We start from the raw sequence: 124,487 nt of genomic DNA on the forward strand, positions 1-124,487 counted from the left end.
CAGCACCGAGAGCTGCGGTGGCCCTGCCTTCAGCAGCCACACGGTCAGTCACAGAGTCACACGCACCCCCGACGCGCCCAGCACCCACCACGGGACCCGCAGGCTCACTGCATCGCCTGGCTCCTGGCTGTAGGACACCTTTATCTGGTCCCCTTGCACGGTCTCCGTCAGCTGCCCTTGGCACCCAGACATCCCTTTGGGGTGCCAGCCCGCTCCTCACGCCTCCGTCGCAGAGACAGGCACACCCGCTGTCTCTTCATGAGCCATCTTCTTGGACCTGAGCGGGGCCGGGGGGGGGGGGGGGGCGGTGGCTGGGGGGGGTGGCTGGGGGGGCTGCGGGGGCGCGGAGGAGGGAGGGAGGACTTTGCCAGGCGGGCCTCTTTACAAACAGCCACAAGTACCCACCCTCTACCCAGGACCGCCTAGGCAGCATGGCACCGTGGCCGGGAGGCAGGCCGGGGGCAGGTCCCCTTGGTTCAAATCCTGGTGTGGCCACTGGAGCTGGTCAGGTGTCTCTGGGAAGCTTAACCCCTCCGTACCTCGGTTTCCTCCCCTATAAACTAGAAATAAATCTAGAATTGGAGGGAGAGAAGGATTTCAAGGAGGCCTGAGAAAATTTTAGGGGTGATGGGGACGTTTGTCAGCCTTGCTGGGAATGATGAGTTCACGGGTATACACCGCTATCAAAACGGATCTATGCATTTTATTGTACCTCAGTGCAGTTGTAGAATTCTTCACTACCTCCTAAAGTGGTCTGGAGGCTCAGATGAGATAGTCCATCTGGAAGGGCTGAGCATGATGCCTGGCACACGGAGTGCATCATCCCTTCAACACAGAATTTGAGTGTTCCCCGGTGGCCAGGCACTATTCCAGGTGCTGGGGAGACAGCACAAGGCTGGTACACGCTCCTGCCCTGGAGGAGCCCCTATCCAGAAGGACAGACAGATGCATAAACAGATAAATTAGGAGACAGGGTGACGAGGGAGATTGGGGGTGGGGGGATGGGAAGATAATCCCAAAACACAAGATTTGAAGTCTAAAGGCTTAGAGATAAAACCACAGGACGCTAGGTGATGTTGACCTTGACCTTCTGGATCTTATCCGGAAAAGAGATGAGAACAGCTACCATTATTATCGAGGGGACCGTGTAATAGGTCATGTTCTTACTCGACATGTAGCCTCTCCATGCTCCTGTGAGGTATGCTGCTCCTATCTTACAAATGGGGACATTGAAGCACAGAGAGGTTAAGCAACTTGTTCAAGGTCACACAGCCAGTAAGTGGTAGAGACTAGACTCCAACCCAAGCATTCCAGCTGTGGAGCCCACACGCTTAAACCACCATGCTATGCTGTCTCTTGGCAGGGGATGACTGATGATGATAATTAGGACACATTTTACACTTTTGTGAGCATCAAACACATGAATATATGTACAAGTGCTTTGCCAACTGAAAGTGCTATACAGACATGAGTTCTGACTTACCAAGTACTGTAGGAGCACAAAGGAGGGAGCACACGGCTCAGCCTCAGGGGAGGGATACAAAGAGAGGAGGCTATTGGGAGCAGCATCATTGAGCACCCACTTGTCTGCAGGCCCTATGAAGAAATGTAATACAGGAGACCCAGAGCCGGGATTCTGGGACCTACCAGGCTCTTGAGTGAGATAGACACAGATCAATACAGTCCAGATGTCTTTGTGCACTGGTTCGAAGGGGCAGGACAGGGACGGCAGAGGCAGCCGGAACCACAGGGCACCCGGCCTGAATGCCATGCTGAGGAGAACCCCTTTCCTGTACCCTCTCCTTGCAGACACATGCCAATGTGGGGGTCTTTCCACAGGAGCAATTCTCTAAAGAACACCTCCTCCTCTTCCTCCTGTGACTTGACTTAGCACCTCCTCCAGCTAAGCCCCCTGGGCTTGGTACTTGCTCTGGGTTCCCACAGCATGTGGCCCATGGTATTGTCATTGCCCATTTATCAGTGTAGCTCTAGAATGAGATCCGGGTGAGCAAGGGCCTCATTCCAGCTCCCACAATACAGCAGTTGCTCCATAAAAGTCTGCTAAAGGAATTCATAAATGAGTAAATATCTGGCCTATTTCTTCCTTTGAGTCCTGGCCCTTTTGGGGCAAAGCTGCCATGCCCTGCCTGAGGGGTGGAAGGGGTCAGGGAGGGGGCTTGTAACGTGAGCCTCTAAATCCGAATGCCCAGGGGCACCTCACAGACCTGGAAAGACCCCGGCCCATCTTTGGCATTGGGGCCCTGAGGAATCAGGCTTTCCAATAGGTCTGGGAGCTGGTTATGTGGGCTGGGGGCCACACCCCATAACTCTTACCCCCCCACCCCCACCCCCTTGATAGCTGTGAGCCCAGCAGAAAACCAAGTGGCCACGGCCCTCAGCTAATTGCTGAGGGGCCCGCCCAAGGCCAGGGCTTTTTAGACTGTGTGTCTAGAGCAGTCTAAGCTCTCCTCCATCAAAAACATCTCATACCCTGAGAGTGGGGGCTCAGGGCCAAGAAAGGAGCTGGCTTCCATCCCCGGGGCAGACTTGGACCCTCAAGTCCAGAGTGGGTATCCCCGCTCTCCTGAGAGCCCTAGCAGTGCCAGGCAAGTGTGCTTTTCCCAGCTTGATGGCCAGGGGATGTCCGGCTCCAAATTGGGGACAGTCCAAGGCCAAGCCACAAATGGCCTGAGGCCCCAGCCCCAGGCTGTATGGTGGCAAAGGACGCACATACCCCCTCACCATGTAGCTGCAGTCAGCGCGCGCAGAGCCCCTCGCTGCCCTGCCCCCGCCTCCCGGGCTGCAAGGCCTGGGCCTGCTTCACCCTCACCCAGGAAGGGAGCGATTGCAGCGTTGCTGCTCCTTTCGTCGGTGAGGAACCGGAGGCTTGCAGGCTACCGGGGACGAGGCTTTCCAGCAAAGACTGCCCGGGTTCAAAGCCTGCTCTGCCATTGACTAGCCCGTGACCCTGAACTTCACCTTTCTGAGCCTCAGTTTTCTCATCTATAAAATGTGGATAACAATAGTGATCACCTCACGAGGTTAACACATCCTCAGTGTTGAAAGCGTGGCCGGAGCGCTCCACACGCGTTGGTTGCTGGGCTGATCGTTGTTACCGCTCCAGCCGTAGGCATATGCGCATGCGCACAGCCCCACCTGTGGGCTAGGGGAGGAGCCCAAGGCTGGGCAGGCTATGGGCACATCACCTGGAAGGGGGGCGGTCCTCACGTAGAGCCCCCCACCACTTCTGTTGGAGACGCCCACACGCGGTGAGGCTCTGGCCACTGTGGCTGTGAGGACCGGGGAGGCAGGAGAGACCCCAGGAAGGCAGACAGACAGGCAGACAGACCCCCCCAGGCTGAGGGCAGCCTGGGGGAGCCCACCGCGCTGCCTCTGCAGCTTTGGGCCTCGTGTCCTGTAGACAAAGGCAAGGGAAGCTCAGTGTTTGTTTTCCTGGGGCTGAGCAATGCATTTTTAGCTCCTCTAGTCTCCAGACAAGGAAGAGGATGTTTGGACGGGACAGCTCAGATCTACCTGTCCTGGAAGCTGGCTGGAAATGGGAGCAGAGCCGCCCCCCCCAAACAGGCTGGGAGATGACCCCACCCCAAAGCTGGTGCTGGTCGGCTTTCCCCAGAGAAGGTTCATCCTTACGGCACCCCTGGCTGCTCACGGGCTGGGCCTCTGGTACCCGTGACCCCTCCCTTACAGAGCATGCGCCCTGGGCCAAGCGCTCTGCATGAGGAAAGCATAGCAATTGTCACCATTCTACCAGCAAAGGAACGAGGCCACTTCCTGGAGGGCTGGTGCCCTTTCTTGTTCAGACCTGAGGGAGGGGGCACTGAGGCTCAGAGACGGATACTCGCTTGCCCGGCATCACCCAGCAAGGAAGCGGCAGTGCCAAGATTTGAATCCGGAGCCGTGATGCCAAAGCCCACAATTTTGCCGTCTCCCCGTTACATGGTGCCCCCCTGTGTGGCCTGGATCGGAGCCGCCCAGCGTTTCATGTCACTTTCCATGCAGAAAACTAAACAAATTAAGTGAGCTATGTGGAGGAGGCTGGGCAGGGCTGGAGGCCGTGGGCCCCCAGGACCTCCCACCACCCCAGGGCGGGGAGTCATTTGTGGCCCCACAGACGGGAGGTTGTGTACTAGATCTGGGTTAGCCGGCCCTTCCCAAATCAGGATGTCCTTGCCGCCCTGTGCTCTGAAGATTCGACTGGGATCAGGCAGGAGGGAGAGAGGGGCGGGCAGGTAGCAGGCAGCCCCTCTTGGTGGGGGTACAGCACACACAGATCCTCCCCAGCTCTCCGGAGGAAGATATTTGTCACTGCAGGAAACATGATGGGCCTGTCAAAAGGATGAGAAGCTAATCACAGTGATAAAGTCACAGGTTCATCCTCAATATTCCTGAGAGCAAATGAGCCCAGGCCTTCAGGTATAGTCAGCCAGTTAAGCCTCACAACCTGCCCATGAGAGAGGAGCTATAGCATCCCCATTTTACAGATGGGGAAACCGAGATCGGGAGCAGCTTTGGCACGGTCAAGGATGAGCAAGGGCAGAGCTGGAACTTGAACCTGGACAGCCTGGTGCTAGCCTCACCCTCTGGACGTCTGCATCTGCCTGCCAGGCCGGGCAAAGAGGAAACACAGCTGCCCAGTCACCTGGGCCCTGCCCTCCCGCACCCACTGGTTTTGGCTTCGCTCCACCTCTATCTGGGTAGGGCCCTCTGGTGGGCACTAGGCTGGACCCCCGGCTGAAGGAGCCTCCTCTCTCTGCCATGAGCGATGCCCCACCATGGTGGGCTGGCACTGGACAGGGGAGGCTGCTAGAAAGGAGACACAGATGGCAGGTAATGGATGGTCCTTGCCTCCCTCACTTCCTTTCCGCAGCTTGCCACCAGAGTCCCCATCTCCTCCCACCGCCACTAGGAAGCCGTCCTTTGGGAGAAAGTCTGACACAGCATTGATGTTCAAGCCTCTGTCCCTGCTGTACAAGCCAAGGCTGTTCGGATGGGATACTTGAGGTTCAGAGACATCATGTGACTTGCCCAAGATCACACAGTATGTCAGAGACAGGAATGAGCAACAGTTCTGCCAATGGCAGGGACCCCCAGCCCTCTCCTGCTTGGTGGGGGCAGGGGGGGGGCACAAGGACCCCAGGGCGGTGACTCTAGAAGTGTGGTCAATGGGAGAGGGAGGGAAGCAGGTGGGTACGAGAGAAGGTTCCGGGAAAAGCTGGAGTTCACAAGGAAGAGTGGATGGCTGATTTTTACCCCAGACCACACTTTTACTTGCGAAGATCCCTCTCCCAGTGCAGCCTTCTCTCTCCTCTCCAACCAAATCTCGCTCACTTCCTCACCCGTCCTGCCTACCCGCTGGGGAGGTTTCCCTGGAGTGACTTCCCAGAAGTGGCAAGTTGTCCCTTCTCAGCAACTGCATTTGAGGATGCTCCCATGTCCTGGATGTATCTTAGTTTCACAACCCCTCACCCCTGAGGCCAGCAAGCTTCTCGAGGGCAGGGACCCTGAGCCTGTGCAGGGGTTTGGATCCATGGGCAAGGACCCTGGTGGGTAAGCCCCACAGGCCTGGCTTTGAGACCCTGCCGTAACCTGTTACTGGCTGTGTGTCCTTGGGCAGGACATTGACCTCTCTGAACCTCAGTTTCTTCAGCTGCGAACCAGGATCACTACATTTGCCTAGCGTGGTTGCTGTGAGGACCAGACGTGAGAGTGGTTGCCGAGGTGCCCACCGGTTCCTGGCGCGGCGCAGTTGCTCAGCACACAGCTCGGCCGCTACCTTTTCACCGTTGTCGAGCTCCACACCATTGCTCCGGAGAGTGTGGTCCGCCGACCAGCCGCTCCTGCACCTGGGGGCTTGTCAGGAGTGCACAGTGCCAGGCCCGCCCCAGACCTGCCAGGTCAGCATCCGCATTTGAAGAAGACTCCCAGTGGCCCGTGGGCACAGCAGTTTGAGAAGCACTGATCTAAAGGGTAGGTCAAAAATGGTCAAGCAGCGTGATTTCACACGGACCGAACTCATACATCAACCCCCTTGAGCCCCCCAACAATCCAGGGAGAACAAAGTGTATTATCCCCATTTTGCAGACAAGAAAACTGAGTCCTGGGGCGATCACACGACCCTGATTCACATGAGCAGGAGGTCTCCAAGCCAGATTTGAGCCAGTGCCACGGGCTTTAGAGCTGCAACTCCAGGAGTGGCCGTCCTGGGCCTGCCCAGTGTGGAGCTGGGAGGAGCAAAATCCAGGACCCCAGGGTTCTCATCTGTAGAATGGGGTCCCAACACAATCTGACTGTGGGGAGTATGTGCAGACATGCCCTGCCCGGTACCCCAGACTTGTCCTCACAAAGAATTGGGTGTTACATTGCCAGCTCACCTCTCCGGAGCCCCCTACCCTTGAGGGGCATACAGGCCGAGGCAGGCAGGTGGCAGACAGACAGAAAGACGGAGAATTGTACAAACACCTTCAGGCGGTGCTTACATAAGTCAATAAGCAAACAGGGCAGCCCAGTGGGAGTGACTAATCGTCTTAATGGGAACCACCACCACAGTGGGCATAATGCTCGTTGGGCACAGATGCGCCCCCTGGCCACCAGGGCACATCCCTGCTGACTGACGATGCAGCGTTGTCACCCGTGGTCCCAGGTGAGAGCACGAGAGGCCAAAGAAGCGAGATCTCCCTCTTCCACCTCCTGCTCCTCCCCTCCTCCTCCTCCCCCTCCTCCTCCTTGGTACTCTGACGGCACCTCCTTCATCCTTCCCCAGAGGAGCCCAGAGTTCAAAACCAACCTCCACCACACCCCAGCTGTGTAACCCTGGGTGAGACCCTGCCCTCTGGGCCATAGATGAGGATAATTCTGGAACTAGCACATTGGGTGAAGGGACTAATCTAGCGACTGATTGTAGATGCTTAGCACATAGAGAGCTCTTAGGAAATGGGAACTCTGGTTCCGATTCCCCTGGCTTGGACGAGGCTGTTCCCACCGTTGGCCCCCGAGGGAAGCAGCATGGGAATGGCCGGACCCTTATTACAGATGAGAAGCTGAGGCTCCAGAGAGGAAACGTGACTTGCCTGAGGTCATCCTGCTGGTCACTGTTGGAGCAAAGTCAGAGATGAACTTAAGTTTTAGGACTCCCAGAACAGTGCTCAAGGGGAGGGAAAAACAGGTAAGTCAGGAAGGCAGACCTCCCAAGTCCTGCCCACCCAGAGTGAGATCTTTTCTCTTGTGGGATCTGGTAGGGGCACGTGGGGGTGAGCGAGTATGTCTGTGTGATATGTGTATAAGAGGGACGGGGTGGGGAGGAGGAGGGACATGGGTCTGTGTGCACGTGGGCATCTGTGTGTGTCCATGAACGTACACAGGCCTGGGAGCGAGGGGACGAAAACATTCCTGGGCAGCCAGGGATGCCCACAGCGGGGACACCCAGGGCCAGCCGTGGGCCAGTGGGCCCTGTGTGCAGGCGCCCCAGGCCTCCCCTCCCTGAAGACCACCATAGGGTGGAGGATGCATCTCAGCCTCCACCCGTCATCTCCCCATCCACCGCCCCCCCACCTCCCCCAGCTCCTTCCTGTTTTGATGGAAGGAAAAAATTTCAGCTTTTTCCTTCTTTATTTTTCCAGACGGGTGACTCGCTCGGGAAAGGAATTCCCCCCTCCCCAAACCATCATAATACCTATATATCGATGCCATAGATCCAGGCCCATCCTGTTGTGCTGGGATAGTCACAGTTATTTTTGAGTGCTTTACGGGGGTGGTACCCCAGGGGAGGTGATATGGGGGGTGCTCAGCTGCCTTCTCCCAGTCCACATCCCCCCCTCCCAGATTCCTCCCCACCCCCTCCCAGTCCTCCCTGCCTGAGTTCTGGGAGGAGGGAAGGAAGCCTGCTAAGCCAGGGTATAAATAACTCAGGTGGTTACTCAGCTCCTGAGAACATGATAACATGAGTCATGATGTGAAATCAAGAGGAGCAGCGAACAGCCTTGGGCCACCGCCCGGGGCAGGGCGGTGGGGCTCCAGGCGGAGGGGGTCTGGAGCCCGGACACTGGCAGTGGGCAGGGCCCAGGAGGACAGGCGAGGCTGCTGCCCCATGTATGGTGAGAGACAAGCCTCATCTGGGCTCAGACGCTCAGGTTACTCACCTGCAACTATGGGCGGGGGGAGGGGGCCTGGGCTTCATTCCCAAGGCCCTCCCTGAGCTGGGAAGAGGAAAGAGGGCAGGGCCCACAGTGAGCATCCTTGGTCCTCTCCCTGTGCCCGTCACAGGTCAGTGGGAAGATCGGGTCCATTGGAACTTCTAGTCCCCTCCCCCCATTTCCAAGGGCAGGTGGCCCAAGGAGTTCCCTGGGCCTCAGTAGGACTTGCAGGAAGGACTCGCAGCCTGCAAGGTGGGGGAAAAGGCTCCTTCTCCATCCTGGGAGAAGGCCTCGAATGGAGGACAATCCCCACCCTCTTTTGGCTGCCTGGCCGCAGTGTGGGCATGAGGTGTGGGTGCAGAAACAGGACACCATCAAGGAGCAGTGGCCTAGCACTGGCCGTGTGAGGAGCCCAGGCAGCTAGGCAGGGCCACTGGCCCAGTCTTGGGCTCTGGCAGGCGAGGGTCAGAAGCCAGCTCCAGCCCCTGCCCGCTCACCCAGGGAAATCCTCGGCTTCAGGATCGCCTCCAGAGCAGGGCAGGCTTGGACCCTGGGTTGCCATGGCAACGAGTTCTGGAGCCTGCGCAGGCGGAGCCACCCTCCTCTCATGTCCCCCCTGCAGCTGCCTGGCCTTGCAGGGAGAGGGCTTTGCCCGGGTGAGGGCCCGTAGCACCTGTCCTGGTTGGGAGGGCAGCGGGCTCGGGCACAGCTGAGTGCTGCCGACCCAGGCTGGGAATCAGGACACGGCATCTGGGCGGCCTGGGCAGCTCGTTTGCTGGGTCTGAGCCTCAGGCTCCTGGCCTGGAAGATGGTAGACTAGGGAGGGGGACTAATGGCTGTCCTGACCCTTGTGAGGGTCACACAGCTGAGCAGTTATCACCCAGAGCCCCATTCCTCATCTCTAAGCCTGCACCCACCCCGCTGGCTCTGCCCCTAGGACCCTTGGCGTGCCTTCTCCCCCAGCAAGGAGCGGGCCACCCCGCCCACCCCCCACCACCCCCCACTCTGCTTGCCCAGACAGCTTGGCATGGCTCAGACCCAGCCATTCAATGGACAGCCTGCCCTCTGGCCCCTCGCGAACAATGGGGACTCCAGGAATATTGTCCTGCCTGGGCTGAATCAAACGCTCTAAATTTAGCCCATCTCATGCGTCCTCTGCTTCCTGCCCCTGCTGCCCTCCTTTCAAGACGATGAGGTCACCCCGGAACTGCCTGCCCCAGCAGCCAGATCCAGGGGGTTTCCAGGTCCAGGGCCGCTCTCCTGCTCGTGGGGAGTGGGCGGCCAGGGGATTCGGGGGCCAGGGGTCTTCCCGCCCTGCCTGCCCTGCCCCTCAGGCTGCCCGGCCCTGAGCTGAGTCCCCGAGAACTTCAGCACCGGCCTGGGCGGGGAGAAGCTGCAGAGGCAGAGGGGCGGGCGAGCTTCCAGGGAAGAGGCACATGGTGAGGAACCAGGGGCCTGGGGCGTGTGGGAAGACGCACGAGGTCTCCAGCCCTTCGCTGAGAAAAGACTGGCTGAGTGCGGGCTGCATGCCCGGCCCAGCGCTGGGGAAAGAGCGGACCTGCCCTCCCGGAGCGTGGACAGTACGGAGGAAGAAGGACAATCAGCAAGTGAACAGTCAATGACCAAGATCGCTTTCGTTTTGACACGTTATGAAGGAAATAAATCAGAGAGATATGATCGCGAAACCGGGGTGGGGTGGCTGGCCCAGATTTAGAGAGAGGGTCAGGGGAGGCCTCTCGGAGAGGTGACATTTGAGCTGAGACTTGGATGGCCAGAAAGAACTATTCGAAGAGCTGGGTGGGGCTGAGCCCTCCAGGCCAGAGGAGGGGCAAGGGCAGACTCCAAGGAGAGAAAAAACGTGTCTGGTTTGGGGCAGTCTGGAGGCCAAGAGTCCACTCCCAGGAGGGAGAGGGGCAGGCCCAGGGGGCAGGAGGCAGCGGGGGCCAGATGGGGAAGAAGCCAGAGCAGCATCCCCTGAGCGAAGGGAGGCACCCTCGTCGGGGTGAGGGGCAGGGGAATCCCAGCCTCCCAGAGATTTAGGAGGACCTGTTGGCTGCTTGCTGTGTGGAGAGGGATCAGCAGGGAGCCCGGGGAGGAGACTAAAGTCACAGCACCTTGGGATAATAAACACTGTTGGCTGGAGGGCACCTTCACGATTTTCCTGCTTCGGCCCTCTCGTGAGTCTCTGAGGCCCAGAGAGAGCGTGTGTCTGCCCAAGGTCGCACAGCAAGTGGGAACTCTGCCTGGAAAACCTTTTATGGAAGAGGAACTTGGCCACCTGAAAAGGATGTGTCTTTTCAAGACCGCCGTGTGTGAGACGCTGCCCTCCGCCCAGGCTCCTGCTGGGGTGTGGGTGAGCAGGCCAGAGATGCAGTCCCTGGAAGGGGGGGGTGGTTCCTGCTCTGTCTCTGGCCTGGTTCCTCTCACATCCTGTGGACAGGTGTTCTGACTCCGGCCCCTCCCACAATCCTCCCCAACTGCCACCCGCCCGCCCCCCGGCTCTGCCAAGAATCCGAGGTTGGCAGCGAGTTGCGGGGGGCCTCTGGAATGTCGCTTTCCAGAGCCAGCACCAGTGTGCCAACCTCGGCAGAGGCCTCGGGGGCGGACGGGGGATCACCGGATCTCGTCTGGAACAGGGAGGCTGGCAGCCATGAGCCACCAGGGAAGGGCAGGGCCCTGCCGGTCCCATCTCAGGTGGGGGGCATCCTGCCCTGGGGCCCACTGGGGCTCCCTGAACTGCTGGCCTGCGGTAGCTACTTACCGTCTCTCCAGGAGTGGGGGAGCTCGTTCCCTGGCAACTGACCCCCCCCCCCCCCCCCCCGTCCCCCATCACACTCTTCCCTCCAGGTACCCACACCCTCAGTGCCTCTTGGTTTCTACTTGAACCCTGTTGGGGTGGGGGGAGGTAGTGCTCCGTGTTGGAGATTCCTATTAACCCTTCAGTCACCGAGTGTGGGGAAAAGTGCTTTGGGCTGAGGCTGATCTGGGTTCAAATCCTATCTCGACAGTGACTGCCTCTCTGGGCCTCAGTTTCCTAATCTGCAAAATGGAGATGATCCCCATATGCAAGGGCTTGGTGTCAGAATTGAATAAGGTCACACCAAGCCCGCCCCTGCCCGGGCCCTGGCACACACCAGCGCTCCTCATCTGTTGGTTGCCTCCCTCCCTGACCCCCTGGGAGAAGTAGACTGCTTCTTTCTTGCCTCTGCTGGCCAGGAAGAGGGCTTGGAACAGGAGCCTGGGAGGAGGTGGAGCACTGGAGTGTCGAGGGACAGTGGGGCACCTGGTTAAGACCCTGACTCAGGAGTCAGACAGACCTGGGTTTGAGCCCTGGCTCCTCCACTGGCCAGCTGTGTGGCCTTGGGCAAGTTACTAAACCTCTCTGAGCCTTGATTTTCTCATTTGCTTAATGGTAATAACAGTGCCTTCCCCACCGGGGCTGTTGGGACACAGCTATGATTGTCGGTATTACCAGCTGGTGGGGGAGAGAGGGTGCTGGGGGGAGACTTGGGTCTCCCCAGTGGCCCCAGGTTGTTGGAAGCTTCTGGTGAGGGTGATGGGCAGCCCTGAGTGGCCGGAGTGAGGACAGGACAGCCGGTATCCAGGTACCCTCTGCCTGCATCTCGTCACAGAAGCTGAGGTGCTGGCAAGTCTCTGGGGACCGCCCCCCCCCCACTTCCAACTCTGCTGGTGGTGGAGCTGGGTGAGGCCTCCTTTTCCAGCCAGATGCCCTTCAGGCCTGGGGCAGGGCCACCCCCTCCGCCCCTCTGCCAGCCGGGCCCAGGCCAAGATGCCTTTATTTTTAAACCTGCGAACAATGCCTGGCCGGGCACAGCCTGCTACAGAGGACGGAGAGAGCAAGGATGGGCTGAGAGCCACATTCCTGGGCCGACATTCCTCATCTCCAGACAGGTACCCTGCTTAGGTTTCCCTCATCCCTGGCTTTGACCCTGCTCTCCCTGGGGTCGTGGGGGGAAGGTCCGGATTCTAGGGTCCCTATCGTCTGGCTGGGACAAGCCGCCCCCATCAAACAGGCAGGAATGAGGCGCACCTGCTGGGCTCCGCCCCCTGCAGGAGCCAGTCCCAGAACCCAGGACATCTGGCCCCTCAGTCTCCCCCTCTGTCCCCTTAGCCCCCCCAGAACTAGGCTGGATATTCTGCCTCCTCGGGAAGCCTCCTCATCCTGCCCAGTGATACACTATTGCCTCCTCACACCTCCCCTTGCTCACGGCTCTCCAGAAAATTCCTGAGTCTATGCAGCAAGAGGGCAGTGACCAGCAGCTCAACACCCCTGGAGGGCAGGGCAAGATCGAGAGGCCAGGAGTCAGGGATACGGGGTCTAGTCCTGGTTTTGCCATCAACCCCTGTGTGACCTTGAGCAACACCCATCACTGTCGCATCTCAGGATGGGAGAGGGCTTGGTCAACTCTGAGGTGCAGTGCACACATGGGGCACGGGGCCTCCCGGTGAGCAGGAGACACTGAAAACAGGTGCCCCCAACACCTGGTGATCTCCATGGAGAGCCACCACCACCAGACCCCAGAGCCAGACGGCCTGGCTTCAGATCCCGGCTCTCCACTGTCATGCAGATTCGGGGCAAGATAACTACCCGCTTAGCACCTCTGTTTCCCCATCTGTAAGATGCGGCCATGCTCGCGCCGTTGGGAAGACAGAGACAGAACACGTGAAGAGTAAGCACCAGCCCTCACCACGTGTGCAGCAGAGCCAGGATGTCCGTGCGTGCGCAAGTGCACACCCACCTGTGTTTGCACCCAGAGTGTGCTCCCAAAGAACGTGAAAGCCATCGAATGTGATTGAGAGAGAACAGGCGCCAAAGTCGGGGTGTGGATTTACACGCAGGCCGGAGCCCCGTGTTGGAGTGTGCACACCGATGTCCGAGGAGAATGTGTGTGCCCGAGCCTGGGGCATGTGTGTGCTGAGGGCGTGCTCACGAGCACTTGAAACGGCCTATGTCCCCTCGTCCTGCCACTGAGGTGGGAGCACAGGGGCACGTGTCCCGTCCCACTGTCCTTTCCTGGTGAGACAGGAAGCACCGGCCATCAGGCCCCCTCTCCCAGAGCCTGGCCCCACCTGGGCTGCTGGGGAACAGTCTCAAAGGGAGACTTCTGGGAGGGGGCCGTGGAGAGGGGACAGGTCGCTGAAGGCCTCGAAATGAACTTGGCCCCCCCAGCTCCTCGGCTGCTTTGATTCTCCCCTAGCATCACTGCTTGTTATATATCCTGTAGCTATAATTCTTCTGCCCCCGACCGCCCCCCAATGAAGACGGGGATCGCGCCTGCTTTGCCCACCGCTTTGGGCCCCAGTACCTAGGACAGTGTGAGACACACCGCAGGTGGTCGACAAGCACTCGAATAGATGAGGAACCTGGGAAAGTCTGTTGTTGTCAGCTTAGCAAGGTGTAAAAGTCAGCAGGTGTCAAACCTCGAACATATAGTTGTGTAACCCCCACCTCAATCAGGACACAGGACACGTTCTTCACCCTAAAATTTCCTTCATGCCCCTGGCCCTGGCCCTGGCAAACACTGACCTGACTTCTAGCTCTACAATGTCGCCCTTTCTAGAATTCCACGCCTGTATCGGGAACAGCTCTGTTGCCACATGGGCCTGGAAAGAAGGCCTGAGGACGATCGAGGGACCCAGCAGGGCGGAGGCGACCATGACAGGTCTGGCCCAAGAAAGGTCAAGGGGGGGCCACCCTGATAACTGGCTTTGAGGGGAATTGGCAGGACCAGATGAGCGTCTGGCTAAGGCGGACAAGGCAAGGTTTCCTGCTGGAGCCGCTAGCTAGAGGCTGAGATGCCCCCACAGCATGGCAGGGGGAGGGACGTGCTCGCGGGCACGGGGCCCATGGGTGTGCACACACGTACACACACACGCGTGCCCAGGCACACACATGAGGAGGGCAGCCCGGGCCGGGACAGATGGCGCAGGGTCGACAGCCGCCACAAGGCCCAGCCGCTCACTGTCTTGCTTCTGTCTTCTCTGTGGACGAGAGCCTCCCGGGACTGCCCAGTGGAGCGAACATGGCTGGCGAGACGTGGGCCGGGGAAGCTCACGTCCACGGAGCCCACCCGTGGGAGAGGCATGGCTCGCGTGGAATCCCAACCTTGGGACGTTGCTGGTACCTGCTCCCCCTTACAAACAAGGAAGCGGAGGCGTGAAGAGGCTGAGCAATTTGGTCACGTCACCCAGTGACAGCACCCAGATTCTACTTTTTCAGTCTGTGACAGGTGGCATTTTCCAGAGAGAACCACAGCAGTATCTCCCATCCCACACGCTCTTCGCGGCACGCTGCCGATGCTCCTCCCGTGTTCCTCTTCTTAAATCCAGATAGACTTGAGTTTGCAAAAGCGATGCTCTGTGGCTTCCGAGCTAGGTCAGGAAACGCAGTGTAGCTTCCACTTGGTTCTCTCGGGACTCTCCCCTCGGGCTCTGGGCCGCCATGCTGTGAGGAAGCCCGATGAGCCCACACAGACCAAACGGAGAGGCCGTGGCTGGACGGAAGGAGGGGAAAGACACCCAGCCAGCGAACACTGCCTCCTCCCTGCCGTTCCAGCTCCAGCCACGGACTACAGCTGCACGCGAGACCCCAAGCCAGACCACCAAGCTGGGCTCATGCCAAATCCCTGAGCTGCAGAAACCACGAGAAATAATGAAATGATTCTGATTGTTTTAAGGTGCTAAGTTTTGGGTCTGTTTGTTAGAGAGCAGTAGCTCACTGGAACATAACCCGCGGCAAATCCTATCGGGTCCATGTTCGGAATAATCCAGGATCCCATTGCTTCTCACACCTCCACATGCCACTCTAATCCGGGTGGCCACGATCTCTTGCCTGGACGCCTGCGGTGGTCTCCTGACCCGTTTCCCTCCTTCTGCCCTCAAGCCTGTGGTTCTTCTCTGCACAGCAGCTGGCTCCCACCTCCAGTGGCTCCTGCCTCCCCCAAGTCCTGACAGTGACCCACAGGCCCTACCAGATCTGCCCCAGACCTCTCTGAGCTCAGCTCCCCCCACTCTCCCCTCGCCCACTGCCTCTAGCTGGTCCCCAAATTCAGCTGGCACTTACTTCCGGCACTTACCATTGCTGATGCTGTTCCTTCTGCCTCAGGTTTCTTTTCCCTGCACATCTGCCTAGCTCACGCTCGCACCCCTCGGCTTTCAGCTCAAATGTCACCAATTCAGTGAGGCCTCCCCGCCGACTCCATGGTCCCCAGACTCCCCATTCTCTCCCTGATTTATTCTTCTCCACTGGTTCTCCCACCTCCTGATGATGATGACCCATTGTATCTCAATGTTCTGTTGGGGCTGCCTTCTTCCATTGTCAGGCGGGCTTCCTGCCAACAGGAACAGAGGGAACAGCGGCTCTATTTTGACTGCTCTGTCCTCAGGGCCTGGCGCAGGGCCTGGCACGTAGTAGAGCTTCAGGTGTCTCTTGAATGAGTGAATGAATGAATGAACAATTCCAGAATCCCTCCACTCAAATAAAACCCCTGATGGGTGAGACAAGGGGCCTCTCAAAATGGGCTGCCCTCCTGCCCGTTCAGGGTACATCCTTATGCTCCAAATGGGGGAAACTGAGGCCCAGAGAAGGTAAATCATTTGTTGAAAGCTAATCAGTCATCCACGTATTCCACAGATGTAAAAGCTTTACAGCATCCAAACCTTGCAGAGTCTTTTAACTTGAAGCCCCAGCACCCTTCATGTGCATAGCCATTCCAAGGCATATATAAAATCCCTATTTTATATTCTTAATCATGTATGTTTTCCTTAAAGGTCCCAAGATTAATTCGGCTTCAGGCCTCACCAACCCAGGATTGACCCCTGCCTACAGGGTTTTCAGAATTAAATAAGTTACTGCCCATAGGGTGGTGCCTAGTACATAGTGCTCAGTGCCATGTTGTTGGGGGTCCACTGGGTGCCAGGCACTGTCCCCAGGAGCTGGGGATTCAGTGAGGAACCAGATCGACCAAGCCCCTGTCCTCTTGAGCTTATGTCCTGAGATGGGGAACAGACAGTGAACAAGTGAGCAAGTGGGCATGAAATGGCACATGGTGATGGGAAATAATGAACAATCGAGTGGTGTTGGGGGAGGGAAGATGAATGGGGAAGGGGCAGTGTAGCTTGGAAGCCTCGGGAGACTTCTCTGAGGAGCTGCCATTTGAAGAGGTAAATGATTAAAAGAAAAGAGCCATAGCAGGCAGAGGGAACAGCGGGTGCAAAGGCCCTGTGGCAGGAATGAACTGGATACATTGGAGAAACGACGAGGCCAGTGAGAAAGTGAGTGAGGAGGGAGATGTTGGTCAGAGAACCCCAGAGCCTAGATCCGCTTTCCTCTCCCCCTTCCTGCCTCTGAGGGACTAGCACTTTGCAGAGTTGCCCCCCAGGCCACGGCTGGGGTGCTGCTCCGCCGCCCGCCCCCCTGCCTCATGACCTCAGCCCCACCCAGCCCAGCCCCAACCCCCACTTCCCCTTCCAATTGTGACCCAGGAAGTCAGGAGACACATCCTTTCCTAAACTGGATCTCCCCTCCCTGCCCTCCCTCTCAGCGGGTGGGCCTCAGACTCCTAGCATGGACTCTCAGTCAGTGGCTGACCCCCTTTGGAATCCCCATCTGCCTTCCCCCCCTCACCCACCCACTGGCCCAGCAGTATCAGACCCTAGCGGCCTCCTCTCCTTCCCCTTCGCCAACCTCCCAGAAGCCATGGGGTTTCCCCGAATGCATCAGCCGTTCCCTAGGCCCAGAACACCCTTTCTTCCCTCCTCCCTCTAACCAAATCTCAGCTGTTACCTCCTCCCGGAAGTCCCTCGGTTATGAGCATGCAGATGGGTCTTGCTCATCGCTATCCCCCAGGGCCAGGCATAGGGCTTGGCACCAGGAAGGATCTCAGTAGAAGGATGAATGAATGAAGAGTTATTTGGGTCCAATCAGCCCACTATCCATTGGCCTGTGTGGCAAACACCGTGTTCGGCCCAGAAGCCGGGGATGACAGACCCACCCGCATTCCTGCGCAAAGAGCTCTTACCCCAAGTCCAGGGGTCTGAAGCAGGTCTGGGCTCTGCACTAATTTGCTGTGTGACCTTGGGAAGCCACTGACCCGTGCTGAGCTTCTCATTTGGCAAAGCAGCAGCTGCAAGTGGCTACATGATCTCAAAGCATCACGGTCACAACTGTGGCCTCAGGCCAGATTGCCTGGGCTCAATCCTGGCCCTGCCCGCTGGCCGACTGTGTGACCTTGGGCGAGATTTTTACCTCTCTGAGCCTCCGATCCCCCATCTGTAAGTGCCGGAGAGCGTTGGGGCCCATCTCACAGAATGGTTGCAAATGCTGACTCCGTGGAAAGCCCGGCCTGGCGGGGAGCACCAGACACGCAGGAACCGTATGGCTAATTAGATCATAATGAGGTCTGCGGTCCTCAGTCTGCGTCTTACGGGGACACGACCGGTTCGTGTGAACACAGCCGCTATGTGTCAGAGCAGAAGGCCGGGGATGTCCAGGACTGAGGTTCTGAGGGTCCTTGTGCAGCAGGGCAGGGTGACTGTCACTCCCGGGCTGGGAGTGTGGTGTGGGCTGCATGTGCCCGGGTGCTCTGCCTGGTTACACTGTCTGCCCGGAAGCAGCCCCGCCCTGCCCCGCACTGCTGGACCCTCTAAGGAATCAAATACAGCAGAGGATGTTGAGGGAAACTGAGGACAATCCCATCACAGCAGACTGAGCTTCCAGAGACCAGCTGGGAAATGTCCTTCCAACCCCCCCCCCCACTCTCCTGGGAAATGACAACAAGAAATGAGGTCACAGGTCACCTATGGGAGCTTCTGGGGACCCCGGGCTGTAAGGGGCTGCCTCTCAGACTCCAGGGTCCCTGCTTCAAAGCCTGGGTTCAACAGAGAGAGGTTAGGAATTGTAGTGCTCTCTGCATCCAGAGCCCATGGCATAGGGGAAGCTGAGGCCAGTAAGGCTGAGTGACTCGCCCAAGGTCACACAGCTGTGGGGGAAGAGCTGGGACCAGATCTTAGGCCTCTAACCCCCAGCTGTGCTTCTCCTCTGCTTGGTGATACATTTCTGGAAATCACCCCAGTTCTACTTTCAAAAGTGAGTCAGGAACATCTGTACCTCTGGGGGCTGAAAATATTCCCAGGGGCCCCCTGGCAAGAATGCTCACATCTTCTGGAGGTGTCTTAAACCAGAACCGGCCTTCCCAGGAACTGATAAGAACGGTACCATTTCTGTTCATTCAGTGAGAATTCCTGAAGGCCTTACAGGGCCTCGTTCTTATCCTGTTCTTGATCCATTTGACAGGAGACACCACTGAGGTGCCAAAAGGCAGAGACATTTGTCCAGGGTCACATGGGCGGCCCTGGTTCTGACGCTCGGGGTGCTAACTCCAAGCCCAGAAACTTCCCTGATGCCCAGGAGGCAGAGTTTGACCTTCCCTGTCAGAGACCTGGGCGGATCTTAGTATCGGCTCCCACCCCCGAACTCTAATTCTTTCTCGTTTTTAATGCCCTGACTATAAGAGCAACAATACATGTTCACTTACGAAAATCTGAAAAATGCAGAAAAGTCAAAATAAGGAAGAAAAATCACCACCCACGGCCCCACCACCCAGAGACAATCATTGTTAAGGTTTGATGTATTTCCTTCCATAGTTTTTTGTTTGGGGACTTTTTTTAAACATGGCTGAGATCATACTGTATATTAAAAGAAAAAAAACAAAACGGTAGTATCCTGCCTTTTGGACCTGCCATTATAGCGTGGGCACTCCCCTGGCTAGTTTCTCTCTCACCTCCTTTCTGTTCCCTCTTGTCCGAACCTCAGTTTTATTGGCCGCCTAATATTTTGTCCAGTGGAAGTTCCATAGTTTATTTAGCATTCCCTTTTTGTCGGACATCTCTGTGATTTCCAGTTTTTCAACACCATCCATCATATATTTTGGTAGATCTTTGCACAGGAAGCTTTTCTTTTTTCCGTATTTAGGGATATCTCCTTGGTTGGAGTGGAATTACTAGGTCAGTGAGTCATACACGTTTCTGGCACAGTCGGTCGAATTGCTTTCCAAGGACCTGAGCTGCGCCCACTCTCCAGATGAACAAAGAGAGGCCCCAAGAGGTGCCGTTGAACTGTGCACGGTCAACTGAGCCAGCCAGCGAGACCCGCAATCCTTCCTCTGTACCTCATCGACCTCCGTCATCACGGGCCCCTCTAGTCATTCCCTCCTTCATTCAACAGATAAGGTGCACCTAGGTGCAGGCCTAGGCCCTGGAGATCCTTTGATGAACAAAACGGATAAAACCCCCTCCCTCGAGAAGACTCCATCCCAAAGGCATGGAGGGAAGGGGCAAGTAGGAGGAAGGACAGGCCTACACTCCCCTGCCTCTGCACTGGGCTATATGCATATCAAGGTGCTCATTTGCATATCCGAATCTTGGGCAGGTGAGAAGTCAGAGAGGGGTGAATATGGCAGCCCCTCCAGCCCCGTTTTCCTGGACCCCCAATCTTTTTCTAGAATTTGTCCTTCCTTTCAAATCTGGGAGATTTCACAAAAGTTTGGATTTCTGGCATCTCCTGAACGCTCTGCAGACCTGGCCAATTCCCAGATGGTCCCTGGGGGCCGCTACTCAGCCTAGCCCCCCTCTCCCATTACCCAGACCCCACCTGCCACCCCGCCCCAACACCGTGCTCAGCCCCTTCGTTGCGCTTCCCGCACACATTCAGTCTATGAGCCTTGTGGGATGTGAGCCTGGCTGGAAACATTCAGCAATAAGACCAATGACGGTAGTAATGCTGAGACACTCGGGCCAGGTGACAGAGCCGCAAGGGACAGAAGGAGGATCTGAGCGGGGCAGTCAAGCTCTTGAGTCCAGGTCCTTAGCCGCATGTGGCTGACAGTCCAGTGGGGAAGACAGGAACCAGAAGGCCCCCGCAGGTGAACAGACAGCCCCGCCAGAGGAAGTTCGGAGGGGGCCCCAGGACAGCACAGGCCCAAAGCAGCCCTGAGAAAATGCACCTGGGAGCTGGAAGTGAAAAGTCAGGCACTAGGGATTTTCCAGTTCTTTGTGGGTTTTTGTTTTGTTTTGTTTTGTTTTGTTTTGTTTTGTTTTGTTTTAAGTAGGCTCCATGCCCAGCGTGGAGCCCAATGACGGGCTTGAAGTCACGATCTTGAGATCAAGACCTGAGCTGAGATCAAGAGTTGGACGCTTAACCGACTGAGCCACCCAGGCGCCCCTCCATTTCTTTGGACCTGGGGTTCCTCCTGCCCAGAATGCCCTCTCCCCCTCTCCCTTTACCTGCTCATCACTTACTCCTGCTCCGCTGAGATGCCACCTCTTTCCAGGAAGCCTTCCCTAACCCAGGGGAGGGTTTGCAGCTGGCTCTGGAGCCCTTGTCCAGACGGCGAGGCGGGGAGAGACTAGAGCTCCGGCAACATCCATGGTCTCAGTTCCCGCAAGAAGGCCCTCACTCCTCAGTCCCTGATCCAGCTTCCACCCCTCTGCTGGTGGGGGCAGGGAGGGGGCAGGGAGGAGAGAAAGGGAGAGTGAGCCCTGATACAGGACAGTGGCTCTGGCTGGTGGTCTTGGGCGCCCCCACAGTCTGATTCCCAGGCATACCTCCCAGCTTCACGCTCACTGGCTGGGTGACCTTGGGCGTTCCTTAACCTCTCTGTCCCTCAGCTTCCTCACCTCCAAAACACGCTGTAAGGGAGAGTGCCTCGCTCCCCGTCAGGAGCAGACCTGGCGTGGATGCCCCCATGAGCGTGCACGGCATCATTGTGGATGAACAGGGGAGCGCGCACCCACGGGGTCAGAGGCTCACAGAACCCCGGGGACTTAGAGAGCCCCTGCCCCACTCTCACTTTACAGCAGAGAAAACAGAGCCCAGAGACGGAGGAGGCCAGACCTTAAACAAGAGCCCCTTACCCCCACGCAGCTGCTGACACCAGCCGCCCTTGGTCCTGGGTCCACCCCCATCCCCCAGAAAGGGTTTCTGATAAGGAAACCCCTGGTGCGCAGCCCCCACCCCTGCCCCTCCCTTAAAGGACCAGCTTGTGCCTTCTGGCCTGGGCCCAGCCAGGGCCTGCTCCCTGGGCATTCACCTCTCTGGGAAGGAACTTTCCCCCCAAAGACCGCCTCCCCTGGCCATTAAGGGAGGGGGTGGCTTCCTGGCCTGAACAATGGGGCTGGGATGTCCCTCGGCCTCTGGCATGCAGGGGTGCCGGGACATCTGACCAGGATGCCATTCCCATTCTGGGAGCCCAGAGAATGTGGACAAGAGGGCAGGAGAGGGGGCTGGAAGCAGCTCCCCAGCAGGAGGCAGCAGGCTCATGGGGGAGCACTCTCCAGCCTTGTCCTTCTGACCTCGGGCAAGGGCCTCCACCTCACTGGGCCTCAGTTTCCCTGCCTGTAAGATAGAGAATGACAAGAACATCTAGCCTGTAGGGTAGTTACGAAGGTAACCTAATCGTCCATGTAAAGGGCCTAACACTGGCGGTGTGGGGTCAGCATTTACACACAAGATGAAGCTGGGCAGTGGGGACAGCGGCTACCCACGCGTGCAGTCGCCCCCGTCCGGCCGATCCAGCTGTGTGGCCTTGGGCAAGTTAGTTAACCTCTCTGTGCCTTAGTTTCTTCCTCTAAAATGGGAGCGATAATAGTCCCTCTGCAGAGGGGTGTCTGAAGATTCACTGAGCTAACGTATGTAAAGCACTTAAAGGACGCTGCCATGCCCTTTCTGAGAGCTCATCAGTGGTGGCAACCGTCACTGTGACCTCCTTACGGTCTGCATGAGTCTCCCGCGGCCGCTGTAACGAATGACTACAAGCGTGGGCACTTAACACAGCACAATTTTTTTACCTTCCAGTTTTGGAGATCCGGATGGCGGCAGGGCTGTGTCCTTTCTGGAGGCTCTCCTTTCTGGAGAGTCCATCTCCTTGCCTATTGCAGATTCTAGAAGCCTCTGCATTCCTTGGCTTGCGGCCCCTTCCTCCATCTTCAGAGCCAGCAACGTAGCGTCTTCCGACCTGGTTCGGATCTCCATTTCTGTCGTCACATTTCTCTGACTTTGACCCTCTTCCCCCCCTCCATTTTTTTTTACCTCTTTATTCAGAACTCATTTTAGGCTTCTAGAAGTTATAAAGATAATTCTGAGAGCTGCCACGCACTCTCCACCCAGGTTCCCCCAATGTTAACATCCAACATAACTGGGCTGCATTGATCAGAAGGAAGACGTTAGCAGGGTTACAACTCTGCACACCACAGACGTTAGTCAGATGTCCCCAGCTTTGTTACCGATGTCCTTTCCCTGTTCCAGAACCCTTCTAGGATCCCACAGGGCATTTGGCCTTCACGTCACCTTAGTATCTCCCACATGTGATGGTCTTCAGTCTTCATGACGTTGACACTTGAGGAGTACTGGGTGGTCTGTAGAATGTCTCTCCATTTGGTTTTAGCCTCTGCTCCGGGCCTCCAAACGCCCCCCACCTGCCCAAGCCCTCCCTGAGGACCCCCAGACCTCCTCATGACTAGTAACTAGTGTGCACCCCATGTTCCAGAAGGGGATCCCTGGTCCTGCCCCCCCCCCCCCCGTCACCTGATTGACCAGGGCCTGGGCCGCACTGGGTGTGAACTACTTTAACTCTCCCCACCCTCCAGCACATGGCAGGTGCTCAGTGAGTATGCAGTGAATGAGTGAAGAGGGAGGTTTGAAAACCCTCCAGGCCCCCCTTGCTCCCTGCCCAGTGCTCGGTCCACTCAGCCTCACTTCTTTCCCCCTCCCTGCCCATGGCCTCAGGGCTGCATTGGTGCCTCTCCACTTTCCCGGGGGGCCAGTGGGTGTGAGGGGGGCAGAACAAGAGGGCTTTGAGGCAGCCTTATCTCCGGAGGGAAGCTAGGAGGAGATAACACAGCTTCTCACTTTCTCAGCCTGTCCCAGACCAGAGATAACCCAGGGGAGATGGGGTGCCGGAACCCTGCTAGCAGCGGGGCCACCCACCTGCCCCCCGGGGCTCCCACGATCTCACTATCACAAACTCCAGGCTGAAATCTGAGGAGCCACTCGGAAGAGCCGCCTGAGACAGGCAGATGATAAGTGAGCCAGAGCTGCGGATGGGGGGGGCCAAGTCTCCAGTGTCCCCTGAAAAGTGACCCAACGGCTGCAGCCACCCTTCCCCAAGCCCAGTTCTACCCATACCTCGCCAGGGAGCCCACCCTGACCCAGCCCATGCTCTCCAGAGCTGCCTTAAGACAGTGCTCTTCAAGAGCACCCAGCCCAGCCCTCTTGCTGACCAAGGAAGAACCTGGAACCAGAGAAGTCAGGGGCCTTGCCCAAGTCACAGTGAGGGCTTGAACCCAATACCCTGGCTGCTGCAAGTTTCTCCGCAGCACACCGGCCAGCCGTCTAAAACACTGCTCAGATACTGTGAGGTACGGGGCAGGGGGAGCAAAGCACCAGGTCTGAGTTCTAGAGGCTGGGGTGGGGAAAAGACGAAGGGGCTGCAGGGTGGGGAGGGGACCCAGAGCTGGGAGCAGGACACCAGGTTTCTGCCCCCAGCTCTGCAACTAACTCACTGGGACCCCTTGACCCAGTCCCCCCTCCTCTCCTAGCCTCAGTTTCCCCATCTATAAACAGAGATGATAATGGTTTTGCCATAAGAGCGCCGCATGGTGAATTCAATGACTACTTGTTCAAGCGCCTTAGGGCGGCGCCTGGCCCCCGGCAAACCCCCTAAGGAATGGCTATGATTCTGCATCCACTTCTCTTCCTGTCTGTCCTGCTCAACCAGAGCTCCGTGGGGCAGGGCTGGGGGTGTGCTGCGTGCGGCACGGGTCCCAGGTTTGCGGGGCCCATCCCCTCAGCAAGTCTCCTGAGATGATGACTATACTGTGCTCAGCACTTCCATCCAGAAGGCGCCGTGGAAGGCCGGCACCCAGGGCTGGACAAACAACTGGTGAGTGAGCGAGTGAGCGAGTGAGTGAGTCAGTCTGCTCAGTTTCTTCCTCCCCAGCCTGACCCACCTCTTCTCCCCTTCCAGCTTAGGGCCTCACCCCCGCCCCCAGGTGGAAGCTGCAGGGGTCAGTGGGGAGGAGCATTCAGCCAAGGGACAAATGTGCTGCTTCCCACAGACTAGCAGCCCAGGCACTGACCAACTGCTCTCCGCTCACGACCAGCCTGAGTAAGGTCTTCCCTGCAGACCCAGACCTCCCAGCATTTGATGCCCAAGAGCGCAGGCTGGCCCGAGACCCAGAACAGAGGCCCCTGCGCACAGCCGGCCCCGGCAGGCCAGGGACTGGAGGTGAGCCACCTGGGGGTTGGAACCACCAAGCCCCTCATCTTGCTTTCAGTGAATTCACCGGTAGCACTGAACCTGGTTCTCACAGCAGAATAAATGTTAGATAGGGAAATGTTAGGCCCAGAGCAGGAGGTGTCTTGTCCAAAGTCACAGAATGAAACAGAAGCAGACAGAAATAGAACTCAGGGCTCAGTTCTTTGTTGCTGTAGCCCTGGGGTGGAGGGAAGTCCAAATACTGCCTTATCCCCACCATCAGCTATGGCCTCCACTCCAATGATTTTGTAATGCATGAGGCCCCTCTTCCCCAGATTTGGTGCCCAGCATGGTGGCCCAGAGCTTGCCAGCCCTGTCCCCACCATCTCTCATGAGCTCCTCTGAACCACAAATCTCATGATGTCATTGTGAGGGTTAAATGAGATCCTGCCATTTGGATAGACATTTCTCCAAAAAATATGTATGAAAGATGATCACCATGATTCATGGTTAGGGAAATCAAAATCAAAACCAGGGGGCGCCTGGGTGCCTCAGTCCGTTGAGCATCCGACTCTTGATCTTGGCTCAAGTCTTGGTCTCAGCGTTGTGGGTTCGGGCCCCGTGTTGGGCTCTGCGCTGGGCATGGAGCTTATTAAAAAAAAAAAAAATCAAAACCACAACGAGGTACCACTTCACACCTACTAGGATGACTATAATCAGGAGGACAGACTAGAAAAAAGGGTTGGTGAGGATGCAGAGAAATGGGAGTCCTCGTGCATGGCTGGTGGAAATGTAAAATGATTCAGCGGCTTTGGAACATGATTTGACAGTTCCTCAAAATGTTAAACACAGTTACCATCTGAGCCAGCAGCTCTCTGCCTAGGCATACACCCAAGAGAAATGAAAACATATGTCCACACAAAGACTCGTGCGGGAATGTTCATAGACGCATTCGCCATAATAGCCAAAAAGAGGGAACAGCCCAAGTGTCCACCACGGATGAATGGATAAGTCAGATATGGTAAATCCATGCGATGAAATATTATTTAGCCATAAAAAAAAAAAGGATGAAATGTTGATCTGTGCCACAACAGGACGCTCAGTGAAAGAAGCCAGTCGCAAAAGACTGAAAGACCGTATACTGTGTGGTTTCATTGATGTGAAAAGTCCAGAAGAGCCCCATCCATAGAGAGTATGCGGGTGGCTCCCAGGGCTGGGGGAAGGGAAACAGGGCATGGCTGCTGATGGGGATTGGGTTTCTTTCAGGGACAATCTAAAATTAGATTATGGTGATGGTTGTATGACTCTGTAAACACCCTAAAAACCATGGAACCACACACTTTAAATGAGTGAGTTTTATGGGATGCAAGTTAGGTCTTAATAAAGCTATTTTAACAAATGAGCTGCAGCATCTGGTTGGAGCTCAGGGAGGTAGTAATGCTGGGCTTAGTATTCCTGTTATTTGCATTAGCATCCCTTTCGCTGCTCACAACAACCCTGGGAGGTGGGCATTTGGCAGATGGCGCCCAGTGAGGCTTGGAGAAAGGGGGTGTCGGACATAGGAAGCGGTGGAGTCCCAACATGTCCCTGGCCTTCTGGACAAACGAGAGCAAGGTGGGGGGGCTGTCAGGGCAGGCTTTCCAGGGGAGGAGGGCGGGGGCAGCGCACGCTGCATTTTCACGTGCCAGGCTGCAGTGTGGACTGGGGGTTAGGAGGGACTGCAAGGGTCCTCCGGGGTCTGACCCTCCTACCCTTCCCCACCCCAGGCCGCTGTTCTCTATTTCTCAAAAGGGCTCCATCAGTGGTTTTCCAACTGTGTTTCAAGGCACGCTGGGGCCAAGAAGAGACTTCAACCGCCCTGGAGAAAGGATGCCACTGAGGTCCCCCCGGGAGCCCACCCACGTCCTGCCTCCCCTTTAGGCCCGGCCCAACCTACAGGATGTGGCTACCAAATGGAGGTGAGGAAGAGGAAGGCGTGGGGGTTGGCGTACAGGAATCCGCATCCTGGGGACCAGGAGATGGGAACGCCAGGTGCCTGTAGCCTAGCTTCCGGCTCCAGCCTAGGGAAGAAGACTTAGGGGCTGCCTCTTGGGACACAGCTGCTTGGCTGGGAGCCCGGAGCCCTTCCCAGACATGGTGCCAGCCATTTCCTCTTTCCTTCTGGCAGGGGAGACACTCTGGAGCCTCCTGCTCAGGGCCTGGGTCCCCCGGCCTACACGAGCCCTGGCTCCAGCTACCAAATCCCAGACACTTTGGAGGATGAAGCTGGGCCTGTGCGGGGTGCAGGCGACCCTGACCTTGGGGAGTTCACAAAACCCCCATTATGCTTGCACAACCCTAATCCCAGCTGCCAAAGACACACACACACACCCCCTCCCCCCCCGCCTCATGGAGGAGGCTGACAAGATCAGGCAAGAGGGAATGGAAGTGGCCAATGAGGCATGGTGGGGCCTGTGGCCAAGCAGAGGCCCCTGCCCCATCCAAAGCGCTCCAGCCACCTATTGCTAAGCTTGAATTTTCAAAAGCCAGGACTTTAATGTGAAATCTCCAGATTTTGGAAAACTTGGGGGGAGCAAAACACCTCCACGAACAGAGTACAGCCGGTGGGCCACCTGTTAGCAAATTATCTCAGTGCCAGATACAACCCCCATTTCACAGGCGAGAAAACTGAGGCCAAGAGAGGAGAAGCAAGTTGCCAGCCCCCCTGAGCCCCCCGCCGACCACGTGGTATGTGGCGGAGTCCACACTCAAACCCAGGGCCTCCATTGCAGATGCGAGGAAGGACGCTTTCCTTAAGCCCTTCCCTTGCTTTCCTAATTAAATAAATAAATAATACTTGCGTCCAGAGTCTCGTGAAAGAAACGATGGGCCACTTTACATCTCAGCCATGGAGAAGGATGAGGAAGCCCTGTGTGTATTGGTGTGGGCCACTCTCCAAGGTGCAAGGAAGAATCTGCCATTTAGGGATATGGGCTTAAGGTGGGGAACAAAAAGATAATATATATCCAAGTGTATCTGCATAGGTCCTCCCTGGGAGAAGCCTCTAGAAGCCAACTGAAGGGGCGGGAGGGGGACGTTTCATTCCACACCCTTTGATGTAGTTGGATTGTTGGACATGTGTGAGCCTCTTAGCAAGTATATAGGGTGTTTGTTTGTTTTAATTGTCCCGTTTTCCCCCCTTTGTGTCATTCTCTGAGCCTGGGACCGAGGAGGCATTTGCAGGTGTCCTGGGGTCTGGGAGGCAGAGAGGATGGGGGAGGGGAGGTGCCCCAGACGAGGCCCACTGTGCGCCAGGCCCCTGTGCACACGCGCCTGATCCACTCAGGCCCCACAACAACTCTCTGAGGTGAGGCAGTTATAATTGCATTTTTCAGATGAGGAAACCGAGTCACGCGACAAGAAGTTGGGGAGGCTGGCTCAGAGCTCAGGGGCCAGGCCAAGGAGTCCTTGGTCCTCCTCTAAGTCCTCCCCTTTCTCAGCTGAGGCTCCACGGTCTGGGGTGTGCCATGGCCCCTCCCATGCCCCAGGCCAGAGGCTCCTTCTCCAGGTTCCTTCCTGAACTAGTGGGGCAGTTCCGGGTCCCCCAGCTACCCCAGCTGGGCTCAGAGTAGCTGGATTCCTTCTGGGAATGGCTCAACCCCAGGTCCAGAGACCATCTGGGTTCCAGCCAGAAGCATTTCCATCCCTGAACCTCCGGTCCAGCTGGGGGCTGCACAGCCCCCAATAGAGCCTGTGTCTGGGGATCCCCCCAGTACATCCTGCCCAAGGTGGGATTTGCAGGATACCTCAAGAATTCATGGTGTCCCCTTACACAACACACAGCATCACCAAGAGGAGGTTGAGCCCTCTGATAAGGAAACCAAAGAGGTTAAGCTATTAGCCTAAAGTCACACAGTAAATGAGGACTTTGGGCCAGTCACATCGCTCAGCTTGGTCCCCTGTAGAGGAGGACAGAATGACACCTCCTCCCAGGCTGTGATGGAGAAGGATTGAGGGACCCCAATGGGAACACGGAAATGAAAAAGACATGCTTCCCTGCTGAGAGTGAGGGGCTGCAAGGGAGGGAGCTCGAAGCTCAGAAGATGCCCCAGGGCAGCCTGGGGGTCAGCGAGGACTTCCTGGCGAAGGGGGGGGGTGGTGTATGGGAGCCCCCTGGGGCACTGCAGCTAAGCCAGGAAGCATCCTTGTGCAGGGTGGGTGTCCGGCCTGTGAATGCTAAGGGGTATGACCAGACCAGGGCAGGAAGCCCACGGGGGGCCTCCAAGAGGGGCTTTCTGGGTGCAGGTGGAAGCCGTGTTCCTCAAGATGGAGAATGAGGTCAGGGCTTGGCCGACACCAGCAGGTGATTCCTCCTGGCCAGTTCCTGCCCTGCCCAGAGAGGAGAGCCCACCCCCGGGCCTCCCCTGCCACCAGCCCGTGGTCAGGTCTGGGCTGCCCGATGCCCCCTGTGCTGACTCATGTCCGTCCGGCTGGCCCTGGCTGGAGCGAGGGGGCGGACCCCAAGCCATGCTTGACCTTATTGGGCCTTGCTTGAGTCCAGCCGCCTGGCCAGGGGCAGGGCCTCGGCACCTCCCCACTCCCTCCCTGCCCCAGCTGAGCAGGGCCTCCATGAGCTCATGGGAGCCCGAGGCGGGGACAGGCAAGGAGGACGGTGGCCCAAGAAGGGAGGAGAGCAACCACCTGGCTAGGGTGCCCGGTGGGACTGCCCATCGGCCCCCTGCCCCCTGGGGCAGAGCCGGACATGGGCTATTTTTAGTTCTCAAGTGAGGAATGGTGGGACCTGGATGTAGCAGCTGCTACAGAGGCTTTTCACGGTAGCAGCCTGGCCCTGGACGCGTGCTCTCGGGCGCGCGTGCATGCACACACACACACACACACACACACACACACACCCATGCACACGGCCCTCCTGCAAATCCATGAATGCATGCGAACAAACACGTTCCCCCACGGAGGCAGGAACGCAGGGGCGCACCGCGCACAGAGGCGGACCCACGTCCACCTCCAGACACGCACGCAGGTACTCGTGTGCACACAGACACGCACACACACGCACAGCACACAGCCTGCCGAAACACACAGCGGCCTGCGCCCCAGACCCACCCAGGTGCGCACCCTGGCTGCATTCAACTACAGAAGCACCCCAGAGCCCCCCACCCGGGTGCATACAGACCTTGCCCTTACTTTGGACCCTTCAACCACTTGCTGGCCCTTCTAATGATGCCCTTGAGGAGCTCCCAGCCTGGTAGCTATAAACGGGCCATGGCCACACGGGGTGGGGGGACCCACACCGTGGCAGGGGTGGAACAGGGGGCTGTAGCCGCACAGAGGAGGTGGCGGCTCAGCCTGGGGTGATCAGGGAAGGCTTCCTGGAGGGGGAGGCCCCTGAAGGAAGAAGCAGTGAAGGATCTACCTGTTTTAATAAAACCTGGAGTAATTTTCTAGTGCCTACGAAAATAACAGTAGCAGCCAACGGTCCTAACGGCTACCGCTCACCTTGGGCTCACGTCATGCCGGGCCCCTCCCTGCATCATCCCATTTCACCCTCTCAGGGCCCTGTGGGGCAAGTACCATACAATCACTATCTTCAGAGAGAGGTCTTAGCACATGGCTGGTGGGTCTGAGCCCAGAGCCTATTCCTAGGCACTGGTGGTGACTCTCTTGGCCCTGGGGGTGTTCCAGTTCTCTCTCACTAGGTAACATATGACTCCAAAATTCAGTGGCTTAAACCAGAGCGAAAAGCATTTGTTTCTCTCACATAGCTGCAAATAAGCAGAGCTCGGCAGGGAAAGCACACCCCCTGCTCTCCGTGGCATTTGCTGGAGTAGCTCAGCTGGGACCTGGGTGACCTGTTAGCTCCGCCGGGCTCTTCTCCTCTCCACATGGCCTTTCCGTGGGGCGGTTGGGCTTCCTTACAGCATGGTGGCTGAGTTCCAAGAGCAAGCGTCCCAAGAGATGCGCCGTGGAAGCTGCCATTTCTCACGGGCTGGGTCGATGCTCTGACATAGCATCACTTCCACCATATTGGGCTAGAGGATCAGCCTTAGAAACAGGTGGCCCCCACCTCCTCTACCCCCATCCTGCCCTTTCCATGCACATCTTTTGAGCCACGCACAGAGGGGCCATTGTGTGTGACTCCAGGGGCCCAACTAGGCCTGATACCTCAGAGAAGCTGGGTGCTCAGGCTGGGGAGGTACTTTACTCCATGCCAAGCTCCCCCAGCTCCCCTGCCAGGGTCCCAGGGCCCCAGTCCTATCCCCTCTGCTTTCCCCTGCCCACCCCAGAGGGACAGAGACCCACAGAGGGTTGGGGAGAGGTTACTCAAGGCTCCCCATGAGTGAGACCCCAGCACAGATGTCCTTTCCAGGGCCCCTCTCCCAATGCCTTCGAGTATCCTGATTCCGGGGTTGGGAGTATCCAACACTATAAAATCCAAAAGTCTACTTCCATGCTTCTCTCCTTCTCAAGAGTCTACGTTTCTAATACATGTTGTCTCCATCTGACGAAACCAATCAAATTGTAAACGAGCTTACCCCTTTGACCTAGTAACTCCCCTTCTAAGGAAACTTCTATGCTCCAGGAACCACCAAGCAGCTGCCAAAGGGACAGAGCAAAGACATTCGTCGTGGCATTGTGTCTGATGGAAAAGAGCTGGAAAGGACCCGCGTGTCCATCAGCCAGGCTTGTTGAAGGAGGGACCACAGAGTCACACGTGGACTAGTAGAAAGGATGGAGTCAGCTGGAGAGGAAGAACCTGGACCCTCTCCCAGATGCACGTGGGCGGGTGGGCGAGAGCCATTTATGGAACATCCCGTGGGGCGTGTGCCTATTTGAGTTTTAAGGGCACAATGTCTGTCTACACGACATAGTCATGTGTGGAGAGCAGAGAGAAGCCCCGAAGGGACAGACCACAGACTGTGAGAGACCCAGGGACCCGGGTGTGTACCCTGTGGCTGCCGTAACAAATCACCACAAACTGGGTGGCCTAAGACAACACATAAAGACTGACTCTCTCGGTCCCAGAGGCCGGAAGTCTGAAACGGGGCGTCATCAGGGCCGCGCTCCCTCCAAAGGCTCCAGGGGAGGATCCTTTCTGCCTTTTCCGGCTTCTGGTGGCCCCAGCCCGTGTGGCCTGTTACTTGGTCCCCCGATCTCTGCCTCTGTCTCAAATGGCTCCTTCACTCCCATGTCTTCATCTTCAAATATTCCTCTCCTTTCTCCTGTAAAGACACTCTTGGTGGGTTTAGGATCCACCCAATCCCATTATGATCTTATTTTGAAATCCTTATTCTAAGTACATCTGCAAAAAAAACTTTATTCCAAATAAGGTCACATTCGGAGGTTCTGGGTGGACATGAATTTTGGGGGGACTCGACTGAACCCCGACAGGGTGGGAAGGCCAATATGCCTTCCTACGATTAGAGTGGGCTTATGGATTTATGGATTACTTGTGTTATTTCCTTTTAATTTTCAAAAACTCTAAAACCCCCGAAGACCATGTGTCTTCAAAGGCCCCTTGCCTCCCAGGGTCAGTGTTTCAGGCTCTCAGGGAGGCCAGGCCCCTCAGAAATGAGGTAAAAATGGTCACCATGGGCAAGACTGACATTTCTCCCAAGCACCTTGGCAGACCTGGCTGGAAGTCACCTGGGGTCCTTAGACCTCTAGATAATGGGCCATCCTCGTGTCCGTGGAGAGATGACCTGCTGACATTCACAGCCCAGCACCTCCTGGCAGGGGGGTGAGCTAAGCACCCCGGGGCATGGTGGGGACAGGGAGGGAAAAGGGAGGGAAAGGGGAGTGGTGGGCAGGGGGCTTTCATGGCACCAAGGACCCACTCACCCATTAGAGGTCCCCCTAAGGTCCTGGGCATTCATTGATCTCAGCCCCTGGTCCCCCAGATGAGGAAACAGAGGCTCAAAGAGAAGAAAGGATTTGGCCAAGGTCACTTTCTGAATTAGGAGTCCTGTGTCCTGTCCTACTGCTTCTCAGCAAGAGCCCTGCCCCCAAATCTCCTTCACACCCACCAGCTGCAGCCCCCAGCATTTCTACTAGAGAGTCATTCTGCTCAGTTCATCCCAGGAGACAAGCAGGACAGTCAGGCAAATGAGGGAAACTGAGGCTCAGGCTGGTGAAGGGGTAGAGGGGTCAGAACCCACACTGGGCCTGTCTTGTCCAGTCAGCAGACACTTGCCAGACTCAGAGGGTCCTTGGAGCCAGCACCGTGCTGGAAACCAAGGGCACAAAGATTCGGGAAGCTTCCAGTGTGCCCTGCGGGGTTCCAACAGAGCCCGTGTAAGCGAGGCCAGGAGGAGGTCCCAGCCGCCCTCCTCCCCCTGCCTGGCCTCTCGGGCTCTGTCTTCCTTCCTCTGGCGGCCCTTGCCCTGTCCCCTGCCCTGTCCCTGCCATCTGCAGGCCGTGCTGCGGCCGGGGCCTGGGACAGAGCAGGGTTTGCCCCAAGCAGTGACAGAGCTGCTCTGTCTGCATCTGGGAGTCCGGCGGGCCTCACCTGTGCGTCCCTCTGCCCACACTGTGGCTGGGGGACAGGGGGCTGGGGAGAGGGCGCCCTGGTCACAAGCGGCAGGTGCACTCAACCGGGCCCCCATGGGTTTTGGTAATTAATTAATCATCAGGCTGTTTAAAGATTAACAAGAGCAGAATGTTGGGGAGAAGACTTAACCCATGATGGGGGCACAGGGGAGGATCTCACCCCTTCCCTGGCAACCCCTGGACCCTGTGACACAGGTGGGGGGGGTGTGAAGGTGCGGGGGTGTGCAGGCCCCCCGCTCCTCCCTGCCTCTGCACCTCCCAGCCTCCCCTGGTCTCTAAGGAAGTTGGGGCTGAACTCACAGTGGGGGGCTGGGGGTGTAAGATGGGGTAAGAAAGTTCCTCCAAAAACAAAACTCCCAGGCTTGGGTCAGATCTCCGTCCACAGGCACTTACCCGGGCAGTGTGACCTAAAGTGAGTGACTCCCCGCACTGAGCCCCAGTCTCCTGATCTGCAAACCCTCGGTATTTACTGACAGGTTGGCTTGAGGATTCTCTAAGATAATGTCTGCCAAGTGGATGCCATGAGCCTGGCGCTTAGTAGGTGTTTGGCGTCTTCCTCCAGGGACCTGACACCCTAATTCCTTGCATTGTGTCTGCACACACACCCCCACTCCCAGTGTCAGAGTCACTCTCTTCTGCAAGTAAAAGTCAAGTTCAAGTTTGATTCCACCCCCCGGGGGAAGGGAAAGCGGCCTTTTCTCCAGGGCCAGGTGGGAAGGTGAGTCAGCTTCCTCACCTGGGCTGACTCACACCTGTGTTGGGGGCAGAGCAGGGAAGAAACAGAGGCACTTTCCTTCCTTCACTCTGCTGCTGCCACATCCAGACAGTCCCAAGCTGGCCAGCTCTCCCAGGCCCAGGCTGGAATGGGGGGGATTAGATGCACCCCAGAGGGGGTGATATCCCCGAGGCCCAGAGAAGGGCCAAGATGCCCCCTCATACAGCACAGCAGAGGCAACACCACAGCCTGCCTCCCCCCACCTCCCCCTGCACCGTTAGGTAACAGAGACCCGCCCTGCCCACCAGCCCTGCCGCCCCCCTCCTCCCTCCAAAGGTGCCCAAGGGGTCAGCGAGCGAGTCGTGGTGACTCAGGAGCAGGGAAAGGCCCATGAAGTCATCCAGCGGCCACCTCGGGAGTTTGGGAGCCTGTCTGGACCCGGGGCTCACCGGGCCGGTCGGGGAGTTCCCCAGGGAGGGGCCATCTGCTCCCTGGGCTGCAGGACAGAGACGGCCGCTGACAGAGGGAGTCCGGACGCTCCCAGCCCTCGACTCCACCTGCCCTGACTGCAGGCCTCAGCAGAGCGGTCCCCTGGCCCACCCAGCGCCGCCGTCGCCCACAGCCCCGCCACAGGGAGGAGCCGAGTGGGAGCGCCTGCAGTAAGCCCGGGGCCTGGCCGGGTGAGCTAGACATCGGGACTGAAGCTTTTAACGCTGTGACCGCCAGGAAAGCTGAAAATCAAGTGTTTTCCGGGACCCAAGGCCCCAGACAGCAGAGTAACAGACCGGGGTTCCAATTCTGACATTCCCCGGCCGCAAGGCTTGGAGCCATTCGCAGCACCTCTCTGGGCCTCAGTTTTCGCCTCTGTAAAATGGGGATCATGAAAGCCGCTGGCCCAGTGGCTGGGAGGATACAATGAACACACGTGGCAGCGTCCTGGCAGGAAGCACATAGAAGGGGCTTTAGGAGAAGCGAGCTTGGACAAGGGGCCACTCTGAGCTGGGCAGATGAGCTATGCAGAGGCATATCGGAGGATCTGGGAGCGTCCCCAGAGCTGAGGGGCAAGGAGGGGCTGAGGGGAGAGCCAGTGAAAGGGGCGGCCGGGAGGAAGGCCACACACACAGGAGCTTGGCGGGGGGAGGCGCCTGGCTGGACTGAGGAGGAGAGCAGGGGAGAGACACCCTCCCATCGGCTGAGCCCACTAGAAGCTGCTGGGTGGGAAGCCCGCTGTCCCGAAAACCCCCAGAACAGGGCAACGGACAGACAGAATGAGAAGCAGCAGAGAAAGGACCAGGGGGCAGCAAGCAGAAAATGATCTGAATGATAATGAAAATGACTTCATTCAGCAAATGTTTACTGAGCGGAGGAGCCATGGCCACGCTTTGTTCTGGGCCAAGGGACAGAGTGGTTGACCCAGACAGACCAAGTCCTCACTCCATGGAGGGAGAGCGAGGCAGAGAGAGGGAGGTGATTGGGCCACGAGAGATGTTTTAACCCAAGGAAGTCCCTATAGGGCCATCAGAGACCATTTATACACATGGGGAAACTGAGGCCTTGAAGGAGGCAGGGACTTGCCCAAGGCCACCCAGAGAGCCAACGGCACGGGGAAGCTCCGTGTGCCTGCCCCCATCACTCTTCCAAGGCCCAGGAGGTTGCTCAGGCTTGCAGGGAGCGGAGACCCAGGAATTCCCCGTCAGCCCGTGCCTACCTCGGCCATTCCGGGCTCCGCCGAACCACGAGCGGCAGGGTGGGCGCGAGGCCACTGTGGGGAAGCAGGTCACGAGGGAAGTGATGTGCTCACATTCCTAGACAGGCCAGCACATTCCTGCTGGGGAGCCTCCGTGCCACCCACTCAGCCCCACCCTGCTCCCCCGTACACAGTGTGCATTGTCTGCCCCAGACACTTTGAGCTGCCGCTCTCCCGGCCTCCAACACCGCCCCACACCCTCCTGTTGCCAGGTGGGGCTCCACAAGCCAAAGCACCCTGGTCCCAGGCCCCAGTCCCCCAAAGGGCAGCCACGCCAGCTATCTTGCAGTGATCAGAGAGGGAAGGCAACATGCCCCAAGTCACCCAGGCCAAAATCCAAATCCCTGGACACCAACCCCCATGAATTTCTCTTCCCTAAGAACTCCCCTTCCAAGCCCCTCTACCCAGGGAGCCCCTGGACACCCCAGCTCACAGTTCCTCCCACGGGCCGGGCCCGTGCTGGCCCTCGGCGACCCCTGCCTTCACGTCACCCTGCCTGGGTGTGAATATCCCCATTTTACAGTCCAGGAAGCCAACTCAGGAAGGAAGGCGCTTGCCAAGGCCACCCAGCGAGGAGCAACTGAGATGAGATCTAGCCCAGGTCGTGAGTCCCAGCCCACGCCCTCCACCTCCTGCAGGGAATAGCTCGGAACAGAGCAGGCCTGGTGGGCGGCACCGAGAGAACATCCAGGGGGAAAGCGGTGTCCAAACAAATCTCCGCAGCAAGGGTGTGTTCGTGGTGCACAAAAGCAGGGCCGTCCGTCAAAGATCGTTCACTCGTCCGTCACGCGGGTACCCATCCCACGATCCAGGCAAGGCAGCCGGGATGCAGGGCAAGGGATGCCCTCGGGGAGAGGGGAGCGTGTTCCAGGGAGAACAGTAGACGCAGGTTGGGGAGATAGTAAGGGCTCTGCCCGCAGTTAAACCAGGGACCACCCTATCTAAAATATCAGCCCCTAAGTATTTCAACTTTCCTTATCGACCCCTAAAATGACAATTTCCAATCCCCGTTTTCTGCTTTCTATTTCTCCCTAGCCCTCACAGTGACCTCTTCTAACCCACAACAGTACAAATCTGTCTACCTGTCCTCAGTTCCCTCCTGAGGGCATTGGCACGTGCTGTGTACCTCTCCCCCCCTCCCCGGAACACCTCGCAGGAGCCTCGCGGCTCCTTCCCTCACTCGCTTGAGGGCTCGCCTCCCTAGCCACGTCCTGTCGCTTCCTTCCTACCTCTTCCTGCTCTCCAATTTACAACATATTTACCTGTTTTCCTTGTTCAGCAGCTGCCCACCCCCCCCACCCCTGCCCTGTGTAGATGGGAAGGTGTGTGACAGCTAGGATTTTCACCTCCCACTGTACAAAGTAGACAAGAGGGAAGAGATGAATCAAGACTGATGATGAGATGTTTTAACTCAACATACCTGTAAAACGGGCTCCAAGATCGAGAGCCAGATCACTTCTGGCCCCCAGAAGCTCCCTTCTTCTCCTTCTGGTCAGCACCCACCCACCCACCCGACCGCCAAGGAGGACCATCCTCCTGCCTCGCCCCGCCTTGACCTGCGTGTACCCACAGCCGCGGCCCGGGCTCCTTAGCTTGTGTGACTTTTTGCTCCCAATGGGAGATTTGTCCACAACGTTGTGGGCAGCAAGGAGGACCCGTGGGTTTCTAGCTTAAGAAACTAGGTGAGCAGTGGTGCCATTTACTGAGCCGGGGATGGCCAGGGGGGAGCAGTGTGGGGGGGATCCGGTGTTCTGTTTGGGGCCACGGAAGAGACAGTGGAGCACAGGCTGGTGATGAAAGGCAACATCAGCTTGTTGGCATCGTTAAAGTTGGAGAGTAGGGGTGTGTTTGAATGATCCATACAACTGAAGGAGACATCTCCCTGCCACAGACCCAGGGCCACCTGCTCTGGGTCAGGCCCCCCACCTGCTCTCCAGGGGATGCCAAACTGACCTGTGTTTCAGGAGAGGAATTGAAGCCCAGCAAGAGAGAGTGACTTGCCCAAGGGCGCACAGCGGGTTAGGGTTGAGCCACAACTCTGCCCTGCCCTCTGGCTGTACCAGATGGGCTCGGAGAGACCTGACTCTTGTCCAGATGAGGGTCCAGCCCATGCTGAGGGTCCAGGTTAGCTGGGAGGTGTTCAGAGGGGCAAAGCAAGCCATGAAGGCTCCCCATGGGAAGCAGACCTGGCGATAGGCCCAAGGAGCCTGGGGCAGGGTAACCCCCACCTGAGGTTACCGTCTCCCCAGCCGTGACATCACGGCTCTGGGCCGCACAGCTGGAGGACCAGGCAAGCCGAGGCGGGGCCAGCTAGGTAGCTGGAAGGATGTCACCAACCCTGGGGCAGCCCCCCATCAGCAGCCAAAGCCCCCTGGAGCATGACTGGCCCTCGTGTGCCCTGGAAACCAGACTGAGAGGCCACTAGGGTGGGGAAGGTGCCCATCGCTTCTGGTCCGGGGGCCTCGTCTTGCAGATTAGGAAACTGAGTGGCGCCTCTCCCAAGGTTACCTGGCAAGGGAAGGGCACATCCTGGGAGCAACCCAGCACAGTGCTCTGCCCTCTATGTTCCCTGGGACACAGTGCCCAGCCAAGGGCCATGATCCCCAGCACCCTGATGGGTGAGGGCCCGAGGAGAAGCATGAGCAGTGGGAGAGGGCTGTGCTCAGGAGAAACCCCTGCCCCCAGGAACTCACAGGAGCACAACTCAGATGGGGTCTGTGTTTATCGGCTGTCGTTGCAAGGAATGTAAGCCCCATGTGGACAGTACTTGTCTCTGCCCCACATGGCTGGGTCCCCAGCACCTAGCGTAATGCCTGGCACGTCGTAGATGCTCAGTAAACATTTGAATCCGCAAGCGAATCTATATAAGGGAGAGAAGGCCGCTAAAGCTGTCATCCCTGGCGCACATGATGGGGCCACAGACAAGGTTGGAGGATGTGGTCAGAGCTCACCCACATCCTGCCTCTCCCCACCTACCTGTCCTACCTTGGGTGTCCACAGGCCAGGGCTCTCTCCCAAACCCCCCACTCAGTCCCGACTTCCAGTATGTTCCCTGCCCCTTCCCACAGCTCCTCCTCCCCCAGGGGCTTGTTGGGAGCCAGCGGGAGGAATTCCTGGCCCCTCGTCAGGGGAGGTGCCCCGGCAGGCGGGAGGCCGTGCACACACGCCAGGGACTGCTCCGAATTCCAGCTCCCACGAGCCTGCTGGGAGCATGCCAAAGCGGGGCTGGGAGTGGCGGGGAGCCCCTTCACAGGAGCCAGGGGGGCACAGGGGGAGCCTGGGGAAGGGCTGGTGTGGGGGGGTTGCCGAAGAAGCAGATCCGTCAGAGTGGACGTGGGCTGGGCCCAAGGGCAGAGCTCACCACCTCCAGTGCCCAGATGGGAAGACTGAGGCCCCCTGGTGTCAAGCTCTGAGCTCCTGGCTCTTGGCAGGCCCCAGATCTGAGATGGCTGGGGTTCTAGGGGCGTGAGGTGGGGGGCTCAGTCTGTGAGCAGATACCATACGTCCAGGGAAGAAGAGGGGTGTCTGAGCGGCTGGTTAGCACGAGACCCTATAGAAAGAGCCCTGGACCTGCGGCGGGAGGTGGGGGGTGCCTTGGGCCGCCCCTGCCCTCGGTGGGAGTGGGAAAGTCCCTCCCTCCCTCCCGGTGTCTGGAGTCTCCCCTCATTCCATGAGGGGCTGCCCTGGGTGGGCTCGGCACCCTCAGCCCCTGGGAGTGTGGGCAACAGGAGGGAAGGAGGTGGCAGAGCTCGTGGAAGGTTCTCAGCTGGACCACTTCTGGGCCCCCCCCTCCCGACCCATCCCCTTCTGGTCCTGGGTCAAGGCCAGGTGCCATGAGCTCAGGCAGGGGCCCCTGCCCAGCTGTCAGCGCCGGGGCTGTCGCCAACGCCCACACCCGTGCACCTGGCCTGCCACTGAGCCACCCACCACCGCCCCCTGCCCAGTCCCTCCTCCCACCCCCCAGCTCCCGTGGCACCTCAACCCACGGTGTGGCGTTGGGACCACAGACAACTGGATCCAGACTTCCGGAACCACAGAGCCTTTGAACTAGAAAATTCTAGCACCACAGGTTCTTAAAACCAGAAAATTCCAAGGCCATCGAATATTGGAACATTTTCCGTTCCAGGCCCAAGGTTCTTATAACCAAATAATTTCAGAAATGCAGCGTCTTGCAACCAAAGAGCATAACCATGGAAATGGATTTAGGGAATAGTGGGAGCGGGCTCTGAGTAGCAAATTCCCAAACAAGAATCCCAGTGTCCCAGAGGACACCAGCCCTCGATCTTCCCACCCGCCAGACCGACAGACATCCCGTAGCGGGATGAGCAGGCCCCGGGTGGGGGTCGTTCCACTGGCCCCTGCCATGGGGCTGTGTCTCTGGGCCTGAACAGCAAAGGCGGGAAGGGAGAGGGGAAGAGAGAGGGTGCTTCTGAGCAAACAAAAGGAGCTGAGGACCTCGCCTCTGGGCCCTGGGCAGGTACCTTTGCCAAGAGAGAAGGAGAAGAGAAAGGAAGCCATTGATGCCACGGTTTGGGCGGCGGGTATGTGGTCACCGGGGGTGGTGGCAGGATCTACCCCCTCCCCGGCTGCTGGAGCTTGAAATTTTCTCCTGGCAGGAAGGGCCCACCCTCCCAGGAATGGAAAACAATCCTTGGCATCTGGTCCCTGAGGCGTGCAAGGTCCTTGACAATCAAGCATTATTATCCTCCCTGCCTCATCCAGTGCAGAGGGGAAACCGAGGCAGGTGGGGTCTCTGTCTAAACCAAAAGCCTGAATCGGCCCCTGGCAGATTCCAGCGGTCCTCATCTCTGATGGAGGAATGTCAGAGCTGAGAGAGCCACCGAGAAGGGGTCTGGGTCAGCCCTGGCAGGGCAGATGGGAGCAGAGACAGTGGTTTGCCCAAAGACACCCAGCACGCTGCGGCAGAGTCTCTTATTGCCTCCACAAAGGCTCATTTCCAGGCCCTCCTCTAGGAAGGCTTTATGGATCATGCTCCCCTGGGCCCCTATGTGCCTTAAGACTTTACCACTCCATGCCGAGCAGTATGCTCTAACTACTGTGTTGTTTTTACAGGTATTCTGTGGGGAAATGTCTCATCTTTCCAGTCTGTGCTATGTGGTTTCCCTCTATCAGCCTGGAACCAGAAGCCCTGGGTTGAAGCTTTCATGCCCCTGCTCAAACACCTACCATGGCTCCCCGCTGCCCCAGACCAGTGCAGGCAGGCACTTCCGGGACGGGGGTCCTGTGGCTGCACTGCTGCTTTATTCCTTGGTCCCACTGGGCAGAGCTTTCACCAAGTTCCTGGCAGCCACCACCAGGCCATCTCTGTCCCTCACTTCCTGCTCCCTGTAGCCCCTTGCCCTCCTCCCTCCTTCCCTGGCCAAAGCATCCTCATCCCTCAAGCCTCAGCTGAGACCACCTGCTGGGGGCAGGTGCCTCCTCTGGGCCACCTCAGACTTCCCTCTGTTGCATGTGGTGCCTGCTCTCTGAGGCTGGGCTGATCTCACCCAGGCCGACGCGAGACCAATACCAATCGTGCCTGTTTACTGAGGTCCCACTGCTGGTTCAGCCCGTCACGTGCTCTGGCTCATCACGTCCTGCAACAACAATAGGAAGTGGGTTCTTTTCCGATCATCCCCATTTTTCAGATTCCGAGACTCGGCCAGTGTGGCTAAAGTGCTTCCTCAAGGTGACACGGTTAATCGGTGGCGGAGCTGAGACCTGGACCCTGAGAGTCTGGCTCCAGAGCCCACATGCTCTTCCATCGGGGTCACACCACCCAGGGATGGGAGGACGGAGCACTGAGCCCCACAGTGCCCGGGAGTCTTGGAGCATCCAGGACCTCCTAGCTCAACCCCCTGAGGCCCCAAGAGGGCCAGTCCCTTGTCCCAGCAGCCCCACAGACACACTCCACACACACAGACACACACCGCCTCGCATTCTCTCTCTCTCTCTCTCTCACACACACACACACACATGCATGCGGACACGCACACACAGCATGCCCATGCACACACATATGCACACGTACAGCACACACACACAGATGCACATGCACATGCGCACATACACACAGCTCATGCACACACGCACGCACAGATGCACACACATGCGTGCAGACACGTGCACACAGCGCACGCATGCACACACATATGCACACGTACAGCACACACACACAGCTGCACACGCGCATGCGCACACACACACAGCTCATGCACACACGCACGCACAGATGTACACATATGCGTGCAGACACGTGCACAGCGCACGCATGCACACACATATGCACACGTACAGCGCACACACACAGCTGCACATGCGCATGCGCACGCACACACAGCTCATGCACACACGCACTCACAGATGCACACACATGCGTGCAGACACGTGCACAGCGCACGCATGCACACACATATGCCACGTACAGCGCACACACACAGCTGCACACGCGCATGCGCACACACACACAGCTCATGCACACACGCACTCACAGATGCACACACATGCGTGCAGACACGTGCACAGCGCACGCATGCACACACATATGCACACGTACAGCGCACACACACAGCTGCACACGCGCATGTGCACGCACACACAGCTCATGCACACACGCACGCACAGATGCACACACATGCGTGCAGACACGTGCACAGTGCACGCATGCACACACATATGCACACGTACAGCACACACACAGCTGCACACGCGCATGCGCACACACACACACACCCGCGTGCCCCTGGCCCCTGGGACCGGCTGCAGGAAGCCCTCAGCTGCCCAAGCCTTTTTCACTTCAGCTTTTCCTAAATTTGCTCTGAGGAAGTTGCGGCCGCCTCCGGGTTCTCCCCTCTCTCTCTCACGCGCTCCAGACCACATCCCTTCCCTCCCCAGCTTCTCTGGAACCTGGAGAACAATGACCAAAATAAGGGAACAGGGAAGACAGTCAACGTGATGAGTAAGGCCATTCTCCCTAAGGTGGCAAGCGATAGTGCCGTGGAAAGGAGAAGAGGTGGGCACAGGGGGACATCAGGAGAGCGGGCTGCAGTTTTCACTAGGGTGGTCAGGAGAGGCCTCGCTGGGGAAGTGGCATTTCTGCCACCTTCTAGAGGGGGAGCATTCCAGGACAAGGGGAGAGCTGGTGCAAAGGCCCTGAGGCAGCAGTGCACCTACCATGAGAGGAACAGAGAGGAGGCCAGTGTGGCGTGGAGGAGTGTGGGGAGAGAGGGAGATGAGGTCAGCAACTGGGCACTGGGGTGACTCGGGCTAGAACTCTGCATCCGATGGGAGCTATGCAGGGTTTGGAGCCGAGAAGGGAGGCACATTGTTTTATTACTGTGGTAAAATCCACATCGCATAAAATTTTAAGGATTTTGTTTTGTTTTGTTTTGTTTTGTTTTTTTGATTTTGTTTTGTTTTTAAAGATTTTATTTATTTATTTGACAGAGAGAGACACAGCGAGAGAGGGAACACAAGCAGGGGGAGTGGGAGAGGGAGAAGCAGGCTTCCCACGGAGCAGGGAGCCCGATGCGGGGCTCGATCCCAGGACCCTGGGATCATCTGAGCCGAAGGCAGATGCTTAATGACTGAGCCACCCAGGCGCCCCCCATTTTAAGGATTTTTAAGTGTACACTAGCGGAATTAAATTCACTCACATTGTGCAGCCGGCACCCCACAGCCCTGTTCCTCTTCTAAAGTGGAGACTCTGCATGGAGGGGTGTCGTTCGACGGGGGCTTTAACAGGATCACTCTGGCTGCTGAGTGGGGAATAGACATGAGCCTCCGGAATGGAAGCCGGGAAGACAGACGGAGGGCAAGGACCCCCCGGGTTCCACCACAGCCACGCGGCCCTGACTGTCTGGGTGACCCTGGCGAAATCGCTTCATTATTCAATTCGCGTGTTCATTCTCACCTTCAGTCAGCTGGTTATTCAACAGGTATTTATTGTATTGAACACCTACTATGTGCTCGGCACTTGCTGGGTGCATGGGGCACAAGAAGAGCAGAACAGACACAGACATGGCCCCTGACTCAAGGAGGATGCTGTCCAGCTGGGAAGTTGGACACGGAGCCAAAAGCAGCAAGAATTGATAATGTGATGGCCATCGTGCAAGGTGGTGAGGGAGAAGCTGAGACAGCAGGAAGAGCCAACATTAGGGCACTCTGATGGGGGGGAGGTGTCTGTGGAGGCTTCCAGGAGGAGGTGACATTTGGAGTCTAGCCCGGAAGGGCAAGTTGGGACTGCCCACTGCAGAAAAGAGGGAAAAGCATTCCCGGCAGGGGAACAGCCTATGCAGAAGCCACCTGCTTCTATGAAAGGCTTCCTCCCCATTCACTCCTCTAGGTAAAGGGGCCCAGAGGAGCCTGTGGGTCAAGCCCAAGTTCCTCTTCTGTGAAATGGGGGTCCTCCTAGTGCCTGTCTCCTGTGGATGGAAGGAGTAAGTGAGCCAATGCTTGGCAAGCGTCAGATGTGGTGCTGGGACGGTGCATGGTGGACCACGGGGGGCAACATCCCCGCCCCCACCCACCCCATTGTGGTCTGGAGAACTGGGGCCCCCTGGTGCAAGGGAGGGTCTCAGGGAAGACCTCCCAGCCCCCCCCTCTATTTGCTGTGCCTGACACTTCTCCATTAGAAGCTCACTCTTTTGAATTGTGCTTTCCCACCCTTCCAGAACCATCCATTCCGTTCAGGTTAGCCGTGGGCAGGGTATTGCTCAGCCTTCACGGCTCATCTCAAGCCTCCCTCTTTCGGAAAGCCCTCCCTGATTGCTACAGCCCACGAAGTCTCTCTCCACACTCTGCACTGGCCTTTGGCCTTCTGAGTCCCAGCCTCAGAGCTGAAAGGGCGCTGAGAAATCATCCCTCCCTGAGACCCAATGCTGCAGGTGAGGAAACGGAAGCCCAGACCAAGGCCTCGGGGGGAGCAGGGACAAGAGCTGGGCCGCCCCCATAGCCAGCCTGGTCGTTGTCCAGGACACGGTGCAGCCAACACGGATCAGATTTACCAATTGCCTTTTTAAGCGGATTATCAAATCTTTCACCCAGACCGAAGGAAGTGTGAAGGCGGCCTCCGTATCACAGGATCCCTCCAGGTGGCTCTTCTGCTGGGCGGCCCAGGTGCCCGGAGCTCCTTCATCTGCCCGCGGCATGGAGCTCCCGGGCCCGGGGAGGCCACATGTCCCGTTAGCGCCTCTCGGGCCACTGGACCTTCAGATGGCTTCCAGGTTTGTGCTATTAATCAGGATTTTAAAGATAAAAGCAGAGCTGTGAACTCCAGAATTCAAAGCCTCGCGTGAAACAAGCTCACTCGGAGGGCCACACCAAACAGCTATGGGTCGATTTGGCCCTTGGGCTGTCAGGTGTCACATCCGGCTCAGCGGGCCTTGGGGACCAGACCGGGCAGAGCCCTGTGGGTCAGCTGCCCTCTCCAAGCCCTGGTGTTACCGTCTGTGAAATGGAAGTAATATTGCCTATTCACAGGGCTGTCCACACATTCAGGATTTACTGACGGGGAGCGTGGGCCAGACGTCCAGCAAGGACTCCGTGCCAGGAGCCAAGTGGGGCACATCCTCCACCCAATCCTGTTGAATCTTCACTGTGGCCCTCAGAGGGCTGTCACAGAAAAGCCATGGAAAGTTTTTGAGCAGGGGAGGGCCTGCCTTGATTGAATATAAATGTTCAGGGCTTTAGATAGTGCCGGTCCCAGGAGCAGAGTGCTAGGCACAGTGCCGGATCCCTGTGCTTGTCCCTCCAAAGCCTCCGTCCACCCTCCACCCCCTGCTCTGCGCCCCAGGACGCTGATGTCTGGGGCCACCTCTGAGGACAGCCTCAACCCAGCGTCTCTGCTGGCTTCCCGTTGGGCTCGGCCAGCAGGAGAGCCGAAGGTTGAGGGCGGTGGTGTGCTGGCCAATGTTTAACAACCAGCTCTCTGGAAGAAAGGCCCTGATTTGTAGTGTTTATGGATTTCCCTGGTATAAATACTTCTGAGAAGGTGGAGACGGACACACAGATGGCTGAGTGGTGGCATGTGTCCTGGTGGGCCCCGGGGTTGTCACGCCAGTGTGGTCAAGGGCCCGGCCTTGATGGAAATGGTGTGGTTGTGTCAGTATCGAGGTTTGTCCGTGGTTCAAAGGGGGTGTGACGATAGCACCCCGCCTCCTGTCGAGGGGATTGTGTGAGCGGCGCAAGGCACATCCCTGCCCGGCCCGGCGCCCGTACCCAGAGAGTCTTCCCAGGGTGACCACTGCCTGGGTCCCTGCGTTGTGCCCCTGGCCGGGCGACCGGGTGCTGAGGAGTGGCCTGCCGCGGGGCGGGGGCCGGCTGGGAACCATCGGGGCCGAGGTGGTGGCCCGTGAGGATGGGGAAGTGGCGAGCCGGCTATCTTTAGCGTCTTCTCTCAGAGCCCTTTTCCTCTGCGTGCTGCTGGGGCTCGGGTGGCAGCCAGCGGGGAGGGCCACTTCTCCATAGTCATATGAAGCCTGGGGGCCCGGAGGCCAGCTGCGGGGCCAGGGCCGCCACCTGTTTGCCGCCGCGCTGCGGGCAGCATCCCCCGCGCTCCCATCCGTCAAGGCCCGTGCTGGGGTGGGGGTGGGGGTGCCGGGGGGGGGGACAAAGGGACAGTGGTGCTGCAGATGCTGCTGGGAAGCGCTGCCCCGCCCCTTCCTCACCTGCAGCCTCCAGGCACCTACTCCACGAGGGCAGCAGGGCGCAGGGGTGGGCGCTCGGGTTCTGGAGCCTGCATTTGACTCACTCCGGAGGGAGACAGCGTGTCAGACGCCCCGCAGAACACGGTCCAGCTCTGTGACCTCGCAGGATTCCCTGAATGTCTCTGGACCCCCAGTTTCCCATCTGTACAATGGGAATGCTGGTTGTAAAGATGGAAGTAACTCTGAGAGGGTCTAGCACAAATGAGCACTCTACTCCTTCTCCCCCTAAGCCGAAATGGCCCCCAGTAGCATCGGGTCAGGGCGAAGAGATGCCAGGCCTCAAATCCCAGCCCTCCCACTTATCCACTGTGTGCCCTTGGGCAAGCTGCCCAACCTCTCTGAGCCTTGGTTTCTCCTCTGCAAAATGGGGTAGTAAGAGAAGCTGCCGCAAGGGCTGATCCTGGAGCCGGAGTCTGGGTGTGTAGTGCCTGCGAGGAGTGAGGCATTCGCAGCTGGCGCCACCTGCCCCACCAGGCAGTGCCCCCTGGAGGCAACGTCCGTGCGAGGGGCTGCTGAGCTTGGGCCCTGGGCAGCGTTGTGTCGCAGGTCCGGGGGACTGACGGATGAGACACGGTCAGGATTCTGCATTTTCGTAGTTCTGATGTGTTCATAGGCCCTGGAAGGTTCCTGCAGGCCGCCTCCCTCACTTCCAAGCCCAGGGCTGTTATTTCCTGCCTCCTACAGAGTCTGGGTCCGGCCCCAGCCCGGCCTTCTGAGCCTGCTGCTGAAGGGGCAGGGAAAGCTCCTGGGCTCCTGGGACCAGGCCAGGAGTCTGGCCCTGGGAGAAGGGACGTGATGCTGGAGAGGTCGGCAAGCCTCGAGTACCAGCCTATGCGGTGCGACACCGCATGGAGGGCGGGCAGGGACCCATGGGAGCTTCGGACAAGTAGCTGCGTGCTGAGAGCCGATGGGAGGAGGGCGAGGCCCCTGGGAGCGCAGGGGTGGACTCCCAGGGCTGGGGTCGGGGCTTGGGGACAGGAGGACAGAGGGCCCAGCAGTGCAGCCTCTGCCGGCGAGGCTGTCCGTGAGGATCCGGGGAGAGGGGACCGGGTAGCTTGGGGGTGAGCCCGGGCGGTGCAGCCAGCTCCCCACCCCTCTACCCTCCACGGCCATCCCCAGGCGAGCTCAGCGAAGTCACTGGCTCTGTCGTGCCTTTTAAGGCAATGGTGGCTCCTGCCACCTCCCTGTTCCCACTTGCTCAGAAATACCCAGCAGGTATTTTTTTTCTTTCTTTTTCTCCCCCCCCCCCCCCCCCCCGCGGAGGAATGGAATGAGACTCCTTGTTCTGTCACCGCAGGATTCCAGCGAGGCCTGTCTGGGGGCTCTGGTGACAGGAAGCGCACAGCGACAGACCCTCAGAGAAGCACCCTCAGTGACACGTGCAGGCACAGATTGCGGGAGACAGACACGGCTGCCGCACCCACCACGGGCCCACAGCAATGCCTGGAGACCCTGGCTGGGGCACCCAGACACACACACGAACACGGGCGGGTCACCGAAGCAGGGAAAGTTTACTGAGCACCTACCGTATGCCAGGCCCTGGCTAGGTAGGCAGTGGGGATCCAGTCCCACCTTCACGGACCTGCCTCCCTTGGGAGTTCAAATCCAAGCACGGAAGCCTCCCCTACCTCAGGGCCTTTGCACCTGCTGTTCTGCTGGTGGGGAGTGTCCTCTCTGTAGAGCTCACTCTGGCTGGATCCTTTACACTCTGTCTCAGAGCGGCCCCCCATCACTCTGTAGCCCACTGGCCTATTTTATTTCCTCAAGGCATCCATCGCTTTTTTTTTTTTTTTAAGATTTTATTTATTTGAGAGAGGTGGGGGAGAGCACAAGCAGAGGGGAGAGGCAGAGGGAGAGGGAGAAGCAGGCTCCCTAGGAGCCTGACGCAGGGCTCAATCCCAGGACCCTGGGATCATGAACCAAGCAGAAGGCAGACGCTTAACCAACTGACCCACCCAGGCGCCCCACATCCATCACTTCTAAAACTGTCTTGTTTACTTGTGTTTACTGTCTGTGCACTCACCTAGATCAGCTTCTGGGGAGAAGGGCCGTTGAGTTCCCCACTGTTCCCCCAGCGGCTGGAGGAGTGCTGTGTCCGTAGCAGGTGCTCAGGATTTGAGTGAATGCAGCTGACCTCACACACGTGTGGTTGGCCTTTCCCACTGCCCCCCAGGAAACCCTATTATTCGTCCTAACAACGTCAGCTGTTCTGTGCCCCCGCTGGGGCAGTCTTGCTCATTTGGTCCCACTTAACACCGCTGAGGAGGTGAGTCACCACCAGATGAGGCTGAGGCTTGGAACTGCTCAAGGTCACTCACTGGCCGGGGGCAGGCAGAAACAGAGAGGATGGGAATGGGAGGGTATGGTCAACAGCCAAGGGCTTGCCCCTATCAAGTAAGCCAGCCCCTGAAAAGGGCTGTGTACGTGTCACATGTGTGGGGACAGAGAAGGGTGTGGTGACCCCATCACCTGGAGGTGTATCTGTGGGGCTGGATGCTTGTGTGCAGTCCTCAGCCTGGAGGCACACAGAATACTCTTTCCTGCCCTTAGGAGCAAGCCTTGGACCCCACATCCCATCATTCTGGCCATGCCCACGATTGAGCAGAGTCCTGGACAGGGAGCAAGGCCCAGTGAGGACATTTCCGACCAGCAAAACGTCTCCTACCTGGGCTGGGTGGGCAGGTGGGCTCCAGGGCTGGTCTAAGGGTAGTAGGGAGCCCCCCACGCTGTGGCCAAGGGGATGAGGGCGGGGCTCCCCGCCAAGCTCAGTGTCCTCCCCAGAACCTGACTGGGTGGGGAGACTGACAAGAGAATCCCACAGAGGCAGAGCCCAGGTCCCATGCCTGGCTCTGCCAGAGGTGCCTGGTGGCCTTGGACCATGTCCTGACCCCTTCTGCCTGTGGGCTTGACCCCAAGACCATGGGGAATCCTGGTGAGGAGACCCTGGTAGGAAGGGGGAGAGGGATAACTGCCCTCTCCAAAGCCTAGAATGAAGCCCTGGGGCCCTCCTGCAGGATGCTGCCCACTCACCCCCTGGCGGCCGGGGCCTGAAGTGCAGCTCCGGCCACTCCGGAATCAGGATCCGGAGGACCCAAGGTCGGGAGGCCCTGCGGCAGCTAACGGGTCTTCTGCATTAGCCCAAAGCGGGCTTTGAAGCCCACTCCCCCAGAGCTCAGAAGGGGCTCCAGAAACGCTGGGCAGAAGACATCATGGGAGGGGCCCCTGCTTGGGACTCATCTGTGCACCCCAGACCTCACCCTGCCTGTCTCAGGGCCCTTGTCTAATCTTAGCAACCTGTTGTGGGCTTCCAACCTGGGCATTAGGACCTCACCCCACTCAATGCGGGCACCATGCTAACTGGGAACCAGAGGGACAACTTGGGCCACCTCGAATGTACTTGGCCAGCACCACGTCCACAGCACCAGCCCATCCCCAGCTAGCACCACCAGTGCAGGGGGCGTCAGAACCAGGTGGACAGCGGCTCACGGCTGGGCTGGGAGCACCCAGAGCTGCCCCAGCTGCAGTCTCAAGGGGTCAGAGGCAAAGCACGCTTAGTAACCAAAGGCTGAGGCAGCTCCGGCTGGGGATGGGCTCAGCAGACTCCACAAGAGCATCGGGACACCCGGAATGCCAGGATTGAGGCCAAGCCAGTCCGAGCTCGAGGCCGGGACGTTCAGAGTTGAGAGGCCAAGGTGCTCAGCAGCACTACGGGTCCCCAAACCCAGAGGACAGCAGATGCCCAATTTGCTGGTCAATAGAGCACAGGGTGGAGGCTAAACCATTCCATCCCAGAATGAAGGGGCCCGATGGCTTCACCGGCTGGCCAAATCTCACCTGTGTGCGCTCATGTCCCCAACCTGAGTGATAAAGCTGGGGGAGCTCTCCAAACCAGCACCTTCCCCGGTGTCAGCACTCCAGGGTCCTAGCAGGCCCACCCTCTCCCAGTGTCACATGGCAAACAAGCCATCACTGGAACCCAATCCTACGTGGATTAGTGACTACATTATTTACTCTTACTCTCAACAGAGCAAGGTTGGTCCTGCCATGCCCATCAGGAACTCCACAAAGACCACAGGGCACACGAAATCCTCAGCCTCCTTCCCACCGGGCCACCACCCACGCTGCGCAAACACACGAGCTCTGCAGCAGGGCCCGCTCTCACCCGGGCACACACGCACCTGCCCGAAGCCCGCTGCCCCGGCCCGGCTTCGACAGTCCAGGGGCAGACCAGGGCGCAGCTTTGAGCCCCCCTTACACCCCATCTGCTCCAGGCCTGAGCCAGACAAGCGGTAGGGGAAAAAGGACACCTTCTGGCGAAGCCCAGAGGCCAAGGGCAACATCTCTGAGAACACCGAGGCCCCTCACAACACGGAAGCAAAACCAGAGGCAGAAATCACTGGAAAATAATGTTTATTGAGATCCCACGAGCTGCACAATCTGCTCCTGCATTAAGCTCCTTCTTCCTTTGCAATTCGGTCTTTCTTAAGTGGTCCCTGTGGAGAGAGGGCAGTGGGAAAGGTCAGAGGGAGGAAAGCAGCTGGGCACGAAGAATACCCCACACACGCCAACGGGATCAGACACCGCGCGGGCTCCCGGTGCGGGCACAAGCTCAGGACCCCCAGGAGCCAGCCCAGCTGCGTCCTTCTGCACCAGCACCAGATGGGCAGGTGGCAGGCTGACAGGGGACATCAACTGGGAACCATCCCAACCCCAGCCAGAGGGCGGCCAGGTCGGGGTGCTCACCATGAATGCTTTCTTCTCCTCCACCGTCTGGAATCGGCCGTGGCCAAACTTGGAGGTGGTGTCAATGAACTTAAGGTCAATCTTCTCCAGGGCCCGCCGCTTGGTCTGCACTAGCAAGGACTATGGGCCAAGAGCGGAAGGTTAGTTTCGAAGAGCTGGGCCATCCTCTGCCTCCTCTTGGTTCCCAGGCCCCCTCAGCAGAGGGCAGAGGACCAACAATCTCAGCCCCTCCCGCAACACCTCCCGGCTAGCTGGTTTACCCAAGGATCTCGCGCTGCCGCCAGACTGAGCAAACAACGCAAGCACAGCAAACAGCTGGGCCAAGCCCGACTGGGAATTTCCTCCTCCCAGGACTTCAAAGCTGCTGTTTGAGTGGCAAGCCCCCCCACTTTTCCTTTGAACTCCCCTCCACAAAGTGCGGGCACTATGTTCCGCTGTTACCCATCACTCCCCCCTCTGCTGGAGGGCCGAGCTCCCGCCTACCCGCCCCGACTGCGGAGAAGGGCCCCGACCTCACCTTGCGGAGAGTAAGCACTCGCTTCTTGGTTCCCACCACACAGCCTTTCAGCATGACAAAATCATTGGTCACTTCACCGTAGTGGACAAAGCCACCCTGGAAAAACCCAAGGCGTCAGGTCAGATCAAGCACGGACAATACACACGAACGACCCCTTCAGGTTCAGGGGGTCTGCTGCCCGACGACCGCCAGGCTGTTCTCAGAAGGAAGGCAGCAAGGAATGTTTCCGCAGTCTGACTCGGGCGCTGCGCCCAGCGCTCATTCCAGAGCCTCATCACTGAACAGCTGGGTCTGAGACCCCACTTCTCACCAGCCAGCCCCACCAGTGGAAGACCCGGCATTTACAAGGAACAGACAGCTGGGGGCGGTCTGCAGGGCACAGCTGACAGCCTCTGGAAACACGGCCTCCATGCGTCAGCCAGGCCCCAAGAGCACTAGGGTCCCACCCCCCAGGTGAGGCCTGGCGCAGATTCACAGCGTGAGGGGAAATCCCTGCCGGAGCTAAGACCCGAGAGGCTGGGAGAAGACAACTCCCGTTACTCACCAGAGGGTTGATGCTCTTGTCAGACAGATCATAATCAGTGGAAGCGTTGTTCTTGATCAGTTTGCCATCCTTGATGAGGTAGCCCTGGCCGATCTTATAGATCTAAGGAAAGGAATAAGCACTTTAACACTGAGAGGGGAAGAGGCTCACGTGTCCCCGGACAGCAGGCTGGCTACAGGGGCAAGTAACCCTCGGCTCAGCAGTGGGTTAACCAGCAAAGGACTGGATGGAAAGCAGCTACCAGTCCCTGACGGGGGACCCCAGCCTAGGGGCACAAAGAAGAACCGGCTGGGCCTGAAGATACTGCCACTTGGCTGAGACAGTGCACAGAGGCCTCCCCCAAACCCTCAGAGGCGAAGGAAGGGACAGACAAGGCTCTCATCCCGGGTCACTCCAAGTCAGCTGTACCAGAACCACCTCTGACGACACCTTACAAATCCCACCCAAGAACCCAAACCATGCCCATCAGACAAGATGAGCACCTCGAGTCCACACGCATTCCAGAAGCTCCCCACCGCAGCAGCGCTAACAGGAACCGGAAACCACACCCCCACCACGGGGCTCATCTTTCCCTTCCCAGCGTCAGTCTCCACAGGAGCCCCCTCGGCACCTCACCTTCTTGTTGATCTCAGTGCGGTGATGGTAGCCCTTCTGCCCAGCCCGAGCCACGGAGAACGCCACTCGGGCGGGGTGCCACGCCCCAATACAGGCAACCTTGCGCAGGCCCCGGTGGGTCTTGCGGGGGAGCTTCTTAGTGTGCCAGCGGCTGGTGACCCCTGGAAGAGACGCGAGCTTGTCACCGGGGCATCTGGCACTCGTGCCACTGGCCCCTTTCCTGCCGAAGGCCAGTTCACCCACTTGTGGCGCACGCACACAGAACATCCGACACACGGGTTTAATGTCCTCTCCCCCGTCGTATTTCCTCAGGTTGACCAGAAGGCTAGACATAAACCTGTTCTCAGCCTGTAAGGAAACGCCTTGGAGGATCAGCCCCGAACTAGAAGGGGACCATATGCACTTCACAGCATCCAAGTTCCTCGCCAGCAGAGCCCCTCCCCCCCCAACTTCCCAGTCCCCTCTGCCTTCTGCAGCGGCCTGCAAATGCGAAGGGTTCAGATGGATGGTGAGGGATCTCCCCCAGTCCTCCACACTTCCCTCACGCCTGACCGCACAGCTGTTCTCGGAAGGCAGGCAGCGAGGCAAGTTTCTGGAATGTTACTCAGGCCATGCGCCAGGCACACATTCCACAGCCTCAAAGATCTGGACCTGAAACCTAAGTTTTACCACAACCTGGCCCACCGCAAAGCTCACCCTTGTAGCCTTTGCCCTTGGTGACCCCGATGACATCAATCATCTCGTCCTGCCCGAACACCTGGCTCACAGGCACCTGCTGCTCCAGCCTCTCGCGGGCCCAGTCCAGCTTCTCCGCCACCGTGCCCCCGTTCACCTGGATCTCCATGAGGTGGGCCTTCTTCTGGCGCAGAGGAAGCAGACGCATCTAGGACGGAAGCGATACAGCTTAGATCCCGAGCTTCGAGCTCTCCTTCCACAGCAAGGGAACTCAGGGTGGGCAGAACCGTCTGGCAACCTTGAACCTCAAGTCTCCCTACCAGCAAAAAAAGACTCATTCCTGTGTTCTAACTCCCCGCTGGGTACGATTCCCCTTTTCAATTCTGACGCCCAAGTTCACCATGAGCTGATCCGTAACAGACATACAAGGGCCATGCTAACACAAGGAGACCAGACACAAGATCCTAGGACCAACTAGCTCCATGTTCCTCCTCCTCAGCAGGCTTTTGGCCGTTCCCTCTGGGGTACTGCCCTGGTTTACCCTGGCCATCTATCTTGGTCTACTCACTGTCAGTAAGGCATTTACAACGTGGGAGAGTGGAAATAGCACCTCAGCCAAGGGTACAAGCTGCAAACATTAGGAGAAAAAAAGGAATTCAAGCCTAAAGCTTTTCATTAAGAGCAGCCCAGCGCTGTTCTACAGAACTTTCTTCAGTAATAGGCATACAAATGTAAGCAGATATGGTCATTGCTAACCGTAGGGAAAAGGAGTACTTAGGAACTGGACGTAAACCTAGGATGATGGCTCAGACCAACAGTGTATGAGGTAGCCATTCTAACCAAGTCAGGAAAAGGCTCATTCCGTTTGTAGCAAGTCAGATTTGAGCGCAAATGGCCAACATCCTACTACTGCCTACTGTTTTCAGGTAGGCGTTTTACAACATTAAGGAGTCACCAGTTCCTCCACCACTTGTTCTACAATGGGGCACGGCTTCCCTAATACAAAGCCCATAGAGACACAGCGCCCTCTGCTGGCAACAGAGAAACCAACCCACCAGCCTGGAGGCAGCCCTGGCTGCCTTCTCAGACCAACAGTGGTCTTAGCCTGGCCCCAGAAATCAACGGCTGCGCAGGTGCCCCAAGCTGATCACTGGATGCCCATCCATCCAGACAAGCCTAAAGAACCGGAATCCGACTTACCATCCCTCTAAAATCCTGAGACTTGGCACAAAGTCAGCTTGAGCTGAGGATCAACTCAGCAGGTAACTAGGTAAGCACAAGGTAGTTACCTTGAAGCAGTGGGACAGTCGCCCTCCTTCTGTGCCCCTTGTCAGAGTGCTCACCTGGGTGTGGGCGATGACCCGGATCACCTGGCAGTACTTCTTCATGCTGTTGAAGTCCTTCTCCAGCTGCTTTTTGCCATCATCATCCTGCCACTTCTTGCAGTATTTGGTGAAGGCCTTCTTCTTAGACTTATGCCTTCAGGAGCAGAGCAGAGTTGGGGAGGGGGCCGGGTGCAGGCCTTCATCACCCCTCCAGGGGGTGAGCGGAAGGCACACTGGCACCACATGGGGACGGGGCTCATTGCCGGCTTCTAAGGAGCCTTTTCCACCGGCAAGCGGAGCCTGGATGGAGCTCATCGGGCAGAGCCGAGCGGAGCTGAGCAGAGGTGCACAGAATTAACACAAGTCACAGCATTCAAGCACACGCTAATTCTTGCTCCGGCTTAGCCATCAACCCACCCACACTCCCAGGCAGCACTGGGGGAGTTACACTGCTCTGTTTTAACCGGACTCTCAACACTTCCCAGAACTGAGAGAACACTGAATACCGAGTCCTCAGCCAACACCCACTAGGGTGAACATGAAGGTCTGTCCTCAAAACTGTTCTGTTCAAGAGACAACTAAACCACACACCAGGGCAGCTCTCCCCCTGCTAGAGAGAAGCCCAGCACAGGGTATTCTCTTCTCTCCTAATCCTAGCCCAGGGCCTCCTCACCCCTTACCAGATTTTATTTATTTGAAAAAGAGTGAGGGAGAGGGGACATGAGCAGAGGGAGGGAGAGGGAGAAGCAGGCTTCCTGCTGAGCAGGGAGCCCCATACAGGACTTGATTCCAGGACTCTGGGATCACGACCTGAGCTGAAGGCAGTGGCTTAACTCACTGAGCCACCCAAGTGCTCCATCCCCTTACCAGTTCTTATAGAACCGCCTTTTGCATTCATCACTGATGTGCTCGGCAAAGATGGTCTTAAAGGTACGGAGGCCTCGAGGGGTTTCCACGTAGCCCACGATGCCCACAACCACCATGGGTGGCGTCTCCACGATGGTCACAGCCTCCACAACTTCCTTCTTGTTCACCTCTGCCGAAAAGAGTGGTCAGACTTGAGTGGGATGGCTAGAATCGCCCACAAGGGATTCACGGTGTTTTGTGTGAAATGCCCATTTAGGTCAAGAGAGCAACGTGCTTTGGGTAACAGGCAACTTTGTGGAAATGGGGCCTTACCAATCTGGACTCCCAGGCCTGTCCTTACCACATACATTACAATTCTAACTCAAAAAAATTTCAGGACTCTATGACAAACAGTCCAGCTTCAGTTCTCATCACGAATCTCTAAAAGCAAATTCCTTATTACCTAGATAATACAAGAGTACGAAGTATAATGGGTTGTGGTAATAGCTGAGCTCAGCGTAGACATTCAATACCAACATTAGCCATGTACCGTGTGGTTCAGTAGCGTCATTTTTTTTTAAATTTTAAAGATTTTATTTATTTATTTGACAGAGAGAGAGCCAGAGAGCACAAGTGGAGGGAATGGCAGAGGGAGAGGCAGAAGCAGGCTCCCCACCGAGCAGAGAGCCCGACGTGGGGCTCGATCCCAGGACCCCGGGACCATGACCTGAGCCGAAGGTAGACGCCCAACCATCTGAGCCACCCAGGCACCCCACCAGTGCTGTTTTACTTAGTGATCTTTCTCCTTCGCACTTCATAACCCGGCGACACGGGCAGCATTCAAGCTTTTAGATTAAGGTGCACGGGTACTAATTAGCATACTCCTCTACGCTGTGGCTCTTGAAGAATTTACTCACGTGCTGCTCTGACTTCAATACATCCCCCCACCTAAAGCAATGCCAGCCACCTGTAGCCTTTAGGAGAATCAATCCTAATGGAGATTTCCATCCCGTCAAGAGAAGGTCTGCCCTCCTTTGACTACAGTCCAGTCCATCCCCATCCTCCGCTCCTAACCACCCCCCCCAACCAGTGTGAAGGGTCCTGCTTGTACTCACTGGATCCTGGCCTGTCCACCTCCCGAACGATGTGAGTCATGCCAGCCTTGTAGCCCAGGAAGGCTGTGAGGTGGACAGGCTTGGAAGAGTCATCCTTGGGGAAGCTCTTGACCTTCCCACGGTGCCGGCTGCTGCGTTTCCGAGGCAAGAAGCCCAGGGACCCATGCCTGGGAGCGGAGAACTTCCTGTGAGACTGGGCAGAAAGGATCAACGTTAGCACTCAAACTTGTGTCAAGCAGCTCACTTCTGATGCCCGGCTTTGCCTCAGTGGTGGAAGGATCCGCCGCAACGCAGACTCCACACCAGACCAGCGGCCCAGCTAACAAACACGCTTACAGGCCGGCCTGGGTTCACTTTAAGGAAGGTCACACGGCCTAAATGACTTGAATCTTTGCCACAAAACCTCCTTTTTTAATCTAAGAAAACGTACCCTCCCCTTTTCTCTCTAAATAGGACAAAAGCACACCAGCTGATGTCCTTAAAATCATTTCACAGGTGGCTTTACGATCAAGTCAACACAACACGGCTGCTGGCACCAAGAGCTGGGTGGCAGACGGCAGCACAGGCTCCCCCGGCTAGAGTGACACCCGAAGGCCACTAGAACTCGACGGAGCCAAATCAGAACATGACAATCAGCACAGAGCCTCTGTCCGCCCGTCAGTGAGTTCATCATCTGTGGTTCCTGGGAACTCCAGAGGCCTTACACCGGGTACCAACGTCCCACCCAGGTCAGCCCGAGGCCTCAGCAACCCCGGCCCAGGCTCCCCTCCCACGTGCTACCGTGATTTCTGCACCTCCCCCGGTCAGCACGAACAGGGCCTAGCGCCCCCACTCAAGGTCCTCCTGACCAGTGTGCTCACAGACTCCAATGTAGATCCCCACTCAACCGGTGAGCTCGAAAAATGATCTGGGACTTGAAAATTTCCGGACTCGGGGCCTCCAAACCGGAGCCCGCCCCGCCGGCCTTCGCCAACCACAGGCCTCCGCTGTTTTCAGGAAATAGGCCTCACTGCGGATCTCGCTAAGTCTCCCGTGCTCCCGGAGCAGGCCCCCCGCGCCCGCCGAGTTGAGATGGCGGCGATGCGCCACGGATTGAGCCGCACCGCCGCGCCAACAAAGACGAAAACGCCATAGTGAAACGTACCATTCTGCCGCCAAATGCTACCGGTAGAGGTCGGACCACGCTCGACGAGCCATTTATAAAGCCCAGCCTGGGCCCGCCCCTTCCGGCGTGCGAGCGCGCGCCCGCGGTGGACGCCGGGTCGTGGGGCGGGTAAGGGTCGCCATTTCCGCGCACGCTCGTCCCCGCCTAGCGCTCGTTCGGAGCTGGACGTCACCCTCGGGGGCGGGGATTAGGGACTACGGCGAGCGACCGCGTTCAAACTTCGGGAAGAGCCGCGGAAACGCTGGCGGAGGCTTGGACTGCGGCGGCCGTAGGGCTTTAGGTCGCTGCCAAATTTGCTGAAAGACGCCGTTACGCTGAAGCTAAGTAGCTGCGTCTTTTTTTCATATGCAATGCAGTCACCTCCAGGATTGAATAACCCAGCTGTGGGTTTCAGTTCCAAAGCGCCTTCGCACGTGGTATCCCATTTCTTCCCGTCCCACACGGGAAATGCGCGGTGTTGCCATTTGGCGGGGGGAATAGGTTGGGACGAGTTGACCCGCTGCCACCTGCTCAGAGTTGGAGAGAAAAGACTGAGCCCGGTTTCCTGGCTCCCATCCCAGAGCCGCTTCCACGACACCTTTAATGCGTTGTTTTCGGACATCCGTCCCTCCAGCCTCATCTCGGCCACTACTCCCGGTATCCAGCTGCTGTGGCCCTGCTTCTGAGAGTCAATGAGGCGGCAAAACGACCTCAGGACCTGCGGTGACGGGTCCAGCTGCCCAGCCTCGGAGCCGGGCCCTTCAGCCTCGGGGACCCTCGCTGATTGCTTGCACACCCACACCCCCACCTCCGTGACCCAGGGGGCTCCTAAGTGCTCTCCCTGCCTCCAGGCTTGCCTCTCCAAACCTTTTTAAGAATCAGATGTCATCTTCCCCTCACTGGAAAGACCTCTGGGATCCCAAGTCATTCACTCACTTAGAAATTCTTACTGAAGGCCTGCTGTGCGCCAGGTACTGTTTACTTGGGATTAGGCATTAACTGCTTTGGCTGCCACCCAAGGCTCTGTTGTAACTGGCTACTCCACCCTTTTTTCTGGGTGAGAGCAGCACACTCTCTCCCATATATCACCTTGCACGTCCATCCTGCCCAATCCTGTTATTTGATTCTGGGCCTGACCATTGCTCCAACTGTTGTTAAAAACAAAACAAAACAAAACATTCTTTTAATCTTCACGCCATCCCTTGAGGGGCAGCGCTGATGGGTCCTCAGTCCCTTATTGGAAATCTTTGGGGCCTGATGTGTTTCCAAACTCAGCATTTTTCATGTTTTAAAAAAATCATTCAGGGGCACCTGGGTGGCTCAGTCAGTTGGGCGTCTGCCTTCGGCTCAGGTCATGATCCCGGGGTCCTGGGATTGAGTCCCACATCGGGCTCCTTGCTCGGTGGGGAGCCTGCTTCTCCCTCTCCCTCTGCCTGCCACTCCCCCTGCTTGTGCTCTCTCTCTCTCTCTCTCTGACAAACAAAATCTTAAAAAAAAAAAAAATTAAAAAAAAAATCATGCAATATGGTGCACACACTTATGTAATCCTCCCCAAACTCTTTAATGAAACACATTAATTCTGTTAAAAAAAAAAAAGGATATTCTCATAGAGTGGGATAAAAATAAATATCTTCACATTCGTTCAAGGCTGACTTTGCTGCCTAAAAAGTTCAGATCAGTTTGCTTTTTGCTATCAAATGACTTAAGTTTTTAATTTCAGAATTGCTAACAAGGGATTATGACTGTTGTCTGTCCCCTCTTGTCCCCTCTTGCAGAGAAAACAAAGTCTCAGGCCAAGAGGAAATACTTTGACAAAAGTCACACAATCAGTGAAGGACAGAGCTGACTCCAGCTTGGGTTTTCATATCAGACTTGGTGTTCAGTAACCCCCTCACTGGAAAGATCTCTGGGGTCCCAAGTTTTCACTCAGTAAGAAATTGCAGTGTGCTGGGTACTGCACCAGGCTGCGGGAGTACAGAGAAGAACAAGACAGCCACTATCACCACCAAGTAAGACTATTTAAAACCGTGAGGAGAGTTTTAAAAGGTTTGACAATGTCACTAAACATGCTAGACGAAATATTCTGCCTAGAAGAAACTCCCTCTTTACCATCCAGAGAAAAGAGAGCAGGGCCACCTGGGTGATTCAGTCGGTTAAGCATCTGCCTTGGGCTCAGATCATGATATCGGGGTCCTGGGATCGAGCCCCACGACAGACGCTACACTCAGCAGGAGTCTGCTTAAGATTCTCTCTTCCTCTCCCTCCGCCTCTATCCCAGCTTGCGCTCGCACGTTCTCTCTCTAAAATAAATAAATAAAATCTTTAAAAAATTTAAAAAGTAAAATGGAACTTCTAGTAAGGAGCAGAAAAGGGTCCCAGGCTTTGCTCAAATACCTAAAGAGCAGATGTTCTCTACAGCCAGGTAAAACCCAAGGTGTGGAAGGTTAGGAGGACCTGAGGAGGAACTGAATGGGTATGACGTGAGGATGCTTCAGCGTTCATCTCTCTTATTAGACTGGAAGCTTCCTGTAGGCAGAGACCATGTCCTGTTCCCATGTGCTCAGCACCCAGTGCAGGGCCTAGCACAGAGGTGTGGGTCACATTTGTCAGATGAGGGCAGGAACACAGGGGACCCAAACTAGAACACCACGGTTTTGCTTTCAAAGGCTGCCTCCCGGGCGCCTGGGTGGCTCAGTTGGTTAAACGATTGCCTTCGGCTCAGGTCATGATCCCGGAGTCCTGGGATCGAGTCCCGCATCGGGCTCCCTGCTCGGCGGGGAGCCTGCTTCTCCCTCTGACCCTATCCCCTCTCATGCTGTTTCTCTCTCTCTGTCAAATAAATAAATAAATAAAATCTTAAAAAAAAAAAAAAAAGGCTGCCTCCCTTGTGCCTTTGAAGCAATAATGCCCCCTCTTTGACATGAGCTCACATCTTGATCTTTCGTGCTGTCATTGATTGTTGCAAAACCACCTGGCCCAAATGACAGAGTATTTGGACCAGAGGCTCAGTTAATGCGAGCTTGTGGCAGGAGCCCAGCCCAATGCCCCCGGGGCAGGAGCCTGGGCACGGAGCCTCTGGGTCATGAAAGCCTCCCATTCCTGCTCTTCCACCACCAGCTGCCAGGACAATGCCCCACAGAACGGGAGCCGACTGGCCAGGGGTGCAAGGCAGCTCCTACTGCGGCTCCTGTGTGGCCCAGGCCTGGTGAAACTCTCTGCCCCTCTGTTGGGGCTGCAGGCGGCCATAGCAAATATGGCTTCCCACTGCCGCTCAGTCTATATACTGGGCCTCTGTATCCTGTGGTGCGACAGCCTCCAGGTAAGCAGGGGGCTCACGCTCATCCTGGCCAGGAAGCTGTGCATAGAGGGGCTGCTGCCCATCCAGCGGGCCTTGTGGCAGCCGCTGACCATCGCGTGGGGCTCGGGCCCTCAGCAGCTCACCACCGTGATGCATGGAGCCCACCACTGCATCCTGCAGCAGTGGCGGCCCTTGAAGTGGGAGGCAAGCCTCGTCCTGCTCTCCATGGCCCAGTGGGCCTGCTACAGCCTGGCCAGCTTCCGCCACGAGAACAGCAAGGCCGTGGAGCTGCTGCTGCGAGCCGTCCTGCAGCAGGTGGCTGCGTCCCTGCTACTCCGCTGCCTAGACAGGCTGTGGGCGGCCACGCGACGGGCGGCCCGGGCCATGCAGGGCAGTGGCCTACAACCCCTGCAGTGGGCCAAGCTGTGCTGGGCAGACTCCAAAGACCTGGATGCGGTCACCACCATCCTTCCAGCCACCACCATCCCTTTTAGCCGGCGCTTCCCTGGACCTAACTCAGCCACCATGAGCAGGGTCACACCAGCCTGCATCAGCCTGTGCCTCGTGGTTGGGGACGAGGATGCAAGTGAGCAGGGAGGAGGCTACAGCTTTGGGGCCACCGAGGTGCCCGTTGGCACCAGGTTCCAGAGCAGCAGGACAGGCAAGATGGCCTTCATGGGTTCATCCAAGCAGGCCTTTGCCCAGCAAGTCAAGGCCACCCATGTTCTCATCATTCTTTTCTATATCTATGCCGTGTCTCTGTTCATGCAGATCTTAAAATAAATGATCAAGTGGGAGCCAGCCTTTGGTATGTCCCCAGCTTTGCTTTGTCCATGAGAGATTGAATGGTACCAGGTCTGTCCACCTAGGCCTTTGCTGTGCAGGGGGCAAGGGTCAGTGGTAAGCCACATGCATACCCAGGGCTAGGCTGGGGGACCGGGTCTCAGCTCTGTCACCACTATGTGTCCCTGGGGAGATTCCTTTATCTTTCTTAGCTTCAGTTTCCTTTTTTGTAAAATGTAGATAATAGGACTCCCAGGAGAGGGAATATATACAATCGTGCCATCTATAAATTGTTGAGTGCTCTTCCTTCTGTAATTACCCTCAGAGAGTGTATAAGACCTTCTTAGAGGGTGCCTGGGTGGCTCAGTTGGTTAGGCGACTGCCTTCGGCTCAGGTCATGATCCTGGAGTCCTGGGATCGAGTCCCGCATCAGGCTCCCCGCTCAGCAGGGAGTCTGCTTCTCCCTCTGACCCTCCCCCCTCTCATGTGCTCTCTCTCTCTCTCTCTCTCATTCTCTCTCTCAAATAAATAAATAAAATCTTTAAAAAAAGACCTCCCTAGAGAACACGTTCATATTCTATTAAAGGACATAAAAAGAAGACCCAAATAAATGGAGGGACATAGTCAGTTCATGGATCAACTGGTCTAAAGTCTTAAAAATGTCAATTGTCTCCAGACTAATCTATAAAGTCATTAGGATTCCAACCAAAATCCCAAGGGAACCTGATTCTAAGATGTATACAGAAAATCAAGGTCCTTGAAAATTTAAGACATTTTTGAAAGAACGGAGCCAAGATGGGGACTTATTCTACCAAATGTTAAGACCTACATATTACAAAAGCACAGCAGTAAAAACAATGTGGTAGTGGCAGGAAAAACAGGCAGATGAATGTCTGTAGAACCCCAGACAGAGGCTGGCTACGAATGGAAACCTAATACAGGAAAAAAGGGACATCCCGAACCAGTGTGAGAGCATGGCCTTGTTAGCAGGTGGGGTTGGAGAAATTGGTTCACGATGTGAGAAAATAAATGCATATGGATCCTGTAGTGGATTGAAGGTGTTCCCTAAAAATATGTCCACCCAGAACCTGTCAATGATGCCTTATTTGGGAAAAAGTCCTTTGCAAAGGGTTCTTTGAACCAAGGGTCTTCAGATTAGATCATCCTGAATTAGGATGGGCTCTAAACCCAATGACAAGTGTCTTTATAAGAGAAACTAAGGGGAGGAGAAACACAGAGAAGAAGGCCATGTGAAGAGGGACACAGATTAACCAAGGAATGCCAAGGATTGCCAGCAGCCGCTGGAAGCTGGGAGAGAAGCATGAATAATTTCTTCCTCAGAGCTTCCAGAAGGAATCAGCCCTGCCAACAACCCCCTGATTTCAGACTTCTCCAGAACTGTGAGAGAGAAAATCTCTGTTGTTTGAAGCCCCCAAGCCTTTGGTAATTTGCCACAGCATCCACAAGAAACGATTACAGATCCTGACTCTGTGTCTCAGCTCTGTAGCTAAGGTCCAAAAACATGTGAAGTGCTGTATCAATGCAGATTGGTATTATTTATATTATTACAATGATTTGTATGTGCCCAACACATTTATTATTCTTTGGGAAGTAATCTTAGCTGCCCTTTATTGAGGGCAAAACAATCTTTCATTTCATTCGATCATCCAATCAACGCTTTGAGGGAAGCACTCTTTTATCAGCTCCATGTTATAGCTAAAGAGATTTGTCTCAAAAGAATTTAGTAACTTCCTGAGGTCCCACAGCAGAATTCATGCCTTCGGCCACCAGCCCTCCTGTCCCTGCTCAGAATGAGCTCTTTCCAGGGTTTTAACTCCTTCCCTGCCCCCACTAGCATGGAGGTGGCAGGAAGGCAGGCCCTACTGAATTCCTTACTCTGTCCCCAGGCCAAGAGCATACATAGATCCTATGAATGACATCAGATGCCAGTGTCCTCCTTTAGACTTTTGCCTGTGCTATCCCCATTTGTTTGCTGCTCACAGAGACTGTTTGCCTCCTCAGTCCTCAACCCACAAGTCAAGGCAACAGTCCCCTCCTGCCAGGCTTTCTGCACCAGCCTCCAGAAGCATCCTTTTACCCCCATCCTGCCCCTGAGATCTGTTCTCTGCCTGGCAGCAGGGTAAGATCTCACACTGTGAATTAGACCATCATTTCACTGATTTAAGACTCTTCAGTGGTTGGGGGCGCCTGGGTGGCTCAGTCATTGGGCGTTTGCCTTCGGCTTGGGTCATGATCCCAGGGTCCTGGGATTGAGCCCCGCATCGGGCTCCCTGCTCAGCGGGAAGCCTGCTTCTCCCTCTCCCACTCCCCCTGCTTATGTTCCCTCTCTCGATGTGTCTCTCTCTGTCAAATAAATAAAATCTTAAAAAAAAAAAAAAAGACTCGTCAGTGGCTTCCCATAGTATGAGACCTAAGGGGGGGACTGCAATCATGGTCCCAGCACATCCCTGGGTCCCCCAGGGGGCCCCCCACAAAGATCCCTCCCATTCCACATGCAGCCCTCCCTTCAGCAGAGCCTTTGCACCTGCTTCTCTCCCTGCCCGGAACATGGGTTGACTTCTACTTATTCCTGTTAAAGCATAAATGTTAAGAGATGATAAAATCACAACTCTTGTACAGATATAAAATGAACATATGTCAAAGATTTTTATTTAGCTCATTAATTAATGAGAGAACTAGACAGATGCCATAACTGGTTCAAAGGAAAAGATGAAGAACCACACATTTATATGGAGCAAAGAAACGTCAAAACGAATTTACAAATAGATGTCAAACTGGCTTTTTTTACTGGAGGGGAATGTGTCCTTCCACCAGAGGCGATTTATTTGCGTATGGATAGATTAGGGTTATTTGCGTAGCTACACTTTTATCTACAATCCACAGAGCTGTAAAACAGTTTAAGAGCAAAGAAGAATCTTTTAAACTACACCCAACTTGATAATCTCCAAGGCTCCAGCATGTGAGCAAAAGGACAATCAGAGAGCTCTTTTCCTTCTTCCAAAATCTTTCAATTTTTCCTCCACTCTTCAGATTGTATCTTACATGTTACCTCTTGGGAAACCTTCCCCAATCACCTGATAGTACAAACTGGTTTCCCTCCCCTCCTCAGATCTTATCCCCAGTTGTGGAATGTATGTAAGCTTTACGCCCAACATGAGAACTCAAGACCTGGAGACCAAGAGTCACCAAGAGTCTCATGCCCTACCACCTGAGCCAGCGAGGATTTTAAATTGCCAATGTCAGTTGCTTTAAAGAAGGGGCATCTCCGTTTTGCATGGCACCAAGCACATAGGCAGGTTTCATAAATATTTGTGGATGAAGGTAAGGGTGAGCCTGTTGTTTGGGGGGATATGTAAATGTTGTCAAGGGAGCCTCAAGTTTGGACCTCCTGGGTCCCTCTAACCAAAATGTGTTTCTCTACCCTGGGGGGAATGTGAAGATGAGAAGCCCCTCTTCCCAGAAGCAAAGGTCCGATTCTGTGTCCAGAACTTCACGTCTTTGGGAACCTTTTCCTCTTGCCATCCCTGCAAACACCATGCCCAGAACCCCCAGCATTTTCCTGGTTTGACCAACTGACCTAATAGCCACCTGAGCCTTTGTTTCCTTAGGTGTAAAGTAACAATCACATCTGAATCAAGGGTTCATTCATTCATTCATCCATTCATTCGTTCATTCAGTAAATGCATGGGATTGCCTGTTACACACCAGATTCTGTTATGTTGATGCAAATCCAACAAACCTTTTAAAATCTCTAAGAGTCAGGGGCGCCTGGGTGGCTCAGTCGTTAAGCATCTGCCTTCGGCTCAGGTCATGATCCCAGGGTCCTGGGATCAAGTCCCACATCGGGCTCCCTGTTCGGCAAGAAGCCCGCTTCTCCCTCTCCCATTTCCCCTGCTTGTGTTCCTGCTCTCGCTATCTCTCCCTCTGTCAAATAAATAAGTAAAATCTTTAAAAAATAAATAAATAAAAAATAAAATAAAATCTCTAAGAGTCAGAATTTTATTTGAGCCCAAGTTAGGACAGCTACCAGGGAAACAGGCTCTTCATAGGGAACAAAGTGTTTCAGAGAATGAACAGTTATTACAGGGTTATATACTGTTTTATATCTTGTAAAAGCTCAAAAGATTATGGGTTAGCATGTAGTCAGGAATCACGAGTTTTATCAGAAAGGAATGCAGGGAGTAGAAGCATTGATTGATATCTCAAGGACAAGATGGTTTTCCTTCAGGCTACTTATTCACAATGCAGATGCACAATGCATGCATGGCGGGCCTTAAATCAGGCTTTTGGTTTGAACAGAGTTTATATACAGTCATGTTGGCTTAGAAGGAAATCTAAAATGGCTTCCCTCATATCTCAGGACTTCAGAGAGTTTTTCTCTCATCAGTTATAGTCATGACATATAATTTATTATATAATTGTAATATCCATTATCTCAGTCGATCCTCAAACAAATCACCAGGCAGCTTGTTGTTAGAATGTAGGTTCGGATTCATGAAGACTGGATCTGCTTCTGGTCCATGGAACACCCTTTAAACAGCAAGGCCCTAAACACATCTTATTAACCACCCATTATATAGCCCAGATCACCGAGGCTCTGAGAGACTGTAGGTCCCAAAGCCGGCAGACATTGAGAGGGTCTTCAGGGACAGAGTAAAGCAGAGGTTCTTCAGCATTGGCTGTGCATTAGAATCACCCCGGGGAGAGTTCAGAAATTCTGACCCCCAGGCTGAATCTCAGAACTGTTAAAAAGAAAACTACAGATCCAAAATGGCATCCTTAGGCCAAGTCACCAAACTGGGGCTTAATACCTAACCTAAGGCAGTTTCAACCTCCCCCAGAAATGCAGTCTTCACTAGTCAGAGATTTTTCTGATCAGCACCAATGTGGTAATAAATCACATGGTCCCTCTCCATTCCCCAAAGGAAAATAAGGTCATCCACCTAATAAGACCTCTGCCCTTCCCACTAAGGGAAGGTGACCTTGCCTGGAACAATCCTTCCATTTCTTCTGTTAATAACTTCCTTGCCTCGTCCTCCTTCCTATAAAAATCTTCCACTTTGTACAACTCCTTGGAGCTCCCCTCTGCTTGCTAAATGGGATGCTGCCTGTTTCATGAATTGTTTAATAAAACCAATTAGATCTTCAAATTTACTCCGTTGAATTTTTGTTTTTTAACAACAAATTGCAATTTCTGGGGGTGAAACCCAGACATAAGACATTTTGAAAAGTTCTCCAGAGGACTCTAAAATGTAGCCAAAATTGAGAGCTACAAGACTAAAGATTTCTGTATGAGAGTCGAATTGGTTGGTTTCAATGTTCACCCATCCAACCAATCTCTTCTAGATTTGTAATATGTGCCAGGTTCTTCCCTGGGGGTTGGGGATTTGGAGATGAATCCATTTGGTGTTCATTCCAGTTACCCGGAAAGGTGGGAGAGGGCTGGAGATGGAAGAGGAGGTGAGGGTGTCTTCTAGAAGGAGGCAGCTCTCCTCTGAGGTGAGAAGTTTTCTGTGGCCTGCCCTACAGGCTCCTGGGCTGGGTGACTTCTGCTGGGGTAGGTCTCTCAGGACCTAAGGTGACCCTCGTATTCTTCTTGGGCACAGAATCCCCTGAAAAATAATAAATGCATATTAGTCGTGACCTACCTTATCTGACATTAAAACATCCCACAGTCGTTCATTCACTGTATACTTATTGTGCACCTGTTGTTTGCGGGGCTCTGTTCTAGGCATTTGGGATACATCCGTGAATGAAACAATGTTTCCTGCCCACTGGGAGCTTATAGTCTAGCTTTAGTGATAAAAACAGCATGGAACAGAGGCTGGCACAGAAAATAGACCAAAGGAAATAAAGAACACAAAAGCAGATTTCTGTACACATCAGGACCTGATCCGTGATTGAAGAGCCACAAGGCTTTGGGGCAGTTGGGTTGATGAGTGATGTATACAGCGTGGGGAGAACCAACTTACTCTGGGGGGAGGATTGCATCTTCTACATACACAATATATAAAGGCAGATTCTAGGTAGATTAAAACAATTTAACGGGCGCCTGGGTGGCTCAGTTGGTTAAGCGACTGCCTTCAGCTCAGGTCATGATCCTGGAGTCCCTGGATCGAGTCCCGCATCGGGCTCCCTGCTCGGCAGGGAGTCTGCTTCGTCCTCTGACCCTCCCCGCTCTCATGTGTTCTCTCTCATTCTCTCTCTCTCAAATAAATAAATAAATCTTTAAAAAAAAAAAAAAAAAAAAAACAATTTAAGACTATAAAGATAATGTAAAAATATGAGAGAAAAATCTCTGTGACCTACAGATGCTGAAAGTCTTAAAATAAGGCCCCATAAACACAAACCATGAGGGGAAAATGATTGTCTTAGGCCATGTCAAAATTAAGGATTGCTTTTCAGTGAAGGACAGTATCATTAGTTAACAACACTCACAGAGTACTCACTAGGTGCCTGGCACTGTTCCATGTGTTTGCAAATGGTAACCCTGTAATCGAACCATTCTATGAACTTGATCCCATTCGTGTCCTCACTTCAGGACGTGGGAAAACAGAGCCACAGAAAAAGGTACACTTGAAAGTGGTGAGAACAGATTCAAGCTCAAGCAGTCAGGGACTAAAGTCTAAGCTCTTGGCCAGGGATCCACAAATGCTTTCTGCTTTCTGTAAAGAGCCAGAGAGTACATTTTTTTTTGCTGGGGGGGGGGGGGCTCTGTGGACCATACAGTTGTAGGGATCCAAAGTGCACATCAGTGGTATTGGGATTCCTTTTTTTAAGCTAAAAACACCTGAACAGACATCAGCCATGGGAAAGAGAAAACTTGCCTAAACTTCTTTGCTGCCTTACAGAGGACTTCCTGAAAGATACAGTCACCATAAATCCTCAGTCTGCTCTTCCATAGGAGCCCTTTCTCCCTGCTCCCTATACCCTTATCAGGTGGGTATGGAAACACTTACCTTCCTTTTCCTCTAATTCAGTGGTTCTTGAAGCAAATGAGAACAGTGGAAATAGAGCAGGAATTGGAGACAGCTCCAGCATCCATCACCCTCAGGATGGGTAATAAGATGTGGGCATGTGCGCAATGAGGCACTGGGCACCACTGGGAATGAACAAGTCAAATGCTCCTACCGTAACGTGGATAAGTGTTAACACCATGATGTGGAGTCGAGAAAGGGAAGAAACAGCAATGTTTACAGCCCAATGCCATTCAAGCTATTTAAAAACACAAACAGGGGCACCTGGCTGGCTCAGTCTGTGGAGCATGTGACTCTTGATCTCAGGGTCGTGAGTTCGAGCCCACATTTGGTGGAAAGATTACTTAAATACCTTTTATTTTTTTTAGAGAGAGAGAAAGAGAGAGTACATGAACGAGGAAGATGGGGCAGAGGGAGAAGGAGAGAATCCCAAGCAAACTCTGTGCTGAGTGCTGAGCCTGGCACTGGGCTTGATCTCATGACCCTGAGATCAGGACTGGAGCTAAAATCAAAAATCAAATGCTCGGGGCATCTGGGTGGCTCAGTCAGTTAAGCGTCTGCCTTCGGCTCAGGTCATGATCCCAGGGACCTGGGATGGAGCCCCGCATTGGGCTCCCTGCTCAGCGGGAGCCTGCTTCTCCCTCCCCTCTGTCCCTCTACTCCCACACGTGCTGGAGCGCTCCCTCTCTCTCAAATTAATAAATAAAATCTATATACGTTTTAGATTTAGATTATATATATATCACAATGATAATTGTTTTTCCTTCTATCTACCCTTCTAGGTTCCCAGCTGGATCTCTGTAAGAAATGACAAATTAACAGGAGAAAAACAGAAGTCTGTTAACACTGTATATTTCATATATGCATGGGAGAAATCCAGGGATGAGTAACTCAAAGGGGTGGCTAAAACTTGGGCTTATTTGGCATCTTCAGCAAAGAACAACACATTTGTAGAGAATGACAGGGCAAAGGAAACTGTTTTAGATTTCCAAGGGTGGCAAACTATGGGAAAGTAAATATATGGTGGGAAACTAACAGAATGCAGTTTGTTTTCAGATTCTTCTGGTGCTGCCACTGGGCTCATAAGAGTCTAGAGTCTCCAGTAAAGGAAAATTTAAGCCCTAGAAAGGGAGAAGGGAAAGAGAGCTTTTCCTGTATTTGCTACTTTTTAATTGCCTTCAGCTCAAAATAATTCTTATGTCAAAGAAGCATATTTTGGGGTGTCATATTCTGGTTTCCTTCAATGATATTTCTGTACAGTGAAATAGTTTGCAGTCTGTTAACCAGAATTAGGTAGGTCTATATATATAGCAACATGAAAAGACTTTCAAGACACATCGTCAAGCAAAAAAAGCAAGTCATGGAACAACACAAATGCTATAATCCTATTTATTTAAAAATTAGGGCGCCTGGGTGGCTCAGATGGTTGAGCGTCTGCCTTCGGCTCAGGTCATGATCCCAGAGACCCGGGATCGAGTCCCGCATCGGGCTCCCTGCTCCTTGGGAGCCTGCTTCTCCCTCTGCCTCTCTCTCTCTCTCTGTCTCTCATGAATGGATAAATAAAATCTTTAAAAAAAAAAAATAAATAAATAAATAAAATAAAATAAAAATTAGATACATGTCCACACATGCAAAATGAGTAAATTCATAGACAGCCGACCAGAAAGTGGCTTAAACTGTGGATACTTTTGAGGAGTGCGGTGGGCCTGAGGGGTGGGTGTGAAGGCGGCTTTCCCAGATGGTTCTCTATAGCCTGCTGTGTTCCTCACAAGAATGTACTCATTGTTAATTACTTGGGCAATTTTTAAAAATAAAAATCAGGGGCGCCTGGGTGGCTCAGTCGTTAAGCGTCTGCCTTCGGCTCAGGTCATGATCCCAGCGTCCTGGGATCGAGCCCCGCATCGGGCTCCCTGCTCTGCGGGAAGCCTGCTTCTCCCTCTTCCACTCCCCCTGCTTGTGTTCCCTCTCTCGCTGTGTCTCTATCAAATAAATAAATAAAATCTTTAAAAAAAAAATAAAAAATAAAAAATAAAAAAATAAAAATCAAAGTGAACTTCTGAGAAGAAACAAAACAGGAATCATCTGGACTTTTTCAAAATATAGATACCACCCTGGGGCCTGCTGAATCAGAAGCTGGAGGAAGGGAAGCACAGCAAGCCCGGAAAAGAACCCCAGGTAATTCTGACGGGCACTCCCCCTTAAGCACGACTCAGCCAGCGAAAGTTTGGCAAATCACTTGAACTTGAAATCCAAGTAATTGTAAAAGTCTTTTCTGTGCACCAAAAAGCTCTTCTGGGCCATGACAAAGCTCATGTTGGAAGGCTCTGAGCAAATTCATTTTCATCTCTGGGTCTGAGTCCCTTCTTTTGGAAAATGAGGCGGTTGGACCAGAATCTCTTTAATGGATGGTCCCAGGTCCCTTCCACTTACCTTTTAGGATTCTAGGTGGGCTGTGTTTCTAATCCAACCAACCAAGACCAACTACTGTCTTGTTAAAAACAAAACACCAGATAACTGTCCTGCTAATGAATACAGAATAAAAGTAGAAAATCACTCCTTTGTCATCCCTAATTGAGTCAGGCAAGGAGCTCCAAGAGATGTTAAAAGCACTGGGTGAAACACAGTTAGAAACAGTAGAGTCATGCAAAGTATTACATACAGTTTACTAACAAATTCCGAAGGGAAAGTGTACTTCAACAATGGGAGACCCCTTTAAGCAAGCAGCAACACTCTGAGTGGGACAACCTGGTGTGGTGTCCCTCCCGATGGGGCATACGCTGAAGTGCCTGACATCATCTGTGAACTACTAAGGTCCAAATGTTCTATGTAAGTGTAATCATGAGAAAACAGACCAATCAGGCCTCTCCGGCCCCCACTTCCACCCTGTCCCTTCTCCAACTGCCCCTTTCAGCCCCTCTCGATTTATTGCAACTCCCACAGCTGGGGTTTCCAGCGTATACAGAGTGATACATACAACTACAACATAAAGCAGGAGGGTGCAGGGAGATTTTGTTTTCCACGGCATTAGTCAGGGAAACAGAGAAACAGAACCAGCAAAACTAATCGTGTGTGTGTGTGTGCGTGTGTTACATATATATATATGCATATATATGATTTATTTTAAGGAATTAGTTCATGGGATTGTGGGGGTTGGCGAGTCTGAAATCCATAGGGCAAGACAGCAAATTTGGAACTCAGGCAAGAGTTGATGTTGCAGTCTTGGGTCCAAAATCTGCAGGGCAGGCCGACAGACTGGGAACTCAGAAAAGAGTTGATGTTGGAGTCCGGAGTCCAAATTCTCTCCCTTCTGGGAAGACTCCGTTTTCCGTCTTAAGGCCTTCAACTGATCAGGTGAGGCCCACCCACACTCTTGCGGGTCACCACCTTTATTTAGTAAACAGATTGTACACGATGATCACTTCTACAAAGTGCTTTCACAGCAACGTCTAGAATAACATTTGATGGAACAACTGGGCACCACACCCATTGGTAAACTGTACCAAGGCATTTATTTATTCACTCTGATCATCCACCTCACTAACCCGGTTTTTAGCTGTATCCATGCTCTTGTTTTCTCGACCTTTATTTCAACATTTATATTTTTCATTTCTAATACTCCTGCTTGATTCATTTTCCTTATTTCTTGTTCTTCTTTGATATTGCTAATATCGTCCCTTATCTCCACATCATGCTTATTTCAAATTTTTGGTGTGTTTGTCCTAATACCCCTGCTTCAAATGGCATACGTCAGGCAGTTCACTGACTTTATTTTCAGGGAGTTGTACTACTCAGATATCTAGTTGTTTTAGCCCCTGGGTTCCTTTCCCCTCTGCACGAGGATCTCAATTATTCAGTCTGGTGGTGTGTATTGAGAGAAGAAAGAGGCCAGTTCCTGGTGTGTGTTAGTCCCAAAAAGTTTGAGTAGAGGGGAGGATGAGCCCTGGCAGTGGTGGGGGGCAGAAAGCTCCAGGGTCCACCAGATAGCTCCAAGCACTCCCTCTGGTTGCCGCTGCCCCAGCTAATCATGGTTTCACCTTCAACCAGCTTTAGCAGTTTCCTAGTTGGCATCCTGAGTCCTGCTGATTTGGAGAGGTGGGTGGGTGAATGAATCCTGAGTGCAACTGTCTTCAATTTCCAGCCGGCACGTGGAATTAATTTGTGCGAATGGTGTGAGGTAGGAACCCAACCTCATTTCTTTCCCCATATGGATAGCCAATGTTCCCGGCACCGCTCACTTACAAAATGGCCCATCCTTTCATTTGCAATGTCACTTCTGTATATCACATTTCCATATGTTCCTCGTTCTAATTCTGGGCTCTGCATTCTGTTCCATTGTTCTTTTTGTCTATCATCTGATTTACTACAGCTCTATAATAAACCTTTACATCTGCTATGCCTATCTGGTAGAACTTGCTCTTCGTCCTCAAAATTGGATTGGCAATTCTTGGCCCTTTGCTTTTCCTTAAGAATTTTAGAATCAGCTTCTAAGCGAAATAAGTCAGTCAGAGAAAGACAAATACCTTATGATTTCACTCAAATGTGGAATTTAAGAAGTAAAACAAAAGAACATGCGGGGGAAAAGAGAAGAAAACCAAAAAACAGACTCTTAACTATAGAGAACAAACATTACTGGAGAAGTGGGTGGAGGATGGGTGAAATGGGTGATTGGGATTAAGGAGGCGCTTGTCCAGACGAGCACGGGGTGGGGTATGGAAATGTTGAGTCACTGCATTCTACACCTGAAACTACTATTACACTGTAAGTTAACTAACTGGAATTTAAATTAAAACCTTAAAAAATAATAATAAATAAGTAAATATTTGTTTTGTTTTAAACACCCTAGATAATTTTTTTTTTTTAAGATTTTATTTATTTATCAGAGAGAGAGGGAGAGCGAGCACGAGCAGGGGGCAGGGAGGAGGGGCAGAGGCAGAGGGAGAAGCAGACGCCCTACTAAGCAGGGAACCCAATGTGGGACTGGATCCCAGGACCCTGGGATCATGACCTGAGCCGAAGGCAGACGCTTAACCAACTGAGCCACCCAGGCGCCCTAAGTAAATATTTGTTTAAGAAAAAAAAAAAAAAAGAGTTTTGGAATCAGCTTATCAAGGTCCACTGAAAATCTTGTTGCTATTTGGATTGGAATTGCCCTGACTTTATACAACAATTTGGGAAGAATAGAGATCTTTACACACAGTTATCTCAGACTATCTCTCCATTTCTTTAGGTCTTTGTTGCCCTTAATTAAAGTTTTCTTTCTAAAGATCTGTCCACCCCCCTCCTTTTAAAGTTTTATTTAGGGCGCCTGGGTGGCTCAGTTGGTTAAGCGACTGCCTTCGGCTGAGGTCATGATCCTGGAGTCCCGGGATCGAGTCCCGTATCGGGCTCCCTGCTTGGCAGGGAGTCTGCTTCTCCCTCTGACCCTCCTCCTTCTCATGCTCTGTGTCTCTCATTCTCTCTCTCTCTCAAATAAATAAATAAAATCTTTAAAAAAAAAAAAATAAAGTTTTATTTATTTATTTATTTAAGTAATCTCTACACCCAACGTGGGGCTCAAACTCACAATCCCAAGATCAAGAGTCACACGCTCTTCTGACTGGACCAGCCAGGCACCCCTCCTTCCTTTTAAATTATTCCCAGTTGCTTTTTAAAATATTACAAATGGCACCCTTTCTAAATTTACATTTTCTAACTACTGGCTATGGGAATATAAAAATACAATTGTTTTTGGCATCTTGATAATCTGATCAGCAAACTCACAAAACTCTTATCAAGTCTGATAATTTGTGCATTCTTTAGAGTTTTCTACATGGAGCAATTATATCATGTGAAAATAATAAATATTTGTTTCTTCCTTTCCAATCTTCATACCTTATATAACCTTTTTTTTCTTGTCTTACTGTGCCGGCTGGGACCTCTAGAGCAATGTTGAATGTAGTGATGATGACTGGCATTCTTGTTTATTCTCCAGCTTTTTAAAGGAATGCTTCTTTTTTTGTACTTTTTTTTTTTTTTTAAGTAGGCTGCATGCCCAACATGGGGCTTGAACTCATGACCCTGAGATCAAGAGTCGCATGCTCTGCAGACTGAGCCAGCCAGGCGCCTCTAAAATGAATGTTTTTAATGTTTCTTCTTTGAAACTTACCCATCCTGTATGGTTTTTGTGGATGATCTTTATTAAGTTAAGGACGTCCTATTTTTAATTTGGTAAGAGCTTTTATATTGAATGGGTGTTGGTTTTATTGACTAGTTTTGTTGTGTCTGTGGAGACGATCTTGTAGTTTTTACCTTTTAATCTGTTAATATGAGAAATCACATTTCTCGATTTTCTAATAATAAGCCACGTCTGCATTCCTAGGATAAACCCAGCTTGTTTGTGATGTATTATCTTATGAATTGCAATATTAAGTTTGCTAGTATTTTCTCAGCACTGTTTGCAACGATATTCATGAGTGAGACTGGCTGAAACTTTTCCTTTCTTGTAATATCTTTGTCTGATTTTGATGCGGAATCAGTTTTAGAAAATTATATTTTTCTATAAACATGTGGGGAATTGTCCATTTTGGTCTATTTTCAAATTTATTGGCATAAAGTTGTTCACAATATTCTCTTGCTTTTTATTATAATTATTATTATTATTTAAAATCTCTGCATCTGTAGATATGGGCTCTTTTTCATCCCTAATATTGTTTATTCTAGTCTTCTGTTTTATTGATCAGTCTTACAAAAAATACGTCAGATTTTTGGACTTTTTAGAGAACTGACTTTTAGCTTCATGAATTATCTTTATTGTAATGGTTTTTATTCATTAATTTATGTTTTTTTTAAAATAATTTATTTGCTTCCAATGGGTGGGGGTCATTCTGTTGATCTTTATCTGATTTCCTAAGTTGGTTGCCTAGTTCATTAATTTTCAGACTTCTAAATTATGCACTTAGGGGCTCCTGGGTGGCTCAGTGGGTTAAGCTTCTGCCTTCAGCTCAGGTAATGATCCCGGGCTCCTGGGATTGAGCCCCACTTCAGGCTCCCTGCTCAGCGCAGAGCCTGCTTCTCCCTCTGCTCCTCACCCCGCTAGTGCTCTCTCTCTCTCTCTCTCAAATAAACAAATAAATAAAAATCTTTAGAAAATATTAAGCATTTAAAATTTTAAAAAACTTCCTTCTTGCACACTGTTTCATCTACAGCCCCCCAAATTTTCACTTTAATTACTTTGCAATCTTAAGTATTTTCTAATTTTCTTTTTTTTTTTTAAGATTTTATTTATTTATTTGACAGAGAGAGAGACAGTGAGAGAGGGAACACAAGCAGGGGGAGTGGGAGAGGGAGAAGCAGGCTTCCTGCGGAGCAGGGAGCCTGATGCGGGGCTCGATCCCAGGACCCTGGGATCATGACCTGAGACGAAGGCAGATGCTTAACGACTGAGCCACCCAGGCGCCCCAAGTATTTTCTAATTTTCGTTATAGCTTTTTTCCTTGGTCCGTGGGTTATTTAGTAGTGTGTTTTAAAAATTTAATGTATAAGGTTTTAAGTAGTTTTTGTTGTTGTTAATTATTTCTTGGGTTTTTTTCTGTTTTGCTTTGTTTTTAAGATTTTATTTATTCATTTGACAGAGGGAGAGCACAAGCAGGGGGAGTGGCAGGCAGAGGGAGAAGGAGAAACAGACTCCCCACTGACATTCTTGTTTATCCTCCAACTTTTTAAAGGAACGCTTCTTTTTTTTGTACTTTTTTTTTTTTTAAGTAGGCTTCATGCCCAACATGGGGCTTGAACTCATGACCCTGAGATCATGGGAGAAAATCTTTACAAAGCATACATCTGATAAAGAGCTTGCATCCCAGGGGCCCCTGGGTGGCATAGTTGGGTGAGTGTCAGACTTGTGGCATTCTTGTTTATTATATGTATACGAACTATACCGTTTCGTATTTTCACCGGCAAGGTTCAAGAGCTCCAGTTGTTCTAAATCCTCTTGAGCACTTGGTATTGTCAAATCAAAATTTTTAAGCATTTTAATAGGTATGCAGAAGTATCTCATCTGGTTTTAATTTGCATTTCCCTAGTGACTAGTGATGCTGAGCATCTCATGTGCTTAGTTGCCATCCATATATCTTTTTTGGTGAAATATATCTGTTCAAGTCTTTCGCCCATTTTCCAAAAAGCAGGTGATTTTCTTATTATTGACTTTGTAGAGTTCTTTATATCTTTGGGATGCAAATTCTTTTTTTTTTTTTTTTTAAGATTTATTTATTTATTTGAGAGAGAGAGAGAGGGAGAGAGAGGGGCAGAGGGAGAGGGAGAGAGAAACTTCAGCAGACTCCTCCCTGAGCTCGGAGCCCAACTTGGGACTTGATTTCAGGACTCTGAAATCATGACCTGAGTCAAAACAAAGTCTGACACTCAACCAACTATGCCACCCAGGGGCCCCTGGGATGCAAGTTCTTTATCAGACGTATGCTTTGTAAAGATTTTCTCCCAGACTGTGGTTTGCCTTCATTCATTCCTGTAACAGTCCCTTGCAACCATTGTATCTGTTTTCTGTCCCTATGGTTTTGCTTTCACAAGAAGGGCACATAAAAGGAATCATGCCGTCTGGAGTCTTTCAAGCCTGGCCTCTTTTACTTAATATGACACATGTTGTGGAGCGTATCAATTGTTCGTTCCTTTTTATTCCTGAGTAGTAGCCCATTGCATGCAGTGTTCCACAGTTTGTTTATACATTCTCCAGTTGAGGAACATTTGGGTTATTTCCAAGTTTGGGCTATTACAAATAAAGCTGCTATAAACATTCTTGTGCAGGGTTTTGTGTGAACATAACTTTTAATTTCTCTAGGGTAAATACCTAGGAGGGGGATTACAGGGTCATATGGTAAATGTAGAAGCTACCTTTATAAGAAGCTGCTAACCTGTTTTCCTAAGTGGCTATAGCGTTTCATATTTTCACCAGCAAGGTTCAAGAGCTCCAGTTGTTCTAAATCCTCTTGAGCACTTGATATGGGCTCCCATCAGACGGCCCTCTGACCACACTTCCACCCCCGCATCGGGCTCCATCTCAGGACCCTGGGATCATGACCTGAGCCGAAGGCAGGCGCTTCACCGACTGAGTCACCCAGGCATCCATTGTGGTAGCAAATTTTTAAGATTATAATTCTGCTTGGTTCATCCACTCAAATCCAATGAACACATTGCCTCTCTGCCCAGGCAACCGCACGCTCTCAGAAAACAGACCTAACACCTTCCATACCAAAGCAGCCTCAAGGGGGCAGGAGAGAAGGAGCAAGGGCCAGTCACAGCTCAGCCTAGACGGGAACTCAAATTACCGTGCAGAACATGGCAAGATCAAGCAGCTCTGGGTTTGCAAAATATTGACCTACAAAGAACAGCCTGACTTCCTCCTTGGGCCCTGCGGTTAACAGGGAACACATAAACACAAACAGTAGGAGAGGAGGATGTTTCTATAACCTACAATGCTAGGTATTAAGTAGAGGTTCATGGGGGACCCTGGAAACCTACTCGTCATTTGCACTGCTAAGAAAATGCCTACCCACCCTGTTGTACATAGCTCCCTTGAAAACCAACTGGGACAGGAAGGCCAACAATGTTTACTAAGCTCGTTCTTTGTATCAAGCACTATTCTAAGTACATTTTGTGCATTCTCTCATTTAATCCTGACAATAATCCTCAGGTTTTGTTTCTTTTTTTTAAGATTTTATTTATTTATTTATTTGAGAGAGAGAACAAGAGCAGGGGGGAGGGGCAGAGGGAGAGGGAGAAGCAGGCTCCCAGGAGGGAGCCGAAGCGGGGCGGGAGAGGGGGGGCTCGATCCCAGGACCCTGGGATCATGACCTGAACCAAAGGCAAACGCTTAACGGACTGAGCCACCCAGGCGCCCCCTCAGGTTTATTTATAATAAAGTACTATGCTTATTTCTACTTTTCATATGAGGAAACAGGCCCAGAGAGGTGAAGCCATTTGCCCGAGGTGACTCAGTGACTGTCAGAGGGAACCAGGACTTCCACCCAAGAATATCTCCGTCTGCAGCTCAGCTTCCTAAACACCATCCTTTCTGAGATTTAAATTCATTGGTGTGATCAAATTTAACGCTGGAAGGGTTAGAAACAGTCTCTAAATTCTTCACCCCTTATGCCCCCATGCCTAGCACAAAGCCTTAGGTAAGGTGGGCTTCAAATAAAGATTTACTGAGGGGTGCCAGGGTGGCTCAGTCGTGCTCAGTGGGGAACCTGCTTCTCCCTCTTCCCTGGCCCTTCCTACCCCGCTCATGCTCTCTCTCTAACAAATAAATAAAATCTTAAAAAATATTTTTAAAATAAATATTTATTGAATGAATATGTGCATGAATATTACTTACTGATTCAGTCCATCACACTCACACAGATTTATTTCCCATGTTTAAAAAATGTGTATAATTTGCATACAGGGAAAATCACCCTTTTTATGGACAAACATATATTGTCAATTGTATAACCATCACCACAAACAAGATAGAAAAGGATTCCAACATCCCCCAGATTTTCCCATGCTCCTTACTAGTAAGTCCTCCAACGTGCCCTCCAGCCACACTTCCAGTCCCTTGCAACCATTGTATCTGTTTTCTGTCCCTATAGTTTTGCTTTCACAAGAGGGGCACATAAAAGGAATCATGCCGTCTGGAGTCTTTCAAGCCTGGCCTCTTTTACTTAATATGACACATGTTGTGGAGCGTATCAATTGTTCGTTCCTTTTTATTCCTGAGTAGTAGCCCATTGCATGCAGTGTTCCACAGTTTGTTTATACATTCTCCAGTTGAGGAACATTTGGGTTATTTCCAAGTTTGGGCTATTACAAATAAAACTGCTATAAACATTCTTGTGCAGGGTTTTGTGTGAACATAACTTTTAATTTCTCTAGGGTAAATACCTAGGAGGGGCATTACAGGGTCATATGGTAAATGTAGAAGCTACCTTTATAAGAAGCTGCTAACCTGTTTTCCTAAGTGGCCATACCGTTTCATATTTTCACCGGCAAGGTTCAAGAGCTCCAATTGTTCTAAATCCTCTTGAGCGCTTGGTATTGTCAAATCAAAATTTTTAAGCATTTTAATAGGTATGCAGAAGTATCTCATCTGGTTTTAATTTGCATTTTCCTAGTGACTAGTGATGCTGAGCATCTTTTCATGTGCTTAGTTGCCATCCATATATCTTTTTTGGTGAAATATATCTGTTCAAGTCTTTCGCCCATTTTCCAAAAAGCAGGTGATTTTCTTATTATTGACTTTGTAGAGTTCTTTATATCTTTGGGATGCAAATTCTTTTTTTTTTTTTTTTAAGATTTATTTATTTATTTGAGAGAGAGAGAGAGAGAGAGAGAGGGGCAGAGGGAGAGGGAGAGAGAAACTTCAGCAGACTCCTCCCTGAGCTCGGAGCCCAACTTGGGACTTGATTTCAGGACTCTGAAATCATGACCTGAGTCAAAACAAAGTCTGACACTCAACCAACTATGCCACCCAGGGGCCCCTGGGATGCAAGTTCTTTATCAGATGAATGCTTTGTAAAGATTTTCTCCCAGACTGTGGTTTGCCTTCCTTCATTCCTGTAACAGTGACTTTTGAAGAGCAGTTCTTAATTTTGACGAATTTCAATTGATCGATTGTTTTCTCTTAGGGATCATGCTCTTAGCATTATATCTAAGAATTCTTTGCCCAACCCAAATTCACAAAAATTTCTCTTGTGTTTTCTTCTAGAAATTTTATATAATCATAGCAGCTACCTCATGAGGTTGTTGTATTGAATGGGGGTAATATATGTAAAGCCCTTAGCACAGGGCCTGGCACAGAATGAACCCTCAGTAAACAGAGCCTAAGATGGACATTTGCCTAGGTGATTTATAAGGCGTGCCCTCACACGCACCACACATTTCCTCTGCACAGACCTGTGTCCTGTCATCATAAAATGACAAGACACAGCAGCAAAGCTTATCCTTGTCCAACCTGATCCTGGAACCAATGGAGGTACGTGGGCAATTGAGAGAGGCCATAAGGACTACAGGTCATCTCAAGAGCCAGACCCGGAAGGTGTTCTTCCTACTGCAACTAGCTCTCCGCTAGCCTGCTTGTTTCCATGCAACCCGGAGGTCTAGCCCAAATTATGATGCGGTTCTGGGGACTAAGGTCTATTTATTGAGCACCTACTGTGTGCCAGGCCATTGGCTCCAGCAGCTAACGAGATAGACAGAACCCACAGACTAGCAGAAGAAAAAAATGAACCAATAATTACATAATTAATTACTGAATTAAGGAAAAGGATGGGGGGGGTTACGTCCAATAAAAAATGTGTTGCCTTTCCTCAGCCTCCGCCTCTGTACGTCTCGGCGTCTCGGGCCCCTCCAGGCTGGGGGTGGGGGTGCTCAGACACGGGGGCCCCCGTGATGTCACCCTAAAAGCAAGGTGGAAAGGTCCTCGGGGAGGTGGGGGCCGTGCTTTGGAGGGCTCTGAGAGAGGGGTTATTCATTCGTGGTCCATTCATTCATTCGAGAAATCTTCAGGCGGCACCTACTGTGTAGGAAGACCAAGGCGGCCCCTGCCCTACTATGTTGGGGGGCAGACGGCGACAGGAAAAAAATAACGAAGACGGTTTCAGCCAGAGCCTTAGGCACGGCGGGGCTGTGATGGGGACAGGGCGGCCCGGCAGAGCGGCCGCCCGGGGACGCGGTCGTCCTGTATTTGCGGCACCCACCCCCGCGCCCCGGCTCCGCAAAGAGGTCACCACGCTAGCGACGAGCGCGCCCTCCGCCCGGTGCGCAGCACGCGCGCCCCCGCGAACGAGCGCGCGCGGCCCACCGCCCGCCCGCGCCCCGGCGCCCTCCGCGCACGACGCCCCCTGGCGGGAGCCCTGGGCCACACCGGCCGCGCGAGCAGGGGAGGGGGCGGGGGCGCCGCGCACGCGCAGGGCCGGCGGCGCGCGCCGAGCGGGGGGCACCGCGCGGGTGCAGCCACGATGGAAGGGGGTGCGTACGGAGCGGGCAAAGCCGGGGGCGCCTTCGACCCCCACACCCTGGTCCGGCAGCCGCACACCATTCTGCGCGTCGTGTCTTGGGTAAGGACGGCTGGGTGGCCCGGCCGCGCCGGGGGTGGCGTGTCGTGGGGGCACGGGCAAGGGCGGCGCGCCCGGACGGACCCCAAACCCGCCGGACCCCGGGCAAAGGTGCCGCAGCCCCGCGGGGAGCCTTCCCGACAGGGTGCCGGCGCCCGCCCCCACCCTCCTTCCCCGGCCCCAGGCTGGGGTCCCAGCGCTGGCGAGGGGCGCCCGCTCCTGCTGCCGGCGCCCTTGCTGCCCGGCGCCCCCATTCGCCTGTGCCCCCCCCCCCCCCATGGTCGTGACCTCCAGGCCGCGGCTATGCGGCTCGCGGCTCGGGTTGCGCGTTGCCGCCCGGGCGGATCAGCGCCGGTGGGGACTGAGCCCGGGTTTCAGGTGGCCTTTTTTGGGGGGGGTGGATCAGGGCGTGGATCATCTCATGGGGTGCACGCCGCGTCTGCTGTAGACGTTGGAGGAGAGGGCCGGAAACCAGGTTTGATGGCTTAGCCCGGAAGGTATGGAGCGATGCGTCGGGAGCCGGATACCTGGCTTCCACCCGGGAACTGCCTCTCCTTCGCTGCGTGACCTTGGACTGGGAACCACCCAAGAAATGTTTATGGGAAACGAGGAGTTACATTCTGAGGTGGGGAGAGTCAACTCCTTTCTCATGCCTCAGTTTCCCGATTTGTAGAAAGGTGGGAGAAGCCACCTTGGGCTCTGATATTTCCTGAATCCATGACCGCCCCGCCCCCAAGTACACCTGGATGCTTGTTGGGGGGGGTTAGGGGAGAGGTCCCCTACCCACAGGGAAGAGCAGAGAGGTCTGTTCTGGAGCTCCAGCCTGGTGGGGGTTAGAATCCCCCAGCAGTAGGGGGTCCCTGCTCAGGCCTGGGGCTGTGGGGGAGGAGGATGGGACAGAGACAGTGAGCACAGAGGGAGGGGTTCAGATGGTCTGGGCAGCACCCCAGGAGAGGAAGGCCCGCTGTGGGAAGGGGTGCTTAGGGCCCCCTAGGGTTTGCTGGCCATTGCCCAGACACCCTCACTAGAGGGTCATGCCTCTGCGGGCCTGGGGCCTATTCCTGTGGGCCCATACCAGAAGGGCTAGGATTGGGGACACTGGGCAGGGTCACTTCAGTGACCCCAAGGGGCTACACCTAAGGCCAACTGTGGCCTCAGGGTGCTCAAGCCCCCTCACTTCCTGGGTTTTCAGGGCAATATTAGGGTCTGATGGGTGGGACAGCATGGGTGTTTATCTCTGGCCTCCCAGAGAGAAAGGAAGCTAACTGTCCTTTGTCAGAAAACGTTAAAACCTCTCCCTGGTGCCACAAGAAGCCATGTGTAAACCCCTTTCTTCTCAAGTACCCACCAGATGGGGAGCTCGCTGAGGGCAGGGAAGCCCCAGTGGCTGCACAGGACCTGGCAGTCGGCCTGGCACCCTGGGCACATCCAGAAGGCTTTGTGGTGCTGGATTCATTCATCTGTGCCAGTCTCCAGCTCCCCAGAGACCCCGACTGGCCGTGGGCAGAGATAGAGCTCTGGGGGGGCACCTGCCTGATCCGGTGGGCCAGCTGTGTGCTCTGCTCCCCTTTGCCAGCCCCTGGGCCACGGGCCTGGGAGGGTGAAACCACTGGCTTTGTGAGCAGGTGTGGGCAGTTTGCCTGCTTAGGGCACTTCTGCCTGTGACAGCTTCATTTAGCAAAGCTTCATCCAGTCTGCTGGGCCCCTAGGGAAGGCGGCATGACTCAGACGCAGCCTTTAGTGCTCAGGGATGGCACAGTCCCACTGGGAAGGGAGCCAGGTACCCCCCGGGCAGAGGCCGTGAGAGCCAGCAGAGGGATCCCCCTGCCATGGGAATCAGAGAGGCTTCGTGGAGAAGGTGATATCAAATTGGGCCTTGAAGGATGAGCAGGGCTTACCTCTGTTCATATCTGGGTGCAGGGAGACATTCCAAGCAGGAGGAAGGAAAGGGAACTGACGGAGAACCCACTGTGTGCGAGGTGGGGGGTGGGGGGCGCACACAGTCACCCAGCTCATTCCCCTACGGCCTGCATCACTCGAAGAAGCAGGCTCAGAGAGACCCAAGGTTACTGAGCATGTAAGCAGCAGACAGAGGACCGAACCCAAATCTTGGCATCTCCAAAGCACATTGATTGGTTCCCCGGGAGCTGGAAGAGGTCAGAATCCTGGGTTTCAGGACTGGGCAGGATAAAGGTCATCTGGGCCAACCAGCATCTAAGGCCCAAATCCCCCCACGGCCTCCTAGCTCTGCTCACTCCCTTTGTGTGAGCAGAGGCCGCTGATACAGGCCGATTGTCACCTTTAAAAAATATATCGTATTTTTTTTCTGATCACAAAAGTAATGCCTGCTGATGTTTGGGAAATATACACATCACTTGCGATGGTCACACAACAATATAAATGGACTGGACTTAATACCACTGTGCACCTAAAAGTGATGACGGTGGTACATGTTATGTCCTATCTATTTTACCACAATAAAAACAATCAGGAAAAAAAAAAATCACGTGTGATCCCACCACTCAGGGAGGCCCAGTGCTTCCTTCCAGTGTTTTTTGAAAATGTGTGGTACGCCAACATGTTTTAACACGTTGACAAGCATGCAGAGGATGCAGTTGGTGACCTGTCCTTCGCCCTGGTGTTCCCTTGGCGCCCCATGGGGTCAGGGAGGCATCAGGCTTTACCTTCAAGCTAAGGAAGCCTGAGCTCCAGGGCTAGGGTGACCAGTTCATCCCGGTTTGCTGGAACTTCCCCAGCTTTAGCGCTGAAAGTCCTGTGTCCTGGGAGCCCTGTCAGTCCCACACAAACCTGGACGCCTGGCCCCTCCATCCAGGACCACTCCTGTATTTCTCCCGTGTAGCCCGGGGGCGGCCCTAGCCCCATGTGCTCGTGGGCTGGTGATTTTGTGCCATTTGTAAGAGACAGATCTTGTTTCTGAAAGAGGGACCCCCATACCTGGATCTACCCTGGAACCTGAGCCACTGGGGCAGAAGCACGTTGCCCAGCATCTCCTCTTTGGCTTCCTCAGCTCCTCTCTGCGCCCCCCTTCCCACCCACTGGCCCCCAGGCGCGGTGATTACGCAGAGCAGGCATTGAGCGCTTTGGCTAAGTGGGGAGGGGGCTGGCAGCCCTCTGGCTCAGCTGACTTGGACCTTTCCTGCCCGGGGTGAGGAGGGGACGGCTGAGAGGGGGGCAGCAATGGAGGGCGAGCTCAGAGCCGCTGCCTCTGACCGGGTTGGAGGGAGACAGCGCGGTGCTGGCTGGTGGCCAGGAGAAGACTGCCTCTGGGCTGCTCCACGCAGCAGCTGCGACCACCCTTGTGCCTCAGTCTCCCCAGCTCAGTGAGGAGGCTGAGCTAGGTCAGAGGTGCTCCAAGACTGCGGCCTGTCAGCGGACGCCTTTCTTTGTGCTGGGGCCAGGTGGGGCACACGGAGCTCCGGCAGGGAGCTAACTGATTTCATATAAAGGACCCCGCTGTGGCCTTTGCAATCTTTTAGACGGTCCACCTGATCTGCGGGGAAGGAATATTGGTGCTGGTAGAGGAGAGGGTGGTTGGTGTTTTAATGTTCAGACTGAGCAAAACAGGATGCTAAAATGTTTGAAATTTCGGCGTGTTCAGGGTTGATTTCTGAACACCCCAGGATTCTGTGAGTAGGGTGGGTATCGCCCCCCCAAACGACAGAATAAGGTCTGCGGGGTCCACATTCAGTGTACCCCCTGTGGCCTCCCCGTCTAGGTTGCCATGGTCTCATTTCATCAGCACCCTCAGCAGTCATCCCAGTGAACACGGACTATAAAAGCTGAGCTTGCTTTGGAAACACAGCAGCTTCGAGATGAGATCCCTTGTCCCCTCTCCCACCCAGATCGCCATTCCCTAGCCATCCCGCATCAAAATCCTGGAGCTGTGGGGTGGCGAAAAGGGGTCCAGGGTGGAGATGGAGCCTCTGGCCAGCTCTGGCATTCAGTCATCCATTCCACAAACGCCAAGTCCCTGCCCAGTACCAGCCTATGTGTCCCACCAGAGACACTCTCAGTCCAGCGACACGGAGACTTGAGACACTACAAGAAGAAGATCCAGTAGGGGTAGCTGCCTCTGCCAGGGGGGTATGGAGGACTTCCAAGGGGAAGTGACTTCTGAGTTGGTTCTGATAAAGATGTGAGGAGGGAACATTCCAGGTGAAGGATACAGCATGTGCAAATATCTGGAGGCATGAGGTCTGAGTGGGCTTCAGAAACGATGGTGAGCTCTTGGGGGTTCCGGGTGTGTGAGTGAGAGTGACGTCACACTGTGGGTGTGCTCAAGAGCGGCAGGTGGAGGGGGGGCGGCTCACAAAAGACCTCAGGTGGCAGATGCACACACTGGACTTCATCTGAGGGCCAAGGGCAGCCACAGAGAGGGGTTTCAAACAGAGAAGAGCTCCCTGTGGCTGCCATGTAGAGGTGTGGCTTGAGAGGGTCCTGGGGGCAGGTGTCCTGACAGGAAATGGGTGGCCTCATACAGCCTGTCCTCTTCCAGCACGTGGCACAGCCCTGTCACTAACTCAGGGAGCTACGTCCATGGAGGTAGATCACATGCTCCTTTGGCGTTTATCACTAACAGCCTTGGAATCTTCCTTGTCTTTTCATCTGCTTGTGACTGACCTTTGGCTGGTCTATCTCACTTAGGTCTAGGATGGAGTCAGTGGCAAGGAGATCTTCAGGAGATGTTGGCTGGTAGGTGAGGTCTTCAGGAGATGTTGGCTGGTGGGTGAGGTCTTCAGGAGACGTTGGCTGAGGGTTGAGGTCTTCAGATGTTGGCTGGTAGGTGAGGTCTTCAAGAGACATTGGCTGAGGGCTGAGGTCTTCAGATGTTGGCTGGTAGGTGAGGTCTTCAGGAGATGATGGTCGAGGGCTGAGGTCTTCAGGAGATGTTGGCTGGTAGGTGAGGTCTTCAGGAGATGTTGGCTGGTAGGTGAGGTCTTCAGGAGATGTTGGCTGGTAGGTGAGGTCTTCAGGAGACGTTGGCTGAGGGCTGAGGTCTTCAGATGTTAGCTGGTAGGATCCTGCCTTGTATCTTGGGCATTTCCTCGTGCACAGGGGCAGTGTGGGAACTTGGGAGCCTGGGGGAGCCTGGTGTTTGACGTGGGGAGCAGGATCGCCTGAGCAGGACCTTGGAAAATCCTGGCCTCTCCAAGCCTCATCTGTGACCTGCGACTGGAATGCTTAGGTTTGGGGCAGATTCGCAGCTTTGTGAAGACGGATGTGTAAAGGGCCTGCCATACATCCGCTCCTCCCAGGCCTGTGGCATCCTGGTCGAGTGGGTTTTGTTACCCCACTTTAGGTGAGAAGCTGAGGCCCAGAGAGGTTAACTGGAGTGGCTGGGATCACCGCTGACAGCTTCCGCTTCAGGGAGTCGCCAGCCACATGGGGCGAGCCCCACGACCTGCTCCTGCAGGGACCTGCGTCTGCGCCTGGGAAGCTGGGAAGCTGTGAGGCAAGCCCGAGCCTGGGGAGAAAGAACAAAGGCTGGGGGAGGAGGGGCAGAGAGGAGGAAAACCAGGAGGAAAGGAGGGCAGATGGCAGAGCTGGCAAGGGAGCTGCACTGGGCACCAAAGCCGGGGAACCAGCTGTCCGGTGGGAGGACAGGCAGGGCAGGCCACGGGGAAGGGCCTGGGGCCTGGGGCCTGAAGCCACGTTCTGCAACCCCTCTGACTCTGACTGGTGGTATGACTTGAGCAAGATGCCATGTGCTCTGGGCCTCAGTTCCCCCACCTGTCAAAGGGGAAAAGGATAATCAGATTGGGCTTGTGGTTCCCAACCTTTCTATCCTCAGAGAACCCCCACTCTTGCTCCTAGTGGACTCCAGGTTGGGGACTTTTGGACCAGTCAGTCTTTGAAGAAGTGATATCAAGAACTACACCCTCACAGTGCTTTTGGGGGGCTTGCAGCAGGGGGCCTGGGTCCCAGGTCCATGGATGTGAGCAGAGAGTCGGTTGGATCCTGGCACGGCAGGTCACATTGCTGTGTTTCTGGAGGACACTTCCCTTCCAGGGATGGAATTATGCTCAGCTCCCCTTGCGGGGAAAGGCGGGGGTGAAGGGGGCCGTGGGGAGGGGGTGGCTATTTGGCTGGGGCAGCCCTAGGCTGCCAGGCCCAGACTGTTTAGAACACAGTCTTCCAGGAACCCCAACAAGCTGGAGCTCTCAGCTCACAGTCCAGGGGGCGAGTGGACATGGCCTGGGTCCCCGAGTCTTCAGCCCCACACTGAACATCCCTAATTATAAGCTGTACTGTAACCCGGCCTCCCCCGACGACCCCGCTCCCCTGGCAGCCTTCTTAAGGGGCTCTTCCTTCCGTCATACCCTCCCTCTGCCGAGCCTGGAGATGGGACAGGGTCCTCCTGGCTCCCCAGGCTGCCTCCAGACCATTCTCCCCCAGCTCTGACTTCCGTGCCAGCACTGGATCCCTGCCTCTTGGGTCAGCCGCAGGTCACTCCCCTTTTCCTTGAAGGTGCGTACGTCCTGACATTTGCTCTCCCTAGCACTACTCCTGCCTTCATTGCTGGTGACCGTAGCGCGCACCTCCATGACCCTGCTCCTGCCCTGGCCTCGGCCTCCTCCCATGGTCCCGTCCTCGGGCTGGGGCCCCGGGTGAGGCCTGGCCCACCTTCGCAGCAGCTGTCTGCACTCCCCCTCCCCTGTCTCTCCAGCTCTCTCTCACCTCTTGGTCTCAGCATCCCTGGGCCTGGGACCTCTGAGCCACTGGCCCTCGGGCTGTGCCCTCACCTCCTCCTCCCTGCCCCCCCGCACTCTCACCCACCGGCACCCAGCCCCGGCCTCCCCCTCCCCCGGGCTCTCTCCCGTTCTGCGTCCCCCGCCGGCCTCCCTGCGGCCGCTTGCTCTGGGCCTTCAGGAGACCTGTCTGGTCACGGTCTCCAGGGGTTCTCCCTCAGTTTCTCACCTGCACCCCGCTCAGGCGTTCTCCCCGTCCTCTCCACCATCTGTGACCTTCTTGCCACATCCATGGTCGCTTGTCATTAACGGCTCTCTCCGCCAAAGCTGGCTGGCCGTGAGAGGCTTCTCTGTCCTCCCCTTGGTCCCAACAGCCACAGGACGCACACAACCTGTCGTCTTCCCTTTAATACACACGGGAGCGTGTGCTGGGGGCCTGCTCTTTGCCGAGGGCTCACGGACTGTAAACCAGTAAGAACAGAGATGAGCACGCAGCCAGAGTGAGGAGACACTCAGGTCAGGGACAGGGAGGTGACAGTACAGTGGAGATGAGAGCGATGGGGCCAGCCAGGCGGAGAAGCGGGGAGGAGGACTTCCAGGCAGAAGGAAGGTCATGGTAAAGGCCGAGAGGTGCAGGAGAGCAGTGAAGAGGCTGCCACCCCCGTGGGTGGAAGCTCTGGGGGGACAGAGACTGCGTCTATTACGTCACTCTTGTATCCGGTGCTAGATGGTGCTTTTAGCGTCTTGTAAAGGTAAACGAGGTGGGGAAATGCACTGCTCTGCTTTCCTCTTTGCACCCTTTGTCCCCATTTAGGGTCTCCCACGCAGCCTTCAAGGCCCAACTCAGATATCACCTCCTCCTTGAAGCCTTCCAGGATCCCCCCACCCCCAAGCTTGCTGTCTCCTCCCTGCTTCCTTTGTGCTCTATGTGAAAGGCTGTAAGAACTCTCAAAGCAGAAGGCATCTCCCCCTTTGTGTCTTTTTCTCTAGAAAGTGAGGCAGGGCCTGGGACCAGATTATCTCTCTGAAGACCTGGTATTTCCACAGAGTGAAAGAAACAGTGGACAATGTCAGGCTTATAGGAACTGGCAGGGCAGAGACAGACATTGAGGTGAGGAGGAGCTCACAGACCTGGGTGGTTATCCCTGCCCTTAGTAGCGGAGAGACAGCAGAGAGCCTTGGTTTCCCCACCTGCAAAATGGGGAGAGCAGGGCCTGCCCCAGGGGGGGGCCGTTGGGGCATAAACAAGGTCCTGCCTAGGAAGGGCTCCGGTGGTGCTTGGTTGGCGTTCACAGCGCTTTTCCAGGGGTGGCATTGTTCCCCCTCCCTACCTCCGAAAGTTCCGAGGTGGCAGGACCTGGGTGAGGAAGGACCTGGGCTGTAGTGGGGAGGGGGTGGATACTCCTGTCCCCAAGCAGCTGCCTGGGGCCGTCAAGCAGCTTGTCTCGGGGTCTTGGTTTCCCCCTGCCCCCCGTGGTTACACAGCCACAGGAGGGTGAAGGTGGGGACAGTGCGGAGAGGAGGGGGACCCTTCAGATCACCCAGCTGAGGCTCTCAGTACCTTGGGGACAGGGGTCTGCTTGCTCAGGCCCCTGCCCTGCAGAGCCCCCTCACCACCCCCACCGCTGAGAATGTGAGGGACAGCTTGCAGGAAGATTACGGCCTAATCCCCTGCAGGTCACATCCAAGGCTTCAGAACAAGGTGCCCGGGCAGGGGAGGAGAGAAGGTACCCTGGGAGCCCTCCCCCCCCAACCCTGCCTCAGCCCTGCGGCTCCGCACGAGGCCCTCCAGGAAGCAGAGAGGCTGCCTGGTGCTCGTCATGTGCCCCTGCGTTGGCTTCAGCCATTTTCCTCATATGACCCCGTGGGAGGCAGGGCCCCATTCCCATGAAGGCGGGGGGCCCTTGGCAGCCTGACTCATCCCTCAAAAGCACAGCTACTTCTTTCCTTACAGCCTTTCCCTGGGACCCAGGAAACAGGATCAAGGACTTTGGTAGGGACACTGGCAGGAAGGCAGGGTCAGCTCGGGGTGAGGGAGAGGACTCAGCAGCCCCCCTTTTTAGGGAGTGAGCTCCCCATGGCCAGAGGTGTGCAAGCAGAGGCCCAAACTAGGGATGCTAAGGAGGGAATCCTCCCTTCTCCTGATTCCCATGCTGCCTGTGCCTCTGCCCATCTCAGATTTGCTATTTGCTCCCCTCTAAGCCTTTTCCTGACCTTCCCTCTGGGTCCAAGGAGGGAGATGTTCACCCACAAATGAACCAATAACTGGGGACATTTGTGTATAATGATGTTATACACAGTTTATCTGGGGGCAAACCCAGCATGTGCCTAAAGATGGTTAAAGCCAGCCTCTGGGTAGTTCCAGCAAACAGCAGTGACCTCTGCCCCCCATGCTGGCTGGGCGCGGCTCTCCCTGGAGCCGGGTCAGCCTGATGCCCAGCAGTGGCCCAGACACAGCCTATGGCCTGCCCGCTCTAGGTGCGGATATGGAGTAAAGTGGGCCCCGCCTCTCCTGCCCTGTGGGGTGGTGACACGGCTCCGGACGGCAGGTGTCCCTCACGGGACTCATGCTTGTCCTAGAGTTTGGGATCTGGAATTCCCTCCTGGGGAGGCAGCTGAAGGTAGAGATTTGGCTTACATTCTGGAATGGGACTGGAGGGAGGGCAGGCCTGGGCTGGGGCCTGGCACCCTGCTTACCCGCTAGGGGCCAGCCTGTTATGGGCCGGCTAGAGTCCAGGCCTCTCTGAGCCTCAGCTTCCTTCTCTGTGAAATGAGCTAAGTGAGCCTGATTGTGGAGATATTTTTCTTTAAAGGTTTTAAAGATACTTTATTTTTGGGCACCTGGGTGGCTCAGTCGTTAAGCGTCTGCCTTTGGCTCAGGTCATGATCCCGGGGTCCTGGGATCGAGTCCCACATCGGGCTCCCTGCTCTGCGGGAAGCCTGCTTCTCCCTCTCCCACTCTCCCTGCTTGTGTTCCCTCTCTCACTCTCTGTCTCTCTCTCTCTGTTAAAAAATAAATAGGGGCGCCTGGGTGGCTCAGTCGTTAGGCGTCTGCCTTCGGCTTGGGTCATGATCCCGGGGTCCTGGGATCGAGCCCCGCATCAGGCTCCCTGCTCCACGGGAAACCTGCTTCTCCCTCTCCCCCTCCTCCTGCTTGTGTTCCCTCTCTGTGTTTCTCTGTCAAATAAACAAATAAATAAATGAAAAACAAAAAAATAAAAGATAAATAAAATCTCTAAAAAAAAAATAAAGATAATTTTTATTAGAAAGAGAGAGAGGGAGGGGCAGAGGGAGAAGGAGAAAGAGAATCTCAAGCAGGCTCCACACCCAGCTCAGAGTCTGACTCCAGGCTGGATGCCAAGACTGTGAGATCATGACCTGAGCCGAAATCAAGAATTGGCCGATTAACTGACTGAGCCCCCCAGGTGCCCTTCCTTAGAGGTTTTGGTGAGGATTAAGTGACATGATTTTTGCCAGGCACTCCCAGTCGATGCAGAGCTCCTGCAGAGGCTGTGGGGTTAGCTCGGGGTCTCCTGGGGGAGACAGACCCAGAAATGAGTGTGTGCAGGGTCGGGGTGGAGGAGAGTTTTGAAGGGTGAGAAGGAGTTCGATCCTATCTGAAAGATGAAAAAGGTGGGGAAGGGCGTTCTGGGAGTGAGAACAGCAGGTGCAAACTTACCAGACAGCCTGCGGCCGGGCCCTCAGGGGTGGCTGAGCCGAGTGGGGGAGGGGGAGAGGGGAGGCCAGGGTGGGGTCCGGCTGTCCTGGGGTCTCCATTTCTGTGTCTCTGAATCCAGTACCCCAAGATCATGAAACTCTGGGGTACCCCTGATTTGTTTTTCTGAGTTCGACCTAACTCTGTTCCAATTGCCATCTGGAATCCGTTTTTTTAAAATCCATTTTTAAAAAGACCCAGGATTGGATTATAAAGACGGCAAAAAAACAGCCTCGGCCCATTTACATTGGTGCCTTTTAAAAAAAAAAAAAGAAATTTTTATAGCATTTTCTTTAGTTCAAGGAAGAGGGGTGGTTTTTTTCCTGTGCCTTCCCGTGACCAGCGACCTCCCTGGGACCCCCCCCTGAGGCCACCCTGTCCTGTTTCCAGGGCGCTGGTTCTGCCGCCAGGGACCTGTGTCCCGTCCCTCCAGCATATCTGCTTGTCGGGAAGCGTTCGCCCACAACAGCATAGAATTTCGTTCTGGTTTCATTCCGGGCCTCTGCTGGTGGCTCTGTGCGCTCCCTGCTGCAGATCAGGCCTTAGCAAGTCCCCTGGAGGCCGCCTGACCTGATGCGGAGCCTGGCGCGGGGCTCAGAGAGACTTGGGTTTGAGTGTGCAGCCATCCCGACCAGCCGTGGCCCCGCGCAGACCCCCGGACACGGGCCTCGCCCAGTTAGGAGGACGCATTTCAGTCACCCAGCGGATCCTGAGGGAGCCCCCCCTTCCTCCCAGCGGGATGGGAGCGCTGGGGGACAGAAACCTGAGGCCCATCCCGGCTCCTGGGGGGCTCCCTCCCACTAGGGTGGAGGGACAACAGCTAAATGGAGAAGTTAACCCGGGGCTTGCAGGGTCCTTAAGGGAGTTTGGGGACCACAGGGGACCTTGGCAACGCTTCTCCGTGTGTAGACTCTCGGGCCCGGTCTAGGTGAGGCTCCCTATCCTGGCCCAGCTCTGCAGCCTGCAGGGGACGGGACATGCACACCTGTGTCCCCGATGGGGACATGCACACACCCCCACCTCCAGCCTTCACCCTGGCCCTACACTCCTCTCTCCATCCGCCCAGGGGGGGCTCTTTTCAGACCTAAGTCACATCAAGTCACCCACCTGCTCTTAGGCCTGAAGCGGCTCCGAACTCACCCTGCCCCTGGCGGCTCTGGGGGTCCGGCCTGGGTGGGAGCTGGCTCCACCCCCACAGAACATAACCTGCGCAGGTAGCAACCAGGTTCAGAGAGGAAATGGTGTGGGGGGGGCGGGGCGTGGGAAGGTGGGGAAGCACTGATTGGTGAGCCGTGGAGGGAGGTGAGGCCCAGGGACCACCGGCCCTGGAAGCTTGGATCGTGTCTGGAAGGCGGTGGGGAATGGCTTTAGGGCTTTTCGTGCTGCAGGGTGGGGATGGGGATCCACAGGTCTGGTCACCCCCCTGTGACTTCTCACCGTGTCCCACTGTGGTCCATCTGGCCCTGCCCCCCCCAACACTCTCCCTGCCTCCCTCCCTCCCCGACCCATGCACCTCTCCAGCCCCACTCGTTGGTCACCGCCTCCCACCTTCGGCCTCTGCCCTTTCTGTTCTGTCTGAAACACGCTTCCCCTCATCTTGGCCGGGCTGGCTGCTTCTTGTCTGCGCTCCAAGGTCGCTGCTTCGGCTCCTTCGCTGACCACTGCTGCGTCCCTCCCGCCACTGCCCCCGCCTGCGACGCTTCGATGCTTCGTTATCCCGTCCACTTGTTCAGCATCAGTCTGGTGTTTGGGGACGCTGCCTCCAGGACACCTGCCGGTCCTCACGGGCCTGACTTCATCCCTTCCTCGCGAGGCGCCATTGCTTTACAGTGAGGGCACTGAGGCGCTGAGAAGGCAAGTCCCTTGCCCAGGGTGACTTTGAGCGCCCTGTGTGCCGGAGCCGTGGGCTGGAGAGGAGAACCCGAGCGGGCACAGAGCCTCCTCTCTCTGCCTGCCCTTGGGCCCCGCGGGTCCTCAGAGGATGTTGTGACCTTGTTCCTTACCCTCTTGGGGACTCAGTGTCTCCAGCACCTGCCTCCCGGCCTCTCCAGGGACTCCCTGCTTCTCTCCCCCCAAGAGGGCCCTGTCTTAACGGTTCCTCCTCTGCTTGTCCCCAAAGCCCCGACTTCCGCCCGCCTATTTCCCCTCCCACCTCCTCTTGGCCTGCTTTTGGCTGGGGGGGTCCACCCTTGTCCCCACCCCTGGTGGAGGCTGTCAGTCAGGAAGTGCTGCCCAAGAGGGCCTTGCTGGTGCTCTTCCTTCTTCCCTGGGGCCTCTGGAGAAGGGAGCTAATCCTTGCTAAACCCCTACAGTGCACTGCTCTGCTCAGGGTGCTTGCATGTAATTTGCCCACTAGCCCTGAAGGGAAGGTTAATTTTTGCAGAGGACCAATCTGAGGCTCAGAGAGGTTGTCATTTGCCTGAGGCCACACAGCATAAGCAGCAGGCCTGGGATTTGACTCCAGCAACCCTGTGTGACTCCTCAGTGTCCGGAGCGCCCTCTAATCAAGAGGCTTTTCCATTCTGCTGGATTGGGGACCGCGGGTGACATCCAGAGCTGGGCCTCAGATTCCTGACCTGGCAGGTTCCTGGTAGGAACCTTGGACTCCTCTTAGCTCACAGGTCCAAGGGGTGTGTGAATGGCAGTCCCGGAGTTGTGCTGTGCACGGCTCTGGCAACCGGCCATCAGAGCCCGCCTTCGCCTCCCGGTGTCCAGCGTCTGCCTGGCTTGTCCAGAATGTGTCAGTAGCCTAGGAGTCCCTTAGACAATTGCTGTGAAATCCGGACTTGCTGCCTCTCCCCTCCTGTGCCCCTGAGCACAGACTTGGCTCTCAGTCACACTACGGGCCCCTCAGGTGTCTGTCTCCTTCAGGGCCCACCTCCTGAGGCTGAGAGTCAACTTGGTCAGGTGGGTCAGGTGGGAAGAGCCTACACTTGGGTTCAGGTTCAGCCCGTCCCGCTGACAACAGTGCCCCCTGCTGTTTCTGAGGCTCAGTTTTCCTGCGCCGCTAATTGGGAGCAGTGCGAATTGCCCTCTGCGCTTCGCGGGGGGATCATGAGGACGCAGGACGTGTGACACGGCCACCCTGAGAGCCAGCATGCCCGCGAGGGGCTGGACCGTGGCTATGTGTACATTCTCAAGTCTGGATTGGCAAATGTGTGGCTCGTGGGCCACCACGGCCCAGCTGTGTGCTTGTGGTTGAACCAGGACACAGACCCACTCTTTCTTTTTTCTTTTCTTTTCTTTTCTTTTCTTTTCTTTTCTTTTCTTTTTTCTTTTCTTTTCTTTTCTTTCTTTTCTCTTCTTTTTCTTTCTTTCTTTTTTTCCTTCCTTCCTTCCTTTCTTCCTTTCTTCCCTCCTTTCCTTTTTCCTTTCCTTTTTCCTTCTTTCCCTTTCTTTCTTTCTTTCTTTCTTTTCTTATTGCAGAAAAACCCACATAGCGCATAATAAACCATTTTAAAGCACACAGTTCAGTGACATTTATGTTGTGCAACGATTGCCTCTGTCTAGTTTCAAAACTTTTCATCACCCCATAAAAAAACCCCCCCGTGCTCATTAAGTAATCACTCCCCATCCCCCCTCCTGCAGCCCTGGTCACCTCTGGTCTGCTTCTTGTCTGTTTTGCCTGTTAAGGATACAGGACAGAAACGAAATCATGTAACATTGACTTTCCGTGTTTGACTTCCTTCACCTCTTTTTCCACTTGTTTTAAGGTTCATCCAGTCGTAGCACGTATCAGAACTGTTTTGTTGTTTGTTTGTTTTAATGACTGAAAACTATCCCATTATGTGGAGATGCCCCAACCTGTTTCTCCATTCATCTATTGACGGACATTTGGGTTAGAATTTTTCTTTTTTTTTTTAAAGATTTTTATTTATTTATTTGAGAGAGAGAGAATGAGAGAGAGCACATGAGAGAGGTTAGGGTCAGAGAGAGAAGCAGACTCCCCGCCGAACAGGGAGCCCGATGCGGGACTCGATCCAGGGACTCCAGGATCATGACCTGAGCCGAAGGCAGTCGCTTAACCAACTGAGCCACCCAGGCACCCTGGGTTAGAATTTTTCTTAACACACAGTGCTGTGAACCAGTGGTCTCCACACTTTTGGTCGTGCCATTCTTTAGGAAAAACTTTTGAATCAGTCCTCCCATTAAATGTAGATTTATTTGTTTGATATACATTACTACTACACAGATCCAGTACATTACAGAATCCATGTAAAGTATGGACATCTCAGGGGCGCATGGGTGGCTCAGTCGTTAACCGTCTGCCTTTGGCTCAGATCATGATGCCAGGATCCTGGGATCGAGCCCCACATCGGGCTCCCTGCTCAGTGGGGGGGCTGCTTCTCCCTCTCCCCTGCCCCTGCTCATGTGTGCTGTGTCTCACTCACTCTCTCTCAAAAAATAAGTAAAATCTTTTTTTAAAAAAAGTATAGACATCTTAGGAAGATGAGATTAAAAAAATAATAATGCTTTTCATGTGTTTTCCCACACCTGCCATGGAGTTACTGCCCATCCTGCATATTAGCTGAGGATGAAAATGTGCCTGAAATTATAGTTTCTTATTTTAGAAAAATTGGAAACCACAAAGAAGTGGAAAACAGACAATAAAAATACCCTCTGGCCCCTGCCTCAAGCTCACTGAAGGCCACACCTGAGGCTCTGCATGTTGAGTCTGGGCCTCTTCACCCTCACACAGTTTCAGGGACGGTGAGAGGCAGGAGGAAAAAGCAAGAACTTTTTTTCTTTTTTAAGATTTTATTTATTTGAGAGAGAAAGAGAGCATCCAAGCAGGGGGAGGGGTAGAGGGAAGGAGACAAGCAGACTCCCCATGAGCAGGGAGCCCGATGCAGGACTCGATCCCAGGACCTTGAGATCATGACCTGAGCCGAAGTGGGAGACTTAACTGACTGACCCACCCAGGCGCCCCAAAGCATGTGCAGCCCCTGGACTCTAAAAACTTAACAGTTTTATGACTCTGGTAACATTAATCAGTACTCGTACCTTAACTGTCATCTGCAGAATGCTGATGATAACTGATGTATTAGTTAGCTATTGCTGTATAACAAAATATCCCCAAATAAAGTGGCGTAAAATAACAAACATTTGTCATTTCCTAGTTTCTAATGTCAGGAATCTGCTTAGCCAGGTGCGTCTGCCTCAGGATCTCTCACGGGTTACAGTGTGGTGTCAGCCAGGGCCTTACCTGAAGGCTGAGGGTGGACCCATTTTCAAGCTCAGCTACACGGTGCTGGCCGACTCGATTCCTTACAGGCTGAGGGGCTCCGCTCCCTGTTGATTGTTGGCTGGAGGCCTCCCTCAGCTCCATGCCACGTGGGCCTCTCCACAGGGTGGCTCAAAACATGGCAGCTTCTTCCATTAGAGCGAGCAAGTAGGGAGTGGCAAGAGAAGGTAAACAAGGTGGAAGCCAAAGTGTTTGTAATCTCCTCGCAGAGATGTTATTTATCACTTGTTGTGATATTCTGTTGGTTAGAAGTGAATCAGAAGGCCCAGCCGGCATTCAAGAGGAAGAAGTTGTACAAGGCTGTGAATACCAGGAGGTGGGGGGGGGGCATCTCAGCCGGTTGCCTACCCAGCTGCAATAGACCCGTCACAGAGGGTTATTGGGTTAATGAGGTACGTGCACTGTACTTGGGGGAGTGCAGGTTGCCCTGTAACTGGCAGGATTGTGACTGGTGTTACTTTTTTTTTTTTTAATTAATATATTTATTTGTGAGAGAGAGAGAGAGAGAACGAGCAACGGGAGGGGCAGAGGGAAAGAACCCCATGCAGACTCCCTGCTGAGCGCAGAGCTGGCCACAGGGCTTGATCCCAGGACCCCGAGATCATGACCCGAGCTAAAACCAAGAGTCAGAGGTTTAGGGGCACCTGGGTGGCTTGGTCGGTTAAGCGTCTGCCTTCGGCTCAGGTCATGATTGGAGATGGGGCTGGGCACGTGCCAGCATCCAGAGGACTCAGCCTTGGCAGGTCCACCTCCCGGAAGGACATGAGACCACTCGTTCTGGGAGGCCAAGTCTGCAATTCTAGAGGAATCTTGGTGGCAGGGCCCAGGAGGACCTCTCAGGACCTGGCTGGTGGGATGGTAGTGCCAAATCTGTGGTCAGAAGGTCATTAGAGCCTGAGGCTAAGGAAAGAAGTGATTGTCCCCTCCTGCGCTGTGTGGCCCTAAGCAAGTTGCCCTCCCTCTCTGGGCCTCCCCTCTGACATGCCTGCTTAACAGCAGCCTTGTGGCTGATTGGGGTGAGGGGGGCTGGCTGGGGTCGGGGCAGACAGCAGGCCGAGGGGAGTAGCCGCCCCTTCTCTAGGCCTGGTGCTGGGTCGGGGCCGGCCTGGGTCTCATGCCCGGCCCTGCCCCTCCCCCGCCCCGACAGGTGTTCTCCATCGTGGTGTTCGGCTCCATCGTGAACGAGGGCTACCTCAACAGCAACTCGGGGGGCGAGAAGTTCTGCATCTACAACCGCAACCCCAACGCCTGCAGCTATGGTGTGGCCGTGGGCGTGCTCGCCTTCCTCACGTGCCTGCTCTACCTGGCCCTGGACGTGTACTTCCCCCAGATCAGCAGCGTGAAGGACCGCAAGAAAGCCGTCCTGTCCGACATTGGGGTCTCAGGTGAGTCCCCCGCCCCCGTGGGCACCCCCCCAGCACAACAGAGACTGCAGAGGGCTGCCCCAGCCATGGGCCCGTCACTCCTCACGCACAGCTATGAGGCGGGTGAGGGGACAGACCGGGGGTCACCTGGCTGGCAACGGGGAGTGGTGGGACCAGGGCTGGGCCTGAGACCCTAGAAGAGCCCTCAGCTCCACAGCGGGGAGGGGACAGGGCTTCTGTGCCACCTCCCTTGGTGGAGCCTCGTGAGAAGTAAGGCAAGACTGATGGCATGGCACACAGTCCGGGCCCGGGGAGGGTCAGGGCCTGATGCGACCTGCTGCCCCTGTCTTCCAGAAACAGCCTTTGGCGGAGGTAACCCGACCTCTGTCCCACGAGTTCTGAGAGTCTGATCACTGGGTGCTTTGGTTGAGGGGCAGTGAGGCTTTGGCTGTGGTCTCAGGTCTCTGGCTGGGACCTCCCCCCATTACCGGGCCTGGGACTCTCAGGATGAGCCCGGCTGACTTGTAAGCAGTGAAGCCAGTCCCTTAGACTTGAAAGACAGAATGAAATTAGTAGTTCTCAAACTCTATTCCCCGGAGCCCCAGGGTTCCACAGCAGTACCTGTGGGAGACGTTGGTCTCTAGATACCACAGCCCTTTGGCACACACACGCTTTACTGGAGCAGCTCTGGTTCTCTCTGGGCACCCACAGAAGCTCTCATTGCCACGAGGCTCTCACTGCTAAACTCCCCAGGCCTCTGCTCAAGAGGCTCCTCCCTAACCTCGGGCTTTGTGAGGCTGCAGGCACATGAGAAGCTGGTGCTCAGACCCGCCCAGCCGAGCTGCCCCCCTTGCCCAGCCTCCTCCTCTCTCTGCCCAGTTCTCAGGGAGGCTGCAGTGGGCCGGGGGGTCAGATCAGTGCCCCTCCCAGACTGCTGCAGGGCGGTCAGCGGTCCCCAGGCAGGGATTCAGCTGGGGAATCTGTGTGCGGCTGAGGTGACAGAAATGCCCGCCCAGGCTGACTGACTTTTCTCTGTCTCTCCCTCCTTCGCTCCCCTCACCGCCCCTGGCTCTCCCCGGCTCTGCTCCTGGCCTTGCCGTCTGCACGGCCGCCCGCGGGCTCCTCTCTGTGGTCTCTCCGCGACTGACCGACCTCCCTGCTCTGGCCTCACCTTCCCCCGCCCCCGCCCCCGCCCCCACCCCGCCCCCACCCTGCCCCTCCCTTTGGGGGTGGGGGAGCATGGGAGACGTGCTCCTGAACCTCTCCCTGTTCCTCCCCTCTCGCCCTCTCTCTCGCGTGGCCCCTTCTGCCTGGTCCCGGTGGACACCCCAGCCTTCTGGGCCTTCCTCTGGTTCGTGGGCTTCTGCTTCCTGGCCAACCAGTGGCAGGTGTCCAAGCCCAAGGACAACCCGATGAATGAAGGGACAGATGCGGCCCGGGCCGCCATCACCTTCTCCTTCTTCTCCATCTTCACGTGGGTGAGTATACCGCCGGCCTGGCGCGCACTCTCCCACCCCGGCCAGGCTCCCAGGCTGCGGGCCTTGCAGCTTCGCCAGGGACTCTGGCTTCCTGGGGCCCGAGCGGCCCCCCGCGTCTCTCCTGGACGCTCACACGGGGCTGCTTCCTGAGGAAGGAGGCTGTTGCCCGTGCCGGTGAGGACAGTCCCGTAGTGACGGGAGACCCTTGCTTTGGCCCAGAGCACCCACCAGTGATCATGAACGCCCCTCCCAACCAGTCTGCTATTTGGGTCGTGGGCGTTTACCATAAGCTTTTATAAACACTAGCAGAGGCCTAGGCGGGAAGATAAGGCTTTGCAGTCCCGAGGCTGGGAAGGAGCCCAGGCCTAGGCGTCAGGAGACCTGGGCCACATCTTGGGGCTGCCTCTAATTTTCCGGGCCTCTGTCTTCCCGTCTGTAAAATCAGGCGATTGGATTTGGGGTGGGAGGGTGTCACAAACTCAGATGCCCACGGGGCAGGCAGCACATGAGAAATTATGAGTGGGCCGGTGGCAGGTACATGCCCCCCCAAAAGGGCACCCTCAGCCCCTGTTCCAAAGCAGGAATGGGGATCCACACAGGCCAGGTCTTCCCGTTTTCCAGAGAAGCCAGAAATCTGAATTTCTATGTGAAATCTGATCTTTATGTGTTAGCAATTTATTCAAGTTAAAAAAAAAATACCATGTGGGTCAAAGAAAGCATGTCTCTGGGCCTGACTGGCCAGATGGCACCCCTTGGCAAGCTTTAGACCTAGGCTGGGCCCTCTTTCCCACTGGTTCCAGGTTGCCTTGATGTATTTCTTCTCCCCTCATCTTCCTCCTGCAGATGTCTGGGGTCACATGGGCTCCAGGCCCCCATCCCAAAGTTCTCCCTCCCCTGCGTGCAGCCCCTTCCCCTCCAGGCCTCCCAGCAGTCCTGGGCCCAGCGTTCTGCAGGGAGCCCCCGGGGCTGGATAGGGGCAGCCCCAGCCCCTCCTGCAAAGTGTGCTGCAGCCAGCCCTCCCTGCCCCTCTACCCTCCTGGGCTTGTCCTGGAGTGACTTCCTGCTCCTTATGAGGGCCCCTGAATATCCATTTTCTCTTGGGACACCCCCCCCCCACGCAATATTAGGAGCCAGAGTTTGGAGGAGAACACCTGTGGTTGAGGCCGCAGCTCCCCAGCTGTGGTCACACCAGCCCTCCAGGTCCTCAAGGCTGGGCCGGAAGAATCAGGTGACCCCAGGGCATCTCGGACCAGAGAAGGTGCCCCGTGTGTGGGGACGTCCCAGCCCACCCAGCCCTACAGGGAGGTGTCTGGAACAGTGAGCCCCGAGATGGGGGTGGGGCTCACGGAAGAGGAGTGGGTGATTGGACGGCAGGACTTCCAGGGGCAGGTCCAAGAGCCTGACTGACAGGAGCCCGCTGGCCCCCTGCTGGCACTTCTGCCTTTCCCAGCTCTTCCCCACTGGCCTCACCCCTGCTCTCTCCTGGCAGAGTCTGACCGCAGCCCTGGCCGTGCGGAGATTCAAGGACCTTACCTTCCAGGAGGAATACAGCACACTGTTTCCCGCCTCGGCACAGCCGTAGGCCTGCCCGGCTTCCAGAGGCAGGGGCGCCCCGTGTCATGGCCAGTGGCAAGCTTGTGGGGCGTCCTGCTGCTGGGAGCGGCCAGGATACCAGGGCCCGTGGGGCAGGGGAAGGCTGGCTGCGAGGCCAGTTCAGACCCGCCACTGAATCACTTGTTGCCTCCTTTATGTTTCGTTTGTCCATTCATTCAGTAAACATTTATTGAGCTGTTTTGTGCCTAGTGATGAATCAGACGGGGGGCCTGGCCCCAGGAGCCCACAGGCTGGGGAGGGGAAGACAAACAAATTGCAGTTTCCCCTAACCAGACTGCCAGGGGCTCTAAGATGGGGGGAGGTGGCTCATACACGGGCTGCCAGGATGCTGTGGACGCTGGGAGAGCCTGTCCCTCGCTGCAGCATGAAGGCTGACCTTACAGTCCCCGTGGAGGCTGGCTGCTGGGGGGGCAGGCCCAGCACGTCAGAGGACGCCTCGCGTGCCTCTGCTCTTATATGCTGTATGACCCTGGGCAAACGCCTGCGCCTCTCTGAGCCTCCGTCCACTCCCCAGTGGACCAACCTCGCAGGGCTGTTGTGCGGATGAAGCAAAGGCCGGCGCAGGGCTTGGCATAGAGATGCTCAATAAATGTAGGTTCTTTTGTTCTTTCATGCATTCATTCATTCATTCTCTCCCAGGAGTCAGAGACACCTCCATAATCCCTACTTTGGGGGCAGTTCTCAGGGGGTGAATCCTTGTTCTTCCAAGAGACTCTGGCCTCCAGTTCTATACAGCCTCCAGCTTCCCCAGGCAGGAACCACCTATCCCTCCACCCTCTGTAGGAGCCGAGGGGGAATTAAAGCAAACAGGCCCCCAGAGCAAAGCACAAAGAGAGTAAGCTTCCTAACACGAGAAGCATACAAGTGTAGATGGCCGCAGACAGTACCTGCTCTGAAGAAGCAGGGCCAGGCTCACCAGCAGGGTCCGTCTCCCCCTCCCCCCACCCCCCCACTCCCACCCCCACACGAACTGGCTGACCAAGGGAGGCCTGATTTCCTCAGCTCAACCCTCGTCCACCTGGTCCCCCTTTCTCGGGCTCCTGCACTGCTTTGGACAGCCACCATTCAGGAAGGGCTGCCCCTCAGAGCTTTTACCAGTGACACAAATCGAAAGTCAGTGCCTAGTCACTGGGCTTCTGGAACTGTCTAGAATAAAACGCCAAGCACACTTCACCCCCTGCCTGTCATCAGATGGCCTTTTGGGGTTCCTCGTTGGTTTATTGCCTTGTCAGGGGGCTGATGAAAGGGAAAGAGATGGGGAGGGCCCTGGCCTGGGAAGAGGCAGGACCTCTGTTCAGATCTGGCTTCTGGCACCGACTCTGCCATGAGGTCTCCCTTGACTAAGCCTCAGTCCTCCCAGCCCAGAAGCGGGTATGTTGAGCATGAGCATCTTTCCATCACAAGCAGACCACCTGCTGGAAAGATCTTTGGAGGAGGCTTTCAATGTAAACCTAAAAACTATTTTTTAAAATTTATTCCCTCACTTGGTGTGGTCAATATCATTGCCCTTAATAACAGTGTGATAGTTTTTACTGAAAAAGAATTTCCCACCTACGTACATATGCTGTAGACAAGTCTTTCCCAACTAGGTCCTGTGGGGAAAGGGCTTTGTTGGTCAGATAAGGTTGGCACGTGCCACTTGTCATAGTTTTCCCCTTGGGGATCCCAGCATACATCCTTCACGGCTCTGACAAGTCCTGTGGCCTTGAAACTTATTTTACTCTGTTCCCAAACTTGTGTGACCGAATGTTTTAGTTAGAATCAGGTTCAGCCCCAAGTGAAACTGTAAATCGCAGTGGTTTAAATGCAGCCTATTGCAGGACTGACCTAGTGGCTCCAGAGGCCTTTTGTGACCCAGGCCTCTTCCATCCCTCCAACTTGGCTTATGGACCTCGCGGTCCCGTGCGGCAATTAGAGCTCTAGCTACCACATCTGCATTCCACGGGTCGGGTCAGAGGGTGGGACAAAGGACCTGGGGTGACGTGCTGGCCAGAACTTCGTCACATGCTTACACCTAGCTGCAAGGGAGACGGGATGGCTTTCAGGAGATACCAACAGTTCTCTATCCCACCGAGAACCCGTTTTCCCCATTCCACCTAACACCCCCGAGACCACAGTTTGAGAAGGATGTCGTGGCCTTTGGGCCATTTTAACGCTCCACCGTGGAGGATGCTTGGGGACCCATCATGAACTCTGGGGTTGGGGGACATGGGACGGGTGACTTCCGAAGGTCTTTCTGGCTGGATGGACAGGGTGGCTCTGGATCTCTTGAGGGCTGGCCGCCAGGACAGACTCCCCCTCAGGCAAGCTTGGTTTCATCTTCGGGGCTTTGAGGATATTTAACCCCTACTGCGTGTGTCCTGTGAACTAACTGCCACTAACCCGCTGTTCTTGTCTGTCTCTCTCCTCTAACCATCCCCTCCCGCCTGTCCTTGTCCCCGCCGGCGCCCGTCCCCAGGCGGGCCAAGCCGTGCTGGCCTTCCAGCGGTACCAGATTGGCGCCGACTCGGCTCTCTTCTCCCAGGACTACATGGACCCCAGCCAGGACTCCAGCATGCCTTATGCCCCCTACGTGGAGCCCAGCGCCGGGCCAGACCCCGCCGGCCTGGGCGGTACCTACCAGCAGCCGGCCAACGCCTTTGACACCGAGCCCCAGGGCTACCAGTCTCAGGGCTACTGAGCTGCACTGACCACCTGCCCCTCGCCTGTCCCCTGCCCCAGTCCCAGCTGCCCCCCCCCCGCCCTTTGCCCTCCTGCCCACTCCCAGACCCCTGCTCCCTCCCAGGCTGCCCTGCCCAGCACCTCAGCAGACTCTGGGTTGTTCCCCTGAGGTCCAGGGCAGCTCAGGGTGGGATGGGGCGGTAGGGTGTTGGGTGGGGGCGCATCTCCACATGTGTGCAAGTCTGTCCAGCAGGGGCTGGGGGCGTTTGCATTCATGCATTGTGTCACTGAGCATTCATGGAGTGCCTACTGCATGTCTTGACGCCGGTGGTGAGAGACCAGGGGTCCCGGGAAGGGCGAAGATGAGGGACAGAGGAGTCCCATTGGTCCCGGAGGTGGGAATCGGTGTGAAAGATAGACCTGGGTGATGCTGGGAAGGTTTGGCTCCAGGGTGGGTGGGAACACCTGCAGGACATCAGGGGCTGTCACCGAGCCCTACTACGAGCATGGGGGCTGTCTCCATTTTATGTTGAGGACACTTGAGGCCTGGAGAGGTCAAGGTCCCTTGCCCAGGGTCACTCAGGCAGCCAGTGATAGAGTTGGGGCCAAGCCCCGGCCACCTGACCAGAGAGCCCCTGCTGTCCCTTGTCCTCCCTGCCTTCCCCGTCCCTGAGCCTGGGGCTCCACTGCTCAGTGCTCCCGTCACTCTGGGAGGCCTTGGGGACCTCAGCCCATGATATAACCCTGATTCTGCTGCAAGCCAGGGGCCTGTTCTGCCTCCAGGCCCCTCTCCCCACATCCCCACCAGCCCCTCCCCCAGCCTCCAGTCAGGGTGGGAGGGCTAAGGGGTCTCGCCTCACTCGCTTGTTTCCCCATGTACTGCTCCATGCTGTGCGTGCCCCACCGGGAGCTCCAACACCCTCTTTGTGGCCTCCCAAAGGACTGACCATTGTCCCTGCCCAGGGCTGGGTGGACGAGGAGGCCCAGAACGGGGAGCGACCGGCCCAGGGTCACACTGAATAAGTGGCAGAGCTGGGCTTGCTGCCTGGGTTTCTTGGCCCCAGCCACCCAGCAGGTGCCCCGATTCCCTGCCCTGCCCTTGTGACCTCCCAGGAAACAGAACTGATCTGGGACACTGTGTCATCTTTCCCTCAGCCAGGGTTAGCCAGGGTCTCAGGGGCTGGAACAGCCAAGGGCATGGAGAGTCCTTCCACTGGCCTTCCAGAAGGTCTGATGAGAGGACAGTCTCTGTGGGAGTCAGAGGAGAGAGAGCAGGGGCTCTGGTGCCAGCAAGGCCAGCCTTCGAGCTGCTGCCAGGGGACACACTGCTCCCAAGGTGAACGCTGAGGGCCCCTGGTGCGCGGTGGGCTGGGGGAGGCGGTGGGCCGTAGCAGAGACTAGCAGGTGTCTCCAAAGGCACAAGGAGGGTTGGGGGCAGGGAGGGACTCTTGCACAGGTGGACTCTTCACTGAACCTTAAAGGACGGGGAGGTCTTAGAGAGAGAGAGGTGTGGGGAGACATGGGGCTCCACATCCACTGGCCAGTGACCTGGGGAGCAGGGCCAGGGGATCGTGGCTTGGCACCGTGCTGGATGTTCCCACCACCAGCACCCCATGCCCCCACGAGAACCCTCAGAGGCAGGTGATACTCACTTGCCCTTGGACTCAGCAGCTATCCTGTGCCAGAAGGCATGCAAGCTGGCCGTCCAGAGACGAGCACCAAGCCAGCCTCCGTACCCAGGCTCCACCAGAGGACAGAGTGCTATCTGAGCACTTGCCAAGGGATGCGGCGCCCCTAGGAGGGGCCAGGAGGACGGGCAGCAGTTAGCACGGCGGTGAGGGAAGGAGAAGGAGTTTCCTAGGTTGAGAAGTAGCGTTGTTGTCCCCACTTAACAGAAGGGGAAACTGAGGCTCAGAGAGTGTAAACGACTTAGCAGTGGAGCATGGATCTGAACTTAAGCCTGTTCAAGTCCTCATAAGGGGCAGCAGAGACAGGAGAGAACCCCAGACAGCTGAGCAACAACTGGTCTTTGTGGACTTCAGTTTTCCACATCTGGGGAAGGGGCTCTGTCTCTGGTACCCCCGCCCCCCCCCCAGTGGCTCAAGTGGGGATGGGATGGGGTTGTGGCATCTACCAGGCCAAGCAGCAGAGCCAGTACCAGACCAGGTTGGCAAAGCAGGTAAGGGTTGTGGGTGGTTGTGGGTGCGCTTCTGGCAAAGTGAAGCTCTGTGCCCATGCAGGAGGCTGAGAGAGGTCCTCCCCGCTCCCACTCCCCACCAAACACCTCCCCTGCCGTTGGACACCAGGAGACCCCAGGGTGCTGCCCATCCCTTCTCCCTGGGCACCGACCAGCTGCTTGTGATACCGAGCTGGAGGGCAGGCTACCACTTAAGCTTCGCCGATCCCCTGGGTGTTTCTTATAGACGCTCCCTGCCACCCCAGACCAGGAAAGTTTACAGGACCCCTGCCAGCAGGGAGGGGCGCAGAATCTTCTCACTTTGCATTGCTCACTCGGCCTGGGGTACAGCCCAGACATGATCCCACCAACAGGCTGGGTGTTGGCAGGGCCTGCCAATGGTGGAGGTGAGAAACGGGGAGAGGGCGGGATTCGGCTGGGACCCAGGGCTCCTGACTCCCCCTCTGGGAGGTTGGTAGGGATTCCCTGCTTCTTCCCACTGGCTGAGGACAGTGCCCTGGAGGCCCCAAACTTAGAGCCTGTACTCTCGGGCCAATGGTATCCTCTTTTCCCTCCCTGCTCCCTCCCTCTGCCTCTCCCTTGCTTCCAACCCTTTCTATGGAGAAGGCTGCCCCCTGCAGCCTGACCTTGCTGAGTCTGAGCTCCCTCCTTCCACCAAGCACAAGAGAGGGCCCAGGAAAACTGGGTGCCACCCAAGTTTAGAGCTGCAAGGACCCTTCGAGATGGTAGAGTCGGCCGGGAAGAGTCACTTGTCCAAAGTTACGCACAGAGTCAGAGGTTGAGGACCTAGGTCTCCTGCTTCTGAGTTAACCCTCATCCTGCACAGTCATGGGCCGTCTGCCTGGGTCTGGCTTCTGGTACCTGGGAGTGTGACAATCGAGGGACTAATTCCACAGGGACTGGCATCCGCTCCCCTACTCCAACCTCCCCTGTGATTTTTGATCTTCAAAGACTCTTGGGGGTCCCAGGCTTCCCCCATGTAAACAAGAGCCCCCACTTGTTACCCCTTGAGGGCCCCCCAACCTTGGCCCAAGACCCCTTTGATTCTCTAAGGAGGAGGAAGGGGGAGCACCCCTCCCAAGAGTTTGTGGGAGGATGGGCTGGTCCAGCCATCTCCCAGCGCTGCCCTTTGATGTGACACTCCCCATCCCCTGGTGCCCACAGCCCTTGTCTGGGTGTCCTGGCCCTCCCGCAGCGTAACTGCCTGTGTATAGTATAAATATATATATTTTCTATATATAAGATGTATAATATAAGGCTCCACAAATATATCTCTGTGTGTGTGCGTGCGTGCAGTGAATGGCGGTCCCCATCCTGGGCCCCCACTCTGGACTCCCCCACCACCTGGTTAAGTCTCAAGAGTGAATCCAGTGGCCCCATGGCACCCTCCGTTATGACATCTGTCCATTTGTGGTGAACCAAGTGAAGGTGGTGACTTTTGGTGACATAGTAATAAAGTGAAGACAAACCCACCAGCTGACTGCGGCGTGTCACAATCTTTTTGTTCTTCCTGAGTGTGGCTTGGGATCACCCATTCCCTCTCTCCCCTGACCTGGCACGTACTTTATTTGTTCTTACTGTTCAATACAAGTCAGATCATTACAGTTGAAACCAGTGCCCCCCAGCTTTACATATGCGATGGCAGGCACACAGGCGTATACACACACACACACACACACACACACACACACACGCACGTCATTGTTCCCTATCCTGATTCCTTTCCCAATCTCCAGAGGCACCCAAGCCTCCATCCAGATCTACACATATGCTTGCAGGTCACTATTTAAAGTTAATGGCCCTGAGCTGGCACAATATTTATCCAGACACTGAGCCGGGCCCTGGGAGTCCACACTGAGCAGGGTAGACAGCCCTTGTCCCCGCAGACGTAGTCTTCCAGCAGGAGGCATGGATGTGAAACCAACATGCAAACAAAAATGTAAGTTGTGACAAGTGCTGAGAGAACGTCAGAAGATGCCGTTTAGACCTGGGCTCAGATACAGGCCCTCTGAGCAGGTGACCCTTGGCCGGAGCTCACTCCGATGAGCAGGTGTTCAGTGGCAAGGGGGTGGGCTGCTGAGTGACCTGAAGAGAGGAACTGAAACGCGGAGGTCCCTGGCCCGGCAAGAGCTTGGGAGCGGCGGAAGGCAGGCGAGGCGGACACACGGGGGAGAGGAGGAGGAGGGACAGGCCACAGGGTACTCAGGGGTCCCACCGCGGAGGGCCTCCAGGCTTCCGTAGGAGGTCTGGTTCCTGCTGAGCGATGTGGAACCCACTGACGGGCGGATGACCATCCCAGTGTGTGTTTGAAAAAGACCAGTCCTGTGGTCGGATGCCAGCCAAGAGGTTGCTGCCCGGCGTTCAGACTGGAAGGTCACCATGGACATGGGGAGAATAGAGGAAATCTAGATATATTTGGGGAAAGAGCAGATCGGTAAGTGACGGCTTAAGTAAGGAGGGCTGAGCTGGGTGTAAGAACCACTCTCCCGCAAAAGCCGGAGCTCAGCTGATCCGGGGCTCCGGCCTCTGTATCGGCCTGTCAGTCACAGTGCTGGCCACGCCCACACCATGGCCGTCCACAAGTCCCGCCTTTGTCCCACCGCGGGGCCTCTGACTGGACAGAGGTGAGCACCTGATCTACGGAGTGCCCCTTCGTAGGCTGATGAGTCTCAGGGCCTAGGTGCCAAGGCAGCACTAAAAAGCACCGCCCTCCCTCCATGACTAAGCCAATCAGACTGCTTCCCTCCACGATGGGGCGGGAGGATTGGTCAATCGGGAGTGGGAGGAGGCTGGAGGAGACCCCGGAAGAGGCACAGTTCCGAGAGGAAGTGCAGAGCGCGAGTTTCAGTGCTCCTGGGTTCAACCTCCCTCCTCTTGCTTTCAGGAGGCCTGAGGGCTGCAGCTGTTTGCAATCACAAGAGCGTGACTACCCCAGGAAGGCTGCCTCACCTGTAACAACCCTTCCCTGCCAGGCATCAAGAAGACTAATGGAATTGTGAACCAACCAGACAGCAGAGCGCATGTGCGGAGTCACTGTTAGCAAGACTTATAACATCATTATTATTATTACTTAATAGTCACGCCACCCTCCATTTGCATTTTCTGTTTCTGTCATTATTATTCACCTATTTCCTCCACTCTGGAGTTACCAAAATACTTGTCACATACCTTACCTGCCAAAGGACTTCAAAACTTAAAATCTGAATCCGAAGGACTCGGATCTGCTGGGGGAGTGGGGTTTGGGGAGGGGGGACTACTCAGAAGAATGATCCTTGGCTGGAGAAGATGGCTCCCAGTTTGGGATGAGGAGGACATCACAGTGGTCATCTCTGATTCAAAGATAACCAGTCCTCCATGCTGTGATGTGGGTTTTCAAACGTGATAACAGGGGGCGCCTGGGTGGCTCAGTCGTTAAGCGTCTGCCTTCGGCTCAGGTCATGATCCCAGGGTCCTGGGATCAAGCCCCGCATCGGGCTCCCTGCTTGGCGGGAAGCCTGCTTCTCCCTCTCCCACTCCCCCTGCTTGTGTTCCCTCTCTCGCTGTGTCTCTCTCTGTCAAATAAATAAATAAAATCTTTAAAAAAAAAACAAAACGTGATAACATGATGGCCATTCCTTGGACTTGACAGAAATCAGTAAAAGCCTGAAAGGGCTTTAACAGAGTCAGAATAATTTGGGGAAATATGAAAATCCTCTCAAAGAAATACTAGTTTTCAAAATCAGAGCCCCTACATAATTTTGGGGGCCTCTTATTCAAAAACCAATAAAAAGGAGTGCGGGGGTGGCTCAGTTGGTTAAGCATCCAACTCTTGATCTCAATTCAGATCTTGATCTCAGGGTCTTTAGTTCAAGCCCGAGTTGGACTCCATGGTGGGTGTGGAGCCTACTTACACAGACACACACAGCAGTAAAAAAAAAAAAAAAAAGAAAGTGCAGTTAAAGGTACTAAAATAAAAATTTTTTCCTTTCGAAATATTTGATTACTTATAAAATGAAATAGGGGTTACACGAGTGACATCATAAACTTAAAATTGCAAAAAAAATTGTTATAATCCGTACATTTAGAGTTGATTAATCTTGTGGAACAATTTGTCAAAATATTTAAGTCTTCGAAAAATCAATTTCACATATGCCTGAATTTAATTTTATATGTAAGTTTATACAGTGACATTTTAATATTTCTTCTAACATTTTCTGTACTTTGTGAAGTTGTACAAAAACTAAGAGTGATACTTACCTGGCAGGGGAGATACTAAGTGGTCACCAAAGTAGTTCTTGCAGGGTGAGGCTCTTACATTGCACTTAGGAAATGTGAGAAACTCAACTGTGTAATTTCTAATAGTAGGGGCCTGCATTCATGTTCTCCTCTGGGGGGAAAAAAAGAAAACTGAAAGCGACTTCATAATTTGTCTATAATTTTAATAAACTGTTTATGCACCTTATTGCCATATCCTTGATTACAAGAAAAATTAATTTTAAAATTGTCTTTCTCATTAATAATGAAACTTCACATGAAAATAGAATTATTTTCTATAAAATGTGACCTTTAAATTTGAGTTCTAGTCCTAAGCCTCTGAATAATTGCTTTGCAATGTTGCGGTGGTTTTCAAAACCAAGGATTCCAAACTCTGAAGAATTGGCAACTCCCTGATATGCTTTATTGCAATGTCCATGTGTATGCTTTGGTTGTGTAATAATTTACCGACAGTTTACTGCCCGAGTGCTGACAGTTCCTGTCCCAGCCTTAGGCTGCAGAGTTTCCGTTTGTGTAAATCTACTGGATGGGCTCTTCCATGGGGGGTGCCCTCTCTCACCCTGGCTTTGGTGGCCTGCAGCCATATTCTGCTGCTGCCAATCCGGGCACAGATCCCAGACTGCCCAGCCATGTGGGTGCACACTGGGTGGCCAAGCCAACTGCTCGGCCCCCATACTGCCCGCCACCCGCCATACTTGCTGGCCAGGGCCAGCTCCCCACCACCTGGTGTATCTTCACACCATACTTCACTGTCCCATTGGACTTCCTTTATGAAACACAGGTTCAAGGAGAACATTATTACGAATTTCAAGATGGTGAGAGCAGAGCGTTAAGCGAAGAACTGGGTCCATTTTGAGCTGGGAGGCCTCTATAACTGCACAGGTCACACGCCTATGAGTTGAGCCTTGCCCAGAATACCGATTTCAGCCCCCTCTCCACTGCTCCTTCATTCTATTCTGTTTGTTTGTTTTTTTAAGATTTTATTTATTTATTTGAGAGAGAGAGAGCACATGAACGGGATGGGGGGGGAGAAGCAGACTCCCCACTGAGCAGGGAGCCCGACGTGGGACTCGATTCCAGAATCCTGGGATCAAGACCTCAGCCAAAGGCAGACTCTTAACCAACTGAGCCACTCAGGTGCCCCTCCTTCATCCTATTCTGAATTGGTTTTTTCTCCTTTTAGTCTCCTTGTCAATTAGATAGCAACACTTAATTGTGCGCCTGTCATATTGGCTATAATTATAATAAATTTGATCACCCAGTTCTAGTTCCTGACACAGAGCTGCTAAAATCCTTGGAATTTCTGAATGATAGGGTTAAGAGGTTCACCTTTTGTTGTTTATAACAAGCCCCTTACAGTCAGACCTGCGTGCATATTAATGAGGTAACTTTTGGAAAACCCCTAAGGGGGGGATGCCAGAGAAACCAGCCCTGGGATTGAAGGGTTGGAAATTTCAGCCCCACCCCCTGACCTTTGGGTAGAGGAGAGGGGCTGGAGATTGAGTTCAATCACCAATAGCCAATGATTGGATCAAGCATGCCTCCATGATGGAGCCTCCAGAAAGATCCTAACCAAAGGGATTCCAAGAGCTTCTAGATTGGTGAACACATCAAGGTGCTGGGAGGGTGATGCACCCAGAGAAGCTCTGCATCCACTCCCGCCCCCAGGTACTTTGCTCTATTCATCTCTTTCATCTGGCTGTTCCTGAGTTGTATCCTTTTATAAGAAATAGGTAATAGAAAGCAAAGCATTTTCCTGAGTTCTGTGAGCCATCCTAGCAAATTATTAACTTATTCAGGAGGGAGTCATGGGAACCCCTGATTTTTATAGCCAGCAGATCAGAAGTAGAGGAGGCTGGGACCTTCCATTAATATCTAAAGTGAAGGCAGTTTGGGGATTGAGCCCTTAACTTGTGGGATCTGACACTAACTCTAGGTAGAGAATGTCAAAACTGAACTGAACTACAGGACACCCAGCTGGTGTCAGAGAGTGGGTCAATGTGAGAAAAAACCCACACGTTTGGTGTCAGAAGTGTTGGTGCTAGTGGTAGTAGAGAAGAAAAAAGAGTGTGTGTGTGTGTGTGTGTGTGTGTGTGTGTGTGTGTGTGTGTGTTGAGGGCCAGAGCTATGCTAAGCGCTTTGTTAGCATATCTATTTCACTTCTTTCAATGCCTGTGTTAGAGACAAGCTGAGCCCATTCTACAGATGAGGAGCTGGGCCAGAGAAGTGGCACAGCCTAGGGTCTCACTGGGCAGAGCTTGAAGAACCATAGTTCATCCACCTTTGAAATCCATGCTCTTGGGGCGCCTGGGTGGCGCAGTCAGTTAAACATCCGACTCTTGATTTTGGCTCAGGTCATGATCTCAGGGTCGTGGGATTGAGCCCTACATCAGGCTTAGTGGGGGGAGGGGTCTGCTTGAGATTCTCTCTCTCTTTCTCGCTCCCTCTCCCTGTGCCTCCCCTCCACCCCTGCTCACTCTCTCTCTCTCAAATAAATAAATAAATCGTTTTTTAAAAATCCATGTTCTTAGCCACTGCCTTTTGTTAAATTATTTTTATACCAGTATATGGTCATATTGGTAATTCACATATCCTTAAAGCCAGTTTTACACAAAAATTGCCCCCGCTCAGAATGTTTCTGGATCAGCAAAGACTTCAACTTTGGTCACCCATCCAGCCTCCTCTGTGCTTACCTATCTCTGGTGTCGTCCCAAGCCTGTCCTAATGATGTGTCCTAGAAATGCTATTTCAAACATTTGAGAGATCTCCGACAAAACCGAGAACCTTTTCCTCAAGCTTTTTCAAAACTCTGCAGGCTTTTCACAAATTACATCAGCTGGGTGGTGGCATCGGCCGAGCCCTTGCTGTGCACATGGCAGACTCCCAGGCTCACCCTTGGCTCTCTTCTCCATCCACACTCACTTCCTTGGTAAGCCCATCTGGGCTTTCAAACCCATGGCTTGAAATATCCACTGTATACTGATCACTCCCAAGCATACACCCCCAGCTTGGGCCACTTGGATATCCGACTGCCTGCCTTTACACTGAGACATCCAGTTGACGTCTCCTGTTTATCATGCTCAAAGCCAGATTCCTGATGTTGCTCCCCATCTCCGTAAATGGCAACTTCAGCTTCCATGTGCTCGGGGCAAAAATCCTCGGAGCCATCGTGGTTCCCCTTTCTCTCCTATTTCATGTCTGATCCACAGGCAGATGCTATCAGCTCTTCCTCATTCTGACCACTTCTCTCCACTTCCACCATAACCATTCTGGTGCAAGCCATCCTCACCATTCTCCTGGGCCCCTGGACCACTGCAGAAGCTGCCCAGATGGTGTCCCTGCTTCCACCCTGGCCCCCTCCATTCTGTTCTCAAATCAGCAGCCTTGATGATAATTATCATAATTGCTGCTCCCGGTCTAAAGTGCTTAGAATGTGCCGGACACTGTTCGGAGTGCTTTCTTTATACTAACTTTATTTAATCCTCGCAATAACCATACAAAGTGATTACTGGTATTATCCCCATTTTACAGATTATGAAACTGAGGCACAGAGAAATTAAATAACTTGTCCAAGGTCACCCAGCTAGAAAGTGGTGGAATTGGGATCTAAGGACCAAGGAATACTTATTCACTAAGCCTCTAAAATACAAGCCATTCAGGGTCCTCTTCTGCTCAAAACTCTCCAGAGAGCCTTCCTGGCTTTCTTAGCATAAAAGCCAGCGTCTTTACAATGGCCTACAAGGCCCCACAGGATCTGCCTCTGCTATCCCTCCCATCCAATCAGCTGTCACTCCTCCCCTTGCTCTACCACATTGTTCCTCCTTGCTCCACCACACTGGCCTCCCCACTGTTCCTAGGATATATCTAGCATGTTCCTGCCTCAGGGCCTTTGCACGTGCTGTTTCCTCTGCCTGGAATGCTCTTCCCCCTCCGAGTCTCTGCCTACATGACACCTTGTCAATGGGACCATCCTTGGTCATGTCTTTTTTTTTTTTTTAAAGATTTTATTTATTCATTTGAGACACAGAGATACACACAGAGAGAGAGCATGAGCAGGGAGAGAGGCAGAAGGAGAGGGAGAAGCAGGCTCCCCACCAGGATTTTTTTTTTTTTTTAAAGATTTATTTATTTGACAGAGAGAGATAGCGAGAGAAGGAACACAAGCAGGGGGAGTGGGAGAGGGAGAAGCAGGTTTCCTGCAGCGCAGGGGGCCTGATGTGGGGCTCGATCCCAGGACCCTGGGATCATGACCTGAGCCGAAGGCAGACGCTTAACGACTGAGCCACCCAGGCGCCCCCTTGGTCATGTCTTTAAAAAATTGCAGACCAGGGGCGCCTGGCCGGCTCAGTAAGTAGAGTGTGTGAGTCTTGATCTCAGTGTCATGAATTCCAGCCCCACGTTGGGTGTAGAGCTTACTTAAAAATAAAACAAAAATAAAAATTGCAGACCCCACCCCCACTTTCTTTTCCTCCGTAACACTTTTTACAACTTGACATATGTTTGTTTGTTTCTTTATTGTCTAGCTCTCACTGAATTTAAGTCTCATGAGAGCAGAAATTTTGTCATTGCTCTATCCTAAATACAAGGTGCCCGGCATACAGTAGGTGCTTAATTGAGAGTTGTTGCCTAAATGAATTAATCTTCCCACCAAACCTCCTTCTTTCCCTGTGCTCACCATCCCAGAGACAGGCACCTTCAGCCTCTGGTTCCCCTCCCTGGAGGTAATATCTGAGCTTTGTCCCTCCCTTAAAAAATCAAAGCATCTGCCAGATCCTATTGACTCAACTTCCTAAATATTTTTCAAACCATCCACTTCCCACCATCCCTTCTGCCACCTGCTGGGTTCTGCCCTTCCATAACAGATGCCTGGAATGCATACAAGAATATGCTGAGTTTTGCAGATTTTGAATTTTTCCGTGTCCTCTCTACCCCCACCCCTTTCAATTGATCCCCTTGTCCTCCCCAACCCAGACCCAAATGTGCTCCTTTTCTAGTGCTCCTGTCTCAGTGAATCCTCCACCATCAACACAGCTGTCCATGCCTGGAACCTGGGGGTCCTCCTTAACACCCCTCTCTTCCACCTCCAACCCACTGCCAGTCTTTCTCTTTTTATCTAATTAGATGTTTTTGAAAACTGCCCATTTCCTTTCATCCTCGAGGCTACCACCCTAGTCCTGGCCACCACCCCATCTCATCTGCGTTTTCTCAGCAGCCCCCTAGTGCTGGACTCCCTGCCTGCCATCTGGCCTGGGCTAATCTTCCTAAAATACAAGTGTGATCACAGGACTCTCCCACTTAAATGAATCCCTACCCTTTCCCGTGCACAGAGCCCCCTCCTTGACTTGTCCCAGCCTCCTGCCACTCTTGACTTCTGCCATTGCTCCCTCTCACTCTTGCTTTGATCACACTATTCCTTTGGCCTAGGATGCCCTTTCTCCCTTCTCTGCCTGCCCAGGTCCTCTCCCCTCCTGGGCCCAGCTCCAAAGTCATCTCTCCTGTGAAGTCTCCCCTGACTCCACCCACCCCACCTCCACCACGTCCTATGCACTGGGTAACTACCATCTTCCCTTGGCGGCTCACCCACCAGCCCTCCTGAGCAAGGTCACCTTGGCTGAGGGGATAACAGGCCAAAAAGAAGTTTGGGGGCCAAACGATGAGGCCTGAGTAAGCACCTTCTGTGTGGTTGGAACCATTCCCAGAATCCCAAGGTCAAACAGCAGAAGCATATGGCATGAGGAGGGAGTAATGGTCTGGAGAAGAAGGGCAGAGAACCAGCGTGCTTGGAGAGGATTCTGTGTTCCCATGCTAAAGGCTTTGAAAATGTTACTTCATTTAATCGTTGTCACATCTCTGGACGGTAGGGATTCAAAAACAAAGAAACTGGTGCATAAGGTTTACAAAACTAATAAAGGCAGCATTCCAAGCAGTGGGGGAAAGGAGATTAATCAATGAAAGGCTTTCACAGTAAATTGGCCATGTGTATGGAAACAACCAGATTGGATCCCTTCCACTGCATGAAACCCCAAATGGAATAAACATGACCGTAGTTAAGCGAATATTTACTTCAGTTTGGGGTCAGGTAGGTCTTTCTCAGCATAACACGGAAGACAGAGACCATAAAGGAAAATACGGAGAGATTTCATTAGTCAAAATGTAAATGTTTAGTATGTCAAAAAATAGAGTTAAAATGAAAATAGAAAACTGGGAAAACTATTTCCAACATGTTAACAGAAATAGGTTCATGATCTAAACAGACAATTCACATAATAAGAAATAAAGTGTGCCAATACACGTATCCAGAAAAGTTCCATTTGCTGAGTAATCATAGAAACACAAATTAAGTCGAATTGAGGTACCATTTGTAATCTACCAAATTATCAAATACTCGTTTTAATAAGGTTATTCTATCACGGGGTGCCACGGGAGAATGCATCTTAAAACTGCGGATCTAGTGATGTGAGAAACAAAGGCAGAAGGAAACGTAGATAAAATTAAATGTTTTTACAACCTGCAGCCCATTGACAGATACTTGAGATAGGCAGATTATAACATTCCTCCAGAAGCCTGCGTCTTCTTTAGCATATGAAAGTCCTCTTGGAACTTCCCTTATCTTTACTTCTCCCAGCCCCAAGGCGTATAACCAGACGCAGCTCACAATCCCGGGGCAACAAGGAGCAGCAGGCCGCAGACTACAGCCCTTTCTGCCCCCGGGTCCTGTCCCCGTGCTTTCATAAAACCACCTTTTTGCACGAAAGACATCTCAAGAGTTCCTTCTTGGCCTTCAGCTCCCGACCCCACCAACCTCACCAACACAACAATATTAAAAACAACTACATCACTAGAACCTGCCATTTTCAAGGTTATAGGGGCGCCTGGGTGGCTCAGTTGGTTAAATGTCCAGCTCTTCATTTTGGCTCAGGTTGTGATCCATCTCAGGGTCACGGGATCAAGCCCTGCGGGGAAGGATCTGTCCTCGGCAGGGAGTCTGCTTGGGATTCTTTCCCTCTGCCCCTCCCCGCCAAATAAATCAATACATCTTTAAAAATAAATAAAGGTTATAAACAGGAGGCCTGGCTGAGCATGGAACTCTTGATCTCAGGGTCATGAGTTCGAGCCCCATGTTGGGTGTAGAGATGACTTAAGTAAACTTTAAAAAAAAGATATAAACAGATTTTGCGTTCTAGGGCAGGAGAGAGAGAATTTGTTTGCAGAGAAGACCTTCCCTTTGTTCTAGATTGTTCTGGAAAGATCACCTCCATCGACCCTCTTGGTCAGGCAGCTGTGAGGTAAGAGTGGCTGCCGCTCTTGGGGAACCCCCGAGTCAGCTTCTTTAGACTAAGACATTAAGGATTCTGTTGAGTTACGTAAACTGGGTCTGTTAGTTAAAGGACTTTTTTTTTTAAATCTGGATTTTCCACTCTATGCCAGGAAAATCGTGTGTGTGTGTGCGCGCGCAGTCCCACCACCTGCAAACAGGAGGATGGCTGAGCACGGCAGGCCAGACCTTTCCTGAACCACTGGTCTGGGCTGTCGGTCGGCAGGGGGTGCGACCAGCCTGACCTGGGGATATGCAGTCATATGTTGTGATGGTCTGGCCTGACCAGGCCCCATGATGAGGGTGGGGGTTGCTCCCGAAGAAAATGAGTATCCCCACCATGGAAGATTCGGGAGCAGAAGCTGAAGCAGGATGTCTCCTCCCCCTGGAGTGGGAGGCTGTGGAGGTCTATGCTCCGGGCAGTAGAGACTCAGTCAAGGGCTTCCACGCTTGTGGAGTCCCTGCACTGCGGGAGAAGAAAAGAGATACACCAGGGTGGCCCCAGGGGAGACTCGGGGACTGCAGACTTTGGCGGCAGTGACCTCTGGTTTAAATCGGCCTTCTGTTCCCAAACTGGAAAGGGTCGTCAGGCTGGTGGCCGCTGTGTTTTAAGGAATTCTGGGAGGGTGCAGAGCCCAGAGAAGCCATCCTGGGAGCTGAAGCCTGGAGAGGGACCCAGATGGCAGGAGGTGACCCATTTCTGGGGAGTAGGGCAGTGATCCAGAGGAAGGGAGGTGGCCGAGGTGACAAGCCAGGTCAGAGCAGGGAGAGGAAGCGTTGCTTGGAAGTCGCTGGGCAGTTAAACCTGTGAAAGCTCAGTCTCTAGAACAGCCGCTCAAGGCCATTTCCATTGGAGTGTTAAAGAGCAGAGTGGCCCCAGGGGATGAAGAATTTGAGGACCCCTGGCTGCAGGTAGGAGGCAGGAGAACAGACCCTTTTCATGCTGGGCGACTGGAAATTGCCTCTCCAACCGCCAGCCAAAGCTTACCAGTGTACAGACTCTGACCCAACGAAACCGCGTCTACGACTTTACCCTCAGGTCAAAGGAAGCTGACTGTACAACAGGAATCCGGGAGGCTGGCAGGGAGCAAAAACATTGCACCTGTATTTTCAGAGACCGATGGATGAGATTGAGCACTTCCGAACGCGGGCAGCCACCTGCGGCCGAATCCGCAGTACCCGGGGCTTTGACCATAGAGTCACAGAGCCGTGGGGCTCTTGAAGGCTCATTGCCAGTTCAAGGTTAGGCAGTCTTGCTATTAATTGCATTAATAAGAAGCAGCATATCTACAATTATAGCCCGTTTTTTTGGCACTTCATAATAGACTTTATTTTTTAGAGCAGGTTTAGGTTTACATAAAAATGGAGCAAGAACTAGGGTTCACATATACTTCCTGTCTCCCGGCCCCCAGAGTTTACCCTATTATTAACATCCTGCCTTAATTGTTTACCATTGATGAAGCAATAACGACCCGTTATTGTTGACCAAAGGCCGCCATAATGATGTAGGAAAGATGTTGGGGTTTGGAGCCTATGGACCAGAGAGAATTCTTGAGACGTCTTTGGTGCAAAAAGGTGGTTTTATTCTGCCCACAGGAATAGGACCCGTGGGCAGAAAGAGCTGCACCGGGGTCCTGAGGAGTAGCCGATTATTTGCTTTCAAGTTGGGAGGAGACTAGGGATAGCCTAAGTCTCCAAGGAATTTGGAAGCAAGGTTTCCAGGACCTTGAGGGAGCTAGCTATTATTAGGGAAAGGTCATTTATTACCGTCTAATAAAACCTTAGTCATGAGACTCTTCAGATGTATATCGGTGGGCCATAGGCTTGCAAAACGATTACCAACATGTATCTTGGGGGGTTTAGAGATAAAGGAAGTTTCCAAAGGAATTTTTATATGTTAAGGTAGGCTTACAGGATCCTGGGGGTCGGGCTAAGATTGCCTTTTGCCCTTAGCAAAGTATTAACGTTGGGGCAGCTGAGTTCCTAGAGGAAGGTCACTCTGCCTGTTTGAAGGGCTTGTCAGTGGGCTGTAGGGAGTCAGGAAATTTAATTTTTCCTTTGCCTTTTTTCCCCACATCAGTTAACATCAGGGTTCGCTCTTTATGTTGCACATTGTATGGGTTTTGACCAAGGCACAATGTGGTACATCCACCATTCCAGTATCATACAGAAAATGTACTCTGCCCTACACATCCCCTCCCCTTCACCTGTTCATCCCTCCCTTTGTCTTCGTGAACCCCTGAAACCACTGATTTGTTTCATTCTCTCTAGTTTTGCCTTTTCCAGAATGTCGTATAGTTGAAATCGTACAGTATGTAGTCTTGTCTCCTGACTTCTGTACTTAGCAGTAATGCATGTGCATTTCCTCCATGTCTTTTCGTGGCTTGATAGCTCGCTTCTTTGTATCCATGATAATATCCCATTGTGTGCATGTACCAGAGTTGTCTATCTACTTACCTGTCGGAGGACATCTTGGTTGCTTCAGTTTGGGCAATTATAAATAAAGCTTCCATAAATACCTGTGTGCAGGTTTTTGTGTGGATGTCATTTTCAACTCATTTGGATAAATACTAAGGTGAGCAACTGCTGGGCCATACGGTAAGACTATGTTTAGCTTTGTAAGAAGCCACCAAACTTCAGTGTCTGTACTAACTTGCATTCCCAGCAGCAATGAAGGAAAATTCCTGTTGCTCAACATCCTCATGGGTATTTGGTGTTGTCAGTGTTTTGGATTTTAGCTCTTCTAATAAGTGCATAGTAGTATCTCATTGTTGTTCACTTTGCCATTCCATAATGACACAGGATGCAGAGCGTCTTTTCATATGCTTATTTGCCATTTCTGCTCCAGGTTTAACTATAAGCTTAGGTGATGCTTTCTGCAGGAAGGCTACTTTCCCCCATTGTATCAGATAGCCTTGCTGTGTAAGGCGTGATTTCAAAACTCAGTAGGTTAAAACAATGTCCACACATCTGTCAGTATTCTGGGGTTTAGCTGATTGCAGTGTGGTGGGACTGGGGCTGTTCTGCATCTCACTGTGGGCAACCAGCTCTGCTGGGATGCTCTGCTCCACATGCCTCACACCTTTGGATCACTGTAGCACAAATTAAAAAATATATTTTGATAAATGTTTCCATATAATTGGTTTCCTTTGTAAACATTGGTATATTATTCTATGCATTTTTTAAACAGATTATTTATTTGAGAGAGAGCATGAGTCGGTGGGGGGGGGGCAGGGGCAGAGGGAGAGGGAGAAGCAGACTCCTTGCTGAGCAGGGAACCCTACCCAGGGCTCCATCCTAGGACCCTGAGGTCATGACCCGAGCCAAAGGCAGACGCTTAACCAACTGAGCCACCCAGGTGCCTCTCTCTGCATTTTAAAATATTATTTTGAGAGGGGGCTTCTCCAGGTGGTCAGAGGCATTCTTAAAACAGAAGGTTAAGAAATTCTGGTCTAAGGTGCACGACACAACCTTGAGTATACTCCTGAGAAATGGGAAGGAACAGACAGAGGCATCACACAAGGGGAACTGGTTAATTAAACTTGGTTGTATCTTTACAACAGGATATCATGAGGGAAAGAAAAACTTTATTGTAGAAGAATAATAAAATAAAACATTCAAAGTATAATATTCAGTGGAAAAAGCAGGTTATAAAATAATATGTACAGTGATATCTAATTTTTGTAATAAGAAAAGCATGAAATATACATGTGTTAATATATATATATGAAAGTCTCAGGATATTTACCTAGTTGTTTTTTGTTTAAGATTTTATTTGTCAGAGAGAGAGAGAGTGAGAACAAGCAGGAGAAGGAGGAGGAGGAGGAGGAAGAGGAAGAGGAGGAAGAAGAGGAAGAGGAGGAGGAGGAAGAGGAGGAGGAGGAGGAGGAAGAAGAGGAGGAAGTGGAGGAGGAAGAGGAGGAGGAAGAAGAGGAAGAGGAAGAAGAGGAAGAGGAAGGAGAGGAAGAGGAAGGAGAGGAAGAGGAAGGAGAGGAAGAGGAAGGAGAGGAAGAAGAAGGAGAGGAAGAAGAAGAGGAAGAAGAATTCCCTTGGGCCTTTTACCTCTTCCCACCTCTAGGAACCACTGATCTCCTTTTGGTCACTATAGTTTTGCCGAAGAGTTACTTATTAAAGAAAATGAACAATTGATCAGATGCTTAGAGAAGTTAGATAAATTGCCCAATGTTGTTGCCTCCTCCAAGAGGCCTTCTTTTTTTAAATTTATTTATTTATTTATTTATTTGAGAGAGAGAATGAGCGAGAGAGCACGAGAGCGGGGAGGGTCAGAGGGAGAAGCTGACTCCCTGCTGAGCAGGGAGCCCGATGCGGGACTCGATCCCGGGACCCGGGACTCCAGGATCATGACCTGAGCTGAAGGCAGTCGCTTAACCAACTGAGCCACCCAGGCGCCCCTCTAAGAAGCCTTCTTGGATTTCTGCCTCTCTATCCTCTTTCCTCCCCACCCCTCCCCACCTCATCCAGTGTGTCAGTCCTTCTATGCTGAACCTATGATGTGTTCAGTAATCACTGATTCACACTTGTCTTCCGTAAGTGCACAAATGCTTCTTAAGGGCAGGGACTCCACCTTACTCACCTCTCAGACTTGTACAGCAGCAATAAGGCCAAGGAGCACCCACTGGGTGCTGGGTGTATGCTAAATCCTTTACTTACAGCAATTCTATCTTCCTAGCAATCCTGCAGCAGTGCGTTAAGTGTCTGCCATCGGCTTGGATCATGTTCCTGGGGGGCTGGGATCCAGCCCCCAGTCAGGCTCCCTGCTCAGTGGGGAGTCTGCTTCTCCCTCCCCTCTGCCCCTCCCCACCACTTCTGTGCTGTCTTTCTCTCAAATAAATAAATAAAATCTTTTTAAAAAAATCCCGTGAAAGTGATGGTAAAATTACTTACATTTAACCGATGAAGCAAAGGAAGCTCAGAGAGGTTAAGCAACTCATCTAAGGCCACACAGTAAGCGGCTGAGCTGGAACCTGAACCAGGTCCCTCTGTGTCCAGAATTTGTGCACTCAATCACACTGCATATACTACCGTCTATAATGGTCAGACCCACAGGAGGTAGGAGGTAAGAAGTATCTGTTGAATGAATGGCTGAATGGGGTCACATACAGCTATAGCAGGGCTCCAGCAGAGATTCAGACACTGATCTTTTTTCCACAGCCCTCTGGGTGCTCAGGAAAGACACCTTTTGCCTTCTTTGTCAGCTCTTGACCATCTGATCCAGCAAACTCCCCCTTCTTTGGGCTCCTGAAGCCTCGGGTAGGCAGCGGGGGCCTAGAGGAACCGGTAAAGGGGAACTATGCAGGCCAGTTCCCACAGGGCACAGCACTCCCTTTAACCAGTGACTTTAGCTGGACCACTTTCCAGCTGCCCAGCTGCCCCTTTCCTGGGACCATACTATCTGCTGTCTGAGAATCTTCTCACCCAACCCTCCCCCAAGAGTCAGGCCTGCCTTCCCTGGCTCCCCCTCCTTTTCCCCTCAAATCCTGTCTTGCTGTCTGCTTCTCAGAGGACCCGAACTAACCGGGGGTAACAGTAACACATCCCAGGAGCGTGGTCATGAAGGCCCTGCACACAAAGGAATATGTATAAGCGCTGAGAGTAGCGCCCGGCACTTGGTAATTGCTCAGTGGAAGTTCACTCATTCACAGGCATTTACTCATGCCTGCCGTGTGCCCTGACGGCTGGGGTTGCGGAGATGAGTAAGACCTAGCCTCTGCTTTCAAAGAGGTCACAGCCTCTTGGAAGAGGTAAGCCAAAAACAGCCAAGAAATCAAGCGCACAAGGTAGGGGTGGGGGGTGAGCATTCTGGAAATGATCTCAGGGGAATAATTCAGGAGAAGCAAAAAGCTGCAAGCATGAGGATGCTCCGGTCTCTTTCCACCACGCACAATCTGTCCTGCATCCGGGAGTCACGGGAGTCCCTCAGATCCCAATGTGACTGCACCCTCCCCCAGCTGTCTGGCACCTGGAGGCCACCCGGACTCCTACTGAGGTTCACGCCCTGCCACTGGGCCGGCCCCTGCCTCCTGCCCCAGTTTTGGCTCACCCTCACCAACACTTGGGCCAGATGGACCATCGCACCAGGCTTTATCTGG

The 124,487-nt window shown here is 54.1% G+C and overlaps 2 protein-coding genes and 4 non-coding genes across 8 annotated transcripts; 1 reads left to right on the forward strand and 5 right to left on the reverse strand.

Annotated features, from left to right (window-relative positions):
- Window positions 1-50,532: 50,532 nt before the first annotated feature.
- On the reverse strand, window positions 50,533-57,787 carry RPL3 (ribosomal protein L3). Its single transcript, XM_036078598.2, has 10 exons — window positions 57,664-57,787; window positions 56,520-56,712; window positions 55,426-55,594; window positions 54,577-54,712; window positions 53,255-53,441; window positions 52,559-52,719; window positions 51,944-52,045; window positions 51,400-51,495; window positions 50,883-51,002; window positions 50,533-50,632 (listed from the first exon to the last, which is right to left on the reverse strand). Exons 1-10 carry the CDS (start codon window positions 57,664-57,666, stop codon window positions 50,588-50,590), a joined length of 1,212 nt encoding a protein of 403 aa, XP_035934491.1. The 5' UTR covers window positions 57,667-57,787; the 3' UTR covers window positions 50,533-50,587.
- Window positions 51,592-51,685, reverse strand: LOC118527039 (small nucleolar RNA U83B). The gene has a single exon (XR_004912939.1). It is a non-coding gene; the product is annotated as a small nucleolar RNA U83B (small nucleolar RNA).
- Window positions 53,117-53,207, reverse strand: LOC118527034 (small nucleolar RNA U83B). Its single transcript, XR_004912935.1, has one exon. It is a non-coding gene; the product is annotated as a small nucleolar RNA U83B (small nucleolar RNA).
- Window positions 54,713-54,767, reverse strand: LOC118527035 (small nucleolar RNA U82P). The gene has a single exon (XR_004912936.1). It is a non-coding gene; the product is annotated as a small nucleolar RNA U82P (small nucleolar RNA).
- On the reverse strand, window positions 57,134-57,197 carry LOC118527037 (small nucleolar RNA SNORD43). Its single transcript, XR_004912937.1, has one exon. It is a non-coding gene; the product is annotated as a small nucleolar RNA SNORD43 (small nucleolar RNA).
- A 23,857-nt stretch (window positions 57,788-81,644) lies between the features above and the next one.
- Window positions 81,645-108,280, forward strand: SYNGR1 (synaptogyrin 1). Of its 3 annotated transcripts, none has more exons than XM_078076644.1 (4): window positions 81,645-81,827; window positions 98,642-98,879; window positions 100,191-100,336; window positions 101,787-102,128. In XM_078076644.1, exons 1-4 carry the CDS (start codon window positions 81,729-81,731, stop codon window positions 101,916-101,918), a joined length of 615 nt encoding a protein of 204 aa, XP_077932770.1. In that variant the 5' UTR covers window positions 81,645-81,728; the 3' UTR covers window positions 101,919-102,128. The 3 variants fall into 3 exon arrangements, with proteins under 3 accessions (XP_077932770.1, XP_035934487.1, XP_035934489.1); XM_036078594.2 differs by lacking the exon at window positions 101,787-102,128 and adding an exon at window positions 104,409-108,280 and having other exon boundaries at window positions 81,646-81,827; XM_036078596.2 differs by having other exon boundaries at window positions 81,649-81,827; window positions 101,826-102,128.
- Window positions 108,281-124,487: the final 16,207 nt, after the last annotated feature.

Source organism: Halichoerus grypus, chromosome 6 (genome assembly GCF_964656455.1).
Source record: "Halichoerus grypus chromosome 6, mHalGry1.hap1.1, whole genome shotgun sequence".
In the NCBI taxonomy this organism is placed as follows: Eukaryota; Metazoa; Chordata; class Mammalia; order Carnivora; family Phocidae; genus Halichoerus; species Halichoerus grypus.

What these genes read in the sequence shown, in the direction of transcription:
- SYNGR1 (XM_036078594.2), top strand. Translation starts at nt 81,729, where the DNA reads ATGGAAGGGGGTGCGTACGGAGCGGGCAAAGCCGGGGGCGCCTTCGAC. An exon ending in TTCTGCGCGTCGTGTCTTGG is followed by an intron (nt 81,828 to 98,641) that starts GTAAGGACGGCT and finishes CCGCCCCGACAG; the next exon opens with GTGTTCTCCATCGTGGTGTT. An exon ending in TCTTCTCCATCTTCACGTGG is followed by an intron (nt 100,337 to 104,408) that starts GTGAGTATACCG and finishes GCCCGTCCCCAG; the next exon opens with GCGGGCCAAGCCGTGCTGGC.
- RPL3 (XM_036078598.2), bottom strand. An exon ending in GGGTCATCGCCCACACCCAG is followed by an intron (nt 53,442 to 54,576) that starts GTGAGCACTCTG and finishes CTTCCGTCCTAG; the next exon opens with ATGCGTCTGCTTCCTCTGCG. An exon ending in AGGAGAAGAAAGCATTCATG is followed by an intron (nt 50,633 to 50,882) that starts GTGAGCACCCCG and finishes CTCTCTCCACAG; the next exon opens with GGACCACTTAAGAAAGACCG.